The sequence below is a fragment of the Solanum verrucosum genome, unplaced genomic scaffold, assembly GCF_900185275.1.
Source record: "Solanum verrucosum unplaced genomic scaffold, falcon-dt-bn FXZP01000117.1, whole genome shotgun sequence".
NCBI classification, from domain to species: Eukaryota; Viridiplantae; Streptophyta; class Magnoliopsida; order Solanales; family Solanaceae; genus Solanum; species Solanum verrucosum.
Genome location: NW_026020014.1, coordinates 2,088,950 through 2,215,366, shown reverse-complemented (window position 1 = coordinate 2,215,366; position 126,417 = coordinate 2,088,950). Strand labels below are relative to the sequence as shown.

General features: G+C 35.3%; 16 protein-coding genes across 22 annotated transcripts; 7 read left to right on the top strand and 9 right to left on the bottom strand.

The window, feature by feature from the left end:
* The first annotated feature begins 22,774 nt into the window (after nucleotides 1-22,774).
* Nucleotides 22,775-26,584, top strand: LOC125820704 (DNA-dependent metalloprotease WSS1-like). Its single transcript, XM_049500125.1, has 5 exons — nucleotides 22,775-22,872; nucleotides 25,038-25,219; nucleotides 25,340-25,535; nucleotides 25,623-26,033; nucleotides 26,319-26,584. Exons 2-5 carry the CDS (start codon nucleotides 25,065-25,067, stop codon nucleotides 26,511-26,513), a joined length of 957 nt encoding a protein of 318 aa, XP_049356082.1. The 5' UTR covers nucleotides 22,775-22,872; nucleotides 25,038-25,064; the 3' UTR covers nucleotides 26,514-26,584.
* Nucleotides 26,585-29,865: 3,281 nt separating this feature from the next.
* Nucleotides 29,866-31,468, top strand: LOC125820741 (mitogen-activated protein kinase kinase 5). The gene has a single exon (XM_049500165.1). It carries the CDS (start codon nucleotides 29,948-29,950, stop codon nucleotides 31,067-31,069), a length of 1,122 nt encoding a protein of 373 aa, XP_049356122.1. The 5' UTR covers nucleotides 29,866-29,947; the 3' UTR covers nucleotides 31,070-31,468.
* Nucleotides 31,469-39,404: 7,936 nt separating this feature from the next.
* Nucleotides 39,405-45,177, top strand: LOC125820725 (vacuolar cation/proton exchanger 3-like). Of its 2 annotated transcripts, XM_049500149.1 has the most exons (12): nucleotides 39,405-39,475; nucleotides 39,563-39,845; nucleotides 39,981-40,048; nucleotides 40,139-40,167; nucleotides 41,082-41,278; nucleotides 41,495-41,707; nucleotides 41,931-42,065; nucleotides 43,260-43,376; nucleotides 43,449-43,502; nucleotides 43,745-43,861; nucleotides 44,050-44,143; nucleotides 44,721-45,177. In XM_049500149.1, the coding sequence occupies exons 2-12, from the start codon at nucleotides 39,576-39,578 to the stop codon at nucleotides 44,729-44,731; spliced, it is 1,305 nt and encodes a 434-aa protein (XP_049356106.1). In that variant the 5' UTR covers nucleotides 39,405-39,475; nucleotides 39,563-39,575; the 3' UTR covers nucleotides 44,732-45,177. The 2 variants fall into 2 exon arrangements, with proteins under 2 accessions (XP_049356106.1, XP_049356107.1); XM_049500150.1 differs by lacking the exon at nucleotides 39,405-39,475 and having other exon boundaries at nucleotides 44,727-45,177.
* A 1,651-nt stretch (nucleotides 45,178-46,828) lies between these two features.
* LOC125820663 (tyrosine-sulfated glycopeptide receptor 1) lies at nucleotides 46,829-50,573 on the top strand. Its single transcript, XM_049500083.1, has one exon. It carries the CDS (start codon nucleotides 47,163-47,165, stop codon nucleotides 50,433-50,435), a length of 3,273 nt encoding a protein of 1,090 aa, XP_049356040.1. The 5' UTR covers nucleotides 46,829-47,162; the 3' UTR covers nucleotides 50,436-50,573.
* A 2,372-nt stretch (nucleotides 50,574-52,945) lies between these two features.
* LOC125820747 (small polypeptide DEVIL 22-like) lies at nucleotides 52,946-53,279 on the bottom strand. Its single transcript, XM_049500172.1, has one exon. The coding sequence runs from the start codon at nucleotides 53,113-53,115 to the stop codon at nucleotides 52,951-52,953; it is 165 nt and encodes a 54-aa protein (XP_049356129.1). The 5' UTR covers nucleotides 53,116-53,279; the 3' UTR covers nucleotides 52,946-52,950.
* A 4,108-nt stretch (nucleotides 53,280-57,387) lies between these two features.
* Nucleotides 57,388-65,199, bottom strand: LOC125820596 (15-cis-phytoene desaturase, chloroplastic/chromoplastic). 4 transcript variants are annotated; one of them, XM_049500003.1, is made up of 15 exons: nucleotides 65,036-65,199; nucleotides 64,488-64,716; nucleotides 64,267-64,399; nucleotides 63,392-63,480; nucleotides 62,792-62,849; nucleotides 62,411-62,566; nucleotides 62,072-62,220; nucleotides 61,793-61,912; nucleotides 60,841-61,054; nucleotides 60,648-60,750; nucleotides 60,240-60,287; nucleotides 59,434-59,479; nucleotides 58,629-58,816; nucleotides 58,307-58,469; nucleotides 57,388-57,692 (listed from the first exon to the last, which is right to left on the bottom strand). In XM_049500003.1, exons 2-15 carry the CDS (start codon nucleotides 64,710-64,712, stop codon nucleotides 57,633-57,635), a joined length of 1,752 nt encoding a protein of 583 aa, XP_049355960.1. In that variant the 5' UTR covers nucleotides 64,713-64,716; nucleotides 65,036-65,199; the 3' UTR covers nucleotides 57,388-57,632. The 4 variants fall into 4 exon arrangements, with proteins under 4 accessions (XP_049355960.1, XP_049355958.1, XP_049355959.1 ...); XM_049500001.1 differs by having other exon boundaries at nucleotides 64,488-64,736; nucleotides 65,036-65,180; XM_049500002.1 differs by lacking the exon at nucleotides 65,036-65,199 and adding an exon at nucleotides 64,953-64,970 and having other exon boundaries at nucleotides 64,488-64,736.
* Nucleotides 65,200-67,047: 1,848 nt separating this feature from the next.
* Nucleotides 67,048-70,022, bottom strand: LOC125820757 (triacylglycerol lipase OBL1-like). 2 transcript variants are annotated; one of them, XM_049500184.1, is made up of 5 exons: nucleotides 69,677-70,022; nucleotides 68,884-69,128; nucleotides 68,738-68,771; nucleotides 67,653-68,434; nucleotides 67,048-67,379 (listed from the first exon to the last, which is right to left on the bottom strand). In XM_049500184.1, the coding sequence occupies exons 1-5, from the start codon at nucleotides 70,005-70,007 to the stop codon at nucleotides 67,122-67,124; spliced, it is 1,650 nt and encodes a 549-aa protein (XP_049356141.1). In that variant the 5' UTR covers nucleotides 70,008-70,022; the 3' UTR covers nucleotides 67,048-67,121. The 2 variants fall into 2 exon arrangements, with proteins under 2 accessions (XP_049356141.1, XP_049356142.1); XM_049500185.1 differs by having other exon boundaries at nucleotides 68,917-69,128.
* A 6,246-nt stretch (nucleotides 70,023-76,268) lies between these two features.
* On the top strand, nucleotides 76,269-82,805 carry LOC125820640 (protein STRUBBELIG-RECEPTOR FAMILY 6-like). The gene is made up of 16 exons (XM_049500053.1): nucleotides 76,269-76,510; nucleotides 77,269-77,401; nucleotides 77,540-77,611; nucleotides 77,700-77,765; nucleotides 77,849-77,920; nucleotides 78,024-78,095; nucleotides 78,452-78,523; nucleotides 78,608-78,673; nucleotides 78,787-78,846; nucleotides 78,936-79,243; nucleotides 80,139-80,425; nucleotides 80,728-80,993; nucleotides 81,506-81,638; nucleotides 82,086-82,222; nucleotides 82,331-82,487; nucleotides 82,605-82,805. Exons 1-16 carry the CDS (start codon nucleotides 76,426-76,428, stop codon nucleotides 82,749-82,751), a joined length of 2,133 nt encoding a protein of 710 aa, XP_049356010.1. The 5' UTR covers nucleotides 76,269-76,425; the 3' UTR covers nucleotides 82,752-82,805.
* A 951-nt stretch (nucleotides 82,806-83,756) lies between these two features.
* LOC125820712 (26S proteasome regulatory subunit 7 homolog A) lies at nucleotides 83,757-89,675 on the bottom strand. Its single transcript, XM_049500135.1, has 10 exons — nucleotides 89,525-89,675; nucleotides 87,906-87,987; nucleotides 87,548-87,639; nucleotides 87,388-87,465; nucleotides 86,878-86,939; nucleotides 86,295-86,439; nucleotides 85,968-86,186; nucleotides 85,491-85,672; nucleotides 84,871-85,046; nucleotides 83,757-84,243 (listed from the first exon to the last, which is right to left on the bottom strand). Exons 1-10 carry the CDS (start codon nucleotides 89,615-89,617, stop codon nucleotides 84,086-84,088), a joined length of 1,287 nt encoding a protein of 428 aa, XP_049356092.1. The 5' UTR covers nucleotides 89,618-89,675; the 3' UTR covers nucleotides 83,757-84,085.
* Nucleotides 89,676-90,416: 741 nt separating this feature from the next.
* On the bottom strand, nucleotides 90,417-94,126 carry LOC125820664 (O-fucosyltransferase 36-like). Its single transcript, XM_049500084.1, has 3 exons — nucleotides 92,825-94,126; nucleotides 92,327-92,576; nucleotides 90,417-90,839 (listed from the first exon to the last, which is right to left on the bottom strand). Exons 1-3 carry the CDS (start codon nucleotides 94,102-94,104, stop codon nucleotides 90,663-90,665), a joined length of 1,707 nt encoding a protein of 568 aa, XP_049356041.1. The 5' UTR covers nucleotides 94,105-94,126; the 3' UTR covers nucleotides 90,417-90,662.
* Nucleotides 94,127-95,558: 1,432 nt separating this feature from the next.
* LOC125820696 (uncharacterized) lies at nucleotides 95,559-100,934 on the bottom strand. 2 transcript variants are annotated; one of them, XM_049500117.1, is made up of 7 exons: nucleotides 100,653-100,934; nucleotides 100,110-100,532; nucleotides 99,968-100,020; nucleotides 98,696-98,733; nucleotides 97,930-98,248; nucleotides 97,429-97,745; nucleotides 95,559-96,289 (listed from the first exon to the last, which is right to left on the bottom strand). In XM_049500117.1, the coding sequence occupies exons 1-7, from the start codon at nucleotides 100,663-100,665 to the stop codon at nucleotides 95,602-95,604; spliced, it is 1,851 nt and encodes a 616-aa protein (XP_049356074.1). In that variant the 5' UTR covers nucleotides 100,666-100,934; the 3' UTR covers nucleotides 95,559-95,601. The 2 variants fall into 2 exon arrangements, with proteins under 2 accessions (XP_049356074.1, XP_049356073.1); XM_049500116.1 differs by lacking the exon at nucleotides 100,653-100,934 and having other exon boundaries at nucleotides 100,110-100,585.
* A 986-nt stretch (nucleotides 100,935-101,920) lies between these two features.
* Nucleotides 101,921-102,397, top strand: LOC125820844 (RING-H2 finger protein ATL63-like). Its single transcript, XM_049500281.1, has one exon. It carries the CDS (start codon nucleotides 101,921-101,923, stop codon nucleotides 102,395-102,397), a length of 477 nt encoding a protein of 158 aa, XP_049356238.1.
* Nucleotides 102,398-105,689: 3,292 nt separating this feature from the next.
* On the top strand, nucleotides 105,690-106,987 carry LOC125820703 (RING-H2 finger protein ATL3-like). Its single transcript, XM_049500124.1, has one exon. The coding sequence runs from the start codon at nucleotides 105,890-105,892 to the stop codon at nucleotides 106,673-106,675; it is 786 nt and encodes a 261-aa protein (XP_049356081.1). The 5' UTR covers nucleotides 105,690-105,889; the 3' UTR covers nucleotides 106,676-106,987.
* A 301-nt stretch (nucleotides 106,988-107,288) lies between these two features.
* LOC125820709 (uncharacterized) lies at nucleotides 107,289-108,486 on the bottom strand. The gene is made up of 2 exons (XM_049500130.1): nucleotides 108,318-108,486; nucleotides 107,289-107,754 (listed from the first exon to the last, which is right to left on the bottom strand). The coding sequence occupies exons 1-2, from the start codon at nucleotides 108,399-108,401 to the stop codon at nucleotides 107,332-107,334; spliced, it is 507 nt and encodes a 168-aa protein (XP_049356087.1). The 5' UTR covers nucleotides 108,402-108,486; the 3' UTR covers nucleotides 107,289-107,331.
* Nucleotides 108,487-109,653: 1,167 nt separating this feature from the next.
* LOC125820662 (ubiquitin-conjugating enzyme E2 34-like) lies at nucleotides 109,654-115,842 on the bottom strand. Its single transcript, XM_049500082.1, has 10 exons — nucleotides 115,644-115,842; nucleotides 113,307-113,446; nucleotides 112,913-112,967; nucleotides 112,599-112,637; nucleotides 112,355-112,418; nucleotides 112,165-112,226; nucleotides 112,029-112,068; nucleotides 111,239-111,266; nucleotides 110,390-110,481; nucleotides 109,654-110,202 (listed from the first exon to the last, which is right to left on the bottom strand). Exons 2-10 carry the CDS (start codon nucleotides 113,361-113,363, stop codon nucleotides 109,920-109,922), a joined length of 720 nt encoding a protein of 239 aa, XP_049356039.1. The 5' UTR covers nucleotides 113,364-113,446; nucleotides 115,644-115,842; the 3' UTR covers nucleotides 109,654-109,919.
* Nucleotides 115,843-119,056: 3,214 nt separating this feature from the next.
* Nucleotides 119,057-124,950, bottom strand: LOC125820652 (pumilio homolog 23). Its single transcript, XM_049500066.1, has 10 exons — nucleotides 124,658-124,950; nucleotides 124,186-124,549; nucleotides 123,474-123,770; nucleotides 123,092-123,259; nucleotides 121,684-121,827; nucleotides 121,266-121,385; nucleotides 120,750-120,935; nucleotides 120,315-120,463; nucleotides 120,046-120,228; nucleotides 119,057-119,510 (listed from the first exon to the last, which is right to left on the bottom strand). Exons 1-10 carry the CDS (start codon nucleotides 124,915-124,917, stop codon nucleotides 119,186-119,188), a joined length of 2,196 nt encoding a protein of 731 aa, XP_049356023.1. The 5' UTR covers nucleotides 124,918-124,950; the 3' UTR covers nucleotides 119,057-119,185.
* Between the last annotated feature and the right edge of the window lie 1,467 nt (nucleotides 124,951-126,417).

The following is a 126,417-nucleotide window of genomic DNA, read 5'->3' as shown; positions in this document are numbered from 1 at the left end:
TTTCCGCAATCTAGAAATTATTGATTGTTCTACAATATTTTTATACATGATTAAATACTTTTTATGTATATATAATATATATATTAATTTTTTTTTTTTTTTTGTGTGTGTTTATTTCTTTATATTTTGATTTCTTTTGGTGAAAATTTATATAACGCTATTGCTCTCACTAAGAACTTTTAATTCCTTACAACACATCATCCCAAAAGGTTGTATTTGTATATAGTCCTCTATTTTTTAATTAATAAACCTTAAATTTAATTTTTTAAATTATAAACTCATACGGAACACCGAAGAAAAATGACTTACTAGGGTGATGTGGAGATGTATGAGAGTTGGGGGGGCGTATTGCAATATTATTGGAATACAAGTTTATGCCATGTGCCCACATCCTTGCCACAATTTGTTATGCTTCTGTATTGGGTCCCGCCAAAAGATTCATTTACGAATTTTAGGAATTATTAATGTTAAATACACATGGACTTAATTTTAATTTAAAAACCTATAAGACGGAGTAGCATTTTCAAAGTATCATATTAATCGAGACCCCACGATAAATTCCGCGTTTGCTTGGATATGTGATATGTAATAATGAGTCAAAATCATGATTTGAAATTGAAATTTTTTTGTTTGGATATATAATTTAAAATTTTTATATGGTATATTTTGATATAAACATGAAAAATACGTCGGTGCTGAATTATCAAAATTTTCTTTATTCTTAAATAATCTTATCAAATAAACAGATCATAATTCATAGATAAAAGTATGAAAATATACTAAGGTGGCGTGCCACATTGATGAATTGTATATCTTCATGTAATTTATCAATTCCACGTGTTAGGATACTTTAATCTTTCATTTATGAATAATGATTTGCTCATTTTGTAAAATTGTGTAAGAATTGAGAAATTTTAATAGTTTTCACAACTTATGAAATTCATATTTATGAAAAAAAATATATAACTTAAAAAATTTAAATTATATATCTAAATAAATAATCTTATATTAATTTAATTTCAGATCATAATTTTAAATTGCATATCTAAACGAGTTTTCACAGGACATTGCATATGACTGAACGTGGACCATTTTTGTTGTTTATGGGTGAATATGGACGTAAGCACATAGCTAAATGAGTAATTATATATATTGTGCATGCAGTGACAGATACACTTACCAACCCCATCGGCCTTTTCCTCCAAGATTGGAAAATTAGTAAAAAAATATACGAAAAAGAATACTAATATATTAGTACATTTAATGTATTTTACTAGTGAAATGGAACTTTATTTCTACCTAATAATTTTATGTTAATCAAGTAATTATTCACCAGACAAACGAATCAAATAATGTAATTTTACTAAGTTCAATTATATGATGTCCTTTCAAACATGACATATAAGATTAGTTGAATAATTGAACTCAAACATTATCTCAAAATCGAAAATTAAGCAAACTAATTACAGACTCAATATTATATCCAGCCTTAATACTTTCAACGAAAAAGCAAATATGTTACATAAATTGTATGACACTTTAAATAAAAATCTGCAGAAATTTTGTATAATTTTGTGGTATTTGTTTTTAAGAAATAAAAAAAATACTTTAAAAGTTATATTAAAAAGAGAAAATTTGATTCATATAAATGTGCATAAAATAGAATAAAATATATTGGATTTTATGATATGGACATTCTGCCAAAAAAGAAAGATGTGCAATTAAGAAAGTGATTTACCATGTGAAGCATACATCATAAAATTTATTTGCAAGTAAATATCCGAATGTCATGAGTTTGAATATAATTTTCTTTTACTTAATCATACATAATTAACATTTATTTTTATTAGACGAGTTATTTATGATTTTTTTTTATTCTTCTTCCCACGAGTTTGCACCTTTTAGTGATTCAAATTCATAATTTTAAGATTGGAAGTGAGGGATCCTTACTATTTGAGTAACTCTTTCTGATTTGATAAACTTTATTGATTTTGTGTAAATACTTATACGAGCAATATTTTATTGATATCAACTATCTAAAAAATAACTGATATATATATATATATATTTAACATAAATTAATTTCACATAGTTAGAACCATACATATCTTGTTCTTCTAATATTGATAAATTATATGAAAGTCACTTTACCAAAAGTTGGTATGTTTTATAAAATCAAATCGTATGCCGATCCGAACCTTACACTTTTAATTCCACTTCGAAAAGTACTTTTATATGAAATTCATTACATTTGAATTTTTTAATACGATTTCATTTTTATTTTTAATTAGAGGTTTTTATTTTGTTAGAAGCATACCTCAAATGCTCCTTCTAATGTTGGTGTGGGTAGGGTGTACATAGATCGGTTTGGTTTGGTTTTTCAATAAAAAAAAATTTAAACCAATTATGTCGGTTTATTAAATTTAAAAATCAAATCAAACCACATAAAGTCGGTTTTTTTTATTTTGGCTTTAGTCATATCTTTTGGTTTTTTCAGTTTTTTTGATTTTTTACAACTATACGGTATTTGAAAAAGAGATCAAATATTTTTCACTAACATGTGTGATAAGCTAAACTTAAAAAATGTTAAATGAATAGAAATTTTCGAAAAGACGGTAAAATTCACATGGGTACAAAATATTTTTTTTGAAATATCAACGTTCATTATGTTAAATTAATAAGATTAAAGACTAAATGCAAATTGAATACAAAACAAAATATTTACAAAGTAAATTGTTAACTTCGAAGTTGAAAAACTATAACAATATTATTGTAACTTCGGATCTTAATACAAAATAAAATATTTATAATTTTTGCAAGCCCAAATTTGAAATAAAATATATAAACATTGAAAACTATAAACTAACTAAAAATATATTAACAAAGTAGATTATAAATAATATTTTTTATATATAAATAAAATAATATTATGTCGGATTGATTTGGGTTCGGTTTGATTTTTTTTCTTTTAATATCAAACCAAATTAAGAGTGATCATTTTTTTTTCAACCGCCAAACCAATCAAACTAAATCACAAATCAGTTTTTTCTTTTTTTTGGGTTTGATATGATTTGTTGATTCAATTTGACTTTACGATTTGACTTATACACCCCTAGGTGTGGGATAGTACCAAATAGAAGAAAAAAAAACATTTAATCGTAAAAGACAATGGCCCACTAGGCACGAGTAATTAATAAGGGCCCAGACGCAGCAGCTACCTTTCCCTTTTTATTACTCCTAAGTCCCATGTTGTGTGGACAAGGAGAGAATATGGCGCTGCTTTTTTTCTCTTACCATTTTCCACAGCCCAGTGCGGAATGTTGACCCTTTTCACTCTTTTCTTTTAATTCGATTTTGTTTGAATTACATTTGGGATTTTTTTTTTCAATATAGAGGGGTGCGGGGTGTTAATAGGACAGTTTGGTTGGTTATTTTTTAAAAAAATACACTTTTTCTATTTCTTTTGGGTATTTTATAATGTATAATCAAAAGTAGATTTTTTAAAATCATTCTAATCATATTGGTTTCTCTTCGTTTTTGCTACGGTTGTTTAATTTTTTGAATTTTTTTACTTATAAAATATCACCTCAATATACACTATTATTAAAATATTTCTTTCGCAAATATGTTTTTGAAGAAACATTCAATTCTTTACCAAGAAGTCAAGAATGTAAAACCTTATTGTTGTATTTTTTTCATCTTAAATATTTAATGGGAGTGCTTGCATATGTTTTGCCATATTGTTTGATGGAGTAGCCATTATAGTATCTTTTAATTTTAAACACCTAATTAAAGAACAAAGACTCAAGTTGTCCAATCACTACCAGAGATCTAGGACCTAGGTTATATTTATATTTAAAAAATGTTATAAAATATATTTATACACTAAATTTGACATATTGTTATATTTACATACATGTAAGGTTATTCAGTTTGAGAATTTTTCGAGTTTTTTTTTTATATAAATTAAAAAATCCATCCCAATTGTTAGGTTAAATAAAAGTCGAATGGTTTTTATTGAAAACAATGATATAAATCGATTAAGTAAGGTTAGGTTCGATTCAATGGATTTTTCATATTTTTTTGATAGCCCTAGGTACAACCAATTATGATATGCTAATGCTAGCACGATTCATCATTGATAGAAGAATTTGTGATGTAGGAAAGGATTGTATATATAAGCCGGAAGTATCTAGGAGTGTAATTTAACGTAATGTGTATCATGTAGTTACAACAATAGTAGTAATATTTTACCTGGGGATTTCGATTCCATCCAATGGATAGAGAAATATCTTTTACCTTTGCCTCCAATTGAACATGAAGATGAGGAGATTTGTTGGAAAAGTGTGAGTAGTGAAAAGAGGTTCAATTTTGGGATACAAAACAAGTTCAACTATTGCATAAACGAGAAAGAGACAATTGAAACTGAAGAGCTCAAATGCTAGTATTGATTGATGTCGACATTTTTACTTAAGACTGGTTTTGCTAAACAAAGCCTATCATCATTTAAGAACCTGATCACTAGTTCCAAGCGAGCATTGATGTTTCTAAGACTTAGCACATGCTCCAACCCACCATTCATTACTTACAACAAACAATAAGCAAAAATGCACAACTACTTCTATGCTAGGTAGAATTCATCTAAATTCAAAGGCAAAGATAACTATACCTGACCCACCCCTGATTTGAAATAGTAATCCATTAGTCCCCAACTGTGATCCGGATTAACAAGTAGTAGTAATAGCAATTCAGATGCAAAAAACTTGAGTATCATTTCTCATCATGCATTTTACAGAATGAATCAATTAATAAGTTGCACCAAACATTACAACAGATATCACTAGTAAAAACAAACCATTTACAGAAGCAGCAGCAATGTATAACAGGAAAAAGAGTCTGATAGTGTTCAGCACATATAACAGCGACTATCTGAACCTCTCCCTGACCATCACCGTACCAACATACCTGCAACCAAAAATCTTAATTATCAAACTCTCCACCACACTATAATTAAAGTCAGACTAACAAATTAACACTCACCGTCCAAGCATGAGAAGAGTAGCCTGGGGATTCGTCCCTGGTGACACTCTGAATATTGAACCATCAACAACTCTCAGGCCATCAATCCCAAGCACTCTCAAATTTTGATCAACTACCTTCCCCACAACACACCCACCATGATAGTGCCAAATGGTACTCACTGTCTCATGGCAGAACTCTTTCATAAGTTCATCATTTGACTCATCAACAGGCAAAGCAGGACCAACGTACCTAAAATCCCTACTGCCAAACCACTGATCAAACTTGAAAATCTCCATTGTTCTACTTCTCAGCACTTGTGCTATTTTTCGGGTCCCATTCACACACCTCTCTACATCTTCCGGGTTGCTGAAGTAATTGAATTGAACAATAGGGTTCAGTTTAACATCTGTTGATGCCAATCTAAGTGAACCGGAAGAAACCGGTCCAACAATCTTTTCCATGAGGGTGGCCACTGTAAGATAAACTGGAGACGGGGAAGTTCTGATAAAAAGGGAGCTAGCAGGGGAAGCAAATGGAATGACATTAGAGGCAGCCTCCAAGTAAGCCCCCGAATTAGTGATCCCCACAACTTGAATCAAAGAGTGTTCTAGTGGCATGGGTGGCACAATTGAGATACCATTTCTTGGATTATCAAACAGAAACCTCCCCACATAAGGTAAATGGTGAGCAACTGGTATACCCCATGTAGATAAGTAAGGCCTTGGACCAACACCACTCAAGAGAAGCAACTGTGGGCTACCAAGAGCTCCTGCAGATACTAAAACTTCACCTTTTCCACGCAGCATGGCGTGGTGATAGCGCCCAGATTGGTCACTAAAAACCACACCAGTAGCAGCCTGCTTAGACGGAGAATAATCTGCGGATGGAGCTAGCAGAATTCTCTCCACACTTGCATAAACGGCCACGTGAATGTTTGAAGGATTTGCAAAATTGAGAAGATCAGCAGCACTATATCTGCGGCCAGAGGTATCAAAGGTGGAGCCACCAATCTTGGTACCAATAACATGATCCAAAGTGAACCCATTGAAGGGATCAATGCCGGACTCCACTAACCCATCCCTGACAGCCGACTGCCAATTCTTGAGTTCCGGCCTAAACACAATAGCCTTCTCAACCCATTCATAAGATTGATTTACAACTTGCAAATCCCAATTCAATTTCGACCTAGTGTAGAAATCTTGATCAGCCCTACTGTAAAAACCGGCATTAATTGCACTACTTCCACCAAGAATGCGACCTCTGGCATTTGGAACTCCCTCTTCGGAGACGAAGGCTTGGGCAGGGGACTCAAAATCATCAACATCTGTAATTACAGTGAGAAAGCCTTCTTGGGTCATCAAATTAGGTCTTCCATATGGAACACCACCTCTTTCAAGGAGTAGAACTCGGTACTTCTCCGACAATGTCGCCGCCAGTGGACAGCCGGCGGTGCCACCTCCCACAACGATGTAGTCGTAATAGTCTTCCGATGGGAACTCCGTCGCGTTGGACACAAACCCCATATAACTTGGACCTGTAAAACAAAATTTAGACAAGAAATCGTCAAATTCTCAAAGAATGTATGTCGCAGTGCAAAACTGTAATCAAAGTTGAAAAAGAAGAAGAAAAGAAACAGAAATTGAACACCATACTTTCGTTGGAAGAATGAGAGTGCGTAACCGGAAAGGAAATTAGTATGATGATGATGGTGAAGAAGAGGAAATATGAGCTGGAAAGAGCCATTTTTGGAAATCAGAAAAAAGGGGGCGGCGGCGATGGGTTGTGAAGAGAAAGAAAGGCGGTGGTGGTTACTGAAATTAGCTTAGGAATTGGAGTAGTAGAGAGGAGAGCAGTGTGTTTTTGGTGGGAAATTCAGTTGGATAATCACATGCATCTCTAACACCCAAAGAGCGCTTCCACTTATTACTGTACTATTTTTTGAGCACGTGCTTCGCACGTGTGTTTCATGTGAATTTTTATAGGTACGTTAGAATGACTAAAATTTCATGGAAATATATATGTAAATTGTAATGAATAATAAAATGCAACAATTACAAAATAAGAATAAAGACTTACGGCAATAAAACATTCATAGAAAACTAAATTAAGAAATCTAATAGAGAAAAAAAAAAGACAAAAAGAAACAGATTTAAGAAAAAATACAATGTAAACATTATTCTTATAAGACTGATGTATAGCTGAAAAAATAAGTACAAAATTAGTACATAACTCTCTGAGTTCTTATCGACTCCTTCCATATCCTATCAAAATTCAAGAGTCTTCTTCATCTACTTTAACTATGGAATAAAAATAATAGCCTAATAATCTTGGTAGGGGTTTCATGAGATAAGGAAGTTGAATTTATATAGATAGAATAGAAGGAATATCAAAAGATATCTTAAAGTTTTAATTTAAATATTTAGAGGTTATGAATATGAAAAGATGAGAGTTATGAATTAAAGAGTATAAAAGTTGAATAAGTAATTAGAAAATAATAATAAATAAATGAAGAATATGAAAAAGAAAATTAAAGTTAGCAAACCATGTAGACAGAACAACTAAAAGTTCTTATTACGTAATTAAGCATCAATGAATTTAAATTTGTGAAGCTAGAGTCATTCTTTAATAATAATCAAGAGGACATTATCAATGTGTGTGTCTCCATTTTGCAGATTTGCACCCTTTAAATTATTAAATTTCGTTATTTATCATAAAGCATAATACTTTATCCACATAAATTATATTATTTATGAGAGGGGTTAAGGAAAAAGTTATGAGAAGAGGAAAAGTATAGCAATTTAGGTAGAGGCTTTTTTTTAAAAATAAATAAATTATTATTATTATATACATATAGATTATAGATTATAATTATTAATAAATTAGATATTTAATTAGGAATTAATATTAGAAAGTCTAAAAGTCATTAACATTTTAATTAATCTTATACAATCAAATATTTAAATATTTTATAACAATTTAATTTCTAGAAGGGGTAAAACCGTAATTCAACTTTCAACTTTTTTTTGTTCATGCTTTTAGTAATACTAGATTTACCGCACGTGCGTTGCATGTGGCTGCCTAGTCTCGTGATGCCTACAATTGTGAATGAGTAAATCATGAAATCTCCATTTGTTCAATTACTCCATTAAGTCCGGCTAATTGGCATGTATTAGATGCACTTAATGGTGCCAAAGCTCTATCTATAAGCGGATATGTAATATTGCACAATGCCACATTTGGTTCATGTTATGACATTGTTCCAAAATATAGGATACCTTCTAGGAGTATGAAGTCATTTGTATCCTAATTAACAATATAAAAGTTTTCACAATAGTTGCATCTCCTTCATAAGTTGCACTTCGATGGTTAGCTCGTCTCTTTAACAATTGAACCTATAAATATAAGCCAAGACATTTTGATTAGCTTCATGTCATGTGTTAGTTTTGTTGCAAATTAATTACGGTAAAAAAGATTGAGAACTTGTCTAACCTAATACTTCCTAGTATACGATATTTCTTGTATATGTCCCTATCCTAATATCTGGTTGTTCAGTCATAACCAATACCTTTGTTGTTGCCATTGAAATTCCTCTTGATAATGCTACATATAGTTGCCCATGTGAGAAAACATGTTGTGGAAGATACAATCCAACATTAGGAATTGTTTGACCTTGAGCCTTATTTATCGTCATTGCAAAACATAGACGTATTGGAAATTGCTTCCGAATAAACTTAAAAGGATATCCTTCATTCTCAGGTGGCGATAATTGGATTCTTGGTATGAACACTTGTTTTGTTGCAAATTCTCCTGTCGTTATTTCGGCATGTATGACATTGTTGTCAAAACCTCTACAAATCAATCGTGTCCCATTGCATAAACCATTTGATGGGTCTAAATTCCTCAACATCATGATAGGCGCATTCTCTTTCAAAACTAATCTAATATGTTGAATTCAAAGATACATAATATGTTATGTATTTTACCAAACATGTGTTGTTGAGATGGTACACAGATTGAAACTAATATAATATTATAAATATTATCGATTGATTGAGTATAGTGATGTACCTATGTGGCGGTAGACCATTCGGAGTTAATGTATTCAGGTATTCTTCTTGATAATAATTGTTGGTATCGTCTTCTGCCGAGTCAAAGCTGATATATGTTCTGGTTTCTCCCGGGAATTGAGTGATCATCATTTCATTTATATTATCTACAAATTCATTTCGGCTTGCTAAGATTGCCCTTTCAGTAATAAACTTTGCCGATCTGTAATTTTGTTGTAGCCCTTTAAAAATTTCCCTTACCAAGCATTCTTCTGGCTTTCCCTGACCACTTGGGTGGACCACCATTTGTTGTGGTAGTAGTATTAAATTATCCCGTATTGTGGTTTCCTCCCCGTTTCCAACTCGAAGCAAGAAGGCACTAAAATTTGGATCTGCTCTAGCTCTCATGTTGGACGTTAAATGAATCTTTTCCATCAAAGGCCACAAATATGACCTCACTAAACTTGCATTCACTGTCTCTGCTCGCGTTGATTTAGGAACCACTGGTAGCACTTGTCGAAAGTCACCTCCAAAGACCATTACTTTTCCACCAAAAGGTACATTCTTATCCATTATATCACGAAAGCTTCTGTCGACAGTTTCAATTGTGTGTCTCTTAGCCATTGGCGCTTCGTCCCATATTATTAGTTTGGCTTGTCTAATAAGTTTTGCCCCGCCACTTTGTTTTGACATATTTGTCATTGTTGATTCATTAGCTTGTAGAGGTATTTCAAATCGCGAGTGAGCTGTACGGCCTCCCGGTAAGATTGCTGCTGCTACTCCGCTGCTGGCGGATGCCAATGCTATCATACCTCTTGATCTAATATGTGCCAGCAATGCGCGATATAGATATGTTTTTCCAGTTCCACCTGGTCCGTCTACAAAGAATAATCCTGGTGTTCCAGAGTCGGCCCTTTCCAAGATAGTCTTGAAAGCTTGTGCTTGTTGTTCATTCAAGTTTGATTGTGCCTCTATATCTTCAATTGGCACCTTCACAGACATTTCTTCGATTATTTCTCGGCATTCATATGTGTCACACTTATTCAATTCTTGTTGGATTTGTGGCATATCAAATTTTGCAACACTTTGACCCATACTCTCCAAGTATGAATTTACACTTTGCAATGTACTCTGGAGTTTTGCCTCAGGTGATTTGTCATGGGTCCTTTGAATGTCTTCTGACATATCGTTATAATATGTTTCCCATAGTCGTCTCACATCTGTTGGGTTGCAATGAACTAAGATTGTCTCAAACAGACTTCGAAGGGCTATAGGCATCTTGAAGATTACGGCCTCGCGTAAACATTCTGAAATGCTATCATCTGATTCTAATAAGCCTCTTTCTTTGGCAGCCTCTTTGAAAGTATGACAATGTAACCCATTAACAATGAGTAAGTCTTCAAACGATGTCGGACCTCGAACATGATTCAATAATAATCTCTCGTAATACCTTTCACCTTCTCTAGGATTAGCTGTGATATCGGGCAGCCTAGTTAGGTTACCACAAGTCATAAAGAGCACATAATGAAGGTAATACTTACCAATATTTATTCTGCCTATCACAGAGCGTGATTTTCTTTTAGTCCATATTTTAGATTGGGAATTCCAAACATAATGCTTGGGGAATTCTCTATATAGATAATTGCGAGCCTCAGTGTCATTCAAGCACATCCTGAAATACTCAGTAAGCATAGTTTGTTGAACAAACTGGGAGCCTGCAATATTTTGAAGATTTTGCTTCTTCCAGTAGTAGACTACATTTTAAAACATAAGGTTCTTATTAATAATAATGGCCTTGGTTGGAGAAATGTGACTCTTGTTTATACTATGTGAGAATATGTTTAAGAGTACCTGCTTGTTTGCCGGGTAGATGTAGTTGTAGGTTTATTACAGCCGGTTGCATTTCGCTTAGAGTAAACTCGTAAATCCTCCACATCGCTTCTGGTGGTGACACCCAACGTGCATCTTGAAAGCTGCGAATTTCATCTATGAACTTTTCACCATCGTCTGACTCTATGTAAACTGCACATTTATCATGTCCTTTATATATATACTTGTACAGGTACTTTATTGCTTTAACACCTGAGCAAACCTCTACATTAATGTGACAATTATATCTCTTCAATAAATATGGGTTATAAGGGACAACCCACTGATTATTCATCTTCATACCTCGGACCTCACTTGTCCTCCCATCATTTCTTCTTCGGTAAATCGGATATCCATCCCTCCCTTGTATTGTTTTGTTGTTGAATGCTCGGGGGTAGTGAAACTTACATTGTCCGTCCTTCATACATGGACTTGATTGTCGTTTTATACCACAAGGCCCGTGAATCATATGTCTGATAACTAATTCATGTAATTCTGGCTGCTTATCTTTTGCAGGCAACTCGGCTGAAATATATCGATCATACTGATCTGCTGATCTTATTTTATGACCTTCTTTTAATATTAGTAGTAGGTGTATATGTGGTAGTCCTCTCTTCTGGAATTCAACCACAAAAACATGTGCTGCCGTAGGGCCAAAAATCTCTTTTTTAAATATTTGGTCTTTTAGGTCCTGTAATTTTGCTCTAAACACTCTGGTCACCAAATCTGGCCGATCTTGAGCGACTTGCCCCACACATAGTTGTTCTTGAATCTCTGTCCATTCAGGGTTACACGTCATGGTGATAAATAGATCTGGTCTTCCAAACTCTTGAACCAGAGCCATAGCATCCATATAGCGTCGTCGCATATCCCTAGGGCCTCCGATGAATGATCCTGGCAGTAAGACCCTCTGACCAACCTTCTCTCCTCTACATTCTCCTGACGTAACACTATCAACGATACCTTGTAATATCTCTCTTCTGTAATTTGATTGTTCGAATCTGTAATATTCAAGTCGTGTGGTTTCCAATTTGATGTACATGTCCACTACAAATTGTTGTAACAATCTACCACATAGTAACAAAATTGTTTTCTCATTTGTTCGTACTTGTAGTTTATAGCAGTAGTACTCTCTGCAGGAAACACAACTTTTTTTTTCGCGTCGTACACCTACAAATAATTTAAATAAGTTTAGTTTGGAGTTCAGTTTATCAGAAAGTGTGTGGCCTTCTATGAATGTTATATTATTACAATATCACGTTCACAAACATATTGTAATAAAATGTTTTTTTTACACGTATGTGTGAAAATTTTCCACTTTCATTGGATTTAGTCACAGACCTGCTGGAATATGATATTTCAAGCCATTACATATCTTGATGTTGTTTCATATTTGTTGCCATATATTTCCTCTCCATATGAAGTTTTTAGTTGCAATATTAATTGAGTTTGTTATTATACTATGTGTGGTGTGTGAATTACTTGAATGAATGCAGAATGTAAATGTGCTAACCTTGTTCTTCATTCTTCAAAACTTCTGTTGCACTGGCATATGATCGAGGGCATATATTGGCACTTGTTGTTGCATCTGTAGTAATGTCGATATTTGGATTGCGTGATTTCACTATTCCTTGATGCCAACCTCCTTCACCATTGGGTAGAATCAATGGATATTGTAGAGGATCATAACAACCATAATAATGTTTTACTCGATGTTTGTTCCCGGAATGTTCGTGTACTACAATATCTCTTTCAAACGGGATATTTGGATTGTTTCCATCAACCCAAATTGCTGCAACTTGATCCATCGAAGGTTTGTTATACACCCGTTGATCTAAAGAAGCATTTGCAGCTATGCGTATTTCTATGTTCTGAAAACTTGAATGGTGTTTGAGTTGTGTAAAAAATTTAGCATACGGATTTTGCTCCATTATTTTCCTGATTTTTTCCATGACTTCCTCTGATAAATTTGCATCTTGTAGTATTGACATTCTGTTGGCCACTTCATGATCTGTATCATAGAAGTACAGCTGGAAGAAACGTGGCCTGTCGTCCTTTGGGATTAATGAGGGTAGATCGTGATAGATTTGTCCTTGTGCCTTAAAGCTGTAAATGCCTTTCCTTGAAGACGCTAGTTCTTTGTTGAGTTGTACTCCAAATGATGTAAAAGCAAAGATGCTATTATAGGCTCGAATGTGTTTCCGAAATAACTCGGCCTCTTTGGACTCATCTGTAAATAATTTGTATAAGTCCTCTCCAACTTCGTTGGTTGCCAACTTAATATATCCACTTGCGCAACAAAATGTTGGAGGCTCATATTCAAGCCTCCTGGCATGACAGTAGATGCAATCCAATTGTTTTTGCAGCTTATGAGTATATGTTGTTGATAAGTTCACATTTGTTTCTCATGCATTCACAATTCGAAATCAACCTTTTTAGCATAAAATATTTCTTTGCTGACTCCACTCAAAGGTCTGTAAGTCTTAGGCTACTATATTTTAGTCAATTTACCTTCATTATAGTTCTCTTCTGACAAAGCTTCAAGTAGCCAACTTTTTTTCCGCTTCTTCAAATTTGGTTCAATATATCCAACTTCCGATGGCTTTGTTGAGGCATCATATTTGTGCACCCTGCGCAATGCCCTTTCTACATCTGTCAGTATTTTTCGCTTGTGTCCTATTGAATTTGTGATGTGAGCATGTTAGTATTTTCTCATTCGAAACGATCTTGCTTTCTAAATTAATAGTTAAATTTATGGCATGTATATCTGACCTGTTGTTTTCATCCCCTGATTAGATTGGCATTCCATGTTTGATTATCCTCCCTTTGAGTAATGACTGACCTGTTTGAATATTGTGACAATGTAAATGCATTAGTTGTGTGTATTCTTTTCTTAAATAGTCAATCAGGTATAAAATAATGAAAGTAATACATTCAATGTAAACACGGTACCACTTATTGAAGTTATTGTACACCATACGAAATAATTTAAAGGACATCTTCATCATGGTCTGCCATCACAAGGTTTTTACTAAATATTGATTTACGTATGTGTGCAACTGGTACAGGGTAATTTTATTGTGTAAGAATATAGATGTACATATTTAGTTAAGGACAATTCCATACATACGTCATCATCTATGTTTTTTTTTTAATTCAACTTAGCCCTGATCAACCGACAATCAGAGCATTGTTGGTTTAGTTAGTCGAACATCTGCAAGTGACGTTTTCTTTGTAGCATTTACTTATTGTATTTTCATCTTCTTGTTATTTTTTGTGTGTGCATCCCTTAAGTGTGTGTGCAGGTACCTTTGTATCCCTTGTCTTAGGTTACCAGGGTGAAGCAAGTAGTAGCCCGCAGGTTAGCCGAGCAAATCTCGACAGGAGTGTTTGTTTTCTATCCATGGTGCACACCAGTAGTTTGTTTATGTTATTTTAGTCTCCCAACACGCGCATACCAATTCAGAGATTATTAAGAGAAGTTCACTAAGGTGGAGTAGTAAGAAGATTCAACAATGGTAAAAAGAATGATTTGTTACTTACAATTTTCAGTTTGAATTGGCAATTTTCCCCAACAATTTAGAAAATCGTGTAGATGTCCCAGTTCAGTGAAGTTGTACAGATAGTTGTACAATGTATAACGACAATAGTCTTTTATGAAATGAATGGTGTGATACTCACAGTCTACAGTGGCTGAAACTATGAATGTGTGTAGTCGATAGTACTGTAATGGTGTGGCATTTCTTGAACTGGCCTCTTTTGGGTTTGATTGCAACTTTTCAAGAGGGCGTAACTTTTTAGGGGGTTGTAACTTCTCTAGAGAGGCGTGATGCTGTAGAGGTGCCATTCATGTCGGCGTCGAATATCGTTCAATTGTACCGTCGTATTAGTGGAATACATTTAAATTCTTATTTTACAGGGTACTTTATATATACCGTATATTTATTTTTTTGAAGTGTAGTGATTTTTTTTGTGTTTTTACGATGTTACTTGTTGTTTCTGAATGTGAATGTGTAGTGAGGATGTTACTATTTTAAATGTTCTTTCGGTGATGGGTGTTCCCAGGGATTCGTGTCTTTTCCTATTTTCTTGTTTAAATTGTTAATATGTAGTTTCTTAGTATTTTTCTTGTTGAGTTTGTCCGTAAATTCGTAAGACCAAACATTACGCGTGTAACAGTTAACCGATATGCAATTCTTAATCCGGCATACTGGATTACCATCTCAAATTTTGCTATTTTTACTGTAACGCTTCGGAAAAGGGATGTGGTATCTAATTTACCATGTAGACACAGTTCAGTATATCTCTCTATTTTACTATCATACCAAATTAACTCATTGCATGAGAGCGTTCTAGGAGAATACATGAAGCAATATTGTAACCACTTAGAAGTTGGACCAATCGCCTATTCCACCATCCATGAAAATGATTATTAAAAGTCGGAGCAGCTATTACGAAAGAATCTGTTAAGAAATATACCAGTAGGAGTCATATCCATGGTAACTTTTTCCTTATTTCCAATAACAAAAATTTCTAAACCAGCATTTGGTTATATATAGGACTGATTATTTTGAATTTTTTTTTTTGCAGATGAGTTTCAAGTTAAATGCATGTACACAACTTTGATTTCCAAATACAGTTTTTCAACTTAACTTCAAATACTACTTTTATTCAAATATCACATTTTTTATGTCCAAATGCCTACTTAAACTTTAGAACTAAATGTCTAACTACTCCAAACAGCAATACCAAACAAGGTTCCGAGACATTTTCACATTTCAACTTTTATTAAGATTCTTTATGTAGAATACAACTTCAAAATAAGTATTACAATACTAAGAGGTGTCACCCAATCAATTTTCTGATGCAAAGAAAATATGCAAACAAGTTTATCACGTTATCGACATTGGATCTATTGAAGGCCAATCAGTGGTTCACCGTTGGTTTTTTGAGGTTTTTTTTTGTTATTTGGGTGTGCTGGAACTGTACAATGTCGTTCTATAAGTGTGTAATTACGTTAATCATGTTATTGAGGGAAAACATGTATTTTCAAGTTAAATCGCTATATCACTTTATATTTGTAGTGATTTGGTACAAAAGATTGTTGGACTCTCGATGATGAAATACGTGGTTTAGTAATTGCTTATTTGGTGTGTACATGATAGCGAATTTTGAGAAGCATCCTCCCAAAATGCCTTTTGACTATTAATTTAGTTGATGTATGTACAATGTTATACCATTTAACACAACTATAAGAACTATTTATAATGTGATACTTTCTTAATTTAGTCAATCGTATAATCCTTTCAATGTCGAGGAGCATACGTTATTATATTGGAGGGGGAGACAGGACAATATAAAAAGCAACCCAAGCGATTAAGATATTAATTATTAAGGTGCTATTATTTCCATAATTCACGTTTAATTAGGTAAGAAAAAATATACATACATTAGCTAAGCAGCCGATGAAGGCAATAAAATACAGACATTACTAACATACAGACATTATGTTGTAGGCGTTTCATTATTTGGAGACGGTACGCAATGCTCGGTTGCACTATCAAGGAACTCATCCATTATGACTCAACTTCTGTGACCTGATCTTAGTTTTAATTTGGAGATGTTCATCGTTGATTTTCTTGTTCCGCCTTGTTGGTGGCATAACGGATTGTACTTCTTCCACTATGTTTGTTGCTTCTTCTCCAACATCATGTATTTCTAGCACATTGGATTTCTTTCCCCTCTTCCTTCGCAGCCTCACGGATTGTACCTCCGACACTATGTGTGGTGCTTCATCTTTAAGGACATGTAGCACATTGGATTTGTTACACCTCTTCCTTTGCGGCTTGACAAATTGGGCTTCTTCCACTATGTCTGGTGCTCCTTCTCCAACATCATGTATTTCTAGCTCTTTGGTTTTTTTGCCCCTCTTCGTTTGCAGTCTCACGGATTGTACTTTCGCCACTATGTGTGGTGCTTCATCTTCAAGGACATGTATCACATTGGATTTCTTACACCTTTTCCTTCGTGGCCTCACAGGTTGTGCTTCTTCCACTATGATTGGTGCTTCATCCTCAAGAGCATGTCTTTCTAGTGCATTGGATTTGTTGGCCCTGTTTGTGGGTGGTGTCTGTGATTTTGATTCATCTGCCATTAAAATTACTGCTTCATCTTCAACGGGATGTATTTCCTGGGCAATTAGACTCCTGCGCGGGTTCGAATTATTCATATCGATGTGGACAAGGAACTTGAATTCCTTGTCTTTACTGAACACCAATCTGCGATAGTACATACTTTCTTCCTTCTATAAGAAACATCAACAATAGGATATATTAGGTTAAAAATAATTCTGAAAGTTAGTCGGACACTTTTTTTTGTTGGGATTAAAGTAGGTTTAACTATAGTGTAAGATGGTATAAGTATAGGGCGAACCTTTTCTGAGGTTGTTTTGATGTAGTCTTCGACATTGCAACCTACTAACATTTGTGCCGCGTCAAATAGTGTCACTCGGGCACGTTGTTCTTCATCACAAACTTCAAGTCGTAAGGAGTATCTTTAAAATAGGGTGAATAAGTTAGTGTTCATAGCTAACTGGGTGTATATTATTAGAAAATGTTGATTGTTCATTTCAGGCAAGTCTAACCTCATTTCATACTCCCCATTTTGGATATTGCAATAGGGACACGTCACTGTATCTTGTTTAACTTGCACTTTCTTGTGGCACTTTTTGCAGGACGAGTACCATGGCTCTTCTGTATTGAGTATGTCTACAATTTTGGCTTTGAACTTGTATAAAGCTTCCTGGACATTGTTAATAACCAATATTCAACATTATTTTTGGTAAGCAATGGTCCTATTTGGATAAAGAAAGGGTCTATTTGTAGGTACCTGTGTATCAGCAAGTGTGCCATCCATAATATTGGGTAACGTCACCTCTGTGGCTTTTCTCATTACCTTACTTGGTGTGGTTGTGATAGTTTTCTTTTCGGCTTTTATGACTTCACGCCTATATATAGAAAATATTTGAGTTAATTGTTGCACATATTTGAGGAAAAGTTAGTGCGTTTAATTCTGCCTAGCAATTTAGTAAATGAGGTTCTGTACCAGGCTCGAAGATCTAGTGCTTTTTGAAATATTGGATTGATTAACACACTGCTCACGGGTATAGTTGATATCTCAAAAGTCCCTGCATTGGAAACAACATATTTAATCAAGGAATAAACAAATATAGTTGAAATTTGTACAATCAGAAAAGAGGAGAGGTTATCTATACCTTTATAGATTGAGACTCGCACATCGCATAAGCCTAGAATAGGTTGGTCATCTTTCAGCTTTTCAAGAAAGGCGCCATCGTTTTCTGCAAAATCTCCCCATAGAGTAACAGTTGTACACTCCATGCTGGATTATGAAATAGACAAGTAATATGAATGCACTGGCAGATTATTATGGACGGTGGGCGAAGAACAAAGAATGGCAACTTACAGTTCATTTGTAACAATAATTTCTCGTCTTTTGCTATCGCCTTTTACAATGATGGGATTCACCGTAACTAACACACAAATCAAGTCTGAATAGTGGACATGTAAATTAGTGATATGTATGATGTACTTGACGGAAATTACTAATAAGTCGTGTGAAGAGTTACCAAATATGGAGCCATTAGGCAATTTCTCTGCATGTTCCAAAGATACAAAACCATTAGAGAAGTTGTGTGTTGAAACAACATGGTCACTCTCCTTTATGATTGTATTGTCTGTAATGGTCAGTTCAATCTCTTTGTGCACAGAAGTGTAGTTGGGGTTGACCCGATCTAGCAACCCTTTAGCAATGTAGTATGTCTTATTTGTCTTCAAGAAGTCTTTCCATGTATCGATATGCTTGTTAAATAGTGTCGCTTGCAACTTTGTCCCCTATTATTGATGTAAGCAACATGTGATGTCATTAGAGAAGTAAAAGGGAATAAACAGGAACGATAACATGTAAGCTTAGCAAAAGTGTTACCTCGTCGTCCACTAATATTACAGTTTGGAAAGTTCCTTCATGGCGTGAATTGTTGTACGAAATTATAGAACTCTTGCGAATAACCAATACTCTCATCACCCAATCAACAGAGTGCTTTGGTATCTTGTTAATGGGGACACTCTGCTTTGATAGTTCGGTGTCAGTCGCCATTTGTGATGAATCTGGATGGTTAGAGGTGCATAGCGGAAGCGAATATCAATGTTAATTCTGGGTAGCAGTGTGTAGTAGTTAAAGGAAAGGAATTACTAAGTCGATTGTAACATTGATAGGTGATGCAAGTAGTCCAATAAAAACCATAAATCAAAACCTAAATAGAGTGAAAACTTACAACCTTTGATGTGGAGTGAAATATTTCAAGCACAAGTCCAATATTATAATGTGGTTGCAGATGGATGATCAATATTTACCTAATTTAATTACAAATTGCACATGTAAGAGTTGAGTTTGCTAAAAAGTAGATGGTACCAAGAGGAGGAAAGATGGCAGACCTTTGCGACTATAGCAGAAGTTGAATTAACAATGGGAAGCGATGTTATGGGTGTGGTTGATATAAATAGGGCAATTTCCAGAGGTTGTGTTGTTTGGTTATTTATTGAACGTTGGGCAGTTGCAGGGGATTTTGGCGGCTTTCCAGTGAAACTGGTGACTATTCGAAGCAAAGGTGTTTGTTGCGGAAGGGGTGTGAAGTTAGGGGTTATTTTAGGTGAGGGGTATTTGTGTAATCTTTTTAAGTTTTAAGTGAGGGGTATTTGTGTAATCTTTTTAAGTTTTAAGTGAGGGGTTTTTCCGTAATTTAACATTGATCTTTTGGAGTTCATGCTTTTAATGTAGTATAGATATGATATATGATTTATTTATATTTCTTCCCTACACTTCACATTTTACTATTGTATTTCATCTTTTCACAATGCCAACAAATTATCTTCCTCTTATTACATTCACATTTTACTATATGTGTGTTTGCGTATTCCACATTACCTAATATTAGGTAATTTTGTTTATCAAAAATTTGAAGACCAACTTTTCATGATTTTAATTTCACTTTATTAGCTAATAGAAGGTGCACAAAAGGTGTGAGAGGATAGCTATAATAGGTAGGTGTAGGTTCAAGAAATTTTGTGAAAGGTGATTAAATCGAAATGGTACACCTACGACTTCTCAAGTATATGTCTTTAGATAGGAAATATATGAACATCAAGAGTTAGGATAGATGTTAGTAGATAGTTAACATTGATTAGTTTCTTTATTGGTATTAAAATTACCCTCTTACTATCATGTTCTCCGATATCTAATATGATATTGTTGTAGCAAGTGTTTTCTTCTTCATTGTTTTCAAGATGATTTCTTCAATAGATTAGCTTTACATACTTGATGTTTGATATAGTACTTTACTATAGCTGAGAGTCTATAAAAAATAGTCTTTCTATCTTCACAAAATAAAAGTACGATTGTGTACATACTTATCCTAGAACTTCACAAGTGAGATTACACTGAATATATAATTGTTTATTATTTTTTGTGCTTTACATATCACATTAATTATATATTGTATCCATCGTTCTCTTCTTCATCATTGATTGCTATTAAGTTTCACATCTCACAACTCTTTTTTTTTTTTGCTATCCTTTATCTCCTCTTAACGATTTTCATGAGAATTTTTATGAATTCAATGTTGACTATTAGGCCATGAATATTTGAGTTTCTGGTTGAAATATTACTTATTTAGTTTTAAATTGAAATATTGGAGACTTGCAGAAGAAGTTGAGCCAAAGCCCAAATCAATTGGAGCGGAAGTACGTTTCTGTCACGACCCAATTAAGGATCATGACCGGCGCTAAGGGGGAGAATCCCAAAGCAAGCCTCACCAGAATTCTACAGAAAATCGGGCAGAGTTTCCTTTGTTTTTAGGCCTATCCTGGATTTTTCCTGTCTCAGAATTTCACAACACAACTAATAGCAACTATAAACCACCATTTAATATCCATCAAGGATCAAATTGTCACGAAATAAAAACCAATTCATCTCCAAATTACGGAAAAAAAATTCCAAACTAGTCACTTGACTATAATTCGAAGGACTAATCTTGACTCAAATCAAAAGAATGACAAATGGAGCAATTCTAAGAGTTTTTAAAAGAAACTAAATAAACCTAACAAATCAACATTTCTCTTGCCACGCGAAGCAATGCGGGGCTCACCAGATGCTACTAACTCACACGCTAGTTAATGGAATCCTCTTCAATACCACTTGAATTCTCTGTAAAAACAAATAGCGAGGAGTGAGACGCTAGCTCAGTGAGTAATATTACTTAACCACAACCATTTTAATGAGGGACAAGTCAGAAAGCATGCTAGTGTAGTAGTCATGATGATGAAACAATGCTCTTTCAGAAACAATAACAATATTCAACCTTAGGTGCCTCATATAAGCAAAATCAATGTAAATACATAATAGCAAACTCAGAAAAAGAATATTTTCATATCAAATCTTATAGCTGGGAGGTTTCCAAGGATGAATCATGTAATCAGTGTGGCCTTCTCTTTAAGAAGTACCAATAACAGTGAACTCCTCATAAATGAGTTAAGTATTCATATCAGTAGATCCCTACTCGAGGGATATCAGTAACAGACTAGCAAGGTCTTTATCAGTAATCAGTAACTACAAGGTGCACCAGGTCTAACGAACCCGCCGTTAGCTACGGGATTCATCAAGGTCTACTCCTTTTTTAAACTTTTCCTATAATCAGTAGAAGCATTTCAAAATTGAACAGAGCATTTAAATCTTATTAAATCATATCATTTCAAAGTTTAACAATCACCTACCTGTCAAAATACTATTTCTCAAATAAGTGTAAAACCTTTTCAATACCAGTAATCATATCTTGTAAGAATGCGATCATCTCAAATAATCTTTTCAGTATCATATCAAGTAAAAGACTTGTCCCGATGCAAGTTCGAAACATTCAGTAACACATTTACTTTATAAACCATGTAAAAATCATGAAATTTGTGAAATACAAATTGTGGTAAGATTACTACTCACAGTACTTGTGTTGAGTTACCAAGCTTGCCACTCAATTACTCCGTACGAATTCCTTTGGTCAATCTATAATCACATTCATAATCATTTCGTGTTAACTCCTTCATTTAGGTAATTCATACTACATTAAAAAAAAAAACCAGCCCTAGATGTTTCATGACTGATTCGAAATCTGCCCAATCACTTAATTAGTGCTTTAATCACACACATTAGTCTCTTCTTGGTCGATTCTCGCTGTAAAAAGATCAACCTAACCTTACTGCCCAATTACTCTTATTGCATATAAGCCCAATACCAAAGTTTATAGTTCAAATCATTGACTATATTCACTTGGTTCATAAGAATGAAATAAATTTCCTCTTTTTCTTCTAAACCCATGTTTCTCAACTTCCCAATTCCCAATCTTATAGTCATGGAAGATACAAATTCAACCTTTAGACTAAGTTAAGAAACTTACCTTCTTCTCGTTCTTTTTCTTCTTCCACCTCTCTTTTTAGTTTGAGAGCTAAGGCTTTCAATTTAAATTTATGTTTCTCCTTCGTTCGTTCGTTCGCTCGCTCACTAGAACAAGAAGAGTCCCCCTTTTTTTTTTCTTTTGATCCCTGAAGTTGCAGCGTTGCTGCTGCTTCTGTTAGGGCTTTCAGCCCTTTTTTTTTTTTTTTTTTTTAAATTTCTGATCCTTTTTTTTTTTTTAAATGAGAGTTAAATGACAATTATGCCCTTATTTTAATATAGGGTATTACAGTTTCCCGGGCCGGCCCATATTGGATGAGAGAGGTCTCTTCATTCTTGACTCTTGAGAATAGTAACCAAAAAAGTCTACACGTTTTCCCCCATATTCCGACTTCCGACTTCCGACTTACCGGCGACTCAGGTAAGCCTTAAACCTTTGTGTTTTACTGTAAATTTGCGTCCCTATTGTTCGTACAAAGTTATTCTGCACGATCATCGTTTATCAGTTGGTTTCTCTTTGATTGTGAAATTTACTTGGGATGTTCTATATATTCATAAGCAATTTTGGAATGATGAATAGCGTTTGCTAATTCTTACATATACTAAAAGATGAAAGCACAATCCTCATCCAATGTTGGGCAAAAAACAAACTGGGATACGTAATAGTGAGACATCAATACTCCATGTTAGACAAAAAGGGGCTTGAGCTAATATGAGCATGGATCACACTCATATTGGAATTGGATGCATGTAATGGTGACAATATCTTCAAGCTTCAAGTTAATGGACATTAATGAACCATCATTGATGGACGTTGCACATGACACCATCAATTTGTTACTTCCCTTCTTGAGTTGTAAAATACAACTCAGTATTTTGGCAACTCTCACACCATAGTCCCGTATAGAATTCTCTACTACCCTGTGTCGTGGAGAGCCTCTACTTGGGTATTCATCTCATTGCCTTCTCTTTTCACAGAGAATTGTGATGAGTTGAAGATCAAGTAAGTAGTTTGCAAAGAGGGAGTTCACTAGTTGGCATCCCAAGCACCCCTATCCCATGATAGGGCTTTGGACTCCCAAAATTCATATGGAGTATGATCCCCTTGTTTCCTTCCGTCCATACTAAGTATCCCCTCTCTTTTTTACATCCAGTATAAACCTAACAGACATGATCTTGGACCCTATGTGGTATAGTACCAAATAGACAAATCGCATTCCAGAACCTTAAATGTAAAGGGGGATCCTCAAAAAGGAGTGCGGCAAATCGAACAGGAAGCACATCAGAACCAAATTGAGGGAGACTCTAGAGAACTAGCGGTAATCCAGGTGGAAAATGGGCATTGAGATGGTTTAAGCCTTTAAGGTTAGAGGAGAAGAGTTATGGTTTCGGACACAATAATGGTAGGACCAAAAATAGGAAGGACCAACCACCGATAGTGTTAACTGGTGATGTGACAATTAAGATACGGCAGGATATGTGGGGAAAAGTGGTAAGAGATTATGTTAAGAGATAGAGGTCCGATACTGCTAGGAGTTCTGCTCTTAAGATGTTCCTTTTTTGAGATAATCGAACTTTATACTTTAAAAAAAAAATTGTTTCCAATCTTGGCAACCACATATATTTACACTGGGTATGCTGTTGTTGTCGTACCAAAGAAGATATATTGTTGAACTAGACATTTGTAAAACATTAAGATTAACTAAACTAGTTGTTTATGTTAATCCAATATTTTATCCATCCTTAGTTTATCTCCAATCTAAATTCTAAGGCACCTGACAGTTTACCACCAAAAAATGTATATGTCAACCCAAAAACAACAATAATTATTGTGTCAATTCTATTGAACTTTAACTACTAACCTAATTGATACTTTGGCCTTCTTTTCGCACTATTACGGATATGAAAATAATGGTCAAAATCTAATTCAATTGGCAACTGCCCCTATCGGAAATAGGATTGACTACCGATTCCGAAGGAGCTGGAGTTACATCTCTTTTCCATTCAAGAGTTCTTATGCGTTTCCATGCCCCTTTGAGACCCCGAAAAAATGGAGAAATTCCTTTTCTTAGGAACCCATACAAGATTCGTCACTACAAAAAGTATAATGGTAACCCTACCATTAACTACTTGATTGATGAATTTCATAGTAATAGAAATACATGTCCTAACGAGACAAAATTTGGAACTTGCTATCCTCTTGCCTAGCAGGCAAAGATTTACCTCCGTGGAAAGAATGATTCATTCGGATCGACATGAGAGTCCAACTACATTACCAGAATCCATGTTGTATATTTGAAAGAGGTTGACCTCCTTGCTTGTCAAATGCTCGACAAGCTGCTACATTAGCGGCGCATAAACTATGTTCGTCAACCAAGTTTGTTTAGTGGTTGTAAGCTTATTAATCTGACCCAAATTGGTACACGCCAATTCCATTTTGCCGGATTGAAAGAGCCATCAATCACTATGATCTCTTTCTTAGAAAAGATATTGCGTTATCTTTGTTTGATTCTGTATAATCACCTTTTTTCTACATCTGACCAATTTGACTTCAATTTGATGTCGCCGGTTCCTCCACATTGTCAGTTCAGTTGTGGTTTAGCACCACCCTATATGGATCTTAATGATCTGAACAAGGTTTGGGAAGTCAAACCTTTGAAGAAGGTGCGTGATGATGAGGCGAGGGAAATTCTTGAAAATGTAGCAAAACAGGTGCAACCTATAATGCGCAAACGGAAGTGGAAAGTTAAGGTGCTCTCTGAATTTTGGTACTGGCCATTCCTTCCTTTCAGCCTTTTTATTTCCTAATGAGTCTTTAGGTTTAATGAGTTTCCTGCTTTTATTTATATCTTCCATTTTGTTGCTCATGAGCTAATCTGATTTCACAGTCCTGCCAATCCATCTCTTTTGGGACTCAACATAGGAGGAGGTGCTGAAGTTAAGATTAGATTGCGCCGGCCAAACAATGAGTGGGACTTTTACCCTTATGCTCAAATTCTTGATACCATGCTTCATGAACTCTGCCACAATGAATATGGCCCACATAATACTGACTTTTATAACCTATTGGATGAAATCAGAAAGGTTGTGCCTGCATGAGATACTTTTTACTTTGTTTGCACCACTTACGTTCTTTTTGCTAATTTAAACCCTTCCTGCATCCCTTTTCAGGAATGTGAGGAGCTTATGGCTAAGGGAATTACGGGTACTGGACAAGGATTTGATCTCCCAGGAAAACGATTGGGTGGGTTTTCTCGTCAACCTCCGTTGCCATCATTGCGTCAGAAAGCACTGGCTGCTGCAGAAAACAGAGCACGATTGGATGTACTTTTGCCATCGGGGCCTAAGCGTCTTGGGGGTGATAGCAGCATCAAGGCTGCACTCAGCCCAATTCAAGCTGCTGCGATGGCTGCAGAAAGGAGATTACACGATGATCTGTGGTGTGGCTCCAAAATGTTAGAGAGTGAGGGGCCTTGTGAAAGCTCCAAAGCTTCAGCGATACCGGAGTCTCGCCATATTTCAATTGTAGTAACCAATTCTAAGATAATGTGGGAATGTTGTGTGTGCACTTTATTGAATCAGGTAATGTTTTTGGCTTTATCCTTGCTCTTTTATTTCCTATGTTAGTCCTGTACCACATAGGAACTATATAAGTCTTCTTTGAAATGCAGCTCTGTTCCAACCATGTGATCTAAACAACAAAGCACTATCCCTTGAAAAATAGAAAATTTGGCCCAAGCAAATGACACATAGCCAGAATTGAGATCATTTTCAGACATATCGATCTAATGGGATTTTTCATAGCATTATCTCTGTGACTGTAAAGTCTCCCCACCCCAACTGATGTTATTCATTTCACCGTTGCAGCCTCTAGCCCTCCTTTGTGGAGCTTGTGGAACCCCAAAGGATAGAGGAAATGAAGCTAAGGCAGCAAAGGCCTGGTCTTGTAAGTTTTGCACGTTGCAAAATAGCCATGAGGTTGAACGGTGCTTAGCTTGTGGAGAGTGGAGATACTCTTATGGTCCACCTGTTTCAATGACAGATCCTCGTATTGGCACGTAAAGGGCAATAAGCAAAGAATTTTACAGAAATTACAGGCGGACTTTGTTACAGGTCAGACACGATTAATTAAATTAATTTGTAAAATATGTTTTGGTGTAATGAAAGCAGTCATATATACCCTATGATGTTGAGAGAATGGAGAAGAAAGTAGTTGGCCACGAGAATTAAGTGTAATTAAAGTAGTTGGTATAAAAACTCAAAAATATTGTTTTTTTTCCTCTCCCTTTTTAAGCTTTCACTCGATACTGTGATTCGAAATATGATGATTTGGTATGCACATTAATAGAGTTTTTGGCTAAAATCATCCCTCAAGTATAACCCAGACTTAGGGTACATCCTTATGGTATAATTGTGAACAAAAAACATACTTATACTATCCCAAAACTTGCATAAACATCCTTTTTGTTAACTACTGTTAAAAACTAACAGAACATGACTTTCCCCCCAAAATCTCCATATACTGTAAATTGATTTCTTTCATCTTTATAAACAACAGCTCACAAGAGACTTGTGCCAGAACACCACAGACTCCTTCTCATAACCACATTGTTCGATCATATTTTAAAAATCTGATAAGCTTATCATTGTCCTGTTTACATAGTAAAAAAATTCATCTTTTCCACCTATGTAGCCTCTTGTCGGACCACGCACAAATGATTCGCCGTGATGTACTTTAATTGTGAAAAGGATGCCTTAGAAATAGGATCTACACAAATATAGAACTCGTTCTTATATATATATATATATATATATATATATATATATATATAATATGAAATATATAAAGTCAAGAATGAAGTACAAGTTCAATAAAACTAATATCATAACATGTATAAGTTACTGAAAAGTCTGTTATATATGATATTAACAAATGCTTAAAGGTTTTGAATATCAACAATACCATAGTTGGGTGTGACTGATCTGTCAGTTAAACTTCGAGCCGATATTCTTCGTATTGTTTCTTATTTTTCAACCTACAAATCTGATGTTTTTGAGAATGAAAACGATGTTTAGTTTGAGAAATAACAAAAATATTACAGTAATGGTAAAATCAAAATTTTTTCAATGACTATTTCTTTTACCTTGTTTGTGAGGAGATAGAAAATAACTCTAGCTTCAGTTCTTCTGTTGAAAAAGAACTTGTCTGGTTGCTTAAGTTCAGAAGAAGATGAAGTTTTGTTTTGGGAAGCTGATCGGGCAGGATTTGGGAGGAAATCAATCGTACAGTATGTGGGGATTTGGGCTAAGTCATGTGCTTGACACATGTGTCTCTTTCTGTTAAAAATTTAACGGTAGTTAACAAAAAGGATGATTTATGCAAGTTTTGAGATAGTAGAAGGATGTTTTTTGTTCACAATTATACCATAAGGATGAGTTATATTTGAGAGATTAATTTAGCCAAAAACTTTCACGTTAATATATCAAAATTTCCAAGTTACCGCATTAATTGTATAAGGTGCTGGAGTACTTTTGAAATATGATTACATAAAAATAAAAAGTTGCAGGTTTTGTCTTATCTCATCAAACATGTTTCCGTGTTGACGATAGCACTTTTCCATGTATGCATTTGCGCAAATGCAACGTATAGTAAGTATAATATCTTGACCATTTTGTTAAGATGCCAACATTTAACGCTTTCCCATAACCCAGTTATTTGTTATCCCCACCCACATTGTCCACTTCCTAAGAACCAACCAATATACTATAGATACTCTAGAATAGATGAAAGTAATTACCTAGTGTTTTGTCTCTGGTGGGATTTGAACCCGAGACCTTATAGTGCTCAACCCACTTCATTCATCACTAGGCCACACATTGGCTACATGAATTTTGACCAATTACCTTATTGAGTATACTACTTTTTTATACAACTTTTAAATACTGTATTTAAATTTAGCTCTGAATATTAGTCAAATAGTACCATAATTTTGGGACAAGAAGAAGTATTTCATATCTATGGACTTTGAATTTCCCATCATTGACATTAATTGGTAAAGAATTATGGTTGAAACTTGTGATAAGTATAGATAACCTGCTCAATACTTGTATATTTAAATGAAGGACCAATGTCATAGATGAATACGCTGATGCCGTTATAGTTTGGTCCCTTATGCTTATTTTTTCATGCGACTACAACATTCAGGTCTCACAAGTCCGATAATTTGGATTTGTGCATTGCAGGACTCAAGGCCAACGCTCCCAACAAGATTTTTTTCTTGAATCCCCGAGACTTGTGATCAAGATTGAAAGGATCTCAATTATCCCACCACAACTCATGTTGGTACATTATGGGAGAAGCTGTTGTTTGCACTGGTAAATAGTATTATTATGGTTTTAATATAAACTTTTCGAATATATAAGCAATGAAATAATTCCTATCATCATTTGGTAGAATGAAAAGTTTAACAATTCCAGATCATTAATGGATAACAAAAAGTAAGTGAGATATCGGTTTTGTGTCAAGAAATGAATAATTGAAATATTCATTCAATTTGAATGAGTTGAGAAAACCTTGTAATTGTGTATTTGGCAACGTAATGATTCATGCTAATCAACAATTGTCTCCAGTTCATTTGATTTTAAACAAATCATTGGATCTTGAGCAATAGTATAAGACTTCTTTCCCATTTTCAGTTTTACAAAACTAAATTCCAAATATTAAGTTCAAAAGTCAGACAAAGAGCTTTGGAGTGATGCGGTATGACCAATTACATAAATATGCCTAAATTTAAATAACTTAAACTAATTATTTAAGCTTCAATCCTAAAATTTGCTTTTGGGACTATGTAACACTGAATTTTTTGAATGAACCAAATATGTTAGACAAGAAAAAAGAATACTGATATTTTTATAATACAAAACGTTTTGATTTTAAGTGAAATATAAGTTAAACTAAAAATATGAAAATAAGTCTCCTCCCCATTCCCAATAGAAGGAATTAACCACTCATAAAATAGACGAAAGGAAAAAAATTATAGTAAGTTATTGACAAACTCAATTTTATATATGCTGACTCGGATTTTCTATTTTGATGTTATTTCTATCCTATAATATTTTTCTAGATCGCATGAAAGCAAGTAAGAAATTCATTTATTTTCCTTTTTTACCAAATACTCTTTGGTAAGTAAGGTGAATGAATAAACAATTTGATTAGTATTTGTTAATGAGATACTAATAGTAGAATTTAGCGTGACCCTAATGACCTACTCATCCGCCCAATACAAATACAAATACAAATACAAATAGGTTTACCTTTTATTTTTCTCTTCCAAGAAAGTTCTCTCTCTATTTGTCTTTGGATGGCTGCATTTCTCCTTCTCTCGATTTTCTTTCCAGCTTAGAACCTAAAATCCCCATTCCATTTCTCTTTCTCTCTCTTTATATAATTGCAGACAATCCAATATTCATTCATTCATTCATTCATTCAATCAATCATGCGACCTACTCAACCAGCTGCCAACTCCACCTCCTCCGCCGCCGCCGCATCATCCATGCCTCCCCCCTCTTCCGCCGGACAACGCAGTCGTCCCCGGCGTCGTACTGATTTGACCCTTCCTCTTCCTCAACGTGACGTTGCTCTTGCTGTTCCTCTCCCCCTTCCTCCAACCTCCGCTCCTTCCTCTTCCTCATCCTCATCTTCCTCCCCGCTTCCTACTCCTTTACATTTCTCTGAGCTCGAGAGGGTTAATCGCATCGGTAGTGGCACCGGAGGTACTGTTTACAAGGTTCTACATCGTCCCACTGGCAGACTCTATGCTTTGAAAGTTATCTATGGTAACCATGAGGATTCTGTCCGTCTCCAGATGTGCCGTGAGATCGAGATTCTCCGAGATGTAGACAACCCTAACGTCGTTAGGTGTCACGATATGTTCGATCACAACGGCGAAATCCAAGTTCTTCTTGAGTTCATGGATAAAGGCTCTCTCGAAGGGATCCATATCCCTCTCGAACAACCTCTCTCCGATCTAACTCGACAGGTTCTCTCCGGCCTCTATTACCTCCACAGGCGTAAGATTGTTCACAGAGATATCAAACCTTCTAACCTCTTAATCAACTCCAGGCGTGAGGTCAAGATTGCAGATTTTGGGGTCTCCAGAGTTCTCGCACAAACTATGGATCCTTGCAATTCCTCCGTGGGTACCATCGCATACATGAGTCCCGAGAGAATCAACACAGATCTGAATCACGGACAGTACGACGGATATGCTGGGGACATATGGAGTCTTGGGGTGAGCATCTTAGAGTTCTACTTGGGAAGGTTCCCCTTCTCTGTGGGGAGACAAGGAGACTGGGCCAGCCTTATGTGCGCCATTTGTATGTCACAGCCTCCTGAGGCACCACCCACTGCTTCCAGGGAGTTTAGGGAGTTCATTGCCTGCTGTTTGCAGAGGGATCCTGCCAGGCGGTGGACGGCCGCGCAGCTCTTGCGCCATCCCTTCATCACCCAGAATAGCCCAGGCACCCACACCGGTCCTGCTACTACCTCATTGAGTAATCAGGCACATCAATTGTTACCTCCACCTCCTCATTTTTCTTCTTCTTCTTCTTCTTCTTGACGTTTTAGGTTCGGAGAAATTCCCCACTCTTTTGTTTTTCTATTTTACTTAATTTTCTGGTTTTATTTTGTGTAATCTTAAATGTTGTTACTCTCTATTACTGATGGTGGTGGTTGGATTTTTATTTCTGGAGAAAGAAAAATGGGGCTGGTTTTGATAAAGTTAGAGTCTTTCCTCTTTCAGCTGATTAACAATTGTTGTATCAGGAGAAAGGAAAGTAGAAATTATGGGTTTCCCCAACTTAGAGATTCAATTAATGATATTTTGGATATATGTTTTGTCATCTTCAAAAATGAAGTCGCCATGGACATATATATATTTAGCTGTAAATCATCCTCCCATGTTAAAAAGTGAAGAAGAGAAAGTTTTACTATTAAGTGCTAGTATCTTTTCCCTCAAGGATGCAATATCTGTTTTTTTTTTTGCTTGTGATTCTGTATTGGATTTGTTTTATGGTAAAACAATCCATTGCTTTTATAGGTAGAGAGCCTTATGAATTACTTACTAGTTCAAAGCCTCCTATGGTGTGATTTAGTTTAATTTTTCAGAAGATTTTCGACCAGTGTAGCAAGAAGTTGGTAAATGGGAAAAAAAGCTTTAAAAGTAATGCTAGTAGGAAGAAAGCTGCAGGTGTCTAGTCGTTTTTTGCCTTATCGTTCATACTGTATCTTCCTTTGTTTGAGTTGAGGTAATAGACTTTGCATGCTTGGTTAGTTGATAATATTAGAGGATGATGATATACATACATACATACAAGGCTGGAAACACAAATCTTTTGGGGTATATTGCAATGCAAGGCTGGAAAAGAGAGATCTTAAATAAGTGTTACTAGATACATTGTTGCTGAACAAAATCTGCTATCCAGTGAATTGATACCTCTTGTCTGGTTGGAAGATTCTTGTGTTTATTATACTGGTTTACGTTCCGTTAAATGTAAAAGGAGGACGGGGTTTGAACGGAATTTCTGAGTAAAAACACGCAGAGTTAGTTGATCAATTCTAAATAAATAACACGAGTTGAACTCCCTCCTCGTCAATCCTGCTTGGCTATTCTGACCAAGAGTAAAGGATCACTCGTTTTTAAGCAAAGACTTTTCCATCTTCCTCTGCCAATACATGAATGTGAAATTAACATGTAACCAAGGGTATCCGCTGTCCTTTTTTTTATACATACATGCATACATATAAGTTGAAAAAATGGTATGAGTGAATCTATAATATTCGTCCTTTCATATATATTACCTTATTGAAATAGTCGTTAATGTATACAAAAAGATGATCATTTTGGTCTTAACCCTAGAACTAATCATAAAAGTTAAAAATTCTGTTAACTTTTAAGTGGGTCCCTTGAAATTAACATGTGAAAGTATCATTTCTCCCTCCACCAAGTACCATTTTCTCCGTTCAAAAGTCTTGAATGAATGGTATTGTGATTGAGGGAGGAGGAATGCAATAACAATTACAATTCACAGTGTCGGCAAACTAGGCTGTCATGAAAAGTCGTTATAGTCACAATCACTTAGGATCTAACAGCTCCTTCCGATGGTTATTACCCTTATTTTTTGTTTTGTTCGAGATAACGATTTATTTAGTGGTGTGATTATGTTGTTATCTTTATTTGTATTTTATTCGTAGATAAATCAGATAACGATTCATTTAGTGGTGTGACTATAATGTTATCTTTGTTTTTGTTTTATTCATGGATAAATCAGATAACAATTCAATTAGTGGTGTGATTATATCGTTATCTTTGTTTTTGTTTTATTCGTGGATAAATCAAAGATAACAATTCATTTAGTGGTGTGATTATATCGTTATTTTTGTTTTTGTTTTATTCGTGGATAAATCAGATAATGATTCATTTAATTGTGTGATTATATTGTTATCTTTGTTTTATTCATGGATGAATCAGATAACGATTCATTTAGTAGTGTGATTATATCGTTATCTTTATTTTTGTTTTATTCGTGGATAAATCAGATAACGATTCATTTAGTGGTGTGATTATATCGTTGTTTTTGCTTTTGTTTTATTCGTGGATGAATTAGATAATGATTCATTTAATTGTGTGATTATATTGTTATCTTTTTTTTGTTTTATTTGTGGATAAATCAGATAACGATTCATTTAGTGGTGTGATTATATCGTTATTTTTATTTTTGTTTTATTCGTGGATAAATCAGATAACGATTCATTTAGTGGTATGATTATATTGTTAACTTTGTTTTTGTTTTATTCGTAGATAAATTAGATATCAATTCATTTAATGGTGTGATTATATCGTTACCTTTTTTTCTCTCTCGATTGTCTTCAACTTATTATTTACGTCAAAGAAGAATCCATAATTACATATTCGTTAAGATTGCTATGCATATATACTAGATAAGTCAAGCCTTTGCCCCAGGTGATTGTCCGATTGAAACCTCTCGTAACCAATCGAAAATCATACCAAAAAGCTATTGTTGTAAGTTACATTTCACGGGAACTTCTTCATGTATTGTTGTCTCTATTTGTGAGCGTGTCATTCTTAACTGCAACATATTTAGCTATAAGTTAAAATAATAAATACCAGGTACAAGAATATGATATGACGCTACCAATAATTAAGCGTTTTAATTAATCTACTGCAAAAATGACTTTTTAGCGACAATAAATATGCAAATTAATAGAGTGTTAGAACCTTTACTGACATTAGTTGATTTTTGTTAATACAATATCACTATAGACTTAAACAATATTTACAAAGAGAGCTAATGGACCCTAAAAAAACCATATTTAGCAGCAATTAAACTATTGTCATTAATTAATTGTCGTTGCCGCTAAAAAATAGTTTTGGTGGAGTGAACCTTCACATTGATGCACGAATGATATCAAATTTGAGACCTGAAAAACATATAGACACGAAATCAGAAAATATACATACACGACGCTTGCATATCTAGGCCTGTTGATTTATCTAACAAATGAGCTAGAGCTATTGTCCACAATCTAGTTTAAAGCTAAATAAGATGAACGTTTTACTTTTAAGTTAAATAAGATGAAAGTTTAATGTTAAAAGGGTAAATTACATAAATCCCATAGTTTTAATATGAAATTACAAACTATCCCTAATAAGTTTCTAATTACATTAATCCGTTAAAAATTAGAAAAACCGGATACAATAATTGAAGCTCGGATACATTAAATATTGTCTCGGATACATTAAATACTGTCTCGGATACATTAAAAACTACGTCGGATACATTAAATACTGATTCAGATACATTAAAAACTAGGTCTGATACATAATATGTAGCTCGGATACATTAATATGCAGCTCACATACATTAAAGAAATAAGGGATTTTGGAGATTTTTAAAAGTAATAGGGGATAATGGAAATAAGTGAAACAAAAAGTGTGTATTTCTGTAATTTGTCCATTTTAGAAACACACAGAACAATCACGGAAATGCACACACAAAAATATTTAATCTAAATAAGATGAAAATTTATCTTTAGGAATGAATAACTAAAGCTTGCAAAGAAAATGTAAAAAAAAAACTAAATAGGGTAGAGGGTATTTTTGTAAACAAACACCTTATTCTTAAAAATTATGCAATGAATATAAGTTGGCTTAAGTCATCGACCGCCCCTTAAAGTTGTCCGCATAATTCACTTAGACACCTCAACTAAGACTTGTACCTATTGAACACCTAAATTGTTCAAAACATGTACCTATTAAACACAAAATGCTGATATGGCAAAAAATGTGTTTTGCACTTACTTGAAGCGCGTGAAAAGATTCAAAATAGTGTCTTTTTGAAATTTTTTTACATTTTTTCTTCTTTTATTGACACTTGGCATTATAATTAAATTTAAAATATTTTTCTTCTTTCATTTACATTTTTTCAAAAAAAGAAAAAGACCCCACTCCCTACCTATCATCTTCTTCATACTTTAGTTTGCAAAACATTTTTCATTTTAGCTCCAACATTGTTTTTCTTTCTTTTTTATAAATAAAATTAAATTATTTCTTTCAAATATGAAGATAAATGAAAATCAACTATGAAGATTCAGATTTGAAAGAAGTATGATTTATTTCAAATCTCATAAAAATAAGGAACAAATATGAAGAAGAAGAAAGAAGATAAATGCTTTTTACGTATAAAAAAAGTTAGCCGATATTTGTTTATCAAAATTTTCGAACAAAGATTTTTACTCAAATTCATATATAAACCCATTAAATTTATCAAAAATGATATTCAAAAAATTGAAAGAATTAATTTTTGAGCTATCAATTTCATTTTGTCATAGATGTAGAAATGTTTAATCGCCGGCAAAATTTTCTTTCTTCTTCACTCTTAGTATGAAAATGTGTATATATATTTTTTAAAGTTAATCTTCAAGTTATTTGAAAAGAATTAGGTTTTGTGATTTGAGAAAGAATGTGTTTTGGAAAGAAGATGAAGATGAAAGGGTGGTGGGTAGGGGTGGGGTTGGGTAGAATAGGTTGACATTTTCATTTTTTTTTTAAAAAAAACTAGATATAAAAGTATTTGAAATAATTTTATACAAAAAAAAATTTTTAATAATTTTCGGGGCCCAGTGCCACATGTTATTTTTTAATTAACCATTTTGCCACGTCACCGCAAGTGTATCACACACTCTTCATATATTTTGCTGATTATCAAAAAATGTCTAATAGGAACAATTTTTGAATTGGTAAAAGTGTTCAATAGGTACTAGTCTTAATTGAGGTGTCTAAGTGAATTATGCGGACAATTTTAAGGGGCCGCTAATGACTTAAACCATATAAGTTTGAATATGACAAACCAAACAAGCGATAAAAACTAATTCCAGCATAACTTATCCCAATATAATTTATCCCAACATAACTTGTATTCAAACCAAACCACCTTGACTAACTAAATTCCATGCGCTGAATTGTTATTCTTTATTGCATATATATTTGTTGGCATTGAGATCAATTCATCTTTTACTCTGCTCACCATCTCACTAGTCATTTAACTCATATAGTTTTTTAATCATCTTTTTGATAAAGAATAATAATAACATGATTAATAAAATTTCACAAATGAAGTATATATATATATAGAATATACATAAATTTTATTTCGGAAGGAAAATATTTTTAATAGACTCTCAATTCAAAAAGAAATTAAAAAAAGCATAAATAACTTATAGTAACAGTAGCAAAATATTAAGATAAATAGCAACTTTCACATATAGCAAACACAAAATTCATATTTGTATGCTATAACAAACTTTGCATAATTGCGCTCCATAGCAAACATAAATATGTATATTTCACTATACATATACAAAAGAAAACAGTTGTATAATCTGCTCTGGTATACATATACAAAAAGATCAATTGTATAAAGTGAGAGAGGCGAGTGAGCGAGCGAGATCTGGAAGAGTGGCGAGTGAGATCTGGGAGAGTGGCGAGTGAGATCTGGGAGAGGGGAGAGAGGAGAACGAAAATATATGTATATATACAATTTTCACGCATTTTATACATTTACGTTTTTGTAAAAAGTGAGAGAGGGAAGTGAGAGAGCGAGATCTGAGAGAGTGGCGAGTGAGATCTAGAAGAGGGGAGAGAGAAGAACAAAAATATATGTATATATACAATTTTCTCTCGCTTTATACAAACACAAACGCATTTTATACAATTTGTGGTTTTTGTATAAAGTGAGAGAGGCGAGTGAGAGAGCGAGATCTGGGAGAGTGGCGAGCGAGATCTGAGAGAGAGGAGAGAGGGGAACGAAAATATATGTATATATACAATTTTCTCTCGCTTTATACAAACACAAACGCACTTTATACACTTGCATTTGTATAAAAATTGAGAGAGGCGAGGAGAGAACGAGAGTGGCGAGCGAGATTCACCAAGAGAGAGGTTAAATAACAATAGTTTGCTATGGGGTACAATTAAATCAAACTATATTTATAACATTTAATTTGAATTAATAGTTTGCTATTATATACAATTTTCCCTAAGATAAATGAATGAAAGAAACAATCAGTAACACTAATTTAGAGCTGTCAATATGGGATGACCCACCCCATCAAGGTTAACCCATACATGCTTTGCAATTTGACGGGCCAGGCTGGGCTAGCCCATTTTTTATGTGGGTCAGAAAATAGTCGGTCCAGCCCACAAGTGGATGGGCTACGGGATTTGCCGGGCGAGCCCTTTTTTCTTAAAAATATATTTTTTATAATTTTTAAATTAAATTATAATTTAAAAATATTATCATAAAAATCGATTAGTGTTACTACTTGTTAATCAAATACACAAATAAAACTATCTATATAATATTTATTAAGTTTGATTTCAAGTAAAATCATAAATAGCTAAATAGAAATATTAACCTAATTGTTTTCCAATGATCATAATAAAACGCAAAAACTATGATAATGTTTCATAGGCTATGGCCTATGTAGTGATTCCCTAGAAATTTTAGGAACTTTATTTTATGTAGTACATATTTTATAAACATAATTTGTATTTAAATTGTAATATTTCAAACTTTAAACAGATTTTGAGTGTAAACTCCTATTATTTTTAGTACTCTATTTTATTTTTATTTGGCCCACGGGCCGGCCCTATCCATATTTCTCAAGCCCCACAAATCGACAAACTTATTCAGGCCGGACTAAAAAAACCTTTTCTTAAATAGGCTTAAAAAATTGTAGTCCAACCCTATCAAATCACGGATTAGGCCAGGCCGATCCAACGGGCCTAGCCCATATTAACGACTCTAAGCACTATAGTTCTGAAAATGAGCGAACATAAAAAAAAAATACAAGATACTTTTTTTATTATCAAAAGATACAAGATACTAATGAAAAAATATACTAATGCCCTAGTAGGGAAAATAAAATACGTTCGATAACCTTCTAAATCTTTTACTTTGATACTCGATTTTTACAGCCTCCTATAAAAAATTATGTCACGGTAAGGCGAAGTTGTGTTATATCTTTGCCTAATTACTTCTCCTTGAGACTTTTTTTAGCCTGCCTCTCCCTTACCATATAAGCGGTATCACATCCAACCTCTCATACCACTCAACATATCTTATCTCCATGTCTAAAACAAATATTAACTTCCCTTCCCATATCTTGCCTATAACATATATAGTTCACTTCTATCTTGTTTTGAATCTCTTCATTTCTAAGCTTAACTCTCTAGTTATGCCGACACATACACTTCAACATCCTCATTTTTGCAACTATCATTTTCTGGACATAAGTTTTCTAACTGACTGACATTTCGCCCTCACAACATAGTCGATCTAACCATCACTTTGTAGAACTTATCCTTAAATCTTAACGACACATTCTTTTCTCCAAAACAGCAGATGTGGATCTTCATTCATCCCGCTTCAATATGACGTGAGACATCATTGTCAATCTTTCTATTTCCTTGAATTACTGAATCCAAATACTTAAAACTTTTTCTCTTAGAACGACTTGCCTTTCAAGCCTCACGTCTTCCTTCATGAGCTACATCATTAAATGTGCAGTTCACACTCCTCGACTTGAAATTTTTAAATTTTAGAGTTGTTTTTAAACCTTGAGTGAGAAAAGTCACTATTGTTTATCTTTGGAATGCCATTAATTATTTATTCGGTTTGAACCGAAAATTTTCCTATGTATGAATCAAAATTAGTCTTGTTTTATTTTTAATTAAAGATTTCTGGATGAAAATATAGGAAGTGTAGATAATTATTTTGTTAGTATTATATTATTATCCAGAAAAGGGGTTGTGGGTGTGTAGTGGGAAAAGATATAATTGGCTAATCCAACATGCAATGTTCTTCTTAAATACTCCTAAATAATTGAGTCAGTGGGACACGTAGCCACTTTGGCATGTAACCCTTTCGATCTCCACCTACAAATTAAAATATCCTTCAATCAATTCTTGATTTGATTACTTGAAAATTACTCACTACTAATCATAATTATAATAAGTTGTTTATTTCAAAAATTAATTAAGCGCTTCTTCCACGAACCTTCGTCTTCTTTTTTCCTACTATAATGTCTCATCATATTTCCATTTCCATCGCCGGCTCCCTTCTTCAACACAAACCTCTTTTTGTTGTTACTCTAACTAAATTAATTACTAATTTTGCGTTTCCATTAGCCGTCTTATTGATTTTTTCTCTGGTAAATGTTCAATCTTTATACTACTATCGTTGTGTCTGGTTATGCTTGCTTTTATCTTTTATGGCAAATCTTGATCTGGTCTATTTCTCTGAATCAACTTCAAATTTTGCTTCTTTTTTTTCCCTTATTGCATACTTTTCTGATTAATCTTGTTTTCCCAGCTGACCTGCTTTGACTAGTTGCTGAACTGGTCTCTTTTGGTATATTTGTGTTTTGAGCATCTTCCATTAAGGTACTATTCTATTTGAGAAAGAATTACAACTTCAATAAGTATGCCCAAGTTTTTGTTTGGTCAATTATTCAGACCTTCATGTTTCAGGAGATTGTTGAAAATGGGATCTGCTGGGGAGAAGTTAGACCTTGAACTTGACGAGGAGATTCCGTTTAGCTCATCCCAGGGAACTATCAAAATAGACAGTCTGCATTATGAGGCACCTCATATTGCATCACCCAGAAGCTATCGCTCTACTAGGGTCTTAAGAAAGATGTATCAGATCAGCCTTCTAAGGAGTATATACATTGTTATTATCAAAGCAAAGATCAATGTGTTACTTCCTTTTGGCCCCCTGGCCATATTGCTTCACAATCGTACAGGAAAACATGTAATCATTGTTTTTAAGCTCTCTTCATATGCATATTTTTGATACTTCTTACAAGGATGCTGAATATAGACCATGTTGGTTTCTTCCTTATAATTATGCTTATCTCTGTGTTTTGTGTACAATTTGATCTTTCAGACTTGGGTCTTTTTCTTCAGTTTACTGGGCATTACACCTTTAGCTGAGCGCTTGGGCTATGTGACTGAGTAAGCTTGTTCTCTCCAAGTTAGTGTAGTTCACTTCTGCTGCTATTCTTGTTTGTGCTCTTATTGACCTTCTTAATCCTCTTGTTACAGGCAGCTCGCGTTCTATACCGGGCCAACAGGTACTCACTCCCTTTTAATTATTTGTTCCTCCATTTCTATTTTCTATTTAAACACACTAGTTTCAAGCATGCCCTTTCGATTTCAAAAGATTCAGTCATGCTCCTATTAATTGAATTAGTCTGGAGAATTAAGTTAAGCTTCTCAAAATGCTTGCCATAATTAGTGCTTTTGTCAAGTTGGTATGCAGTCACCAGACTAAAAGAATCTGAATATGGTATCTAAGGTGAATTTAGTAGTGGCACTGAGTGAGCAGCAGTTTTATTCAACTCCGAACTGCAAAAGGCATTTAGATGAATGTAATATGTTGAACATAACACATCTTAAGTGGGGATGATTTAATGCAGTATCATTTAGTGGAAGTTCTGATGGAAAAACACTGCTGCAACATGTTTACCATGTTCTTTGCGCTTAGAGTTTTCACTTTTGTTTGAGAAGGCTTGTGAGAAACCTGCTGCACTGCTGTATAATTGTGAATTAGTTTCTCATGCACTTATTAAAAGGAAAAAAGGAAAGACGTCATAAGATCTTACAGAGTCACTATACACAAGCTATTTCATTCTTTATCCAGGCTGGCTGAAGTATTTTGCTTTTGTCTGTTCCTTTGAAATTACTTAGCAAGCTTCTGAATAATTGCTCATATGTTACTGATTTCCTTACTGAAGCCAGTTGGATTGGTCGTCAGTTTCTTGTATCTTTTAAAATGGTTTTTATGCTTTGCAGTGCTTGAACTTTGTCTCATTGACCTTTGGTGGAATAGTGCATCATGTTGTTTTGATATTGTACATTGTATATTTGTTGAAACGAGTCAGTTACATGTGTGCTGTGTCTAATCTGTGGAGCCCATGACCGCACCCCACTCCCACCACGTATTTATTGTTTTCTTATCAGCACACTATTTTTTTCTGATTTATAGTTGGGGGCCTTCTGAATGCTACATTTGGAAATGCAACTGAAATGATAATCTCGCTATATGCATTGAACAATGGAATGATGCGGGTTGTTAAACAGTCCTTGCTGGGTTCCATTTTATCAAATATGCTGTTGGTGCTTGGCTGTGCCTTCTTCAGTGGTGGAATTATTCATCACCAGAAAGTTCAGGTGTTCAATAAGGTGATCATATTCTTCTGAGTCATCTACTCACGTCCTTGAATACATCTGTAATGAAGTCAACGGCCTTTTATTGATGAATTAAATAAAACTGAAAGTTAATACAATACAATTCACATTTAATGAGCAATGGTTCAGTGTGATCTCTTATCATAATGTAGCCATTAAGTGCCTCTCTGCTTTAATGTGTAAACAGTCATTGAATTTGAAATGTTTCAGGCTGCTGCCATTGTGAACTCAGGATTATTGTTGATGGCAGTCATGGGTTTGTTATTTCCAGCTGTACTTCATTTCACCCACACGGAATTGCATTTTGGCAAGTCACAGTTGGCTCTTTCAAGATTTAGCAGTTGCATAATGCTGGTAGCATATGCAAGCTACCTATTCTTTCAGCTCAAGATTCAACCAAATCTGTATAGCTCTGTGAGTGAGGTAGATGGTCTAATTTTGGCTGTCTGATTTTCCTTAGGTTCCCTGTTTCTGTTTCACTACATTATGTTTTTCGCTGTAGTAATCAAATGTCTAATATGAGGTCTGAAGAGTGCACATATTTCGGATAGTTTTCGAGATGAATTTATACCAAAATATGTGATTGTTATTTTTTATTGCTGTAAATGATTTGTCAGATCTAATAGTTTCTCTGATATGTATACAGGATGAAGAACACAATTCAGCAGACTCTGAAGAGGAAGAGGCGCCTGAGATAACCCAGTGGGAAGCTATTGGGTGGCTTGCTGTTTTGACAATATGGATATCAGTGCTGTCTGGATATCTAGTAGATGCCATCGAGGTGATCTATTTGCCTTCCTCCTTTTCCCTATCTTTTTCCTTTTCTTTTTCTTTTACGGTAAGCTGTTTTTATATACCAGTTTTATAAAGGTATATCTACCTCCTACTTAGCTTTAGATGTTTCCTTTTAAGGTTATCAGAGAAAAAATTACATGATAATAAATAACCTCGTGCAGTAGACCTCCAGAAATTGACTGCCTTAATTTTTCTTGTCCAATCCTCATGATGCCTTTTGGTTCCACTGGAAAGCCCACACTACAAAAAGGTTCGCTACTTATTGGACATGGGAATTGTGAATGGAAGTTAGGGATTCAAATTGTGTGTCCTTCGTCCCGAGGGTCTGTTAAAAGTGAAACAAAAGTGTTTAATTTGCCTTTAGGAAAATTAGATCAGAAAATCAATCTATGTAGCACAGATCCACAAGGGGGTAATGTTGAGCATGCACGTGAAGACATCAAGGCATGAAAATAATTAATGGAACATGACAATAGTTGGATATAGTATCATAAATATTGAACACATATTACTAACTATTAAGCACCCAAGGGTGTGGCTTCAAAGTACCTGGTGCCTGTGTTGTTGGGAGGCAGCCACTTGGTGGGTAATTGAGGTGCGCACAAGCTGGGTGGGAGATTAGATTTATTTTTAAAAAATGCTAACCTGCTGAAGAGCAGGAAACAACACATAACAAAAATACATAATCCATAGATTCTAGTGCATATGTGTATGCACAAGATACAAAATAAAATATATATTTGAACATTAAAAGAGATACTATAATGTAGTAAGCAATTTAAAATGTTGACAGAGCAGTAATTGAGAGAACCAGTAGATCAGTAGAAAATTAACTAGGTGTATTCCTACTTCACCAGGTAAAGAATGACAAGATAGAGCCACACAAAATGAACGGGGCTTGTCCCTTCTTTTAACCATGTGAGGAAGCAGCCCAGAACTCTAAAATATAAAAACAGCATTTAGTCAAGATATAGAGCAAGAAAAGTTTTGAATGCAATGTCATAGTTGCGAGAGAAGCTTTATTTAACTCTGGCTTAATTGATTTATAGTCTCCCATAAGCACCTAATAAAGTTGAGCTATGTGCATAATGCAAAAGGGCTCAATATTAGCTTTTAATCCTTTAGTGGCAATTTTTTGTTTCTTCATGGTAATTTATCTATTTCACTAATATTCTTTCAGGGTGCATCTGACTCGTTGAACATGCCGATGTCCTTTATTAGTGTCATCTTGCTTCCAATCGTAGGAAACGCGGCAGAACACGCCAGCGCAATCATGTTCGCAATGAAAGATAAGCTTGTGAGTTCTTATAAAACTATATCTGCTTTCTCTTTTGCTCCAAAACAGTTACTAATGTATCCTTGTTGGCAGGACATCACACTTGGAGTTGCAATTGGGTCTTCTACTCAGATATCAATGTTTGTGGTAAGACATTTAATGCATTCCAACTATCCGAGATAGCTTTTTAAATTGTGGGATAATTTTTTATTTTTTTTTAGAAAAATATTTAGAGATCCTTAAATGGACCTTCCTATTTCTCCTGAGAGCACATAGTATTTCTGTGTCACTGTTAAATTTGGGGAAGCCAGGTTATATTTATTCAAGATAGATGATAGAGTTTATGCATTTAGTTGATAATTTCATATCTCATGCTGTTGAAAATGCAGATACCGTTTTGCGTTGTCGTTGGTTGGTTTATGGGAAAGCCCATGGACTTGAATTTCCAATTATTCGAGACCGCTACACTCTTCATCACAGTGCTAGTCGTGGCATTCATGTTGCAGGTTCGGCATTCTACCCAGTTCTTTCTTAACATCCCTCACTTTCATCTCCCTCCCCCACCTCACCCCTCCACCCCCAAAGAAAAAAGACAAAGAAAAGAAAATTGTTCATATTTCCCTGTAAACTTGGTTCCTGGACCGTCAAATGTAGGCTTGTTGCTAACTTCTGATGTTGCTTTTACACAATGTAGGAAGGCACATCAAACTATTTTAAAGGGTTGATGCTGATCCTATGCTATCTGATTGTTGCTGCAAGTTTTTTTGTACACGTTGATCCATCCAATGGTAGGTCCCTAGTTTCATTCTTTTTTCATTGTTCCCTTTGAAGCCTGAGCATCCTTTAAAATCCATTTCCTTACTAATTTTCTAATACACAGTTGAGCACTTTGCTGTTTCTCCTTTCACGTGGCTTCATTATCATTACTTTTTTTGTGCAAAACTTGTTGGCTTTATCTACTACCACCAAGGTTTAAGCATTTGATTAATAAGGAATGATTTTCACTCTCTTGAACTTAGTTTTAACTTGCCATGATATTCATGCAAACTAAACATTAACGTAGATCGTGTTCATAAATTAGAAAGGAGAAAAAGGGTTACAAAGATCATCACTGTTTGGTCACCCTTAATGAGTCCTGAAATGAGTTTTGTTTAATGGTAGATTCCCTTTTCTCATCCCCTCTTTCTTTAGCTGCATATTAGGCTTTAAGTGGGACTTGCAAATATGAAATGTTTGTTCTGACATTGGTGAGTTGAGGCTTTGATGAGTTAAGATCTTGCTCGTCTTGACCACTGTCATTATATAACCAAATCCCAAGATAACAAAAATTGGTAATTAACCTTTGTTGCAATGGACTTGGTGTAGATGCAGACTAAGCAGCCATGGTTTTACCCATGCCTCGGCCTAATGAGCACCTCGACTCCTGGCAATGAAATGAACATCAATGAGGCTGGCCAGCTGCACTACCCAAATGATGTTTGGGATGGAGGAATGAAGGGACTTGCTTGTTACAACGATATGTTCAAAGTAGTTCGGTATTGACTTCTTGAATGTTTATCCATGTTGTATCCTTTTTCTCTAGCAGACAAACAAATCCAATTATTCCCAGCAATGCAAGAAAGCTGGTTTTAGTCTTCCACTTGGAGAAAAAAAATAGAAGGGGTGAAGGTATAAATCTCATATATTTATTCTTTTCTTTCTTTCTTCAAATTGTTGTTCCAAATGTTAGTGTTACGAGATGTAATAATTGTAAAAAAAAAATCCATAGAAATCCAAGATGTCTCTGCTTGATATCAATGTGTTGCAAGCAGATATTTTTTCACTTCACTCTTGCACACTAGGGTGTTTTCATCTGTGGTTTTCATTTGTTGTCTTGTGAACTATTGGAGTTCAAGTGAAAATGATGTAATGCTGTACCTACATACCTATTGAATGCAACATACCCCCCCAAAACCATTTAACATAATAGAAAAGGAAAAGAGAAGAAAAAAGAAGGGAAATCTGCTGTGCAATTAATATTTGAATACATACATGGATAAAATGTGGTCCAGGATGCAAAGAAGATGCAGTGGTTTTCACTGGATAAGAGTAAGTTTCAGCATTTCTGGTAGATCAAAATTAGATGGAAAAGGAAGATGCTCTGACTCTGACCTTTGACTGGACTCGAATAAGTTGTTAGCATCTGCTTCTATCTGCCAAGGAACATTTGGTTTGAAAATGGGACAGTCTTCTCTTTAGTCTTCAGGTCTCTACAAATTGGTAAACTTTGGTGGTTGGGCTCAGTAATATTTTAATCTGGGGTTGGCGCAAGGGACTGAATAATTTGAATTCGCGTGGTAAAGAGCCTGTTTATTTTTCAAAGCACATACTTTGAAACGTTTTGTTTCATGTGGTTTAACTTTTACCATGTGACATGGTCCAACTGTTATACTGTCAGTATAAACTTAAATCTGTCATGTGAGAAGATATTGGGTGTTCCTGTATGAGATATATATGTTTGCTAAAGTGTGCGATTCCTATCTGATGGTGTTCCCCCCACTATACTCATAAGCCATAATAATTCCTTTGACAAAATCACAGGAGATTATTTGTTATGATTATTATTATTGACTTTTGAACAATTATTTGATCCCCTTTCCTCTCACCATCATGCGCAAAAATAGTACACACTCAGTGCACGGTAATGGATTATGATTACTCAAAGGGTGAAAATGACGACTCCACTTGAAATAAATTGGATTTGGTTTTCAAGATTATGTATCACAACAGTTGAGGTCCCTTAGCAGCATCGATTGGCCAAAGAAAGATTTTTTTTAGTCTGTTCCGGAAAGAATTACTCTACACCTTTTTATAAAAAAAATTTCTAGATGATGACCTGAGACGCTGTCAAACTCCGTGGATTCAGGACTCTACCTTTCTTGGAATTTCCAATAAGCAGACATTGAAAGTTGTCTTTATCAACCAGATAATCAATCCTTATTTTACTATATATTACTAACAATTATGTTTAGTTGGCTATATTTTTACTCCCTTGTCGAAGTAAAACAAATAAAATAATTGGATGGATCGGGAAACTCATTGAATGGTCAACGGATCAGGTGATGTATTTATTTTTAAAATCAACACGATGCCAAATAATGTATATATACACAGAGATAACAGTTGAAGAACATAACATGTGATTATAATACATCTGTATACAGAGAAAAGTCAGTTACATAAAAAATAAAAAAAAACCAAAAGAGAGGAAAAAAGACAGAGTAAGTGACGACTCTTCCTCCATCTCTAAAGGTCTGGCTTTATTATCTGAAACATTTTCCACCTCTCAAATATTACTACCCATAGGTCATAGGATAGCAACAAATCCATAATTGCTGATAGGTGCAAAAGCTACTTTTGAGAAGCCATAATATAATCTGTTAGTTAGTGCAAGTGGGGGCATAAATATGGAGGAAGTGAGGAGAGGAGAGGAGAATAGTATGGTAAAGTCTCTCTCTCTCTCTCCCACGTATATTACACGCTTTCAAATATCCATAGAATAAACAAAGTCCACCAGCCATCTATCTATCTAGCCGTCCCAAAAGTAAACGCTTTATTTCAAAAACTCATACCTCACCTTTTTGCTACATAAAAATTGCACCTTGTCAACATCAACTACACTCTCTCTCTTCTCTTCATGGGGTTAGACTAAAGTCTGCACGATCAACAGGACAAAGAATTGCCAAAAAAATACCCACATGGTTGATTGGAGTATCTTGGCATCTTCAACTGTCTTTCTTCTTCATCTTTAGTTGTCTAAAAATAATAATGATCACGGATAATAAAGACAGCCGCCACCAATCTGGTCTGACATATCATCAATTTCGAGCAGCCATGCTTCTTACTTCCTTTCATTCTTCTTCTTCTTTACCCCACCATAAATCTTTCTATCCAATAATATTGATAGTTGTTCTACTTCTTTCTTCTATTGCTACCATCTGTCATGCTTCTTGCAATCAGCTTGATCGTGACTCTTTGTTATCATTCTCTGTTGGTATCTCTTCACCTTCTCCTTTGAATTGGTCCTCTTCCATGGATTGCTGCACCTTGTGGGAAGGTGTTGGTTGTGATGATAATGGCCGAGTAACCACTCTCTGGCTTCCCTCAAGAAGCCTTTTTGGAAACATAACCCCTGCTATTGCAAATTTGAGCAAACTCTCTCAACTCAGCCTGTCAAATAATCGATTTTTTGGTCCCCTCCCAGATGGATTTTTCAAGTCATTTAGTAGCTTGCAGATCATTGACTTGAGTTATAACCGTTTATCAGGACGATTGCCGCTATCAGATAGATTAACATCACCCATCAAGACAGTAAATCTCTCCAGCAACCACTTCAATGGGACAATTCTATCGTCATTTCTCGAGCCAGCAATTAATTTAGAGAGTTTCGATATTAGCAACAATAGCTTCTCTGGTCCAATACCCTCCTTTATTTGCAGCTACTCAGCCGCTGTCAGAGTTCTTGATTTCACTTCCAATGACTTCAGGGGCCAGATGCCCCAAGGGTTTGGGAGTTGCTCCAGTTTGGTTACTTTGAGAGCAGGATTCAACCATCTTTCGGGATTCATTCCTGATGATATTTATAGTGTGTCAACACTGCAAGAAATCTCTTTACCTGGCAATAAATTTTCTGGACCCATCCCAGAAAGCATTGTCAACCTTGTCAACCTCAGAATCCTCGCACTCTATGGCAATGAATTGACAGGTTTGATCCCTCAAGATATTGGAAGGCTCTCTAGATTGGAACAGTTGCTCCTCCATATAAACAATCTAAATGGCACTGTGCCGCCATCACTGATGACTTGCACCCGTCTCACTGTGCTCAATTTAAGGGTCAACTTCTTGGAAGGTGAACTCTCAGGTCTTGATTTCTCCAACCTTAGTCGACTTGGCATAATCGACCTTGGAAATAACTTCTTCACTGGAAGCATTCCACAAAGCCTTTTTTCATGCAGGTCATTAACTGCAATCCGTCTGGCTACTAACTATCTGACAGGAGATATCTTGCCTGGCATAACGTCTTTACAAGCTCTGTCCTTCCTCTCGGTTTCCAATAACAGCCTAACCAATTTTGCAGGGGCAATAGAAGTCCTTAAGGGTTGTAAGAATCTTACCACACTAATCCTCACCAAAAACTTTTATAATGAAACGTTGCCTGATAATGGGAACTTGATTGGGTCTGAAGATTTTCAAAATCTCCAAATTCTGGGTTTAGGTGGTTGTAATTTCACCGGACAGATACCCACATGGCTGGTTAAACTTGGGAGGGTAGAGGTTCTAGACCTTTCTGTGAATCAAATCACAGGCAAAATTCCAGGTTGGTTGGGGACTTTACAGAATCTATTTTACCTGGATTTGTCTCAGAATTTTCTAAATGGAGGCTTCCCAGTTGAACTTACTCAACTGCAAAGACTCGCATCACAAGAGGCTGCTGATAAGGTCGACAGAAGTGCTTTAGAATTGCCTGTGTTTGTTCAGCCAAACAATGCCTCAAATCAGCAATATAATCTACTGTCAAACCTGCCACCAGCTATTTACCTTGGAAACAACAACCTTGATGGCAATATTCCAACTGAGATTGGCCTGCTGAAGTACATTCATGTTCTTGATCTGAGCAAGAACAACTTTACAGGAAACATTCCAGAAACAATATCCAACCTCACTAATCTGGAGAAACTAGACCTCTCTGCCAACAACCTCTCAGGTGAAATTCCTTCTTCACTCAAGGGTCTTCATTTTTTGTCTTCTTTCAGTGTTGCTCACAACAATCTTGAGGGACCTATTCCAACAGGAGGTCAGTTTGACACATTTCCTATCACTAGTTTCTTAGGTAATCCAGGACTGTGTGGTCAAATCCTGCAGCACCCTTGCCCTGATCGATCAGGAACTACACAACCTTCTGCAGTTAGAAAAACCGCAAAAAGGAAAATCTTAATTGGACTCATCCTAGGGATCTCCTTCGGCATTGCCTTCACAGTCATCATCATAGCATTCTGGATATTCTCCAAGAGGAGGATCCTTCCAAGAGGTGACGCCGAGAAAAATGACTTGGAAATTGTGTCCTACAACTCCACTTCTGGATTGTCTGCTGAGATTGGAAAGGATAACAGCATGCTTGTTATGTTTCCAACCAATAAGGATCAGATTAATGATCTCACAATTTTTGACATTCTGAGAGCCACGAATAACTTCAACCAAGCAAACATAGTAGGTTGTGGAGGCTTTGGTCTGGTCTATAAAGCAACTTTAGCAGATGGAACTACGCTGGCTGTTAAGAAACTTTCAGGAGATATGGGTTTAATTGAAAGAGAATTTAAAGCAGAGGTGGAAGTTTTATCCACTGCCCAACATGAGAATTTGGTCTCTCTTCAAGGTTACTGTGTGCATGATGGCTGTAGGTTGCTGATCTATTCCTATATGCAAAACGGAAGTCTGGACTACTGGTTGCACGAGAAAACTGATGGAGCATTCCTACTTGATTGGCCAACTCGACTGAAGATTGCACAGGGGGCAAGTTGTGGGCTGGCTTACATGCATCAGATATGTGAACCACATATTGTTCATCGTGACATAAAGTCCAGTAACATCCTCCTTGATGAAAAGTTTAAAGCACATGTGGCAGATTTCGGATTGTCCAGAATGATTCTTCCTTACCAAACTCACGTCACCACTGAACTGGTTGGTACCCTCGGCTACATCCCACCAGAGTATAGTCAATCATGGATAGCCACTTTGAGAGGAGATGTCTATAGTTTTGGAGTTGTGATGTTAGAACTCCTGGCTGGCAGAAGACCTGTGGACATGAGCAAACCAAAGATGTCAAGGGAATTGGTTGCATGGGTGCACCTAATGAGAAATGAGGGTAAACAAGAAGAAATATTTGATCCTATACTGAGAGACAAGGGTTTCAAAGAAGATATGCTTCAAGTTCTTGATGTTGCCTGTATGTGTGTCAGCCAGAATCCTTTCAAAAGGCCAACTATAGCAGAAGTGGTTGAGTGTCTCAACAGAGTAGTATCCAACCAGGGAGCACCTAAATAAGGTGGTGGTACACATAAATTTGATGTAGATGTGAGTGTCTGTATAGGTGAACTTTTGCTTTTTACACGTAGGAAGTTAACATATAGGAATAAATGTATAAAGTGAACGATTTCCTCAATAAATTACATTTACGATTTTCCGTCATGGCTAACATTGGATGACAGGTAATGTTAGACATTTAGCAAGTTAAAGATCACAAACTTAGGCAGCATTAGTATCTGGGAATAAGATATGGAGATTTAACTAATTCAGTAATGTGTAAGAATGTAACTCCAATGCAGAAGATACTTGCACAAAAATCCCATAACATATGCAATCATGCAAAAAGAAAGAAACTCCCTAGAGGTTCAGGGATAAAGTAGTCATGGAAAGCCAGCATTCAATCTAGTAAAAGCAAACAGAAGAAAAAAGTAGTAGTACCAAATAGCATATTCTTTTTGGGGTTCAACAGTTTCTGGTTGTAGGACAACATGTTTATGTATACATGGGAAAGTACTGAAAATAAGAATACCGAATTGATGTTAGCACAAATTTACCTTAACCATTTAACAGTTATGCTCTAATTTCACCTGAAATCAACTCTGACAAGTTATGCAAAAACTGGTTCGGCCATTTCCACAAGCAGGTTATATGCAAATGAACCCCAAACTCCAAACCAATTTACCCATATTTTCCAACTTAATAAGATAGTAGTATCTATTAGTATAAAAATTAAATTGAAGATTTTGAGGGGGTAGAAGTAGCTTTGTTAATATAGTTATTCAACTTAACCTTTTCAAAAATACCCTATTTAGTTTCATGATGAAATGATTTTATACTTAAGGGATAAAAATGCATGTGCTAATACATGTCATATATTTGTTGACTTAACATAAACATCAAATATAAATTTAAAAAAATCCATCAATTTCAGATAGAGAGATAGGAAGAAAAAGTTTATGATGACCAATAACCTTTGGAAGTTAAAAGTCGAATATGCTTATAACAAATTTAATAAGAGGACTTTAAATTCCACTGCATTGATTCTGTCTACATTGGTAGGGGAATTTAGCAACTTTTGGAAGGCGACGATTATAATTTTAGAGCCCACTATATGCTTTCTAGCTACTCAAGGGTAAGGGAATAAATGCTTTATTTTAGCACAATAAAACTATTTATGTTTATGTGATAAATGGCATCGAGGGTAGTTTTTATTAATTGGAAGTGAAGATTCCTTTTACATGTTCAAGTGATAACACATTGAGGAACAAAATACTTGTTCAAATATTGCTTGTGGATTATATTTTGTTTTTAAATTTCTCCAAGTTGACTTTCAGGTGATTGAAACAGATCAGCTAGTAAACAGCCTATGAATGTTGCATGATCCAGTTACACATAATATCAAATATTCCTACAAGTAAAAATCTCTCTCAACTCCAAATCTTTTTGTATATGGGCAACAACGGATTATAGTGAGACATTATATTAGCTGTTAAAATCTCAACCTTAAACCATTTACTAATTGTCCATGAAAATATCTTCTCACATTGAACCAACATAGTAGAACCAGGTTGGCTCAACCTAGCTAGCTAGTGTCTCATCTGTCAATATAAGACAGCAGCAGCATGTTGATGACCAACCTGGTTTCCAAATCCAACGACACTCTTAAGTCTTATGCATGCCTCCCTAAAACTAACTTCTTGAGAAATATTTGATCCAAAAAAAAATGGTTACAATTTCATCACACAAAAGACGACTAAACATACAATCCCTTCTTTTATTCCATTAAGGGCTGCCATCGCGGCCCTCCTTATTTATACAATCATACTAGTAGTAAACATGCTAGCACATCACTATGGATGTTTGAATTACTATTCAATTGTCGATATTTATTGAGCTTCTATATTTGCTCCAGACATACTAGAAAAGTCAGGTAAAAACATTGTGGATTGCATTACAATTACATATACACTTGTTACATAGTAAAACATGAAAATAGCCTTTCAGATTATATAGAACAGCTTTGTCGTCACCATATGCTTGGAAATGCCCTCTTATCAGCTTCCCCATCCATTTTTTTACCCTATTTGTCCAAAAACCTCTGTTTCAAAGTGCCCATCTAACAAGTTTCCCCTGTAATTTGTTCATGTACCAAAAAAACCCAATAGAGTTTTACACCCATTGGGTAAAAAATGTGAAGTGGTACACGACCAAAAAGACAAGAGTAACTAGGCAGACTTCTAAGAAACTACGGAAGACAAACAGGACCAATACAACCAAGTGCCTGAGTAGGTAGGCGTGTTGAAGTGTGTGACTATCTCGAGAGAGTACACATTTATTTACTTAATTATATCTTCAACACGTCCTCCAGATTCTTTTCATGATCAAGCACGTGAAAATGATGGATGGAGCCAAAAAAAAGGCGAAAGCACATATGGAAACAAGGTAGACGATGTAGAGTAGGGTTATATTTGTTGTACGTTTAATTGAAGTAGTGGTAGTAGTAGTTGCGGAGTTAATTTTGGGATTGATGAACTTATTCATCCCCTTGAATATACCAACAGAGAAGCATAGTGGCACATCGGCGGAGGATGTAAATCCGGGCTCTTTGTTCTTTAATCAATGAAGCACACTTCCTTGAAATGTTGTTCTTTTTCTTTGATGATCCATTCCTGTATGATGACACTTGTTGATCAGCCATGATTAATTCTTGATTACTAGTAGTAAAGTTGATAACTTTTGGTTTTGGGAGCGGAGAAGAAAGAAAAAGATTGAGAAAAGAGTAGTAATAAGGGGAAAAAAGCTCAATTGGAGCTGGACCCTGATGGAAAAATGTTGAAAGGAAACAAAGTATTTATACCAAGAAATCAACCAAGGGGGTGGAGGGGGGGGGGAGGGGTAAACAATGAACATGGTCACTTTGAAAACAGGGGGGATTTGCATGGAAAGAAGCAGTAGTTTTAAAATCTTGGAGAAAGAGGAGTGAACGTGGGGTATGTATTTTACACTTTGAGGCATAGTAAATTGGAATTCAAGGGATGATTGTTATAATTTGTAGTTACGTGTGTTTTGGTTTTGTGTGTATTTGATTAGAAAAGTGGTAAAGTGGGCGTGAGAAAAGGAGGGTTGCTTAATCTGGACAAGGCATCCCTATGGGATTTTGAAACACAATGTCGGCTATTTCACTGTACCTTTTGGAGTTCGAGTCCAGATTTCCCAACTCTGGTTCCACCATGGTTCCAACGGCCAATAATTCTTTTTTTTTTTTTTTTACGTAGGTACCAGTGTGTTGTCTTGTTATCCGTTCATATTAGTAGTCGTAATATTAGTTTTTCTTATCCTTTGATTCCTATTACTATATGAAGATTTCAATTATTTGTATTGTTTTGTTGTTTCTTGTACCTTCTTACTTCTTTTTCTGGACTACATCTACATTGGGTATGTTGTTATTGTTGTTGTATTCAATATTCAAAATTGGTTGATCTCAACCATCAATTGGAGGTAACGTCCAAAACCCAATCTGCCTTTAACTATGTTATGAGTATTATTGTTTTAATAATATTAAATCTTAACTCATTAGTCTCCTTAGAGATTTGTTTTATGTACCTCTTCATGAAACTGAAATGTTACCTTCATTTAATTAGAAGAAACTGAGCTGGGTGGGATATTACTCATTTATTTATCTACGTACTAATCTTGTTATACTTGCAAATATCAATATACAATTTTGATAGGACCTCAAATCTCAATAGATCTACTTGTTTATACTCATCTTTGTAAAGAAGAAGATATGATACAGCTCATCAGAGATCTTTCTCTACTAGTTTATACGATTAGCTCAATTGACTGCTGCACTCTAACCCTACCATTGGTAGCCTAACTTATACTTCATATCTCTATCTTCCCTGCTAAAGATCTTTATCACTTGCATAATTTTTACAACGAGTTTTAACTACGGGTTCAGTAGTTTTGTGTTAAAATTGTGTATTTGCATTAAGAAATCTACTTATTGCTCAGAGCCAAATTTATTTTTATTTTTTTGTAAAATTCAGATCCATAAACTCAAATGCAAATTTCACAAATGAAAAGGCATGTGCCTTTTAACTTGGATTTTGGAGCCTACAAAATATGTGGGGAATCCTGAATAAATCTGACAAAATGGGTCGGTGAAATAATATGTGAGTTATAAACCCAAAGAAGATCAAATGAAATATCTCAATTTTTAATCACAATTGTATTCCCAAGAAATTGGAGAGATTTTGTAATGAAAGAAGAAAATTGTGAAGCGGCAATTAGGACAAGAAGAAGAGAGTACACATTCAGTGAACCAAAAGAGGCTTTTTCTAAGAACATTCCCTTTTTTGTAGATTGTTTCCAACCTTTCTTATCCAAATACAGTGTATGCCCAAGAGTGTAGCTAAAGTTACCCTCATCTCCATCTCCATCCCCATCGTTTTAAGTGAGCAGCAGTTGACTAATCATAATATATAATCTACTTTGCTTTACTAATTACTTGGCCCCAACTTCTATTGAAACAATCTCTACTTCATAGCTAAACTGCTTGAACATCACTCTCTCCACACCTCACTTATAATTACATATTAAGTTGAAAAGGGAGAATGCTTAAATAAAATGACATGGAATAGTTTGTTTGTTATATTATTTTTTTGGCTTAAGTCATACTAAATCTCTCAAAGTTGTTTGTATATTTCATTTGAACACCCAAACTAGAGTGGATACCTATTAAACACTTTTACCCGTTTGAATTTGAACCATTTGAATACTTTTTTGACAATCAATTTAAAATGTTATATGTGTGCAATACACTCGCGGTGATGTGGCAAATTAACGAATTAACGACATACATGTGGAAATTTGAGGGAAAAAAAAAAGAAAAACTATTTTGAAACCATGAACCTTCAATTCGTTCACTGTGTTTCGTCTTTATCTGTGCTAAGCTAAAGGATTTTACTCGTTCACAACTTCAATCATGTATTAATGGAGTATAGAGAGATTTATAATCAACTAATAATTGAGCAGGTTCAAAGCTTCATAAAGGTCAAGGGTGAAAAAATGTGCAACTCCTTTATTCAAACTATCGCCGTCCACTCACCGTCATCATCATCGTTCCTCTTAATTCAACTATTAATTTTTTTCAGATCTGATTTTAAAAAGATATGATACATTTGGGTTTAGATATTTATTTTTCAGGAAGAACAGAGGGAGGGAGGGAGGGAGGAATAGAGTAGTGATAGTGTGGGTATCCATTTTTTCTGGTGAATAAGATAATGACTGCCAAATTTTTAAGAAAATGGAGGAAGAAATGTAATGGTGTTCTCCAGATGAAATCGACAATGGTAAGGGAGAGGGAGAAGTGGCTGAAGAAAAGAGAGAAGAGAAGGGTAGATGATGGTGGGGGGAGGTGGCGGCAATGGCGGGATGGTGGTGGTGTTGGAAGAGTACGGCTATGGAAAAAAGAAGAAGAAAGAGACAAAAGAAAGAAGAAGAAGAAGAAAGAGATTAAAAATAAAACGGAAAAGGGTCAAAATTGCCCTCAAACTATATGAAATAGACCATTTATATCCTTCGTTACATTTTGGGATCAAAAATGTCTCTGCTGTTATTCTAAGAGACCACAAATATCCTCAAGAGTTAACACTCCAAATTTTTGTTGACATGGCAAGCCACGTGGGACTTATCCTTCCACCTAAGCGTTGCCAACTAGAATTCACTACAAAAGAACTAGATCTTTAGCGGCAACAACAATCGCCACAAAAGCCCAGAAAATCGTCACTAAAAGTTTTTAACATTAAATTCTAATTTTGTATTTTTTTCTTCATTGTTTTTAAAAAACCAAATATGATATCGATTAACTATATGTTCTAACTATATGTTTTATTTTTATGTCATATGTAAATGTATAAATTGTACAATGATGCATTATATATATGTAGTAGGAGATTTGAATCGAGAAGTAATTTTGATTATTTTTCGTAATAATATTGGATGTTTTTAATATGGATATTGCAAGTTATTTATTTTAGAAAATTAGGTCGCAATCGAAAATTAACTATCATATTTTTTTGTTGAAAAAATAGGTTTTACTAGCGAATGGTTGTTGGAGCCTTAGTCGCCACTAAAAATCACTCATCACCTTTAGTGGCAATATTTTGGGTTTTTGTGGCGACTTTGTCGCCACTAAAAGTCAAGTTCTTTTGTAGTAAATCTTAGTTGGCAATGCTTAGGTGGAGGGATTAGTCCCATGTGGCTTGCCACGTCACTAAAAAATTGGGGTGTTAACTCTTGAGGGTATTTGTGGTCTCCTGGGATAACTGCGGGGGTATTTTTGATCTCAAACTGTAATAGAGGGTATAAGTGGTCTATTTCACATAGTTCAAGGGCAATTTTGACCCTTTTCCGAAAATAAAATAAAAGGAGCTATAATATCCCTCCACGCGCTCACTATATGTGTATTACGTATTCTTTGTCATGTCAACAAAAAATGCCTAATAGATACTCATTTTAAACAATAAAAGTGTTCGTACAAATCTTAATTAAGATGTTCAAGTGAAATACGCAAACAACTTTAAGGGGCTCTGTATGACTTAAGCCTATTTTTTTTAATCTCAATTTACTATGGATACCAACGGTAGGTGAAGCAGTTCAATTGAATTTGGGAAAACCGTGTCTATTATGTGGCAAAGAGCCCATTTCGGAAGCTTTCACTGATCTATTACTCTTGGATATCTATAGCAATCGGGCTTTTTCTGTCTGAAATGGAAAGACATCCTTATATGTATATATATGTTTTGTAGAATTCCCATTTATAAATATTTAAAAAAAAACTTTTTTCATTATTAGAATTTCTGGTTTCGCCACCAAATACAAAGGTCATAGTTGTATAGTTGGATCTTTAGTGTAAGATAATAGAATATCCATAGATATTAACTAACGTAAAGATTGCACAAGGACACATAAAGAAATAAAGGGATTACAAACCCCAGAAAAAGAAAGTGGTACATAAAATATGCTTTATATTTAAACTTGGGATTAAAGAATGCTAATTAATCTTCAACATGTCATCCTTTTGTATAGGAGCTTACCTAACATTTCTCCTACTTGCACTTGCTTCACCTCGTACTGTTCTTCTATATGTTGTGTACAACGCTTCTTGCATCATAAATTACTAGTACAGAAGCTAAAATAATAACCACGACGCTAAACTACGCTTGCCTCCGCCAACTTCTTTTGGCTCCGGCCAACAAGTAACTCATAATCCTGCAAAATATAGATGTATAGGTGTAATAAAACATGACAAAACACAACCCTCTGCATATATCAAGCTACTACTGAGGTTCTAAGATCACACAACGCTGCAATCTGTGTGCCATTTTTCTTTTTTGTTTAAACCATCCAGTATTCAAAACTCACTCATCTGACTAATCTGGTGTTGCGCCACATAAGGCCCGTTTAAAGGGGAAAATGCTCCCTCCAAGATTTTCTCCTTTTCCAAGGGTTCAAACCAAGACCATAATTTAAAATGGAGGAATACTGCCTCCTTGGACTAAACTGGTGTGTGCACAAACTATTAAATTTGGTTGGAGAAACCATTACTCTAGGCAGAATTAGTATAAGTAAAAGGCCTGTTTGACGTCCATTTCTGTTGCAGGTACAGGTTGAGAGAAAGAAGGTCTGCCAGAAGTAAAGCTGTACTAGTTGACAACCCCTCTCTCCCACCAAATTTACGAGAAACAGGCTTACAGAAACAGACTGCTACCTAATGTACTAATGCATAAGAAATAGTTCTACAATTCTCTACAATAACACAGACGAATATAATCAAACATACCACGTATGAAAGAAACAACTGCTGACAACCAGGGAGAACTAACCTGTACAATAGCTTGCGCACAAAGCTTTCCTGATAAGACAGCGCCTTCCATTGAAGCCAAGTATTTCTGTTTCGTGTAGTCACCAGCTAAATAAAACCCCTCTATAGGGGATCTTTGCAAGGGCCGACAGGGTTCACAACCTGGCACAGTTTTATAAACAGACCTGATAGAAAAAAGCAGATCAATCAGGATTCATACATAGATTCCATTTGGACTCAATTCTAGCAAATGCAGGACTTTCAAATATGGTCTAAATATACTCATATGAAGAGTGAAAAACCATATCATGATGAGCAACTTTGAAAGACAAATGCTATATTACCTTGGAGTTTTGACAACATGATACTTTAATATTTTTGCTTTGCTTTGATCTGCCGAAATTTCATCAGGAAAAAGTGTTGCTAGTTCCTTCATCGTAGCATCAATTATTTCTGAGTCGCTGCGAGATATCCACTCTTCTGCAGGTGCAAAAACCAATTCCAACATAGACTGATTGGGGTTGTAATATTCCTGCATAGAGGCCAGTTATGTCAGAGGGTCCTAAAACACACATGAAGGGAATGGGATAATGACTATACACAGCAAAGGAAAATATTTTTACGATAGACAATTGTCTGAGTGTTCTATCATGAGCCTCTTTTATCAAGTTTAACTTCTCCAGCTTTTCGGCAATGCTTTATATTTTGTACAGCATTTCCACAACCAATAAAACTGAGAAGTAGGTTTATAGACTCTTTCCAAAAACTGCAGGTAACACTGAATTAAGTTCCCTTTTACCCCTCCATCCCCACCCCCAGGCAGCAAGAACCTAAATAGCTAATAAAAGAATTTTATCCCATTAAATTCTTAAACAATTAGCTAAAGGGAAAAAAAATCCCCGCCTAAGTTTCATCAAAATTTCTTTACTTGTCCTTCGTAACTTGCCTCCTGTGGTGGCCCGTGCACAGACAGGATAATAGTCCTGACTATTCCATACAGAAAAAAACAGTATCATTATACATCCTAAATGAAGATTACAACAGCAGGAATTCATACAAGACCAACAAGCATTATGCAATTCACACAAATTCATACATAACTCCACAGATAATAATTTGAGAGCAATATGAATGGTTACAGATGAGTACCTTACATGTGACAGACATGTCAGCATACACACTGAGCAGTGAGCTTCTGCATGAATATGAAACAGAAATTAAGGGAGGGAACCAATAGAAGTATCAGAAACAACACAATATTCTAAGAATTGCAAAAGGAGCTCTATTAATCTTGTCTCCACCAACAGAGGTTCCATTTAAAAAGTAAGGGGACATAATCAACATATAGCTGATGAAATGTGGACGACTTGGATCTCCAGTGCATTTTTCATGCCACGGAGAAGTGGTTGCCGTGACATGTCATATCTATCTCGACAGAATCTCACCAGCTAATGCTTAGAGAAGGGATTTTCACCGGGAAGGGGGAGGGGCAAAAAGAAATGGTTTTTAGACCAACAAATATTTCACTAACTTTCTATCAAACGTGGCATTTTACAATGATATGAATCTAATGTTTTTATTCACAAGGAAACTTGCAGGAAATCGATAATCCGTCTTCATTTTTGTGTTCCTAACTATTGTGCCAGATGTAGTCCTGGAGGCGAAGAATAAAATATAGTATCAAAGTTGCATATGTTTATGATATCCGATCGTCCAAAAACTTTATAATGTGTTATTTTACACAAAACTGTTCTTCTGGGAGCATTCTTGGGAGGGATGCTCTATTTTTTCTACAACAAAATTTTGTTTCAACTGTTTACGAGAGAGGAAGAGTCGTAACTTATTCGATGTTGTATCTAATAATAAAGAGACTGGAAGAGGGGGAAGGGAACTAAATGAAAATGAAGTCATCAACACACAAGCTGCTTTGGAAGAATAAAGTGAATGAAATTAACCTGCTGAAGAGCAAATGATCATATGTGTTCTTCAGTTTTCTGTCGAACCTGCAGTTTAATTGATACAATCGTTATTGGTTCGATACCAGTAATGGTAGCTTCTTCACTATATTAAGGATACATATGCACTCATGATTGAGAATTTACTTTTCAGCAGATAATTCAGCCACTAATGGCCAAAACAAAAGTAGTTCTGCTCATTAAAATATGTACAGAAATTTGCACTTTTTCCTATCAGAGTTTTGGAAACATCCATAAGTTCCTCGTTCAAGGGAAATTTACACAAGACCGAGGAGATGCATGCCAACATTTATAAACATAACCACGTATGTATAGACATTTCATTGCACATACATAGATATGCTACACGAAGAACAAACACTAACAAGTAAAATATTCACCACTAACCATATATGTACATTTATAACAGGTACTCCGACTAACTTCTCCAACTTTTGGAAATATGGAATCTCTTTCCAGTCTTCAGGCAAAAGCAGCTTGAAAATATCCACTAATTGTTTCATCAAAAGTCAGCAAAAATAACAAAATCATATTAAGAACGTGAAACTGGAAGAATCAACTAGTATAATGGATATTATACCTGGAGTGGCAAACACAAAAGCATCTCCCTCAATTGTACTACCGTCATTCAGTATAAAACACTTGACACTCCCATCCTCATTCAACTCAATCTTTTTTATTCGTGAGTTCAATCTGACTTGGCCACCTTTTGACTCGATGTGTTCAACAATCGGCATGCAAAGTCTCTCAGGAGGATTACCATCTAAAAAGGCCATTTTTGAACCATGTTTCTCCTGTTGATTAATAAATCAAATATATCAGAAAAGCTAAACTGGGTGGAGACATTCACCATCATTTCTTGTTCTTTCTGGGTTTGTTTGTTTGTTTCCAGGTTATAAGTAGTTCACCTTCAATTCTTTAAGACATAAAAATGCATATTAGATGACAACAGAGCTGTTTGAAAGTGAATCAGTAAAGTAGTCCTTCATCCATGAGATTCAGGGAATCCTAACTAGGGGCCCATTTGCATGGTAGAATTTGAAAAAAGTTAAATAGTTGTTCCAGAAGATGATTCAGAAAGGTAATGGGAAAAGAAAAAGGAGGAGAAGGATGGTTAATATAAGTGTCCAAATTGACATAAATCAGTTCCACTCCTTCTAGTAGAAGCTTCTAAGAGTACGTCAAAAAAAAAAAAAATCTCCAGCAGTCGAACAATATGCCTTCAACCTAGAGAAACCTGTCCCTACAAATGAAATCTAAAGCAGCAAGCCACTCCCTCCAGAAGTAACCAGCAAACCCCAAGTAGTATATTCTTTTACAGATGGTAACTTCAAAAGTTTCATCTTCGAAACGATCATTATAAATGCTTCCTGCAGCAATGTAGTGTCAGGTACCAAACAAGATGCACTTAAGGGCATTCAATCGCATTTAAGTTCCTTAGTGAGAGATTCCCTGTTATATGAGAGACCTGGAAGAGATAAATTACTTCTTTATCTCTCTTTTTGTTTGGGATGTGGGATCAGGATTCTAACCTGAAGAAACCTGTTCAATGCGATCAAGATGCACTGCATTGACAGTTCGTCAGGGTTTATAAAGTTAAGTGCCTTTGACATGGCGATGAACACTTCATCTGTCACTCTATCCGGCACACCCTGCAAAACAAATTGCTGCTGCTGAGATTTGCTAGAAGTATGCTGTTAGCAAAAGAAAGGCAGGTAGACAATCTAACACCTCAAATGAACAATTTATGTGTGAACTGTGAACTATACAGCCAGGTTTATGCTTAAAAAGCAACATAACTGATTACGCACTTGCTTTCTCATCCAGTCCTTGACACTTATCCCATCTTGAGCCTCAACATAAGATTGCCCTCCAAGCATTGCTGGCAAGAGTCCAATTGCAAATTTGACTTTCTCTGGCCATGTAAGCATTTCATTGTTCTTTAGGATGGCCAAAACTCCTGCAAATTATATCAAAGCAGTTAACACTTTAGCTGCACACAAAAGGTCCGATGAAGAAGTAATGAACCTTAATGCTCTTTTAAGGTTAGTAAAGTCCCAAAGGTGTAATTGAATAATCAATTTAATAACTTATTAGGGAAGTTTGACAACATGATTTCAGAGGGCTAAATTTATTCATGATGTGCTCACCATTTAAAGGAGCGGGTAAAGCTTCGGGGAAATCAAAGCGGCTGAATTCTCCTGGCTTGCTTGGCATTGCAAATATCATTGAATGTTCCTTCCACTGCAATCGATCATTAATCCCTAATTCTCCAAACAGGTTCTGAATATTTGGGTAAGCCCCAACTTAAAAGAGATCAAGCACCAATTTGTAAGAGTCGCTATATGAATATCAAAATGAGAAAGGAGAAGCAAGGCATAATACAGATTTTCTGACAATAATAGGCTATTTGTAAAAGATAAATAACAAACAAGGACAGGAGATGTCCAATGGACAAAAGATCTTAAAAAATCATAATGACAATATTAGAAGATTAACGAAAAATTATTGAAATGTAAGGTCAAACTTACAGAATATATGCAAACCAGTCTCGTACCAATCTCCATCATCATCTTTCCATGCAGCTACCTAAAGGGAGATATAAATTCTCAACATTAGAACACATAAAGAATAATGCTAAATCAATTGTTTGCTTTTACAATCCATTCTAGCCATTTCCACATGAAAGCATATAGATGCATAAAATGCGAGATAGAAATAGCATGCAAATAGACTCTTGGTTAAAGGACATTGAGTAGGCAAAAAGGTTAAACTAAAACATGCATCAAAACATAGAACAAACAGTAAGTATATGCCAACACCAACTTGCACCTAAAGACAAATGTAACTAAAGCAAGTAGACAGAAAGGACATCTGTTCTTCAGAGAAAAATATGCATCTAAACATAGAACAAACTAACAGAAAGGGGTTTTTATTTCGAAACTACTTAACATAGTGTACAACACTAAAGATATCAGCTAGTTTACGTAGCATCTCACAGAAAAGACAGCACATATTTATATGAAACAAACAGACCCTACCCCAAAAAGGACTACTAATAGGGAAAGACACAAAAAGAAGAGGATTTTATTTTATTTTTAAAAAAAAGGAAATATTTTAGTCTTCTTAACCTTTCCACCTAGAACATCCCTTGCCTCCAGTAGTATCGGTTTGTGACCAGCATCTGCCAAATATTTTGCTGTAGACAAACCACCCAAACCTGATATTCCAAAAAGTTGAATTATCATAGAATCATGTTATAGCTCCATTTATCTGAAACAGCTATCTAGTACATTGCGTAGCATTCTTTATTATATACTCTGTAGTACAATAGAACAAATCATGCAAATAACATTTCTTTAGGTATTCAGATAATTTTCAACTAGTTGATTACAGACTAGTGCAGTATTTTGCAAGCCTAGTCAATGAACAAGTTCAATGTAGCTGAGAGGTCACTGCTCCAGCATTGTAAAGATGAAATATGAAGATCTATCATATATCTCCTTCACTTTCTCAAAGATTGCATGCATTAGAAGACTGCAACCCCTTTTTGTGTAACTTAAATTGGTGTTCAAATTTTGGAACTCCACATATGCAATTTATAGGTATAGTGGGATCACTCTTGCACTGGAGAATTGATATATACACCTCTAATACTTCAGAGTCGCCATTTGGACATGTCACTCAATCAATAGCATGTTCACTGACTTATCATGGCTCATATGATAGAGAGATACGACATTATAACGGCAGAAATAAAGAGAGTAATGGCAGAATAGTCAAAATTTACTACTTGTGTAACTGCTCCTAATCCAATCAGCAGGGACTTTCTATTTAGTTGCAAAATGACAAGAGCTTAATTACCTCAAATTTTGTTGTCTAAAACAGTTAATCAGAAAAGGCATGTACAGGTACAATAAATATTCTAATGATAATACAGCAATAAAATGCTTCCTTCGAAATAAAGTAAAACGAATGCTACAAATATAGATGACTGGAATATCACCTGCACCAGCAATAACAATCTCCAATGGTTTAGTTGGGCGCGGAGAAGCACGAAATGTTGATGATAAGAACGCAGCCTCCAAATAGTTAACTGTATTGTCTAGCTCTGGTCTTGGATAATCAATGCATACTACCTGAATGACAAGATACTTCCTTTATTTTAGAGAATATACGCCTTGAGATGATAATTCAAGTCATCAGTCTATAGAAATTAAACCAAACCTTTAAAGGCTCCAAGTCCTTAACCAATCTTCTGGTCGTGGCATGGGGAGTACGAAGCTTTAACTTATGACCCATTGATTCGCTACCAGCAAAACATAACGAATTCCTTTGCAAGCAACCATCTCGGCTTTCAGTTCCCAAAGAAGACGGCCTCGAGCTCCAAAGATAAGCTGAACTACCTTGGACTCTCAAGTTAACAGCAGAAACAAGTCCAATTTGAGGCATTTTACTGAAAAATAACAGTAAAACCTGCCATGAGGATATTTCACAGTAAGAAAATTGTCCATTTCTGAACCTGAATACTAAGTAAAATTCCTTCTCTTTGTCAAGATTCTAGTTGAGAAGCATTTATCAAACAAATTTATATAATAAAAGTAAAAAAAAAGATTCTAGCTTTACACTATACACAAAATCAAGTAGAAAAAAGAAAACACCCCACCTAAAAAATGAACAAGATCCACAAACCCCAGAAGTTAAACGGGTGGCACACAGTTTCTCATGTAAAGCATTCAGTTGATGAAATCAAAGAAACAAAAATCTTTTCTTACCTCGGAACGAATGAAACCACCTAAAAGATATAGGGAATGATTCTGCACAATTAAGCAAATAAATTTGGTTAGGTTGAAGATGAAGAGTTAAAAATGGAAACTTGAATTTTGTGGTGGTTTGGCAGTTACCCACAAAAAAGATACCAAGACAAAGAATTGGGAATGCTATAACAAGTAAAAGCGTATAATCTTGAATCTTTACTGTATAAATAAACAAACTAATTTATGGTGAAGATGCCTGCTTTCGGTGGTTTGGCCACTTCCCTTAATGTTTGGTATTTTCATTCTTTAACTCAATCTGCTGTTTGGCTACAATCCAAAATTTGACACGTCCCACCATAGCCACACTAGGGAGATAAACCTTTTTCTTCGTAGGCCAAACACATATGCAGACCCTTAAACTTCTCCCTAAATTTTATTTTAGCACTCCAACTCAACCTTGTTCTATTTTAACCCTTCAACTCCAATTTCTATGTTCCATTTTGACACTTCTTTCCAAAGAACCAACAAAGTGAGATGTGTGTACTTCACATGCCACTCGAATTTCAAATCATTCACTTGCTTTAACTACTCATGGATGAACATTGTTTTTTTAAAGAAATATTTTTTTTAGATTTTCTGTACATTATTGTGGGAAAAAATAATCTGCGAAAGTGTGTTGTTTTTTTTTAAAAAATAATTAGTTAATTTAAATAACATCACATATATTTTTTTTCATATCTAGTCTACTTGGACTAACTCAAATATCAGCTTTCTAATTTTTCATTCAACTAATTAAATACGAGTAAAAAAAATTCATGTTCATTGCTAATTAATAACACTACCAAAAAATGTTGAAACACAATAGACTTTGTTGGGTTGTCATTGATTTTTTTAAGAAAGAAAATCGACGCACTTTCGTCGGTTATTTTTCACGCAAAAATATAGGAAAACTCTTAAAAAGAAATTGTTACTTTTTTTATTAAAAAAACAATGATAATCCGATAGTTTTAATTTTTTACAATAATTAACGGATGATCGTCGATTTTTAAAATGCAAAATTGCAATTGAATAACATATATAAAAATAAAGAAATCATAAAACTAGTATTTTGTGTTAAATGGTACATAAAAGAAATAGAGTTGAAGGGTAATCTTTTATTATTTTTTAAAAAAATACTTTTTTTCTGTCTTTCACTCTCTTAGAGAATGTGTGATGCACACTCTCTGTCACATCACTTAAAAGTGTCAAAATGGAACATAAAAATTGGAGTTGAAGGGTATAAATAGAACAAAGTTGAGTTGGAGTGTCAAAATGAAATTTAGGGACAAGTTTAAGAGTCTGCATATGTGTTTGACCTTTTTATATATCTAAGTATCTACCTAATTTATACACACCAACCTCTGTAAATTTAACACCACACGCTATTTAATATTGTAATTTTGTTCTCATGAATGATTCTACCAATTTTTTTTTTATTTTTTTTTAGCTATATATAGCTTTTTTTTTAATGTCAGATGAGAAAGAAAAGTTAAATGGTTCTTCCACCAGGATGAAAACAAAAGGAGGGAATTACGTTTGTATTAGTGGCAAATATTATGTCTTAGCTATGCGATATAAATATTTTGGGTTGAGCGGTCAAAATTAGATCCATGTACGTTTATTAAATTAGGATGTTCGACTTGAATAAAATATGTGCTTGTTTCATATTTCAAGGAATATTAATCAACATAGACAAAATAGTGAAGTTCTGCAATGCTACCAAATATTACTGTTACATCATGTAGACATTTTAATGTGTATATTATGTAGTTTTGAGGACTATACTATACTATTTGTGCAGGATGTATTAGAGATTCCCTTTTAGTTGATTCTTTTCGATTTCTCCACATTGGTGGATGGTTTGAACAAAATGTCAATTACAGAAGGAAAAGTTGGTCAAGAAAACTAAAATGTATATATTCTACAAAGGGAAGTCTAAAGTTCACTGAACTCATAAACAAAAAGCTGATACTTTCGATTAATAAACTCCAAAACAACCTTCAAAAACTAAACTGGACACCTTCTGCATGATCTTCTGTAGCTGTAAACCCCAACAAAAGTATTTCTAAAAAGACGACATTTGGGTACTTCTCTCCGTTCCAAGTCTGACGGAGTTCACATAATCAACTGGGCTGTGGGCAGAAATACCAGGAAGGAAGAGTCCTAGCACGCGAAGCACAACTGATTCCCAGCACTCCTCATACTCGGCTCCGTACATGTGACCCATTGTAAAGCTTCTGATGAGCTCCCAACCAGCATTCAGATACAATGGTATCAGAAATCGCAGCCCAAAATAGTTTCTGTTTGGCTCTTCATCGACGTTCTATAGACAACCATGAAAAAGTATTAGTACAACACAGAAAACATTTTCATTTCATATTAGCTAGACAACTTTACGATGAGGAAACAGCAAAAGAATTGAGACTTCTGAACACTATGAAATTAATAAATTTGACAAATGTTTCATCATCTAAGAAGCTTGAATGGATATTAGAGGAGAATGTGCTGCAAGCCAATTGACATTTCTACAAGAACACCAGATATTAGACAAGCAACATTTATAACTGTACAAAGAATAGGGCATTGAAGCCTTTACCTGCTCAACGTATAAGCTGTTGTAGTACTGGCAAATCCCAAAGTGTTTAAACAGGAATGTTTTATTATCATAAGGTAATCTTGGCACAAGATCATTGGAATAAACAACTCTGAAGTACTTTGGGACTGGATGTTCCAAATGGGCTTCCATGAACCTCCCTAACTGTCTGTTCCCAACCCTTGGCTGCCCATACGTATATATTCCCAATAATCGTTCCATGACATTCATCTCCTCATGCAGCACTAGGACTGTCGGGAATAATATAGCTAATGCTCCACCAAGGCTATGGCCTGTAACAACAAACTTTGCATCCTTGTGCTCATTGAGTAACCTTTTGAGTTTACTTCTGACAACATAGTATGCCGTCCTCTCTGGCATATCTAGTTTGAACTTCTTTGAGCCGGTATCAGTAGGCCTATCTGATTCAGGTGACTGGTCTGACACACTGTGTGCATCAGAATCACTGAACATGGTAGAAGATTCAGAACTTTCTGAAGGAGCAATAGTTGCATCATTCTCTAACTTGGTGAAGTTCTGATTATTCATGAACAGTTGTTCATGGAACGTAGATGCTTTAGCTCTGCTCCCTAAACCTAAGGCTTCCAAGAAACCCATGTGTACTTTGCCAAGTTTTGGAATCTCGTACCAAGAGTAGTCAAAATCAGTGATCCAGTCATCAGCATCAAAAGGCTCTGTGCCCCTGAAGCTGATGACTATCAAGTTTGCATCTTTTGGCTTATCGCACAATATAAAAACCTGGGTGGACATCTCTTTCTCGAAATCTATTTCAGCAAGTGCAGAGGAAGAACAAGCAAACAGCCCATAAATCAGAAGATGTCATAACAATTGATGACGAAGAAAAAGAAGTAAATGAGTCAAAGTCTGCTCCAACATAGAAAATAAACCAGTAACAGTGATAAACAAATAAAAGGATGAAAGGTGAGTTCACATGTGGTTTTATTTTCCCTTGAAGACTGGCAAGAAGCGACTTGCAAGTCTTAAAAGATTAACTCTGCCCCGAGAGAGGGTGTACTTAAATGGTAACTTTATATGACTCGAATGTAAGGTAAAGGCTGAATTCTCACCATTCCAACAATTGTAGAAATCCACAAAATGCATCTGTTATGGAAAGCAATTTAAAGTATAAGTTTTCATAAACAACATGGTAAACTTATTTTCTTCCATTAGTTAGAGCAGAAGAACAAGAAAAGAGAAGGAATCATAACATAACCTTCCAGTGAATATTTACGACATTCTGAACAACCTTTGCATTCTCGTAGGCCAACTTTGAAGCCATCATACAGAGGTCCATAAGGACTTTGTGTCCTATTCCAAGTTGAATATTTTTCTGCCAGAAATCAGGCTCTCCAATTTCCTTGGTTAACGTCTCACTCTTGTATAAGTCTATACGCCCATCTAAATGCCCAATAGCACTTATAAACATTTCTGACCCTCTCTGTGGCATCACCACGTTTCCTGTTTTCAGAAAACATTTTGTTGATGAATATATAATTACACAGACAAAGCTTGATAATGGAAACACGACACAGTAGTTTGAGCCAGCATTCAACTCAAAAAGATAAGTGTGTCCTCAGATCATGATATTTAGTAGCGGAAGTGGCAAGTAAGTGCATAGCAGCAGGGTGAATGGAAGCATTGGACTAACGTCAGATTGTTATGGGAAATATACTTTTGTTCATAAATTTTGGAAGTCCTATTCAAATGAACGATACGCTTCTTCCAAATGGCAAGAATAACACTTTATAAGAAGGCAAATTCCAAAGAGTGCCCAACAAAGCAGACAAAATCAGCACCTCATGGAACATGTGACTCATATAATCTTCTATTAAAATTCTTTTTGTTTCCACCCCAACCTTGGTAAGGGGAAAAAAAGTATTTACAAATTTTAAACTTTTTTGTAGCTAGGGACAGTGCATAATACTTAAATCCATGGATGTGTACATTATAATTAGCAAAAGGAGGAAGGAAAGAAAGAAAGTGTTAAGTATTAAGTAGTTACTTACCATGCAAGATATTGTAGAAAAGGCCAAGAAAGTTGCCATTGAGAGAGAGAAGGTTGAGGATGAACTCGAGGAGATACCCAAACCACTCCATGGGTTTACCGAAAATGGCGATTATTTTCCGCACTATAATGGATACAAATATAACCCATCTATGATCAGGATCGCCACCACGTGGCAACTGTTCCACCACGCCGTCGGAATAGTGAAGAAATTTATCACTGTTACCTGATAGGACGAAGCGCATGAGGTCCAAAATTCCTCCAGTTTGGTAATTCACAATGAAAAACCGCGAATCCCCAGTCCATTCACCTCCATTTTTAGAAGTGGCCATTTTTGCAAGCAAAGCAACTTATTGGAATTTATAGTTGGTTGGCTCTAATAGTCATAGATTAATAAATGAATGAATCTGGAGAATTTATTTAGTATGATTGTAATTCTGAGAATTAAAAACAGACTCACGTACGTGTAGGAAGGAAATGGGTACTGTCAAACCGTCACAAGTGGAGAAGATGTTTGTCCGTCCAAGATTGTACACCGGCACTGACTGCTGTGGGCCATTCCTTCATTTATCCAAAGAGAATCTTTCGACGTTTGGGCTTTTTGGGTTAACAACATATATACATACATACGTGACGCAATCTCCCATTCTAAACTCTAGAATTTACCAAGTGTATTTTAACCTTCCATGTTCAACAAGGATGATAATTATGAACCCAAGAATAAATTGAAATTTAAAGCGTATGGGTTTATTAAGTGATCATTTCATCAGCGCTATAGCCGCAAAGTTTGTTTGTTTCGCTGTTGCTTCATCATTGCAAGCCAAACCACTTTCTCTTTTTTCATAAACAAGATTCATTAAGCCATTCCCAAATATCCTTCAAAAATAAGGGTTATTTACACACATATTTATATTTATATCCTTCGTAACAAACAAGTATAATTTTATCATTTAGTATCATAAAATCCCACAAGTTATATTTGACATGACATCAATTTCTAAAGAATGTAGGTATAAGTCTAGCTGCTAAAGGCTAAAAATTATTGACCAGTGCAAAAATTGAAGACCAACTCATTTCAAAGGTAAAATGTGCAATTATGTACACAAAATTACTAGCATTCTCTTACGGGCCAAATTTTGTATCAAACTTGAGTCACCAGTAGTGTCCATTGGAGATTAGGCCCAGCCCATCTTCAGAAACGAGTTTTTATAGTTGGACTTGACAACTCTGGACCGACTTTGGTGTCTTCTTTTTGAGTTGATTGTATGGCTGTAATAAGAATAGAATAATTTCACGAGTGTATCTCAAATAATATATGTAATTATAAATACATTGAGTAATTAGCATCTATATTAGTGTGTTTTAGGTAAGTTTTATCATAAATGTCATTTGTTCTAGATATTGTGTCATAGGAGATATATTGGGGCAGGAGATTCTAATTTATCGATATTTAATGAAGGTGAACCTTAATAGAATTAAAAAGGCATATATTGATTGCATTGTTCATGAAATGGATGGTCTATAGTTGACGAGTTTGAAAAGGGAGTTGGGAGAAATACGTGGGCAGCATAAAATTGCTGAGTCAACAGAAAGGACAATCTCCACCGACAATCAAGTCCAAAACCCTGGGCCTGGCCGCACGCACTCAAATTATATTATCGGTACTGCGCTAACTTTACTAATTTCCATAAGAAAATTCATTTGCCCATGCTGAATTCAACGTTCTACATAATTTAATACTTTCTGTGTCTATTTCTTCTTGGCTACTTTAAATTATGAATTTTACATGTTATTTTCATTTCATATTAGTTGTTCACTTTTTATTTTATACGATATTTAAAAAATTATAAATAATATTATAAGATAATTTTACTAATTCACCCATAAAAAAAATAAAAATTTTACCAAAAAATATTAATTGTAAGGGTAATATAAAAAAATTTAATTAATGTTTTTCTTATCTAGTAAGATGGACAACTAATAAAGAATAACTATTTTTAGTATAATGATCGACTAATATAGAACGGAAGGAATAATAATTAATATGAATATATTTTATCACAATATCCATACTATTGGATGAATAAGTTTATTAATGAGTATTTGTTGCTAGTACGCTCTCATTATACTCCATTCGTTCATCTTTAATTGTTCACTATACTAAAAATAGTTGCTTAACAATATTTATTCAGTTTGGAAAATTGTGAGATATTTTACCCTTTTGTGTCTGTTTTACCCTTGACATTAAATACTATTCAATAATCAATACATTTTCCAAAACATTAAATTTACTATATTCAAATGCTAATATTGTCATATGACTCTTATTATTTATTATTTCTTAAGGTATATGTTAAGTCAATAGTGGACAACTATTATTTAAAATAAAAAATTTTTTATGTGAGAGTATTTACTCAGATACATAAATTTAGAGTCTAGAATGACTTTTGATTTTTAACTTATTTTTATCATTTTAAGTTTAGATCAAGTGCTAATAAACATTTTTTAAAATTTACCCAACCATTCAAGAAATGCTTTAAAATGATATTTCGACTTAAAAGCGTTTATATAAGTCAATCCAAAGAATCTCTTAAATATAATTGTCCATATGGTCCTTTGGGACTAGGGCGTATGTGTATGGTGAGTGGTTTCTATTTTGATGATCGCAGTCATCGTCTCTTTGTGGCCTTCCATTAAGTTTTTAACTTATTTATTTGGTCTGAAGCCTTCCATCAGGTTGATTAAAAGCTTAAGTTCATGCATTCGATCGGTTGTGTTGCTTTCTATATTATGTAATAATAATAATAATAATAATAATAATAATAATAATATTGTTCACCTACCAAGTGGAGTACTTGTTTTTAAAGCATAAATAAATAAAATAATAGTATTTGGAATTGGTTGAATACATGACATATATACACCAGCTCCTAGTCTGCTGTATTTCTCAATGCGCGTTTCGGTGATTTGCTGGGACCAACCATATATACATTTTCTCCAAAAAATATATATGCATGGGTCAAGTTTGCAAATTTCTGAATATAATATTATACTATGAATAAAATTACGAAAAGTTTTGTTTATTTTCCATTACAAAGCAAATATGCAAATAGTGGGCCTAAGCAAGACGAACGTACACGACTTAGTCTTAAGCTTAATACATACAATAGTAATAATAATGTTTTATGACAATACCAAATGTTTAACAGCAAATTTATAAGAACAGTGGCTTATGCTTTAATCAAATTATATAATGACACATAAAATAAGATAAAGAGTTAAGAAATTTGATTCGATTGTAATTACTATGACTAAGTGAACAGAGAAGACAAATTCGAATTAGTTATCAATTGATGTGCTTTAAGTAAGATACAATAGTTAAATGGTCCCTTGTTAGTTAACTGATTACAGAGCAAATATCAAATCACACAACAAATTAAATGATTTGCGGTTAAAACGTGGTCTTAATTAAGCTAATGGTAGGACTGAAAATGTTAATTTGAAAAGTTCATGTTCCAACTAGAGAATAGCGTGTGGCATATGTGTAATGTGTTTTACATTTAAACTCTTCTACTATTTTCATTAATTATGAATTATGATGGCGACTTCAAAGCTGACTTGTAGATCTAGATAACTCAAAGTTGCTTGCTCATAGATTAAACACCATTTAATACGTCGACATGCAATTATTCAATAACATTTACCTTTTGGCCAGAAAATTTAAAATAACATATTTCATACTATGGAAAAAAGATCAGTTTATTTTAAAATAAAAATGATATTATAGACTTTTTAAATTTCTGGCCAAATTTTCTGGCCATTTAGCATTACCCTTTTAATTAATATTTTCCTTCATATATTGTTTGGTGTTTCATTTAAAAAAGTATTTAATTTTCACTCCCTATTCCATTTTATTGGTCATGTTTACTAAAAATTAATTATACCAAAATATTTGTTTTAGAAAAATGAGAGAAGATTGATTTATATATATATATATATATTTAAAATTATTGCTATAATAAATTTAGAGAGAGATTAATGTGGTGAAAATAAGAAGTAGTAATAGATTAAAATTATAAAATAATATATTGAATTATTTACTCATATTACTTATTCTTTTATTAAAAGCATGCAAAATGAAAAGTGGAAGAGAACAAAGCAGTGACTTGAACATACAACCTCAAGGAACTTTTGAAACATCTTAACCACTAGAATAAATATTTTACTAGCGTCAAGGGGTGTCAATACTTTTATATCAAAATTTGACATCTATATATAATATGATTTTTCGCGAAGGGTCTGCCCCTAGAACAAAGGAGTACCCTCAAGGCTAGCTCAAACCTAAAGTATTTGTTTAACATAGCTTTTATTTTTCTTTAAATGTTTCACATATTAATTAACATTACACTAATTGAAAGAGTAAGAGTGAATTTGAAAAAAAAAACACAAAGTAATAAATACATCCTATTTCTATAAGACGTCAAATATTTCAAAATAATGTAATTTATCGAAATGACTAATAATTGAAATAGAAAAGAGTATTAAATTTAGATCGCCAAAAGATAGAACATTGAACTTCAAAGAAAAAAATGGAAACGTTAGGGGTGCAGCACAAGAGGGGTTGGTAATTGGTACACATATATGAGTAATTTCAAGATTTTTGTTGCAAGAAAAAGAGACCATTTCTTCAAAGATCAAGTCTACCTAATTTTGATGTGAAAGTGTGCTCCTTTTACTGCACAAATGGTCACATTTCATGGGGGGTTCTGAAAAACAAACAAACAACAACAAAAAAAAAGCCCCACCTCATGTTGTCTAAACTTGAAACTTACTTGAGAAAAACTTGCAATATATCCAACCCTTCCAAAAACATATATGTCAAATTCAACAAGATTATTACTTATTAGTGAAAAGAAACTTTGGTGCTTAGCAAGACAGAGAGTGATTTGTTTGTTGGAAAACAAGCACATCAATGACATCAAACTGTTTTTATATTGATAAAATTGCCACTTCACCAAATTAGACAACATTTTTCAACGTTGAATGAATCACTAATTATCCAAATCAACGCGCAAGTATAGGAAGGAATGTTTCTCTTCATTGATAGAAAACATATTTTCTCCAATTCTCATTCTACTTTCATCTTTATACTATTTCAATTACTATTGCTTCACTTATCTTCTACTCCACATCAAATATTAAAACTCATTTGAATTTTCCTTCTTTATTCTCACCTATATTAACTTAGGTTGTACCGAAAATTCTTTCGAAAAAAGGAATATATATCGTTAAAAAAAGATAGTTTCCCTATTGTTTTATCAATATGGAATATTATGTTTTCATGTGAAAAAAGATGATTAAGCTAATCCATATTTAATATTTTTTTTTACGAATAAATTGAATAGATTAATTCTCTAACTTAACGAAAACTAAACATATATAAGTTCAAAACTACGTAATTTCTATGTACATTATGCCAAGTCACCTTGATGAATGTGTTTTGATGTTGTAATGTGTAATATTTAGTTATTTTATTGTTATTGTAAATAAATTTTAGTTATTCTAATGAGATAAACAAAAAGGGATTTGATTCTTTATTATTATAATTTAAAAAATTAGTGACGTTAGTCCGTCTACTATTAAATTAGATAAGTTTTAACTTATTTTTTTGAGAAACAAAACAAAATAATATTATACCATTGATGAGATTGATCGAGTGAACATACGTTATAAAAATGGGGTGAACGTCGAAGTGTTAGTTTCAAATTCTGAATTATGAATAATCTTTAGTAAAATCATTTTAATATATTTTATGTGATGCAAATTTAAATTAATCAAATTTCTACTTAAAAAGAAAAAAGAAAAAAGAAAAAAAAGAAGGTGAATGTCCAGTTGGTGAAGCTGAAAAGAGATACAGACAAATGCGTCACTTTAACGGATTGCCCGTGACTAGCTCTATCTGTTCATAGATTTCTACTACTCCTAATATACATTTAACGCCGTTAAAGTAGTACCCCTTTAATGCAAAGTTAAAGATGCCTAGCAATCATTTCTGTTTCTTAAAAGGAAATCCTACTCTCCCCTTAAAAATAAATGCCAACTATACAAGACATAAAATTACTCTCAATTGCAACAAATATTTATTTGTAAAAAGAATCAAATTTAGCTCTAACATTACACACCTAAATTGATGAAAAATCAAATAAATTACTTTAAACATTATTTCAATTTAGATAAGAAAAATATCTAATTAGAATAATAAGTAATTAACAACAGCTTGATTTTTGAAAATAGTTACTACTACTTTTTTCTATCTGGGAAAAAGTTAAATTTGGTTATCTGGTTTTGTAAAATATGTGAATCTAAGGTCTGTAGCTGTATACAGAAAATAAATTCCAATTATATTACTATTCTAATAAAATGAAGGATTATACTCTCTTTGTCTTTGGATTCTTCTAGCAGATCGTGCCTGCCAGCTTTTCCCTTATACGACCTCTCCCCACCCAACTACCTCATCTTTTTTACATTTTTATTTTTATTTATTTATTTATTTATTTATCAAAAAAATACACTTCCCAATATTATAAAGCAAATTAATCAAAATAAAAATAGGAAAGTTCTGACAAAGCCTTTCTTCTGTTCCCGAGCTGAAGCTTGGGGTTTTGTGTTTTGTGGTGCCCGGTACTGGTGGTGAAAGAAAACTCCGACGACTGTGACTGAGGTGGAAGAGGAGAAAACGACGCCGTGTAGATGAGGTTGCTGCTGCTGCCGATACTCATCGGCATTTTGCTTTATTGTGCTAATTATGCCATTGCCGACACAGATCCAAATGACGGTCAGCTATTGCTTTTAATCATTCTCATTTATTGTTTCTATCTGTTTGTCTGTATGCTTACTGACCATTAATGATTAATGGAGGTTGATTGATTTGGAAAGTCAATGAGTATCAATCTACCTGACAATTAACTCGGCAACCGTCCCAAATTTGTTGATATTTTCCTTACCTGGATAGTATATTGTCTTATTGTATATGTAAAAATGCGACAAGTTCCTTTCTGATCAAGGCATGAATCATATAGAGGGAGCTCTCTTGGATTCTTATATATTATGTATGTATTGGCCATGTCGGTGGACTTTTAGTACTGTTGAATCTTTGCATTATTACTTCCATTCATTCTGAGAACTGACATATTGAAACTTCGTCGGACATATTTGACTTAGTTACCATTTTCAGCCAAGTTGCTCCAGAAGATTTTGGCTTTTCTTCTTTCTGCTGCTTGGAAGCGGGACAGGGTAGTGGGGGTGGGACGCCAAAACAAGTGAGGTTAAAAATGATCAAGGGCATTATAACCTAAAAGACTCTTCTCCCATTGATAATACACAAATAGGTTCATGGCTTGATCAACGCACTTGTTGCGTTTCTCCATGTTTATTGATGTCTTGTAGATTTACCACTCGTTAACAGTTTGTCCACCGTTTGATTACTCTTCAAGCTATTATTAATGAACAGAAACTTTTTGTTTGAACAATATAAGAATATGTTGACCTGTAAGTATGCCTAGCTGATTTTTTTGGTGGCGCTTTGATTTTCAGCTTCTGCTCTGAGAGTTCTGTATAGCAGCCTAAATTCACCTGGACAGCTAACAAAATGGAATGCCAATGGTGGTGATCCTTGTGGAGAATCCTGGACAGGAATTACTTGCTCGGGCAATAGAGTTACTGAAATGTGAGTTCCTCTCTTCCTTACTGTTGTAAGTAATTATTGTTGATGTTTTCCTTCTTTATCTTCTTCATCATGTTTCAATTCTTGGAATTGTTGACTTGGTGATTTCTGATGCTTTCTTCCCTTTTCATTTTCCTCCAGCAAGATATCAGGTCTTGGACTCTCTGGTTCACTGGGCTACCAATTAGCAAGTCTTACATCGGTGACTAATTTGTAAGATAAATGGCCTTCAATAATGTCCTCATAAATGTTTCTTCGATCTATATCTATATCAAATTCTTACACACTTCTAATTTTGCAGTGACATAAGTAATAACAATTTGGGAAACCAGTTACCTTATCAGCTTCCTCCAAATGTGCAAAGATTGTATGTCTCGTAGTTAGTATATTTTCATCATTCCAGATGCTATTTTTCCACCTATCTTTCTTAAACCTTGCCTTGCAATGCAGAAACCTTGCTGCTAATGGTTTTAATGGTGCCCTTCCATATTCCGTTTCGCAGATGACTTCCCTCCGATACTTGTATGTAAAATCTTTGAATTTGACTGCAATTTGCTTTCCAGCAATAAGCTTTTGGTTTAAGGTTGAGCTTTTCAATGACTTTAATATTTTTATCTGGCTGTAGAAATGTCAGTCATAATCAAATTCAAGGACAAGTGACTGTCGCATTCGACTCTCTGTCTTCTCTCAATACATTGTAAGCCCTATCTTCTCTCATGGCATTTCTTGAGTGTTTTAATATTACAAAGTTGTGGTCATAACTCATATATGAGGTGTTGTAGGTAAAACATGTCATTCTTACTTCATTAGTATAAACTTTTCTTCTCGCATCCGAGTTGTTGACTTGTTGCTTTGGGAAAGAAAGTCAATATCATGAAAGACAGTATCTGATCCTTGTTGTAATCTGTAAACTTATGTGATTGTCCCAGTTAAGTCAACTAAGAAGCTGTATACATTTCGAGATATTCTTAAGTCAAGTCTTAGAAACCTCTAAATGACTAGTTTATCATTCTCTGTCTCATAGTTTTTGATTGATTGATCTGTACGCTTCAGGGATTTCTCATTCAATGCTATGACGGGTGATCTTCCTCAAAGCTTCAAGGCACTGACTAGTATGAATAAAATGTGAGCTAATAAATTTTCTGCTTCATCCTTGTAGACAATTGGTTGAGTCCTTCAGTGGTGAAGTTTACATGTTGAAGTATGCAGGTATTTGCAGAACAACCAGTTTACAGGAACTATTGATATCTTAGCCAATCTTCCTCTTGATGATTTGTGAGTTTTCAGTCTATGCTTCTTTTTAGATGTTATCCCTGATGTTTTATCTTATTTATATAGACTCGATTGAAAGCATGGTTGAAAGTCATGTGTATTCCTTTATGCTTTAGGAATGTTGAGAACAACCGTTTTACTGGCTGGGTTCCTGATCACTTGAAAGGGATCACGAAGTAAGTATATCATGTTAGCGTAATAAATTTTGAAACTTATATCAGAAGTATTTTGAATTTATTCAGGGTTTGTGACATTTCTGTTACAGATCAAATGGTAACTCATGGAACTCAGGATCTGCACCCCCTCCTCCACCTGGCACACCCCCTGCAAGCAGGCCGCACCACAAATCTGGAGGCAATAATAGCCCTACTGATGGTGCAAGCAGTGGTGATGGTGGTGGTAAATCGGGGATAGGGGGTGGAGCCATTGCAGGCATAGTGATATCTGTTCTAGTTGTTGGGGCAATTGTAGCATTCTTTGTTATCAAGAAGAGATTGAAGCGGTCATCGACGGACATTGAGAAACATGATAATCAGCCATTTGCTCCTCTTGCTCCCCCCCAGGAAGTACATGGTACTTCTTTTCATAATTTCTTGGTTTTATCAGTTAAGATGTCTTTTAGACCCTTTCATGGCCTCTGTGATTGTTATTTAACTGTGGAACATATCAATCAACCACACTATCATCAACCTCATTCCGGTATCCTGCTTAAAAAGGTGTAAAATAGACCTGCTGCATAAAATGGAAATTTTATGAAAGTGAATTTGGAGAATCAATCTTAACCTTTGTGCTTTATCACTGCCTGTGGTGTATAACTAATAGTGGATCAACACAGCCACTGTCTTCGCTATAAAAGAAAAACACCAAAGTAAAAACAAACTTTATATCGAAATGTAAAACCGCTAAGGCTGATAGGTCCTATCTTCCATGGAAGCAAAACTTCTTGCTTACTGAAAAGTTCCAAGAACTTGATTGTAGAAATCTGAACTGATGTTTAGACTCTGTATTGCCTGTAGAAGCTGATAGTGGGATAAAGAGAACTTCAGCTTTTTTGATAATGAAGAAAACTTCAGCTTTATGATCTCTTTCAGTGGATCTGGTCCTATGCTTGTTATAAGTTAGCTCCCCTTGATGGTTTTCCTTCCTATGAAACTACTATTCATAAATCTTATTGACCTTTATAGAACAACTATTGCTTCAAAATGCAACTTTCAGCTAAGTGAAAGTTTCTCCCATTCTAAACCATTTGTGCTCACCACCAAATTCACCTCTTTGCAAATTCTAATTCTTTGCTTTTCTCAACTCCATCACTCGTGGTGCATAGTTATGCCTTTTAAGCCTCATCTCACTTCCGTATCTCATTAATCCGAACCTGAGTATGCATTTGCCTGTTTGTAACACTTACAGTCTTGTGCTTCTTCTCTGTCTGGATTTTCTGTTCATTCACTGTCCTTTTTTTTTACTGCAGAATTGAAAAGTAATGAAGCTTCCTCTGAGCCAATAGTGAAAGTATTTGAAGCTCCTGCAGTAGTAAATCTAAGACCTCCACCTATTGAACGCCACAAGTCATTTGACGAAGTTGACATAGCAGCAAAACCAATTGTCCCACCCAAGAAAGTTAATACAGCTAAAATAGATGCAAGACAATATTCAATCGCAGACCTACAGATGGCGACTGATAGCTTCAATGTTGATAACCTTATTGGCGAGGGATCATTTGGGCGTGTTTATAGGGCTCAGTTCGATGATGGAAAGGTATGATTTATGTCTTATGACTAACTGACTATCTATGTGAAGAAAATGGCTCTCTCTAATTGGATAAAAAAATCATGAATTTTTTATGTGCTGCAAATGAATGTTTAAGCAAGATAGTTGAAATGACAGATAAACGTTCAATATGAAAAAGTACCCATCTAAAGAAAATGAAAGAAGTTTGATCATTAAAAATTAGTTGAAAAATTATGTTTGTTCAAAACTCAGTTCGGAGCTACTATCATCTTGTCCTGTGTAACTGAACCATCCTCATAAGTTCCTTTCTAATTTTTGAAATGCCATAGGTTCTTGCAGTCAAGAAAATCAACTCTTCTGCACTCCAGAATCCTGAAGATTTTCTCGATATTGTTTCTGAGATATCACGGTTGCACCATCCAAATGTTACTGAGCTGGTTGGATATTGTTCAGAGCACGGGCAGCATCTGCTGGTTTATGAATTCCACAAAAATGGTTCTCTGCATGATTTCCTGCATCTGTCAGATGAGGAAAGCAAGCCTCTAACATGGAATAGCCGAGTTAAGATTGCACTAGGCACAGCAAGAGCACTAGAGTGAGTTTCCATGATCTACAAAGATATTTGATACCATTTTATAATGTTCACGGAGCTCATAACAAGGTTTTATATTTTCCTTGTACCATTGGTTGAAATACTAGTGTCTGTCATATATTTTCTGGTATGTGTAGTCAAACAATAATGAAGTTTCTTTTCCTGTGGGGGGGGGGGAGATAGAATGAAGCTTATGGAATAGTTACTTTCTTCCTGAAGAGGAAGTGGAGAGTTATATATTGTGAACTCCAATACCTAAGCACTCAGTAATTAAAGCTGTGTTCCTGTGTTTAAATCAGACTTAATCATTTATTATGAAGGCCATTAAATAGTTCAGATTTCTGGAGCATTGATGATCAGTAACATGCAAGAAGATGATTCATTATCTGAACATTAAAAGAAAAGAAAATATGTGTTGCGAGCCATTGTTTATCCACCATGTTTAATATACTGATCTTTCCATCTTCTTCTTCTCAAGTTTCTACAGTAGTAGCTAAAATAAGCATCCTTTGCAGGTATCTGCACGAAGTTTGTTCACCATCTTTGGTTCACAAGAATATCAAGTCTGCAAATATTGTACTTGATGCAGAACTCAATCCTCATCTATCAGACTGTGGATTGGCAAGTCTAATTGCTGATGCAGATCAGGTAAGCTATAGCTCCTAGCTTTAGGATTTCCTTTGCTAAGTCTCATTTGTTGGATGTTGCTATATCTTCTAATGTATGAATGTGGGTTCTGATTGACTAATGCATATGCATAAGGGTGCTCATGCACATGCCTATATGCCTGTACTTGTATCCTCTTTGCCTATTCATCTGTCCTTGTAGAAAAGAAACCAGAAATTTGATTCAGATCTTCGATATAAGTCATCCACAGTATCATATCTATAGAAGGCGTATACTCTTTACCATGAATTATCAAATATCAAAAAAGGAATTTTGTTGCCATGTTAAAAATTAGATTGACTCAGAAGCTGAGAAGTATCTACTAGTTTTTTGCAAGGTGTCTAATTTCCTCTTTTTCAGCTAGTATAGATTTTCATCATAAAGCCAGTTTCCTGAGATATTCACATGACTATCAATCTCTTCTCGTAGGCATTGAACCATAATACAGGATCGGGATATGGTGCCCCCGAAGTTGCTATGTCCGGACTCTGTACCATAAAAAGTGATGTGTACAGCTTTGGAGTGGTTATGTTGGAACTTCTTACCGGACGAAAACCTTTTGATAGGTAATGTTATTTAGCATCCCATGATATTATGTAAGTTTCTTAAAGAAACGGTACAAATTTGAAGTTTCAGAAAATTTTCTGATGATATTCTCTGTTCTCTTAATGCAGCGCAAGAACAAGATCTGAACAATCTCTAGTTAGATGGGCAACACCTCAGCTGCATGATATTGATGCCCTAGCTAAGATGGTTGATCCAGCACTCGAGGGGCTCTATCCTGTTAAATCTCTATCACGCTTTGCTGATGTAATAGCTCTCTGTGTCCAGGTAATATTTCGAACTGGAAGTGAATGATTAGCTTTCAGAAATCTGCTACTTAGTTTTCATTAATCTAGTTCCTTAAATTATCTCAATGGACCTCTCTTTTTTTTTTCTTTGTGGCAGCCTGAGCCCGAGTTCAGGCCACCTATGTCGGAAGTGGTTGAAGCATTAGTTCGGCTAGTGCAACGAGCAAACATGAGCAAGAGGACATTTGGTGCTGATCAGGGTACTTCAAGGGGTGAAACAGATGGCCCGGACTATGAACCATAGTTTCCATGTGACGTTGAGTACTCAACATGTTGCCTATTCTAACACGTGGAGGTGTCTTTTTTTTTTTTTTGTTTCTATTCATGAGAAATGACTTCGAGCCTGTTGTTTTGCAGACTTGGAGTGCATTGTACCAAAACGAGACGCTAAAATCTGTTCATAGTGCATAATTTATTTTCAGTTCTTTTCCTCTTCCTTCTAATTTGTTCTTAACAGCGGGATTAAAGAAATAATATTATTTCATATTTTCATATGATGTCACATTACAAACTATCATCTGAACAAACATGTATGTACTAGTGCCATATTCCAACAATTTTCTTTATCTTAGTTGACATGACATTGCAACCGACGGCATTCAGTATTGTCTGTTCGACAAGTATCTTCCTTAGTCCTTACCAACCAGCTGCACACCTACCCTGACCCCACTTACGGATTTCCATTAAATGTTGTTGCCAAGCTTGTAATGAGATCTCAAGAAAAGCAAAAGAAAACACAGAATCCACTCAATGATGCCCTTCACTTGCTGGGGGTTGTGGGGGCGAAGAGTAACCCCAATTTTAGGTTGATAAAGAATCTGAAAATGATATATTGGTTCATCATGACCAGGGGAAACAAGGTTTTTAATGAAGTGAGAAGGCGATACGCAGGGCATGAATTTACGGTCAAATAAGAAAAATGTGGCATCTTTTTAGGACAGACAAGAAAGGAAAAAATGCCACATAAATTAAAAGATGTTATCAATAAAATAGGGACGTGTAGACAGATGTCTTATTTGTGTATTTAGTTTTTGTTTATTTGGATTTACCAAGATACGAACAAAATCTCCTTACATTTTACAATCAACCACCTAAATATGTATATGACTACCACTGTATAAGAATCATTCAGAATTTGAGTCACCTTCATACATTTGCTGGATCTCTATTATACTAAAAAAGGCAAGTGTTTGATTGCAAACAAAAAAAGAAAGAAAATGATTGCACACATGACACCAGGAAGCATGTACAGAACAAAAAACAAATGTATCTTTTAGAAGATGTGTAGCAGTGGGCAATCAAAACAAACTATAGCACATTGCAAAGCAAAGAATGGAAGTACAACTTAAAAAGCTGAAACAGCGAAAATTATCGGAGAAATAGAGTCCAGTTTTGGTACCGACAAGTCGACAACAATCATCAAAGACTTTACAATGCACAAGTCACATCGGATCCTTCATCTTCCAGGCAGTAAACACAACAGCAGCCAAAGGTTTATATTTTTCATGATCAAATGAAAGCTCCTTGTTCCTGTCAATGCCTTTTGTCCCCTCCTTCAAGAGCCAAAAAGAGGCCCAATCAATTGTAGACCATGTACTTCGGTGTTGCACTGAACTTCTGGTACCCTTTGATGACTTTATTGACAGCATCTAAAAAGTCTTTCTCCGTGACAGTTTTCCTCCTTGCTCGAATAGCATACATTCCAGCTTCCGTGCACACACTTCTAATGTCAGCTCCTGGAACAAAAAGAACCAATAGAATGTTACGGTCCCTCTTCGTCTCTGCTTATATATTATCTACCATACATTTCTCCTTTGACGCTGCCTCCTCAACTTCAGTTTAAGTGCATCAATAGCTCACAGAGATCTTGTCCCTAGCAGTGTGCGCCTACCATGGCAATTAATCTAAGCTCTCCCATAGCATTAAAGCTATTCAAACTTCCCAACAGAAGTACAAACAAACATGACATATCAAAAGCAATAATTAGTTGCCCTAAAACAATCAGAGAATCAGATTCAAAAGGTATCAAGAAAGATGGCAGCCTGAGACGGATGACATACGATCAGCAAAAGTTATAGGACCTTGTTTACATAGAACTACTGCAACAAATGATTTCTTATAACTTCTAATGATTTCCTGTAATTTTCTGACAAATCCTAAAATGGAAAAGTGGCACTTGAATGATTTCCTAGTCTTCATTAGTATGACAGTACAAATATCTGATTTAATAGAATAGTCTTTACGCTATCAAAAGACGAAGGTAGGTGTTACAATCAGCCAGACAAAGTTAATGCCCACATGCCAGATGTATTATTGTTTAGTTTATAATGTCTGACATGCTACTCATGTTTATTGGAGATTACCTGTAGAGTTAGGACAGAGTCGGGCCAAGAGTTCAAACCGAATATCCCGCTCGCAGTTCATTGTCCGTGTGTGAATCTTGAATATCTGTGTTCTACTCTCCAAATCAGGCAGCCCAAATTCAACTTTCCGATCCAATCGACCAGGACGTAATAAAGCTGGATCAAGTGTATCAGGTCTGTAAACAATAGGATGGAGTTACAAGTTGAGCAAGATGATAACAAGCTGTGAGCAGCATTTTACGCTATCAAGCATGAGTATTTGTTTGAAGACACCGTGTCATTCCTGACCATAGACCATCAAAAGATGAAAAGTTCAGACCACCAAGAGAGCACTAAAAGGGGAAGAACCTTCAAGAGTATCAAATAAAATAAAAATCAGGCCCACAAGGGACTTCATGTGGTTCAGCACAAGGTGGTTTTTTCAGTAGTAAATATATATGAAGTCAACTTGTAACATGCCCAGGAGAGCCATTCACGTCTCTGTGCAACACTTATTGACCAATAGCTCCAAATTTTAACTACCAAAACGTGAAATAACACAAGTAAATGTGTACACTGATGGAGGAAAAACAATTGCAACATATACACAAATTATTTTTGCAACATATAGGCAAGCTAACCTATTGGTTGCCATGAGAACTTTAATATTCCCTCGAGCATCAAAACCATCAAGCTGGTTCACAATTTCAAGCATGGTTCTTTGAACCTCATTGTCTCCCCCAACTCCATCATCAAATCGTGCACCTCCAATGGCATCTACTTCGTCGAAAAACACAATGCAGGCCTTCTTGGAGCGTGCCATCTGTCATATCAAAGCTCCAGTTAAGAATCCATGCTAAAGTTGAACCTTGATAAACGAGTTCAACAATAAGAGTGTATTATCTCACAGTGGGGCTTTGGTTCAATAGTAAGGACGTGAGGTGGTTGCACCTCACGATTTCAAACCCTGTAACAGACACGAGGTTTGGTATTTAAGTGGGAACATGGTAGAGGTGCAGGTCAATACTCTCCTGAGTTTTCCACCAGTAGACCAATTGGAGTTGGGGGATTCCTAGGTAATCCAAAAAAAAATAAAAAAAAATAAGAATGCTTCTAACCTGGAACAGTTCACGAACCATTCTAGCCCCCTCACCAACATATTTCTGAACAAGCTCACTACCAATAACACGAATGAAGCATGCATCCGTACGATTTGCAACAGCTCTGGCAAGCAATGTTTTCCCAGTACCAGGAGGACCATAGCAGAGAACACCCTTAGGGGGATCAATTCCAAGTTTGACAAATTTTTCAGGGTGAAGCATGGGAAGTTCAACAACCTGTTGTTAATTGAGCAAGCGAAGGAGCACAAACCAATTTGTCAACGTCAACCAAAGGGGAAAAGGGAAAATATAGAACACAACAGAAGAATGAACACTCATCATCACCTCTCGCATCTTCTCAATTTGTTCTTTACATCCTCCAACATCATTATATGTAACATCAGGTTTTTCCTCGACAGTCATCATTGTGACACTTGGATCAATTTTGGGGGGCAACGGAATCTGAATTTGATATTTATTCCTATCAACACTGCAACATTAACAAAAATAGTCAAGCTAAGAGTCAACAAACTTTTAAAAGAACAGAAGACTCAAAGTCAATTTAATAATCTTACAGATGTGCCGCCTAAAAGCTAAATAATATCTATACTGGCCATCTTTAGCAGGAAAAGAAGGTAAGTTATTTGGATCCATTCCACAAACTAGTAATTTTGCAAGATATGCACCAATCAAGCTTTCATAATCAGCAATAAGCAACAGTTGCTTCTGACAGAGAATGTGGAATTGTGGATCCACCAATTAAAAAGATAAAATGTTTGCTATTAAGTGTTGCTTTCTTTCACCATCTCTAGCAAAAAGTTATTAACAACTAGCTAAAGCAAATCAACACTTTGGGGGGACAGACCACAGCAAAACATCAAACCATGCTACAAGATCCTGAGACAGAACAATAAGAAGAAGAATTTACCCGACTCTCATGCCTTCTTCTATATCAGTTGGTGAAACTTTATCACCTAATCCAACAACAAACTGCAGGTACGAAAGAAGCAAATAGTCAAACAAGGTGATCATAATCCATTGCAATTTGCAAAATAAATCCAACCAATGGTACTACAACAATTGTCGCATGGAAATTAATACATCATTTACCCAAAAAAAACTAAAGCAATCTAATGAGTACAAACCCTCAGGCTAAACACAAAAACATGGGAAGATATCCTGTTACTGTTAGTTAATCAGTGTAAGTTCTCAGAAGAAAAGGAAAATGACTGATAGATCTCCAAATCAAGACATGTCAAATTTCTTACTTATGTGTTGCTGCTAACCACAATATGCCACTTATTACTGCTTAAGCACAGACCTATTCTGGATCAGTTTGCGGAGACTTACAAGACAAACAACACTCACACAACTTGAATTACTGTCAGAAATGAAATTAATACAGCCAATATGACATGCAAAAGAAAGTATAACATACCTTAGCAATTTGCTTGACATTTATAACATATTTTGCATCTTCAGTATTGGGGCTAATTATCTTTGTACACCTAGCCACCTGCTCCAAAGATTTAGTTACAGCTTCAAAGTATCTGACAAGCAAAGACTTAGTCAACTTTCATTTCCAAAAAAAACCACACCTGAAGAGGTTGCTCCTCCTGCATCATCTGTTTATCTGAAACTAGATCCCACTGACTTGGTACAGCCAACCCAGTGTCAGATTCCTTAATACCTGCATGATCAGTAAGACAGCAAGTTGAAATTCACCATGCATATATAGGGAAATGTGTAAAGGAAAAAGTAGGAAAACACATCTACACACTTTAACAAAAGTAAATCAATTCCCAGGATCAAGGGACAAGAAAAGCTTTCTGTTTCTCCTTTCTATCCCCCAGAAAAAACAAAGACCACAATGTGCGGCAATGAACAGTAGTTTGCATTTAGAGATGGAATTAGTTCAACATCAAAGATAAAAAGCAAAGACATACAAATACTTACCACACAAATCATTTATCTTTTTTGCCATTTCCTTGATTTCCTTCTCAGCTTTCTTTATGCTTGTGGAATAAGGCCCCAAACCCTGCAAAAAGTATTTCAATAATTTAATTAAAACAATGATCAGATACTAAGTCGTATATACTTTCAAAATGAAAGAAGGGATTTCTAGTGAAAAGGAACCAAACTAAAAATTTCACAAGGAAAAAATAGCATACTCTTTTACATACAATGTGGGATGTGTCTGTGGTTGTACTCGCACACTAGAAGTACATATAGAAGTGTGATCAAACACTCTTTACATGAATAGAACTCATGCAATGTCTATCCAAATGAATGATATTTTATCGCCAAGAACTATACACCCCTATCACCTGATCACACCATATTTTTGTAAATAAATCTCCATAAGTGTTAGAAGGTTTACTTCAGGTAAGATGGGTATGGCTTAGGAACTTGTAAGAGCAAGTCCAATTTCCGTTCTATCAGAGTGGATATTAAGTTCTCCACCTCTGTAATATTTCAAGAGGAGCAAGGCTTCATGATGTTGATGATTGTCCACTAAACATTGATTCCATAGAGGATTAAACAAATTGTATGAGAGAAAGAACCCAATGAAAGAAAAGAAGTTATGGGCAATAAAAAAGGTCAGTTCAGACTTAAAGGGTGTTAATTGCAAAAAGCAGAAGGGCATTGTACAGTCTGATGTAGTAGCAGGGTAGCCATCTTTCAAAACATAAGAATGACAAAGCATTCGACAGGGCAGATCAAAAGCAGGTTCTTCATCTACTTATGCTAACAATAATTCACTCTTTGCTCCTTCTCTTAATGGAGCTAGAAAACTTTGTCACTTCACTTACTTATATTTCAAGTAAAATCTATGAAATATCTGCTAGAGCCTATATCAAGGAGGGTCAGCACGTCTGGAAGTAAAATTGTTATATGGTTGCTTTCAAGCTGATGAGAAAAATATTGGACCCTGGATGTTGCTCATTTCTTTTCTATATGGTCCGGCCTTCTGCCTAACTTTGGAACTCAAAAATTCCATCATCAGTACTTGACCAATTTCCAGACCCGATCCATTGATGACAAAGTTCATTTCAAGGGGAATTGATACACAAAAATAAGATGGAGATTTCTAACAGTACATATTGCACCTTCCCCCAACATTAATAAAGGAAAAGAAAACCATACATATCTCAACTTCCCCCAACATTAATAAAGGAAAAGAAAACCATACATATCTCAACTGCAGCTCAAATGAATGTAGCACAGGTAAATTTGTTAGCTACAGTAGAAGTAGTCTCAAGTTAATTTAGGCCATAGGGGTCGTTTCATACTAGTTAGCAGTATGACCATTACAAATACCATTTAACATTAATAAAACTCATTCTTTGGCTACCAATTTAGTTTTCTTTACATAGCTTAGTGATTTCCAAATTCTCATTGTTTCAGTACTACCTGTGAGTTCTTCGCAATTCTGCATTTTTGCATCATAGCGATATGGTTGCAACAGTGCGTAACCAAAGATTAACTATAATTAGAAAGAACGCACACGATACGATAAGATAGGAAAGATTTGAATATGAAGATATGCAAGATTAGGCGAGGAAGAAGAGTACATAAGTCTTGAGTAGAGCAATATCATCTTCATCCAGAGGCCTAGGGTTCTTCTCGTCCTTAATCTCATCCTCCACATCTGCTGCGGGTGCCATTTCCTTCAGATGGGAAGAATCTTTTAGTTTTCTTGAGAAACAAGAAGAGAATGGGAACAAATACAAGAGAATTAGAGCAGACGACTCTTTATTTATATATAGGGCTTTCTATCCACGTGATCGTCGACCCAACACGACCTATTCTTGCGTTAAATCCTAATGGGCTCACAAATTTTAAGCCCACTCCGGTAATAACAATTAATTAAGTTAAGAATTAAAATAATTATCATGAATAAAAATAGATATATTATTATAAAAATGTGTTCAGAACTGTGCATTCGCTCAGTATATGTTAAATAGCTAAACGTATAAATAGGTGATACGTTGTATATCTTTTCAATTCTTTTGAAGTAGTAGTAGTTTGTTACTGGCGCTGAAAATTAGCAAAACATTATTGCTGATTAATAAAATGAATTGATCGAGCAAAGCAGTCAATTCAGCTGAAACAAATGAGAGTTGCGACAACGTAGAAATGTCAATGAACATTAATATAAAAATCGAACAAACACTTAGAATAACATTTGTTTACATTTTCATCTGTTTCTCAACCAGCGGACAGAAAAAAAAAAAAAAAAAAAACAAATCATGTCGATTTCTTTTTTTCCATCTCTGAAGCAAGTTGATTCTGATCCACTTATATTTGCCTCAGCTTTGTGATTTTCCCTCAGTATACTTAAAACACAAAAACAAGAAAGTGAAGTTATCTTTTCTCATCCTGAAAAAATTCAACTATTGAGAAGTGTATGTGTCAATATGCAAGCCTACAAACTCTAAAACTGGTGGTAAGAGATAAAACAGATACACAGAACAAAACATTGTCACTCTGCTAACCAATATTATACACTAGAATACAGACCAAAAGAATTGGCCAAATAGGCCATCTATGCTAAAGAATCGAGATTACAAGTATGTAACAGACAATATAACAAAAGATATCACTCTTTACTCCAACACAATTTTTCATTTTCTTCAGGCATAGTAACTTGTTCAGTAGCAGAATGAGCTTGAGGAGTACAAGACGAAGTATGTTCAGCCATTATCTGCTTCACTCGTCATCAGCGACAAAGTTTGGCAGTTCACCCTGGCATAGATACTCATCACAAAGCGAAGCAGATCCCCAGTCTTTTCGTAGCCGCAAAATATCATCAGTAAAAGTAGACCCTGATGATCCAATAAACACACTAGACATGGCACAAATTGTCTTGTCCAGCATAGCATCCACCTTCATGAAGGAATTGAGAAGACAAATAAGAGCATGCAAGACCAACAAACAAAATTTAACAAGAGAATGCAAGATAAGACTAAAGAAAAGCAGACTTCATTTACAGGATTCTGCTTCTGCGCTGCCTGTCCCCTATAAGGAATAATAACATGAGCTATCGAAAAACCATACTATGTATAAGTTACATGAACCTTGTTCTTCTACCAATAAGTTCCCTAAGATCCTACATACAACTGATGGTAGAAACTGTACAATCTAAGAGAAGAAACATGTGATGTTTGGATGCGTGCAAATCCATCGTGGCTAAAATATGAGAATTCCAGTAGGATTCACAGACTTGAACAGATTAATTTTGTACCTATTACCCGGAAAGGGAGGTACCATTAAGAGCCCATTTGGATAGGTAGAAAAAAAAAGTAGCTTTTAAGTCAAAATAAAAAGTAGAGAGACTCCTACTTTTAGTTTTTAACTTTTTTAAAGTTATTTTAAACTTATTTTAAGTTATTTTTAACTTCGCCAAACATTTCCAAAAGCTAAAAATGACTTAGAAGTAGGTTTGACTAATTTTTAAGTCAATCCAAACAGACTCTTAAGGCTTTCTATACACATTAGGTCCTGTAAAAATAAATTCAGGCAAGAGCAAAAATGCATAGCCAGTTCAATACAACTTTCTTGTACATCTAGTACTTCATGACACTGACTTTAAGCATCCTACTATCCTATTTTTGACATCCCAAAATTCTACGCATCTTCAAAAAGACAAGAAAAAACTCTCTTTTGCCAAAGAGAAACATTTACAAATTTCATGCCAGCTAATCAGTACGGATTAACCTTTTGTTTAATAAGCAAATACTAAATACAATTTGACTTTTGTCCAGAAACAACCTCTCTACCGCACAAAGGTTGTGGTAAGGTCTGCGTACATTCTACCCTCCCCAGACTTCACTTGTGAGATTTCATTGGGTATGTTGTTGTTGTTGACTTAAGCCCATGAAGAACTAAAGGACATCAAACTACATTCAAGAACCCACAAAACAAATTTATATTTACAATCAAAAGACTTCTAGAACCTACATTATCTACTTGAAAAATGGCTCACACCTTCTCCTACATTCTCAAGCACCCGCACCACCTTACCAACCCACAATAAATATGAACACCTCTAAACGCATGTTAAAACTTGAATACAATGCAAGTATAATGGGGTGATGATCTATATTATCCAAGATAAAATTGAATCAGATCTATTCTACCTTCCCATAAATAGAATTAAAATTTAAGTCTAATTTCACTACAGGTCAAACTCGAGGAATTCAAAATGTGCTCATTTGACAGATTAAGATTAGAAAGCAGAGGCTGGATCCAAAACGATAGAGCATAGAAGTTCCAGTATCAAAGTTACCAACTGTATTGTCCAGTGCCACATAAAGTAGCTGCTCTTAATATTCTGCTTATGAATATGGACAAAATGCATATTTAAAACTCACCTGAGGGTCACCCTCAAGGCCATGTCTGTACAATAAAGCATCCCATTTTTCAGCTGAATTTCGAGCAGGCCTTTGAACAAGGGGTACTGTCTTCCCATTGAATACAACAAGTGACTGAAGTAGACCAGTTTCACTTTCTGCAGCATCTGTGGAAAGATATATTACTGGAGAATTGGCCCTCTCAAGCACACGATTGATACAGTCTGCAGCTTGAGGAACAGGGTAGAAGCAACTTGGCTTTTTGGCATTGCTGAGAAGACCAATAAACGAATCAGAGGTGGTAAAGTATGATAAAAAGATGAGGAAGAACTGAGATGAGAAGCTTTTGTCATTATGGCAGTAACACATAATTGGAGGCATTATTGGGCATGGAAATGAAAGTTACTAAGCAATATATTGATCAGCCACTAGCACTGGTCATTTTGTCCCCCCTACTAGTGATAGATGCAAAATCAAATAGCTATTAAACACTAGATCCAGCATCAAACAAAAACATACCAGAATTTCAGAAAACCGTGTCTGCGGAAATGAAGAGCGATAAAGTTGTCTCCCAAGAACGTTTGGACGAAACGTTGAGCAGTAAGCATAATAAGACGACTTGGCTCAATGAGTGTCTTGCATTTGTGGGAAATGGGGCCTCCAGGCTGCATTACCCAGTCCTTCTCCACATCAGCAAAGAACACATCACCTATTGCAAGAACATCATCATCCGTAGAAAACTTAGCCATTATGTCTTGGACAGTCCTTTTCTTTGGATTCTTAACATCTTCATTCCAAGCAGCTTCGAGCTTATTCATAGATATCCCTAATGATTTCAACTTCTTAACACGTTCTTCATCCAAAAAACAAGGTTGTGGCTGAGAGAAATAACAAAGGAATTTATCTATGTGCAAATGGCTCTTTCGCCTTTCTGCAAATTCATCATAGGTCACAATTACTTCTCTCCCCAAGCACTTATTTATATGATCAACATCTAAGACTCTACGAAACTCATAATCAACTTTTGAGCTCGGAATAACCAAAATGCGGTTGAGCAGAGCTGCGAAGAACATATGCTTTTCCAAACAGATCAAATGGTTTGACATCTGGCCGGAGACACAAATTGCAAACAAGTACTTATTGGATCTTGGTTTCCACTCCACAGTTCTCCTCTGGGACAAGTTGTGATCCACCTTCCGACACCTACCTAAACCACTGAGAGTAGGGTCTGTGGAATTATCTGATGTAATTAAAGAATTACCTAATTGATGAGAGGATAAAAGAACTTGTTGAATTTGTTTATTTAGTGAAATCTGTCTGAGCAAATCGGCTTTGAGATCTTCCACATTTGAGGACCTCGAAACCGAAGCAAACCCAGGAGTGGACTCCAAGCTACTACCAGTATGTGTAGTAGAAGTATCATTAACTAGTGTGTGATTCCACAGCTTGAAAAGCCCCAATTGCTGCTGTCTAAGCAAATAAAGAGCCCGCAATTCGGACTCGCGCATGGAATTGACGGAACCATCATACTTTATGGTGGTAACAGAGGTCTGAAATAGGCTCTTGATATCGGTAGCGAAATAAAGAATAAGTACCAAAACTGGAAGAATAATTGCCAGTAAATACCTCTTACCGGAGGTGAAATTGAAGCGCCGACAAAGGGCAAATTGGTCCTTGACGTCTTCGATTTGGAATGTGGAACGGCGTGGAGATTTAGAAAGGTCATTTACTCTTTCATTTTGATGGATCAGGTTCTCTCGATCATCTTCTTCATCAGATGATTCAGTGTCCCTCATCATGTTGCATTTGGTAGTGGTATTAGTTGCAGTTCTAGTAAACAGGACGACTGTGTGCTCTATTTAATTAACTAACAGAGAGAAGAGGGAGAAGAAGACACTGATAAGATGTGTTAGGTGAGTGGTCCAGTCAAGTTAACAACTGCGATTTGTAAGACGGAAAGGGTGTGGCCGAAGGAATTACTATCAGATTAATCATGAGAGTACCATAAATCGTCGGTGGGAGAAAATGACCCGCCATCGGTCTGCCTGGCCCCTCAAAGTATTGGGCTAGTTGCATGATTGGCCCAAGCCTTCGTATCATTTTCATTTGGAAACAGTTTCCGTGTTGGGCCTGGGCTATTCGAAGGGTCGCAAATGCCCCTTGGGAATTGCACTTGGTTGCCCAGTTTAAAACACAACAATTCAATTTGGACGGAATTTAGTTCGCGTTTGATTTTGACACTAATTTTAACTTTGAATTAATTCTCAAAATGACTATATTATAAGTTTCAGTTATGTCCTAAAAAAAATAAGAACAAATATTGACAAAAAAACACAAAGTAGTTTCTAGTGTGCACTAGAGACATCTGGAGTTCGCTGGAGAAGCCATGTGGCTTTGCCATATCCATAATCTCATAGCCCAAATTTATCTCGTTGTTACTAATAATGAAAATACAGCGGCAGAAGATGATTGATGCAAATATTTAGCAAAAAGAATTGATTTGTGATCGGTTAAGTTGGTGTAATTTAGAAAATGAACAGAGTGTTGAAAGTAGCACACACCTGCCAGACCGCTAAGGTCGTTTTCCGTCACACTGCACTGCGGTCGGTCGGCAAAGCAGCTAATCGTTCCGCCGTCCACGGCACCAAGCTTCCCATCCCTGACGTTGTCGACGTAAGTGATTGATATATCCCTCGTTTCTCATCTCTTTTGCTGTAGCATTTATTAATTCAGAATTGTATTTTGCAGAAGGAACAAGTTGAAGGGGAGATCAATCAAGCTAGGGAAGTGAAGGAAAAGAAGAGGCGGGAAATGGAGATTGCTATCGACTCCCAACTGAAGAACTGGAATGTTATGCGCTTCTCCAGCTAAAGTAACCCCAAATCCAGATGCTAGCAGTTGTTATAAGTAATAATCTCTATCTACTTGTTGGTCATGTAATCTAAGCAATGCTGACATTTGCTTTAACATCATCCTCGCACAATGATAAAGATTGATAGAAACGAATCAAATGTCACAATAATTGGAATGAACTAAGTGAGCCCCGACAAATTACAATGCGGCCAGGTCTATCCTGAAACTTTACATAAATGGTCATGAAACGGATATTACAAGAGAATATGTATCTAGCATGAAACTAGACACTGAAATGCCTATAGCTCAGACTATCATTTGATTTGCAGAGAAAACTCTCTTTGTCAAAAAAATTGTTGTAGGCATAAGTGTACTCTATAGTGCATCCATGAGATGCATTCCAAGTGTGTAAATCAGATACTTCAAATAATCTTTCAGCTAATCTAAGATCCTTCACTTACTTCAACCAACCTCCCACGGACCCATTTCTTGGTGGTGGTGGTGGTGGTCGCCGCCTCAATCTTTGCACCAGATATCAATCCATCTGGTAGCGGTTTCTGTTCATCTCCTGGGCTTGCATTAGCTTCATCCCTGTTTAAAAGCTGTTTATGTTCATCTCCTGGGCTTCCATTAGCTTCATCCTCATCAAATCTCTGTGTCGAGGTGGTGGACTGTGTTATATTGACCTCCTTTTCCAGAGATAAATTACTGGAAATCATTTGATAGACTTCCTGCCTGTCACCCAGTAAGTCATAGTCACTGGAGCTTGACAAGAGAGCTGTGTTTTTACCATTGGGTAATCCTTGCAAGGCATGCCGTCCATCATCTAAATGATAGATACCCCTGTCCATAGGCGTCACAGCATGCCAACCATTTATTCTTATTTCACCAGGATCAGCCAGAGCTCCAAATTCCGAATCTCCGTCGTCTGCAGTGTGGCTCCCCAGCTCAGTTGAAGGTGGTGAAAGATCTCTATCTGTAACAGACACCTCTTTCTCTATAGATTCAATGGAGCGGATAGCTTCAGAGATGAGCTTCCTAGTTTCAATTAGCGACGCTTGAGCAACAGGGCTGTTATGGGCAGCCATTTCCAAGGCCTCTGCTGCCTTCTCAGCCTCAGCTATCAATGCTCTGCAACATTGTTAACACACCAAGAACTTATCAGTTACTACCTAGCAGGCTGATACTAATAATACAAGCGTGTAGAAATAGATATTGTCCTAAAATCCATAATTTAGACCTCTCCTCAGTTTGAGGTATCAACATGCCGTGTTTCAAGATAATAGTTTACTCCACTATTACATTTCACCTCCTACCAAAAAAAGTTAAAAGACAAATGATATCATCAATATGTTTTTTCATCATTATAGTTGATGAAAACAAGCAACGGTAGAAGCCCAACGAACCTTCTTCTTCAATCACCTTTCTTGCACTATCTTCCTTCTTTGGGAATGGGAAGGGGGATAGAAGAGTTGGAGGAAGGGGGATAGAAGAGTTGGAAGAAGGAAGGACATTCTAAATTTTTAACACAACCCCTTTGACTTACTTGTAAATCATTTAACGATTTTACATACAGATGTGGAAGATAGAGAGAGAAGGAAAGGAAGGGGAAGTCTACAAATCCTACTAAAGTTTATTTGCTCTGGCTAGAATAACAGGAAGAATGAAAGAAGGAAACCAATTCTTCCCTGGCGTTCCTATACCTAACACAGAGACAAGTGCCAAATTCTTTTCATTAAAGAATGTGAAGATATGACATTTGGGCCTAAATCAACCCCAAAAGCTAGCTCATGAGGAAAGAATTGTCCAAGTCCATACTCCATATAAGCAAATTGTTAGTCTATTCTCCAATCACCAATCAATGTGAGACTTTTACCTAACAAAGAATAAAATTATTTTTTCCGCCTTGCCTTACTTTCATTTCTCCCCCTCTCAGTTCCGAACAAAGTCTAAAGACATCACTCACTAAGTCGCTGGAAATATATGGGAAAAACAAAATTCAAACTTCCCATAGAAGGAAGATTGTACTAATTAAGTTTCCTGTCAATATATGCACTAATGCTTCAGGTACAAATTAATAATTCCAGTCAATAACAATTTGGGGGTAGTCTTCTTATGCATTAAGATAGGCACGTCTTCATTCAGAGAGAATTTATCACCGTTTTGGCAGCAATTGTATCAGGTTGCTATGAGGTTCATAAAATGACAGAGTGACCAGCAGACTTCAGATGGAAAGATGCTGAGATAACGAAGATTTAATAATAACTTACTTTGCCCTCATGACAGCTTCAATTTTCTTCTGGTCAATACCTGCTCTCTGTGCCCTGATATTCTTTAACATTTCTAACTTGGAACTAGCCAAAGGATCCTTGTACATTGGTGTGTTTTTTCTCCTCAATCGAACACGTTGAACTTGGCTCTTGGGCTCGGGCATTACCAGATTATCCAATTCATTAGCTTTCTTTTTCGGAGGGCTTCTTTTTCTGGTCTGCTCATCACTAGCAGGCTTTCTCCTTGGTCTTCTTTCAACCCCATCAGGTATTCCATGATATTTGGACAGAGCGGATTGGACCCGAGAACGGTAATCCTAGTTAGAAGAAAAGGTAGATTGGTAAAAACACCATTTTTTGGAAAGCTATCAAAATGTGAGGAAGTTCAAACTCATAACTGTGACCCTAGTCAAAAGAATGGAGGAGGGTGAAAACGAAAACATGTGGATGGAGGGACTATTCCCAAAGAGAAGTCCAGTCCCAACAAAGAAAGACACTTACAGGATCAGCCCATTTAGCTGCAATGGCCTCTGAAATCTTCCTCCTCTGTTCAGCAGATTTGGGAGCTCTCTTGTTACCCTTCAGTCTGGGCTTATTTTTCCTTTCTTGAACACTCTGTATCCACTCCTGCTCAAGCTGTTTGCTCAAAATCTCGTAAGAGTCCCACTGCAACTCTTCCTCACCCAGAAGGCCCCTCCTAGAAGCTTCTGCAATTAAATTTTGCCACTCATAGTGGCAAGTTTCCTGGAGCCTCAACATCCCACGGCGTCTTTCCCAACCCATCCTTACAGCAACACCAATTTTCAACCTTGTTTCTTCACTGCAATTAAGGGGGAAAAAAATCTCCTTTAGCAATTTGAAACATACAATTTTCACAAATCTCCAATATTAATTTGAGGTTCTAGATAAAGAGGGTGATTTACAATTAGGGATATGAAATGCTAAATTAGTACGATGTTGCTAGGTTCAATTGAATTCCCAAGGAAGAATTTAGTGATGAAGAGATTAAAACTCACGCATTACTGCCATGTCAACTGAAGGCATTACCTTGCAATGTGACTGTTGCACACTCATTTTGCAGTGACTTTAGTGAAGCGTGAGTTTCACATATTGAAGCACAAGTTATCATGAAACAGGAAGCAACGGTTGGTCCAATACTGTATTCCTATTGTACAGGTTATTTTTCACTCACATCTTGATTAAGAGACTCCACTATGCTATCAAAAGGGTGAAAAAACGAATTTCAAGAATAATTTGCAAAACCCACCTTTGAGCATGCCCCAGGTTAACCAACTTCATTTTCACCTGTATAATTAGAGCATATCAGTAATATTGTCAAACAAAAATTTTAAAGCATGACGTTAAATGGATATCATAGCTGACTAAAAATTAACTGGTCATCTCAGATTTTACTAGATCATTTGCACAAGCCACAATTTGAACAGAAATGAACAATATCTTAATAAGTTGTTGACTGAATAAAACAATGGTTATTTGACTTATTTCAGACACCAAAATGAAGGGAAAGAAAAAGTCACACCCTGTCCAGGAAAAAATGTTGCAGTAAGATCAACAACGTAGCTAGTGTAAATGCCACTAACTGATGGTTTTGAGTAGAAAGTTGTCTAACATACAAGTTTTAACACTGTTGGAATCATCACCTAACCGCATCTTCCTCTTCTTTAAGAAAGAGGCACTCTACCTCTACAGGGAACATTTTGAATGCAAGCTTTTCAAGTATAAAACTGGTTAGTTCACAATTGGATTCAAACAATTCAAAGGAATTAAATGTGTTGATACAAAAGGAGATTCAAACACTCGTACAAATTCACGAAGGGCAAAAAAATATCCCATATGAATTAGGATGTTGCATATCAGTCCCACATTCTGGAACTCCTATCTGCTCCTCATTGTGACTTCGAAAATCACTTTGACATGTGCCTATGCAGGTAAGGCACATGAAGGTATGTATATATTTCTACTATATATAGCTTTGCTGGGAAGAACGAAGTCATGCATATACAGATGACCACATAGCATAGTAGAAATGTGGATAATGTCATAATACTCACAGATGAACCAAGTTCAATATCGACTCTTTAAGTTATTTTCTCAGAAATGCATAATGAAGTTTACTGAGATTAATGACATCCAGAGAATGACACTAAATACTGAGAGTTTGAAAAATGACAAATACAGTTATATCTCAAACTTCTCCAAGATACCCTGAGGGCATGTGCCTAAAATGTAATAAAGAGTATTGATTCTCTAGTCCCACGCTGCAGCCTTAAACGGGTTTGAACCTAGATGAATGACCACAAAACACATCTTCCAGCTGAAGTAAGATTGAGGAGAAAATGTTAATTTGTACATTCTGCTCAGATCCACCTTAGTTAGATCCTACTTGCGTTCTATTATACCTTTTCATTGGTTCCCCATAGTTACTACTGTTTCCAGAGCACTGTAGGGGTTCCCTCTTCTTAATCAAACTCTCATCTTTTACTACTTCATTCACTAAATTATGCTTACATGACATCACCTTAGGATCCTGCATTGCAAGCCTTGTACGTTCTCGAATTCGTTGTAAAGTTTCTGCAGATGGTTCAAAAAACATGCTTGAAAATATTAAAGCTTATCCATAACAAACAGCTGAAAAGAATTACTGGGCATGCTCTAAGTACCTGGACTGTGCTTCCTGCCTTTATTCCACGGTGTGTTCCCTTTATTAGCTTTGGATATCCTCATCCGCCGCAACTTCTCTCTCTCATTCAACTCAGCTTCCTCACTTGCCGACTGCTGCTCCACAACAGCAGAAGTTGAACTTGCTGCATATTTTCCCATCCTCACACCACCAAAATTGCTTTGTTCCTCATTGGTTTGGGTGTTCTTGGTGGGTCCTTTTTCGAGGGTAGCTACTGCCCTTATCATCAACCCACTCCGAAACAGCTTAATTCTGGAATTCGAAGGTTTTTGTGGTATTCGGAAGGAATTCCAAGTAGATACAAATCTAATCTCATTATTGTACAGAAATCTAGTCGCAAAGACATTGTGAGAACTAATTGAACAGACATTGTTCCTAAAACAAGGCTGTGTAGTAGCTATATCTGCGGAATAAAACATGACGGCTACTTCAGTACATATCCCAAATAGGCAACAGGTTTTGCCCAACTAACAAATTTGAAGAAAGAGAGTGAAAATTCAAAAGAAAAAGTGGTTGAATTCACCTAATAAAGGCATGGGGAGCTCATCCAGTCAAACTCCAAGTCGCATAAATTCAAGAAGAGAAACGGAATGCTATGTGTTGTTTTTCAGATTCCATACACCAACTACTAGTCGGTAGGGGCAACTGTACTGAATTGAAATTTCTTGTTTTATTTGGGGTTTAGTGTTGTTGGAGTGAAGAAGATAACAGAGAAAGGCAAAGGCGGTTGCAAGGGAGAAGCGGGAGAGAGAGAGGGGTTTGGGTTTTGGTGACACAGCGATAGCCACACAACTTTCGTTTGTCCAAAAGTTCACAGGCCGCTGGATAATGGTATTTTCAAAGATTTTTAAATTTGACGCATAAATTCCAATATGTGTGACAACTATTTTATTTCATTTCATTTCATTTCTTACCTATCTAATTTTTTCATATATTTAATAAAATTATTTGATGAGCTTTTAAATTTGATACAAAAATTTGTGGGTTAGCTTGCTCCTTTGTTATTTTAACGGATACTTATATTTATCATTAATATAAATTATGAATAACTTCCTTCATTCACCAAGATTTTTAGGCAGATAGAATGATACCTAGTATATAGTACATTTTTCCAAATGGACAAAATAATTAGGGTCAACTAAGAAAAGAAAAGTGGATAAATAATTAGGGACAAAGGGAGTAGATAATATAACCTCAATTTCCAAATATGTAATCCTTAATTATATTAAATAGTAGCAGGTAACTATAACACGCTATTGATTTCGACATTACTGTATTATTTAAAAAATGATGTTGATCAACTTTTGGTCAAGCGCCTCTAGAATAGCGCTTGTTTGACAATAAGCTTAAAACTTATCTGTACACGGCAGCTGCAATTTTTGCAACGTAACTACTACTATTTTGTCTTTGTGTATTTTTTGGCTCCTCTTTTTCATGTAAATTATTTGACCATAATGTTGTTTACCTTTTCATTCAGCACAACTTCGTGCCCTGCACAGCACGCCTGCTGCTTTTGATCAAAACTTCAAACTCATACCATTTCATTTTGAATTCCACAATTGTAACATGAATTCAGCTCTTCCTTCTTAATTCGTTTAGGACAGTAGTCAAAAGTCAAAACCAAAATCCTTATTGATAATGTTGCTGTTTAGAGTCAATTAAATCATATTCAACAACCATGTAAATTAAACAAAGAACCTCAAACCATACACTATAAATATAACACATGCAGGGGAAAACAGGGAAGACATCAAACATCACCACATATTAAAACGAAAAACAAATTAATTAATGGCACAAGTGGTTTCTCCAAGCACATCATCATGCAGTAGTGAGATGATAGCCGTAGCAGTGATTGCAGCATTTCCTATAATGTCCATAATAACTGCACACAAAGATGCATTGTTGTCGATTGTAATCGCCTCTAAATATAGCATTAGTACACAAAAACAAGATAACAATTGTGTAAATGATCACTTGACATGTATAATATGCCTTGGCGATATTTCTTTGGCTGAATCCCGGCGAGTGCTTACCATATGTGGACATGAATTTCATACTCATTGCATTGATTCTTGGCTAAACATCAATTCAATTTGCCCTCTCTGCAGAATTCCAGTGCCTGCTAACATTTCTATGAGATCATGTACCAAAAATCGCTTCGTTTCGTCGTTGATATCTGCTGTGGATAACATTTGGAATTGGTTTCTTGATCCGCTTAGCTCTGAGGTCATTGCTTCCCTTACAAATATGGAATGCCTGGGCTAAACAACACGACACTGTATTTGCTTAATTTCTCACTAGTTTAAATTTGTTTTCTTTTTTTTACAAATTAAAATTTCATAATTATGTACAGTTATATCATTAAAAAAAATTATTTTATGAGATTTTTAAAATTTGATACAAAAAATTGGGGAATTAGCTTGACCGCCTCCATTATTATTATAATAATAGGTACTTGATATTCATCACCTAATATATTTTTTTTTGTTTTTTATGGTTGAAATGCAATTTCTTTTATAAAATTATTTCTTTTTATTAAAATTATAAGTATAAAATATTATGTGAATTTCATTAATTACTAGATCAGATCTTGAATATAGTTTAGTTTTCAAATATTGTACTTACTATAACATTAATTTTGAATATTTTGCAACATAGAGTGCACTCCGCCACGTAACCAACTATTTTGTGTTTTGTTTGACAAGAATGTTATACTACCTGACTTGCCATGTTTTGTTTACCTTTCCATTCAGCACATACATGTTGTTTCGTGCCTGCTGCTGTTCATGTCGCAATTCTAACACGAAATATTCAGCTCCTTTCTCATATACTTGTCAAAAGCAAAATCATAGTAATCCATAATGTTGGTCAGTCAATTTATAATTATATTCAACAACCTTTGTAAACAAAAAACCTCAAACCATGCACTATAAATATAACACATGCAGATCACCACATATTAATTAAAAAAACGATCGAAAATCAAATTAATTAATGGTTTCTCCAAGCACATCGATCATCAAGCAGTAGTGAGACGACAGTGATCGCAGCATTTTCTATATTAACTGCATACAAAGGTGCAGTCAAGTCATTGTTGTCGCTTGTAATCGCCTAGCATTACACAATAACAAGATAACAATTGTGTAATATGCATGTCTTGCCGATATTTGTTTGGGTGCTTACCATATGTGGACATGGATGAGGCAGAAATTGGTCAACCATTGCCATTACTTCTCCTTTATTTTCACTTTTTATTTCTCCATTATACCTTATAACCTATGTAACTCTTAGGCCATTTATCTTCACTATTTACTACCCTATTGTCTTCCTATTTCATTGCTAGGAAGACTTCTTCTACTATTAATAGTGGTGGTCTTCATTTGTTTAATACACACAAGAAAAATATAGAGTGCATAAAGTTTGTCAAAAAGAGAGTTCTTATTAGTTGAAGGGTTGTGGAGCTTTGGACTCAACTCTTGTGATTAGGCTGTTGTATTCTGGAGGGGACAAGTACTGCTGGACTGGTGAAAAACATTTGTTACAGTGGGCTTGAATCTCTTTAAAGAGAGTGAGATATCCGCGCCTCAGCCTGAAGAGATTTTTATTTCTTCGTTCTATTTTCAATTGTAATCTTGTAATTTTTCACTAACACATTGATTCCCCTCTTTGCAGAATTCCTGTGCCTACTAACATTACCAAAAATCGCTTTGTTTCGTCGTTGATATCTGCTGTGGATAACATTTGGAATTGGTTTCTCCATCCGCTTTGTTGTGACTTGTGAGGTCATAGTTTCCCTTATAAATATGGACCGATCTAAACAAATTAGCAACAGAACAGGAGATATCAGACAATCATTATTGTAATTTGTTTTTTATTTTTTTTTACAGGAAATGAATTAATCTCTGTATAGATAATTTCTTATGAAAATGTACAGTTTTACCAAAGGTAATTTGGTCTTACCGATTACATTTTGAGTGATAATGTTGCCTGTATGATGTAGATACCAGTAGGAGAAGACCGAAAACAACGAATATTAACATAAGCTGTTTGAATCTTGATAAAGATGAGCATTGGTCAAGTGACATTGATTATAGCAAGTGTTTTTTTTTTTTGTCAAAAGTGCTTTTCGAAAAAATATTCTTTAAAAATAATATTTGAAAAACTTTTTTGTTAATAATTTATGCTTGATCAAAGTTTCAAAAACGCTTCAACCGGAAAACTATTTTTTAACTAATGAAAAAAAGTTTTTGCTATTACTTAGATTGGCCGACATAGGTGATTTAGATTAATTTTTTTATTTACAAACTAACGTTTGTAAGATTTATGAATCAAATCAGACCAACAATAGTTGGTTTTTCTGATTTTTATTTTTACGATGTGATATGATTTATGGTTTATCGATTTCTTTTGAACATTCTTAGAAAAAACACATTTGACTTTACGACCACATAAATTATAAAACATGTGTTGTTGATTCATGTGATATTTTGATGATTAATAACTAAAATAAACTTATTTAAATTAAAATTTGAAAAAAAAATGGTCTAAGTGATTTTATTTGAACATATTATTAATTGGGCTAACTATTATTAGCATAAAATGGGCTGGATCATGTGTTAGATGAGTTAATGTTGATGCGGAATATGAGGAGCAGGGAGAATTTGAATGTGTGACCAATGACGGATTCAAAGTTTTATCCATGAGTTCATTTAACTTTTATTGTGAAATAATTCATAAATTTAATTATTATTGTGAAATAACTTGAGATGAATTAGAGATGCACTTTAATACTACGCACTTTCAAATATCAACAACTATCATATACTCCCTCCGTCCCATTTTATGTGAGGTAATTTGACTCAACACGGAATTTAAGAAATAAAAGGAAGACTTTTAAAACCTGTGGTCTAAAATGAATTATAGAAATTTGTGTGGCTATAAATCATTTTATTAAGGATAAAATAGATATTTTATAATTAAATTATTACTTAATATAGAAATGTGTCATTCTTTTTGAAATCGACTAAAAAGAAAAGTAAGTCACATAAATTGAGACAGAGAAAATATATATTTTACAAAGACCCTCAAACATATATATATAATTTGGTTAGAATGCCTCTTGGGACGGTGCGTGGAGTTTGATCAAGTATACAATTAAAGTATGGGCCTCCGTTTGAAATTAGTACTATAAAAAAAATATAAATTTTAAATTTTGAATAATCTTTTTCCACTGAATGTTCAAATTCCTTGGGTCTACGCCATTTAAGTTAACAAATGGTCAAATGAGAAACTTCCCAACAAGTTAAGAAGGCGGCCAGAATTGTTTATTTGAAACTCTTCTCCCTAATCTCATGTTGGGAGTCTTTTGGTGACTCTTCTTTTCCCTCCCTCCACTGTCGCAGTCAAGCTTAGACTCCATTTTCATCCTCTTATTTGCTTTTTCTACTTTTAAACTCCCCCCCATTTACCTTCTATTTTGACTCAACTAGAGTTGCATTTTTCCCCTTTAAATCCTCTTTCCAAATCATCCCACTTTTCACATCATACTCCACAATTCCTTAGCTGAATTCTCTACATGTTATTGGGTTTCATCTATTCGATCGACTCTCAAATTTCAAACTTGGTGGGTTTTACTTCAAAATTTTGCTTCCGATATTCTAGGTTTAACTCTCACTAGTTATCTTTCCTTAATCCTAGCCTCTGTTTTTTCTTAAAGAAAGAAACTGCAAATTCAAAAGACCATCGAGCTGTCTGAAAATGGGAAGTGGTAAATTAGGTGATTCAGGTATGATTGCGATCACGGCTAAGGTCATGATGGTTGTCGTCGTATTTCTCTTCTTTGCGGTGGTCTTGGTATTCTTCCTTCACATATACTCCAAATTTTTCACGAGAGAGGACGCCAACCCGAATGACGACACAAGGCGTCGCCGCCGCCGCCGGTTCGACTTCGCCGGTGGTTATCAGGAAGTGAATGCACTCCGGGGAGGCCTTGACCGTTCAATCCTTAAAACCATACCCGTAATTCCATTTGATACCAAGGATTTTAAAGATGGATTGGAATGCTCAGTTTGTCTAAGCGAAGTCTGTGAAAGTGAAAAGGCGAGACTTTTGCCTAAATGCAATCATGGGTTTCATGTCGATTGCATTGATATGTGGTTTCAATCTCATTCCACTTGTCCTTTATGCCGAAACCCTGTTTCAGAAATGTCCTCTACGAAGTCCATCATTGTAGAATCAAATTCCGGGGCCATTAGGGCACCAGTAGAAGAAGGCTCAGTAGCTTCCACAGAGACACGAAATTTACCAACTAATGTTCTGTTCTGGGGAGATGAAACTACTACATCATCAGCATCCACAAGTACTAGTAGGCCAGATGGGGTTTTGATGATTGATATTCCAAGACAAAATAGTGAAGAGGCAGAAGAAGAACAGAAAACACCTACACCGACACGATTGAGATCTTTAACGAGGCTTTTTAGCAGTTTGAATCCTTGCAGTCCCAGAAATGTAGATGTAGAACAAGGAAGCAGGGGCCAGAGCTAGAGATTGTTACACCTCTTGAATTTGGAGAGGAGTGGAATCTTAGGAACTATATAATTTACTAGGTTAAAGTTAATTGATTGATTCTTGATGCAGATGAGAAGTTGTGTGCAATCTTTAGATGTCTATGTATTGTATATGTGTAAAACAAATTGCTAGGGCCAAGGGGCTTCTCTGTTTGAGAATTGAGGGGAATCTATCTTCTCTTACAGGAGAGTATTAGGAATCTTTTTGTTATTAATGTGAGTGTTCATTTGTTGTATGGTTTCTACAATTCATTGTACGGCTTACTCGAAATATCATGCAGGCGTTTGGACAATATTTGGTTGAAATTTGAGAGTAGTTTGCAGTAAACATGTTGTTTATGATATAGCTGCAGTAAAAATGAAGCATTATGAGTGTGTCTGATTTTCCTGAAATTCGTCAAACAAAATGTTGATGTTGATGTTATTCAAATTCTAAACTCCAAAATCATGGGTGAATTCAGAACCTATTCCTAGACTAGCATGTGATGATGAAAAAAAGAACCTGTTCCTTGCAACAAATGCAAATTCTTTTTTGCATATGATATTTGTTTGCATTCACCTCACAGAAATTAGTACACATAGATTCACACATACCTGTAGTCTCTGCTAAATTAAACCTACCCTTTTGCAATCTTAAGTTACCAGATAAACAGGTCCATAAGATTGAACATCAGGAGTACTATTCTTAACCTTGTGAAGACAGAGATAAGGTATTTCATTGTCCACTCTGTTCATTGGACTGAACAGATATGTTAAGGGCCCAGATAAAGGCTTATTGGGCCTTCCAGCTATAGTACCTGGCCCGCTGATCCCCGGCAATGGACCAGAGACACATCCACGCTTCAGCTTGTTAATGGTAGAGCCTTTTGAAGTTTCTCTGCTCCCCTGATTCTTCTTCTTATCAGTCTTCAGCCATGAAAACAGAGAGCTTTTCCATGACTTCTTGCAAGTTTTCTTAACATCATTTCCAAAATTGTTGTTTCTCAGTTCCACAGAACGTGGAGGTGTAGCACTGAGTTTCACTTCAGATACATGCTTTCTCGCTTCTGACAAGAACTGTAAAATGCGCAAGTCATAAATCATCAAATGTCATCTAGCTGGTAATGAGAAACGGATTCAGAATATAAACTTGACGGTTCAACTATTGAGTGTCTTACCACTAAATCTACAGCACTTTCAAAAATTAAAGGTTCAACATTTAATACCCACTTGAGCCTGACTCAACCCAACTGGATCATGGATCGGATATCAAAATGGGGATAGACATATGACTGATATCATGTATAGACAAAGTGGGGAGTAACTTATCTCATTACTCAAAGAATACAATGATATTAATACACAAAGAGAATAAGCTAACTACAGTAACAACATATTCAAATCTCTAAAAGTCACCTATACTATCATATAAATACATAATAATATACACTGTAGTGATGTTGTGAACAAAGCAGGGCGACAGGTACATTGTATATACCAAGGTTAATTCCTTTTTTTTTTGGGGTGTATAAAGTAAAAAAATGTTGAATCACTTATTGGAAACTATGCCTCCACCACTGAATAAAAGATAAAAACTTTATATGAGTTGAAGATATAAGGCAAAAAAACAATTGACTTACATCCGTAAAGTCTGTGTGAGGATCAAACTCGTAGCCACAATAGTCCCCACCTTCATATTTTGGGTATATGGGAAACTTGTTCATATTTTGCTCCCTGGAATTTCAAAATGCAGGTTCAAGTTTGAGCCATGTGAAGTGAAAATTTTCATCAAGTCTTACAAATCATGCCTATACATTTTGTTCATTGCAGAAAGTATGAGGGCTCCCCTAATAATAGTAGATTCCAAATGAGAAAAGGTACTTTTAAAAAAAAATAAAGATGGAAAGGCCAGCTAAGGCTTTTCTATATCCCCATGAGAGTTGTGTATGAAAAAACTGGTGGTTGGATAAATTGGATTAGTTAAGGAAAGCTATATTTACCAATGCTTAACAATGAAAGGAAGGATCAGCATAAGCAACTGTTTTTATTGGTTGAAATGGATCACACTGTCACCATCACTACAGAGACCTAAATAACACTCTCAGTAATTTAAAAAAGAAAAATCGATGAGTATGGATTTTTTTTCTTTTTTACAATTTCATAAAGGTACATACATACCTAAGGAAACAAAGTGCTGTAGCAGTTGACTCTTGAGCTTTTCTGGAGTGAGGTGAAGATTTGAATTCATGAAGAAATTAATGTTGGTAACAAGAGTGAGAGAGACGTAATCATATCTCAGAGAGTAATTAAATAGCAAAAGCAGGGAATAAAGGCAACCTTTTTGTTAACGTACGATTTCACCACGTCTCCACTGTATAAACTATAGAGTAGGTAAGTAATAAATATAAAATGGATTGTATTAAGATGTGAAATTTTACGGCGCAATTTTTGGAGTGGAGTTTTAGGCGAAAGGTTTTATTATTACCTAGTGGACGACAAGGCAACGTGAAAAGAGGGGTTAACATCATCATGCCAGTAGTCATGGGTTTCAACTTTCAAGCATGGCTTAGACTATATTGGATTTTCATTTCTCTTTACATAAAATTGATTGTTCTTTTCATTGATCTACCATTCAAATTTAGTTGATTGATTGATAAGTCTCCGTTTCCCATAACGAAAAACCTCAGATTTTAGTGAACAAGTATAAACCAGTCACGAGTGAAAAATAATTGGTTTAGTCAGCTATACGGAATAGCTCATCAAACACGGCACCACGGAAAGCATTAGTAATGACAGGTTGCATACTTTTACTAGACCTTTCAACTTCACTTGTCAAGCCTATAACTACACATATATTATATATACCTCTTCCCCTCCCTGAAAAAAATAGGAAAAAAAAGAAAAAAGACCAAAACGAAGAAGAATAAACCCACATTTGCGAACTATAAACAGACAAAGCAGAAGGAAAGGATTAGCTCCTGCAACTCTGAGCCCTTCACAATAAAAGCACATTATGTTATCTTTCCACTGACGTGCACAATAGGAAAGAGAAGCCCATTAGCTAGATTAAGAGATTAGTTAGATCTCCACTTAAGAGTCATGCCTATACATTCCCCCTAGGTAAATCAAAAACCTATAATATTAGGTGAAATAACAGGAACCAGGAGCGGGGATGACTACGTATCCATGTGATATGGGGTGGTCTGTTCTTCACCGTAGTGCACAAAACAAGATTCCAGTCATCAAAGCTGAAGCAGAGGCAAGGCCATTACAACACCAAAAATTGAAACTAGCAACAGCAACAACCAAGTTGGGACAGATTTCCTCTGTTGGTTTTTGACGTCTTTTAGAGGCTTCACTCTGTTCACTTCGTCCTTTGTGGAATTTTCATGCTCTTCCAACAAGGGTCTAGACTTTTCTGCTCCAGCTGGCATGGATGATACCTGCTCTGGAACTGGCTGCGACGGAAGCTGCTGCTGTTCATACTTCTCCACATACTCGGGAAACAATTTCCTAAAGGTTGGGCTATCATAAAAAAAATAAAAAAATAGAGTAAGTTACCCTCCTACCTAATAAAAACGTAATAAAGGAAAATACACACGGTAAAATAGCATATCCATCTCTCATGCAGGAGATCTTGAACAGTGGAGACAAAAGCTCGAGGCAATTATACAAATACAACACAACAGCAAGGAACTCGCAGTCAACTCACTTTTTACAATTAAAAGCCAAGGATGCCTTTGCAAGCTTCTCCTTCTCAGCAACTGTTGTTGATACACTGCCTGTGGTAGGACTATTGTCCATCTGCAAGTAATAGATAGTTAGAACGCGAGATAGCAACTGTATTATGTAATGCATGTTCAAACCCCAACATACTTTGCAAAAAGAAATGATTCAACAAATGAAGAAAAGGTTATCTGAGCAAGCAATCAACTTATCAGTAAACCACCTATTCGTAACTGCTGATAGAAATCGGAGAATTGGTTCATGTTTCTGAATATTTTTGGTGTTCATGCCAGCTGGTCTGAGTAAAGCAGCCATCAGATGGAAGGGTCAAAAGATAGACAAGAAGCATAGAGAAGTTTGGAGAACAGTCCCTTTGTGCATTTTTTGGACAGTGAGGCTAGATGGAAATATTAGATAATTTGAGGGCGAAGATCATATAAACTGGCAGAGGACATCATCATAGAGGTGATAGAACATGGAAGTTTAGAATACTTTTCTTGGTAGGCAGACGTAGAGCCACAAAGGGAAAGTATGGGGAAACTTCACCAACTACCAGACTCCCTTCTTTTCTCCTATACCACTCAGAGGTAGCTTTTATGCTATAGCTCAAATGATCTTTAATGTGATGGGATGACTTCAGATTGTCCTCAACCTCTACCAGGGCTTCCGTGCACAGAGACAGATAGAACTCAATTGTCCAGACACATGCAAAAGAAATAACATTTTCATAAAAGGAAAAGCACAAAGTAAATAAAGCATGATCTGAAAATACATAAGCAGATGAAATGGGAACACCAGGAGTCATTATAAGCTGCATTAGTAGAACGAACTTTACCATAAATGAGAGCAGCCCTGTTAGTATGCTGCATGCAGAACAGGGAAAAGTTAGCCCGAGCAAAGAAGAAAAAAACATCTCATTTTAGCTGTAAGAATAAATAGACATGTTTTTGCTAATTTGTTTCAACAAGAAATAAGAAACATGTTAAACAAAAAAAAACAATAATAAAATATTTATAACAAAGTACACACACATGTTGTGCAACTGAGCAGATGGTGTTTGAGATTTCATATCATTGACTCCAACTTGGAATTGAGAGTAGTTTGCCTTTGTCGTTGAAAGAGAAGAAAATTGGTAGGCAAACGAATTAATTCAAGCAAATTTACATGGAATGAGTGAATGGGACTTTAAAAAGGAGGGAGACGGGGCACAGGTTTAAGCTAAAGTGGAGCAAAAGAGAGGGACTGGCAGCCTGGGGATAGGGCATCTGTTTGTGGGGTGGGGTGGGGTGAGGGGGGGGGAGTCTGGAGTGCAGTGAGGTGGGTCTCAGGTGGCAGGGAGATACAGAGGAGTGGTCCTGAAAACAAAAAAATTCATAAGTGAAAACACATATAACCTCTTCGTTAAGAAATAATGTTTGCTTTTAAAAGTGGAAAGAGTGATATATATTTCCTTGTCATGGCAGAAACAAAAACATAAACTCTTTTTTTAAAAAAATTTGCAACAATGATTTGATTTTCCTAGTCACTACAAAACAAAACCAGACAAGGTTTATTGGTTACCAAACAGGCACTAAAGAAAGTATTGCCAGACAAATAAGCATTATTTATTGTTTGCAACTCATTACCTTGACACAGACCACATTGGATTCCAGCTCTCTGGATGGACTGTGAAGAAATAAGGCAACAAAGGTTAAGAACAGACAAAGATCATCACAAAGCAACAGAAAACTGTGACAATTAGGCAATTCTAAAAGCACTTACAGTCACTCATAGATAAGCAGATTTTCTTTTGTGTCATAAATCTTCCGTTTGGAGTAGTCATACTACAGAAAAAGAAAACATATGTGCTGTAAAAATCAGCAGGAACAAAACCCTCAAAAGCATGGAGACAACCTAGGTTGGAGAGTTGAAACAAGCAAGGGAATTTCAAACTCATCTGAAGTTAGACTACCTGATCCCTGGAGGTTTAAACGGATATTCTGGAGGAAACTTGATCTTCCCATAATAAAATCCACCTAATGATAGGAAGCGGTATCATTTCATGAACAACAACAAAAGGAGCATAAGTTAATTCCAGAAGAATAACAAATATACAAAAATGACAGGAAGACGGGTTGGAGGAACGAGAGTGCTATCACCCAACAATATCAGCTAATCCAATAATTTAAATACTGAACTCAGAAAAAAGTAGCGACCTGCAAATGGCGTTCCTTCACTCCCCTCCAAAACATAATCTGGACACACAGTTTAGATAGAAGTAGAACCATTAGTAATATCAAAGCAAACAATTGACGAATTAATTGATCAAGAGAAACCAAAGGAAAAAAAAGGAAAACAAAAGGAGGGCCACTCCCTGCAAATAAGTCCAGTCAGTTATATTAATTAGAAATACTGCTACATTTTCATAAACTTACTTTACTTGTAAAGAATAAAGAAAAAAAGTTCATTTGTTAAGAGACAATTTTACTCCATAATTGACTGCAAGAACATGAGCAGAAGTAGGACTCACGCCACTCAAGGATATCATTCGGAGAAGGGCGGGCCACAACATGGGAAACAGGTTCCTGCAATGGAGAATGCATCACTACCTTAGAGTGTTGTACAACATAATTAAATTTGCATGGTGTAGAATAGTCTAGCCCATAGAAGGCATAGGAGGACGTCATCAAACATGAGTAAGTCCATGAAGTAAAACATTCTCCAAGATATGACAGGAATTTAAGCACACAACTTGCATATCTTCAGGCCTAGCAATGGTGTGGAGGGAAGCAAGAACCCACCATCGCATAATTAACAATTACTAATCTTAGTTTACATGCGTTGCAAATAACTATAGACTGAAATAAAGTATCTGGTAATGCTTCAAATGTAGAGCAATAACCAGCAACTAAAAGGTTACGTACTTTACAAAGTGCTCTATATTCCTTCTGAAGGCGCTTTACACATGCTTTTTCTGCCATGTCTTAGCTTCAAAATATATTGAAACTAAGAGAGTGCTGCAAAGCTTTCCTTATCCTCTTGACCACCAAAGAAATACAACAACCTGTAAACATATGAGATGCTTAACAAACCCAGGAATTCCAAACTTATTAAACATAGAGAATATAGGGCATTACATTTCCAGGTAGAATAGTGCCCAAGAAAGACTATTAAGTCCACAAAAAAATAATGCAGGAACAAAAAGCGGGCAACGCCAGCTAAGTCTGTTCCCAGTAGCAATTAGGAGCAGTGGTGGAGCCAAGAATTGAAGGATAGAGGAAGCTTACAAAGAGAAGCGAGCAACATGTATTTTCAGAGAAAACAATAAACAGGGAGCATCAGAATATATTTTAAAAGGTTTCTTCTAGACTCTCATATTTCCTAACTTAAGCAGGCCAATAACTTCACATATTCTTAATAAAGGCAGTGTCCGGGTCAACTTTACTCATCTCAATGAATGCATTGGGTACCTGCCACCTCCCACACACACAAGTACCCAATAACTTGGTCCGACGAGGCTTAGGTAGATGACAAAAGATGCGTTCAATCAACAGTAAATATTGGACAGGACTCAGGAGACTGTTGATCAAGAACCCTCCACTTTCAATCAAATGAATTAGTCACTGGGGGAGGGGAGAAAACACTGTGGACACCCTGAGGAGAGGGTTTACTGTTGAAAAGAAGAATTAAGAGAAATATTGTTCAGAATTGCTAGGTCATTTACAATACGCATCCATATTGTGCATTTGAATTTCAAAAGGACAACTATCATAGATAATACAGGTCACTGACAAACATCAGTCCAGATTATAAGATTGGAAAAATAGGGTGTGATGGAAATAGTGACTGAATAAAAATTCTAGCCAGCAAACAAATGTACTTTCTTCTGACTAGGCCTAACATTCATTTTGCTTCACCAAGCCCTTCTGTTGGGGCATCACCTCTTTACCAATCCTCCCTTCTCTTCAGCAACAGATTGGATTCTTCCTGGACTTTGAAATGTGTATAAACCGTAAGTTTGTAATCATATGGACAAATGTTTCCCACAAGTCATTATATTCAGCCATACAAAGAATAGGACAGGTTTCCAAAGTAATGAGGGCAAAGAATAATGGAATAAGAGAAAAAATTATTTTTCTACAAGTGAAAAACAAGTTAGCTAGAATAAAGTAGGATGTTTGTAAAGAATCCAGTCTTCAACTGAAAAGCCTATACTATTTTTTTCATAAGAGGAACCAACACGTATCAAGTCCTTACTCTATAGTACACAAAGTTTTTCTTTTTGATGGGTCTCTATAGTACACAAGGTTCAAACACCAAGAAAGATTCTACATACTCAAGCAATGTGGAGGAAAGGAGTGAAAAAAAATTATCAGAAAAAGGCATGAAGAGTTTTTGCTTTCTTTCTTAGAGTATCCACGACCAATCATGGATGGGGATTGAATGTGAGTACAAAATCATTGGCAAAACTATGGAATATAGCCAGCAGATAATACTAGCGAATGGATACCGTCAAGCATGGCAGATCTTTCTTGGTAGAAGGTTTGACATCTATTGTTTTCCACTCGTACGGCTGTTACATTAGAAAAAGTTCAATGCCGTACAAGACATCACCTTTTACCTCAAATGACGCTTTCATGGACCAAAGCTCGTCAAGATATCTTGAGAACTACACTCCATTTATCTGGTTATTTAGATATTTCTAGTACTATATAGACAACCTAATGAAAGAATTTTTCTTAAAGCAAAAAGTGAAAGCAGTTGCATCTATAAGAAGATAAAACTCTATCTGGTCCACATTTGATTAGGAATAGGTCTTGTTTTATTGCCTACCTTAGAAAAATAATAAAAACCAGATATACTAACATCTATGATCACATCTTTATTTCTTTCCCCGAATTTCTAACCTAAAAAATAATAACTATCAAATATTCAAAGGAAAACAAGTGATGGAAATGCTAGGACTAGATAGGAGGAAATAGTTCAGAGCCAAAACACGCAATTCAGCGAATAAGTCCTCCAAGAAACCGGAACTGACAGAAATTAAGTACATTACTAACGAACATAAAGCACATATTCTCAAATTAAAACACTATTGATTATCAACACCGTAGACCAAATAGCCGAGAGACATACGCATCACACAAACAAGAAAACAAACCGCACAACAATCCTGGTAATCAGATCGAAATTCATTGTCTTCGTATCAAAATTAACGAAGTAAATGATGTACATACATAAAGAAGAAGATCATATATTACCGAAGATCTTGCGGAAATTGGAAATTGAATTGGGCGAATTGAGATTTTCCAGAATCTGATGAAGATCTACTTCAAACGGCTGCGAGTTGAGGAAGAAAAATAATTGAAGAGAAGCTTTTCTTGGTTTTCGGCTTGTAGATGATGGACACTGACCCGACTCCCGAGCCGAAGTTGAGTCCGATAATGCAATTCAATAAAAAAAAAAATTGACCACTACGTGTTGCTTATACTCCTAATCTTTGATGGACGAATTTACCCCTATTAATTGTAACTTCGCCGACTCATCCTTCTCCGTGTGGCACTGTCGCGTCCATGTTATTGGAATTGTTAATTGGGTTAAGGGGACAAATAATTTCTTATTTATAAATTTATATATAATCTTTTGTTGAAAATTTTATTTATAAAATAAGAAATTACTATTTTTAAGGTAATTTTTACACGAAAATTTTAAAAATAATTTATGGAATTAATACCAAAAAAAATAGATGTCTAGACTCTTTTTATAGTTCAAAATCGGCATGGATGGAACATAATGAAGTGACGAGTTCATATAAATAACTTTGATTCTAACGTTGTATTTGCAAAAAATAAATATTTAATATATATATATATATATATATATATATATATATATATATATATATAAATGATATATTTAGAATCCAATAAACAAAAATAATAATTCAAAAGTATTAAGTTAAAAAAATCTAGCTTCCACTTCTTAAATTCAAAGAAAATAACAAATTAATAAGTTAAAGACAAGGCAAAGAGGGATGGATAGACTCCAATTAGAAAATGTAGAAAGAAACTTATTCTGTGCTTTACATAATTTTTTTTTTTTTTTCTCACGTATTGATGGACTCAAATCTTATACTTTTGGATTTACAAATTTTGAATCCACTAACTTATGATCCAAAAAATCAAGTTTCGCACAATTAATAACAGTTATGATTATGAGAGACGCAAAATAATATTTTTAAAATTATTTTCCACGATAATTATCTGTAATAATAACATAATCAGTCTTATTAATCGCGATTGAAAAATGATGACTTGCTTGTGAACGTGTCTTTCAAGTTCTTGTATTAGTCATGTTTCTTCATCACTGTGACACTATCCTATCTTAAACACATGTCTCCAAAAGTAAACGTGTTCTTTATAACAAAAAAAAGAAAGAAAGAAAAAAGCTTTAACTTTAAATTAGCATACACGGTTATATGATTAGTAAATAATTAGTTGGAAAGGGAAGGTCTTAGTGGTGTACTGGTGTCTGTCTAATGTAGAATTGATCAACGAAGCATCTCAACTTTGAAGTTTTCTTGTTCGTGTTTTTCAACTAAGATCGGTCATTCTTTTTGTCTTTAAATTTCCACACTTCACACGCATTTCCAGAAGAAAAGAAAAAGTGCTACCCCTTCCTTTCATATAAGATCGTGTAATGACTATAAAAGTGATGGTGTCAACCCACCGCCGATTGTATTGCATCTAATATGAAATAACACGACATGAATTTTTCTGATTAACCACAAAAAATTACACATTGTAAGGAGTAAATTATACGATAAATTATGATTGATAATTGTTATGGTCTACTTTAAAGGCTCAGTAGTCAAAATTGAAATTCCAAAATATTCAAATCAATTAATCTAACACCAAACTTAAGAAAATTCAATCTCATCCAAACCTATTTAGATTGAATTTGAATTGTCATTTTTTTATTATCCGGAAATTGAAAAAATTCCATATTCAATCCGATGCCCAAAGCCCCAAACGGTGACCACCTTTGCTCAATACAAATTCAAATTAATCAAGTCAGTGAATTTTAAACATAAGATAATACGACACAAAAACTGGTGGGTGTTTGGGCTTTGGGGGAGGGGGAGGGGGGTCATGAAAAGTGTTAAATGATGATATGACAAATGTCTTCAAGGAAAAGAGGATGGGATCTGAGCACACCGATTTCAATAAGTGAAAACTCTGCTTCCTCCTTTTATAAACATTATTTTCCAACACTGCATGCCATCCGCAGAATATTATAAAATATAAGAGCATCTTTTGACTTGCAAATACTCTGAAGCTACACGTATAATTAGACAACTGATAGAAATAAAGAGCACCAATCACCCAGTGCCAAACACAGTGGAAATTTACAAAAATAATACTAACATAATAATTATGTTTCGATTCCGAACAAATTGTCATTCGATTAATATATGAACTCTATTTGATCATATCACATTGTTATCAAAAGCAAATGAATTCTCACTAGCCATATTGTGTTTCAGAGTGAAACACCAAAAAATAAAACAAGACAGAGATGAATTTTAAAAGTTTTGAGTTAGAAAATTTGAATTGAGTATACCAACAAAATGGTAGCACAAAAAGTAGTTGAGTTAAAGGAAAGGCCAACCAGCACCAAACTATTTAAAACAGCTTTAAATAGGATCAAAGCAATTCGAAAGGGATGAAATCAAATCTTTAAATATCAAAAGTTAAAGACAATATAATAATCACCTCGTCCAGTAAATAAAATATTATCACGTGCCAGGTCACATGATCACTCTGAAACTTTCTAACAACTTATCTGGAAATCAGAGTTCCAACACCGAACAGTCAAAGGAACATCACATGATCCCACTAAGCATTGGATCCTTCAACTGTTCCAACACATTCAAACATCATATATAAATCACATCAGCTCAGCTTCAAAGCTACCAAATCACCACAAACATAGAAAAAAAACATCATTAACATCCTTTAACTCAGCTTACTGCAAGACTATGAAGAGCCATTCAAGAATACTAGCTGCTATTGTTCTAGCAATTCTGTTAATTCTTAGTTCAGAGTCCAATGCCGCACATGCAGCTCGGTTCCTCTCCAATAAAGAGCATCCGTCCCAAAAAACTTCAACATCACAAACACTCAAGGGTCTGCATACAAAACAGAAGAAACCATTCAAGAAAGTTGATTCAAGCTTTAGGAGAATACCTCCAAGCAGATGGAATCCTATACAAAACAAGTAATTTCTGAATCTAAAAGTGTTAATCAGTTACATCCATAAGCAGTTTTCTCAAATATCACATTCTTGTACCAGGTACAAACCTCCATAGGATGACTAAAAGAAGCATCACCTCAGCAAAGAACAGCACCTACAAAGCAATTCGCTCATTCAATATCAATGTAGTTTGGAAGTACAAAGTTAGTTTCCACTATCCAGTTAGGATAGTCACTTGCAGCACAAATACAGGATCCAATTTTGTTCCTTGGTAGCTATGAATATGTTGCTAGATGTATTTCCCAAAGTTTTATAAATGTGAATACTATTAAGTTCTTCATATCAGTGCTTTTATGAACCAACCATTTAAACTTACCAATGAATAATTTAACTAGAATGAACAAAAAATTGCATGAAAAACTAAATCAACTGTTTTCGGCATCCAATAGAAGTTCCATCCTTTCTGATCAAACAACAGAAAGTAACCAAAACTGAGAGCTCAGATACAGTAATGTAAAATTGAATAAAGAACCTAAAAGCATTACAGTTAAACTTTGATCTTCTTTCTTTTAGATTCTGACTCGCCATCTTTCCTATGCCTTTTCTTCTCGTCTTTAGACCTTCTCACTTTTTTTGAAACCTGATGAGCCAAGAAGGGGGTATTTGAAGTTTTGGCAGAAGCCAAAGTTGTCTCAATTTCTTTCCTAATGTCTTTTAACTTTCCTGGCTTTGATTTGGAAACAGTATCAGCAAGAAAGCTCTCCTTTTCAAATGATTTGGTTTCCTTTGGTCCAAATGTAGCATAAAATTCTTTCAGAGCAGATTGTTGTGAAGCTTGTCTTGACTTCCACTGGTCGGGTTGCCTTGCAAATCTATCATGACAGAAAAGGAAGCCAAATAAGTACAAGATAAACCAGGAGAGTTTAACACAACTTTAGATGAGTCTGTCAGAATGGGTTTCAGAAGGTCTTCCCACTATCAATTTGCACTTCTCCAATGAAGATGAGTGAAATAATTACACCATGTAATCTCCCAGTTCAGAGATGTATTTATTTATTTATTTTTAAAGAAATGCTAATATTCAAACTGCCAGAAAACATAATTCATCGCCTCTAGAGGCGTCCCTTCAGATGCTAATGTTAATGATAAACAGCATGAAGTAACTAAATTATGGAGTAAGAAATAAGAAGCAGTCGCGCTTCGAGAAACAATAACCTCAACGTCTAGCCCTTTAACTTTGTGACAAACAGGATTAAAATGCATAGAAAATAAGAGTTATGACACAACATATCCCAGATCGGGAAAAAATGTGCTCTCTGCCACAGAGCACTATATGCTTCTGCTGTTAAGCTACAATAGATAGTGGAAAGGGGGAGAAGCCATGAAGATGCAAAAGGAAAGGCTTACCCATCAATATCGAGTTTCCTCAGTAGGTAAGGTCCCTGCTTAGACTTGGATAGCTCTGGTTGGAGAGGTAACATTTCCGATACTATTGTCTCTCTCAGATTCAAGTTACTAGCAGTGAAGCACTTTTCAACAGTAAATGAACCAAATGGATGCACTGAGAGTTCACCAAAATGTCCCCGAAGCCTTCAAGTTACAGACCATCATTATTAGAAAATCAACAATATCAGTTCCAACTGTATGGAGTAACAAAAGTCTGCTATAATACATACTTGGCAACTAACTTCCTCTTTTGCTTTCCCGATATGTTCGAGTTTAGAAAAGATTCAATGACCCGTGAACCACTAGGATCTTTCGATGCCTCAAGAACATGATGTTCTTCTAAAGACGTGATACTAGTAACATACACCTGTATTAGTTCCTGTAGCATATCAAAAAAGATTATAATCATGCTGACAGTAACACTTCACTCGTTACTATAATAGCAATATAGTACAGGTTAAACATAAGATACACAATAACTAAGCACTGGCTTTTGAAATAATAGAAGAAATAAGAGTTGACGCAAAACAAGCTAGATAGAACACTTCAAATGCCAGACTTAAGCTAAAGACTATCAACATAGTAATGGAAGAGATAAATATGTGGCATAGACATGCATATACATAGAATCAAATTCAAAAGAAGAATGAGAAAGGAACACATACACTGGGAAGTCTAAATATCGACTGCAGAATCAAAGATCCAACTACATGAATCTTTGTCCCATGTGGCCAACTCCAGTTCGATTTGTCTCTTAAGCTAAAGAAATTTTCAAGAAATAATATTCGGGGGATAATACACTTGGGAAACTCATCCCCCGTGCATACAGCAGCAGCAATGGCCTGACAACACTGAAACAAAGAAGACAAAAGGAAAGGAAAACACTCAACTGATCCTTCATTTTTTATAGTCGAAGGAAACATTTATCAATAATGAAGGTAATGAATACAAAAAGAAATATTTATTGATAAACAAACCGGATACAGCGCAAACAAATAGTTCTTTTGGAATCTAGGATAAAGAGAATTTTATTCAAAACAGTATCAAGATAAAACTGTGAGAAGTACAAAACAACTTAGTACAGTTCCTCCCCTGTTTCTTTATATCATCCAAACATCTACAATGTTTGAACACAATAATCGGGAAAATATGAAGTGTGACCTTGAATATTCACAACAAACCTCATGTTCATGGCTGTGGAGTCTTTGAGTTGCAGCAAGGACAGAAACAACAACTCCAGACTTTCCCATTTCAAAAAGATCGCGAAACTTTGTCCCAAGCTCCTCCCAGATCAAGTCCATCTAATAAAAAAATAGGGTGTGAGTGATACCATAAGCCAACATATGATTAAACATGAAAATCTGTTGACAAACCTATTTCAAGCTATCAGTATAATGTCTAGTCAGATAGTATTTAATGTGCAAAAAAAATAGAAGACATGCTTTAAAGTTCATCTGGCACACTGCATACTGATTTTAACATCTACCAACTTTTGGATCTAGATGAAGTTCTCAAGGTCGTTAGATTCAATTCTACTTGTCCTTATGCGTATCTTACATGAAAGCAATATTCCTAATAGTGACGTTTGAAAGGCCTTACATGATCCTGACTTTTGGCATGAGATGCTAAAGCCTGCACGACGAAGTTTGCACAGTGATGAGATGACATTCGAAACAATGACTTCCTGAAAACTTTCGTTAACAACTCATTGTACAATGTTTCAGGAGCAAATTCCAGGATAGCCTGCAACATTGTGCATTAAATCGTCAAATAAGGAGAACACTATACAGGTTAGAAAGTAATGCAGCTAAAAGAAGCAGAGTAAATCATGATGTCAGAAAACTTGCAACGTCTCTATAGACCTAGGCTTCATCTGATTTTACAGAAAATGGTGGAATAATGTCAACAAACCACAAAGAACTTATGCTGATATATATTAGCATAAGCCATAAAGTGCAGTTCCAGGATTAACAAATATATTTGCTCTAAGTTTTTCTTTCAGATGGTAGGATTGTGTAACACGTTCAACCATCCTCCATCTTGCTGATGTACTAGATTGCAGAAATAGAAGTCTGATACTTCATCAAAGAAACAGAAGGCTGGTATGCCAAATATATGACGTAGGCAACTAATTCAGCTGGAATTGTACAAAACTGCATAACTGGGGGGCTCATAACAACTGAACCAGACTTACAGCACCTCTATCATCTACAAGGAGTCTAAAACATCAAAAATTGAATCATGATCTTCTACACATGTTCCTTTACACCAAAATACAAAAAATACCAAACACTTCAACTTTATCATCTGGATATGACTTGATTTATCTTCGAAGAACTTTTCTATATTGTCCACCAAATATAGGTTGGAATGACTTTCCATATCTCTTTCTCACGAGAAGTGTACTACAGTCCTATGACAAAGCAAAATCCAATTGCTCAATTCAAATTAGACCAAAGTCTGAACTATAACTATCTTGATAATACCATTAACAGAAATGGAATAGACAAGACATGGCGCAACATCAGCTTTTTGAGAACATCACCTAAGAGGAGATTATGAAGGACAAGGATTATGGTAGTAGGCCAGTAAGTAGTTGAGTATTGTCTTGCTTATCCTTACTTACTAGCACTTGTTGCATAACTCTTGTAGTTTTTGGTTTCTTCAATTTATGTTACTATTTATTGTTCCTTGTGCTTCGTTTATAGTATTACTTGATTTCTACACTCTTGCTATTTTCTTGAACCGAGGGTCTATTGAAAACCGCCTCCTCTACCTACATTCTCCCAAGGTAGGGTAAGGTCTGGGTACACACTGCCCTCCCCAGACCCCATTTGTGGGATTACACTAGGTATGTTGTTGTTGGAATACAACCATTTGCAGCATACAGATAGATTCCATGACTAAGGAGCTCTAAAGCCTAAACTAATTAAATATAAAATAGTAAAATACTGCTGGAAAAGCATATCCATAGAGGAAATATAGATAGGCATCGATGATATTTTACCTCCATTAAATGACTGTATGCAGTTTCTTCCACTAGCCTTAAAATGTTCCGTATGGTTATTCCTTCTAACAAGTTTCCAGTATTGGCATTTCCAGCACTGCTTCCAAGAAGAACTCGAATTAAATGCAACAACTCTTGTTCATTTCCGGCCAATAATTTCAAAACAGTCTGCAAATAAGAGAACAAAATCATCATTGCTCATTGATATGTAATTCGACAGTTGTAATTTAAACTAGTAGCATTAAACAAGATATGAATCATTACTTCATACAAACATGTATTAGTAGTGTTTACATAGTCATTGTTATCATCTTTTGCACATTTACATACTGCAAGCAAAGTGATTGACATAAGAATGTAGGCTGGGATAAAAATTATATACCTGCAGAACTAAACTGCTGTATTGATTCATTTGAAGTTTCGAAATGTCTTCGCTGGCAGCATTTAACATCTCTGATACAAATTTTTTAAGCAAACTAGGAAATATTTGCACAGACTGCAGTGAGACGTTGTCTTTTGCATGAGGTGCCTTGAGATTCAAGCGTTCAGCCAAGCCAACTGATGACTTTGTGGAATGGAACTCTTCTAAAGGCACACCTTTAAATAGACAGAGAAGACTTCGAAGCACATGAGATCCATGGCAGTTGCACATTATATCAACAGGATTGACAACAATTGCCTGACATGGAAATATAAAGGAGCCAATGAACAATCAAGTTAAGAACCTGGATCATGTAATGTTCAAGAAATTATAATCCACTTTTTATTCTGATCCACTGTGACACTCGCCACGTTAAATCTTGTAGCAAATTTGTAGAAGGGCTCTCACATAGAACCAGAAGAGCGAAAAGGGATTATGCAAGCAACTAAGAGCCTGTTAGGATGGGACAAGTCATAAGTTAGGAATTCTAACTTATGGTTTTTGACTTATTTTTAATTTTACCCAAACACTTTAAAAGTGCTTAAAAGCTATTTTTGGCTTAAAAGCACCTAAAATAAGCCGATCCAAACAGGCTCTAACATGTTGTAATTCAAACTATGCAATAGGGCAATATTGCACCATTATAAACAATGAAGATAACAATATTTCATACCTTACAGATTTTTTTCAAAGCATGTTCAATCAGTGAATGATTCTCATTATCCTGAAGGTGAAAAGATAGAGATTTTAAAGCTGTTTCAACCACATGAGAACCAGATCTATCAGCTGCAATATGAGAGAAATTCTTTGCACAACTCTGAAGGAAACTACAAAGGTGATCCAAAGAACAGCCTTCAAGTAGGGTTTGCAAAGTATGGCTTATTATATAATCAGTTGCAAGTTCTGCTTCTTTCCCTCTGGTTTCTTCCAAGGCATTTCCACAAATGACAGATCGCTCCTCTGGGTCGATTTCAGTACCTTCTATGGCATTAGCAATCTCTGCAAAGTATTTTGCAGTCTCAGGATCAATCTGCTTTCTACACAAAGAATTATGACAAAGTATGAATGTTTCACTTTGCAATATGCCAAATACTTCATCTAATAAAATTGGAAATCGCAAATCAAGTATATGAAGCGGTTTGAACCTGAGAAATGATGTCTGTGGGACATGGGTTGTCTTTTTGTCCTTGTGAGATCTATTATTGTCATCGGCATTCCCTCCGGAGACACTTTCAACAGTATGGTCAGCGTTAACTCCAGCATGCTTTTTCGATGTCTTTCGGCCCATTGTTCTTTTTCTTACCCACTGATTATTCGTTTGGTTCTCCCAAGCAGTTGGTTGCTCCGTCAAATCACAACCTTTATGATTTCTCGAAACTAAAGCATGCAGACCTACAGAAACCATGGGTTTTTACACTGCAATGCTTGCCCATAATAAACTAAGATTCAATAGCATGCTCAAACAAATGCTTATAAGTTACTTTTTAACCAAAGAGAAAAGTCAGCAGCCTTATACTGTCAAAAAAATAAATTTAGTGTTTCCAGAAAACACCTCACCGGGAGAAAATGTACTTCTTTTATAATATATTTTTCATTTCAATACTAAAGAAAACTATAATCTTCTGAGAACTACACATTATAACCAGATTAAAACAGCTAAATATAACACATGATCCATGTATATACCAACCAGGACAATGTTAAAACAACATCCTTATTAAGCTAAGAAGCCCTAGATTATTCAATGAAGCAAGTGACAGATATTCATATGTAAAACCAATTACTCCCTCTGTCCTAATTTATATGACATAGTTTGGATCTCTAGAGTCAAACTTCTTCATTTTATTGACCGTGCATTAGGGCAGGTTTTTGAAAAATAATTTACAAAATTACAAACTATATAAAAGTAGTATAAGGCACCAGAATTAATACAAAACCAAAGACTACTGCCCCATAAAAGACTAGAAAGCGAAATTAACTTAAATAGGATCCTCAAAAGATATTTGTAAACTCAATTGATAAGTATTACAGTAAAGATAGCACAAAACTCATCCACTGAAACTGTCTAGCAAAACCTTACGCATATGAATCAAAAAGTACGTTACAAACGCGCAGATAAATCCTCAAAACAGTTAAGGTTATCAAATTCTTACAGGGACTGCAACAACTGATGTATTCTTCAAAAGAAACTCTTTTTCTGCAATGAGGGCAACAAGAGGGAGGAGAAAGTGATGATTTAGGAAGATGACCAAACGTCGTTCGTTAAGGGGTGATTTGTCGAAGGCCCAATAACAGAGATTGGGCTGGGCTACTAAGGTTCCGTGACGGCAAAATCATCGTCCTCCTTTACTGGCCTATTACAACTGGGCCCACAATACTTATGCTTTTGTCTATCAAAAGTGGTTCAGCCCATAAAGAGTCCATTATGAGCTGCCAATGTCACTCTGGCAGCCCCATTAGATACACCACGCAAGCCCACCCATTGAACCAACTTGGCTGTAAGTCACCAATCGGTAGCCTATCGGATGGTTATATAATTTACATAAATTTCACAATATTAAGAGTTAATTACATTATTTTTCTATTTTTTTTAATTATAAAATCTCTAAAAATTTATGAATATGGATACTTCACTGGACTTTCGAATATATTCCAATATCTATTACTCTTTATATTAGTTTCTAATTTGCTTGATTCGTGTGATTATAATTTCAGAGTTTATAGCTTGTTTTTCAATTTTTTTAAATTATTTTAAAATATAAATAAGTGTTTTTTTAATAAAAAATATAGTAGTATTTTGGGTGAGAAGTAATTTGCCTGATCAATGAATTTAAAAAATACCTTTGAGCAGCAAAAAGGGTTCGTCATAGTTTTAACTTGTCAAAAACAATTTTTATGATACTTT

Coding starts and splice junctions, on each gene's coding strand:
- LOC125820663 (XM_049500083.1), top strand. CDS start 47,163: ATGATCACGGATAATAAAGACAGCCGCCACCAATCTGGTCTGACATAT.
- LOC125820596 (XM_049500003.1), bottom strand. CDS start 64,712: ATGCCTCAAATTGGACTTGTTTCTGCTGTTAACTTGAGAGTCCAAGGT. Junction 64,400..64,487: donor AGGACTTGGAGCCTTTAAAG/GTTTGGTTTAAT, acceptor CTTGTCATTCAG/GTAGTATGCATTGATTATCC. Junction 63,481..64,266: donor GATTGTTATTGCTGGTGCAG/GTGATATTCCAG, acceptor TTGGAATATCAG/GTTTGGGTGGTTTGTCTACA.
- LOC125820747 (XM_049500172.1), bottom strand. CDS start 53,115: ATGGCTGATCAACAAGTGTCATCATACAGGAATGGATCATCAAAGAAA.
- LOC125820662 (XM_049500082.1), bottom strand. CDS start 113,363: ATGGCAGAAAAAGCATGTGTAAAGCGCCTTCAGAAGGAATATAGAGCA. Junction 112,227..112,354: donor TTTAAACCTCCAGGGATCAG/GTAGTCTAACTT, acceptor CTTTTTCTGTAG/TATGACTACTCCAAACGGAA. Junction 112,069..112,164: donor CTGCTTATCTATGAGTGACT/GTAAGTGCTTTT, acceptor ATTTCTTCACAG/TCCATCCAGAGAGCTGGAAT.
- LOC125820703 (XM_049500124.1), top strand. CDS start 105,890: ATGGGAAGTGGTAAATTAGGTGATTCAGGTATGATTGCGATCACGGCT.
- LOC125820709 (XM_049500130.1), bottom strand. CDS start 108,401: ATGAACAAGTTTCCCATATACCCAAAATATGAAGGTGGGGACTATTGT. Junction 107,755..108,317: donor CTCACACAGACTTTACGGAT/GTAAGTCAATTG, acceptor CGCATTTTACAG/TTCTTGTCAGAAGCGAGAAA.
- LOC125820652 (XM_049500066.1), bottom strand. CDS start 124,917: ATGGTTTCTGTAGGTCTGCATGCTTTAGTTTCGAGAAATCATAAAGGT. Junction 124,550..124,657: donor CCACAGACATCATTTCTCAG/GTTCAAACCGCT, acceptor TTCTTTGTGTAG/AAAGCAGATTGATCCTGAGA. Junction 119,511..120,045: donor AGGAAACTCGATATTGATGG/GTAAGCCTTTCC, acceptor CTGTCATGATAG/ATTTGCAAGGCAACCCGACC.
- LOC125820664 (XM_049500084.1), bottom strand. CDS start 94,104: ATGATGAGGGACACTGAATCATCTGATGAAGAAGATGATCGAGAGAAC. Junction 92,577..92,824: donor CACGGTTTTCTGAAATTCTG/GTATGTTTTTGT, acceptor TGGTCTTCTCAG/CAATGCCAAAAAGCCAAGTT. Junction 90,840..92,326: donor GCCTTGAGGGTGACCCTCAG/GTGAGTTTTAAA, acceptor TCCTTCATGAAG/GTGGATGCTATGCTGGACAA.
- LOC125820725 (XM_049500149.1), top strand. CDS start 39,576: ATGGGATCTGCTGGGGAGAAGTTAGACCTTGAACTTGACGAGGAGATT. Junction 42,066..43,259: donor ATCTAGTAGATGCCATCGAG/GTGATCTATTTG, acceptor ATATTCTTTCAG/GGTGCATCTGACTCGTTGAA. Junction 43,862..44,049: donor TCGTGGCATTCATGTTGCAG/GTTCGGCATTCT, acceptor TACACAATGTAG/GAAGGCACATCAAACTATTT.
- LOC125820640 (XM_049500053.1), top strand. CDS start 76,426: ATGAGGTTGCTGCTGCTGCCGATACTCATCGGCATTTTGCTTTATTGT. Junction 77,402..77,539: donor GGCAATAGAGTTACTGAAAT/GTGAGTTCCTCT, acceptor ATTTTCCTCCAG/CAAGATATCAGGTCTTGGAC. Junction 77,612..77,699: donor CTTACATCGGTGACTAATTT/GTAAGATAAATG, acceptor CTAATTTTGCAG/TGACATAAGTAATAACAATT.
- LOC125820712 (XM_049500135.1), bottom strand. CDS start 89,617: ATGGCACCCGCAGCAGATGTGGAGGATGAGATTAAGGACGAGAAGAAC. Junction 85,673..85,967: donor TGGTTCGTGAACTGTTCCAG/GTTAGAAGCATT, acceptor TTGATATGACAG/ATGGCACGCTCCAAGAAGGC. Junction 84,244..84,870: donor ACTCTGTCCTAACTCTACAG/GTAATCTCCAAT, acceptor TTTTTGTTCCAG/GAGCTGACATTAGAAGTGTG.
- LOC125820757 (XM_049500184.1), bottom strand. CDS start 70,007: ATGGCCACTTCTAAAAATGGAGGTGAATGGACTGGGGATTCGCGGTTT. Junction 68,772..68,883: donor TCGTAAATATTCACTGGAAG/GTTATGTTATGA, acceptor TTTCCATAACAG/ATGCATTTTGTGGATTTCTA. Junction 68,435..68,737: donor TTTCTACAATTGTTGGAATG/GTGAGAATTCAG, acceptor TTGCTGAAATAG/ATTTCGAGAAAGAGATGTCC.
- LOC125820844 (XM_049500281.1), top strand. CDS start 101,921: ATGGCACAAGTGGTTTCTCCAAGCACATCATCATGCAGTAGTGAGATG.
- LOC125820741 (XM_049500165.1), top strand. CDS start 29,948: ATGCGACCTACTCAACCAGCTGCCAACTCCACCTCCTCCGCCGCCGCC.
- LOC125820696 (XM_049500116.1), bottom strand. CDS start 100,548: ATGTTTTATTCCGCAGATATAGCTACTACACAGCCTTGTTTTAGGAAC. Junction 98,249..98,695: donor AACCTGGGGCATGCTCAAAG/GTGGGTTTTGCA, acceptor CCTTAATTGCAG/TGAAGAAACAAGGTTGAAAA. Junction 97,746..97,929: donor CAGCTAAATGGGCTGATCCT/GTAAGTGTCTTT, acceptor TCTTCTAACTAG/GATTACCGTTCTCGGGTCCA.
- LOC125820704 (XM_049500125.1), top strand. CDS start 25,065: ATGGATCTTAATGATCTGAACAAGGTTTGGGAAGTCAAACCTTTGAAG. Junction 25,220..25,339: donor AAGGTGCTCTCTGAATTTTG/GTACTGGCCATT, acceptor CTGATTTCACAG/TCCTGCCAATCCATCTCTTT. Junction 25,536..25,622: donor TATTGGATGAAATCAGAAAG/GTTGTGCCTGCA, acceptor ATCCCTTTTCAG/GAATGTGAGGAGCTTATGGC.